Here is a 144,179-nt window from a genome sequence, read left to right on the forward strand (position 1 = left end):
TTTATTGATCTCTCCTTTAGTCTTGGATATTTTTGTTTCCCAGATAGAGTAATTGTATTGATAGTGGTATTGAAGTGGTATATCGCTGCCTCCCTTTTTTACCACATTCCCTGTTTCTGTTGTAGTTGTTGTTTGCCTATTTTGTTTTTCTTTAATGTTTGGGGAAATATATATAGTGTATGTATAATCAGTCATTGCACACTATATATTAGATTCTTTCAAACTTTCTCTTGCTACTTGTTTCAGTTATCTATATTTATTCTGTAAACATAGTAAGTTAAAGCCAACAAAATCAGTCATATGATTCTGAAGTTTGCTATTGGAACAGAGCTTGGTGGGGACAACCTGCTTATTATGTGTCATACACTGAGCAGTTCAATTAGAACTAGAATATTCATTACCTTCATTTCAAAGATGAGTTACACTCTTCTAACAATTTGGTGCTGGTTGTCAGATAGAAGCTAAGCCAAAAAGTTGTTGACCAGAGCCTTGATTCTCCTTCATGCAGATTTCTCCACACAGTTTCTTGTGCTTTCTCTCAATAAGACAGTTGCCTCCTATAAGGAGATTTCTAAAAGTGAGTATTCCAAGAAGCAAAAAACAGACATTGCCAATCATTTAAAAAGTTTGGTATGGAATTGTGGTAATGTTACTTCTGATGTATTCTGTAGATAGTCACAAAATCAGCCTGAAGTCAAGGGATAGACAGTAAACTCCATTCACCTCTCAGCATGAGAGGCAAATTAATGGCCGTTTTTATTCCATCTCAGCTACCCATGATCCAAATCTCTGATTCACCTCCTTACCTCTTCACAAACACTTGCTTCCTAATTAATTGCTATCTGAGTCCTCAGTTTTGAACTCCTGAACTTTCTCTAGACATCATGGAGTTTGTATTTGCTAAAACTATTTGCTTTGGTTTCTCACCAAGTATCACCTGCTGCTGCTGCTATTTTCTCTCAAATAAGAAATATGCTTCCTCCTCACTTTCCTTACAACTGCAGTTTTCTTTCTTCCATCACCTCTTTACATACTTTGTCACATTGATAATTCTTCCATTTTCTACCACTAGCCATCTCTTTGGACTCCTCTGCTTTCTTTCACTAGCTTGCTTGGTTCTACTATGTCATATTTTTTTTAAAAACTTACAAATAGTGTTAGAAAGTGTTCTAGTATCATTCTTTTACAAGTGGTTGACCAGTTTTCCCAGCACCACTTGTTAAAGAGGTTGTCTTTTTTCCATTGTATATCCTTGCCTCCTTTGTCAAAGATAAGGTGTCCATAGGTTCGTGGATTTATCTCTGGGCTTTCTATTCTGTTCCATTGATCTATATTTCTGTCTTTGTGCCAGTACCATACTGTCTTGATGACTGTGGCTTTGTAGTAGAGTCTGAAGTCAGGCAGGTTGATTCCTCCAGTTCCATTCTTCTTTCTCAAGATTACTTTGGCTATTTGAGGTTTTTTGTATTTCCATACAAATTGTGAAATTCTTTGGTCTAGTTCTGTGAAAAATACCGTTGGTAGCTTGATAGGGATTGCATTGAATCTATAGATTGCTTTGGGTAGAATAGCCATTTTGACAATATTGATTCTTCCAATCCATGAACACGGTATGTTTCTCCATCTGTTTGTGTCCTCTTTGATTTCTTTCATCAGTGTTTTATAGTTTTCTATGTATAAGTCTTTTTTCCCTTTAGGTAGATATACTCCTAAGTATTTTATTCTTTTTGTTGCAATGGTGAATGGTGTTGTTTCCTTAATTTCTCTTTCTGTTTTTTCATTGTTAGTATATAGGAATGCAAGGGATTTCTGTGTGTTAATTTTATATCCTGCAACTTTACTATATTCATTGATTAGCTCTAGTAATTTTCTGGTAGAGTCTTTAGGGTTTTCTATGTAGAGGATCATGTCATCTGCAAACAGTGAGAGTTTCACTTCTTCTTTTCCTATCTGGATTCCTTTTACTTCTTTTTCTGCTCTGATTGCTGTGGCCAAAACTTCCAACACTATGTGGAATAGTAGTGGTGAGAGTGGGCACCCTTGTCTTGTTCTTGATTTCAGGGGAAATGCTTTCAATTTTTCACCATTGAGGGTGATGCTTGCTGTGGGTTTGTCATATATAGCTTTTATTATGTTGAGGTATGTTCCTTCTATTCCTGCTTTCTGGAGAGTTTTAATCATAAATGAGTGTTGAATTTTGTCAAAGGCTTTCTCTGCATCTATTGAGATAATCATATGGTTTTTATCTTTCAATTTGTTAATGTGGTGTATTACATTGATTGATTTGCAGATATTAAAGAATCCTTGCATTCCTGGGATAAAGCCCACTTGGTCATGGTGTATGATTTTTTTAATATGTTGTTGGATTCTGTTTGCTAGAATTTTGTTAAGGATTTTTGCATCTATGTTCATCAGTGATATTGGCCTGTCGTTTTCTTTTTTTGTGGCATCTTTGTCTGGTTTTGAAATTGGGGTGATGGTGGCCTCATAGAATGAGTTTGGAAGCTTACATTCCTCTGCAATTTTCTGGAAGAGTTTGAGTAAGATAGGTGTTAGCTCTTCTCTAAATTTTTGGTAGAATTCAGCTGTGAAGCCATCTGGTCCTGGGCTTTTGTTTGCTGGAAGATTTTTTATTACAGTTTCGATTTCCTTGCTTGTGATGGGTCTGTTAAGATCTTCTATTTCTTCCTGGTTCAGTTTTGGAAAGTTATACTTTTCTAAGAATTTGTCCATTTCATCCAAGTTGTCCATTTTATTGGCATAGAGTGGCTGGTAGTAGTCTCTTGTGATCCTTTGTATTTCAGTGTTGTCTGTTGTGATCTCTCCATTTTCATTTCTAATTTTGTTAATTTGGTTCTTCTCTCTTTGTTTCTTAATGAGTCTTGCTAATGGTTTGTCAATTTTGTTTATTTTTTCAAAAAACCAGCTGTTAGCTTTGTTGATTTTTGCTATGGTCTCTTTAGTTTCTATTGCATTTATTTCTGCCCTGATTTTTAAGATTTCTTTACTTCCGCTAACCCTGGGGTTCTTCATTTCTTCCTTCTCTAATTGCTTTAGGTGTAGAGTTAGGTTATTTATTTGTTTTTTTTTCTTGTTTCTTGATGTAAGCCTGTAATGCTATGAACCTTCCCCTTAGCAAACTCAAAATGGATTAAAGATCTAAATGTAAGACCAGAAACTATAAAACGCCTAGTGGAGAACATAGGCAAAACACTCTCCAACATAAACCACAGCAAGATCCTCTATGACCCACCTCCCAGAATATTGGAAATAAAAGCAAAACTAAACAAATGGGACCTAATGAAACTTAAAAGCTTTTGCACTACAAAGGAAACTATAAGTAAGGTGAAAAGACGGGCCTCAGATTGGGAGAAAATAATAGCAAATGAAGAAACAAAGGATTAATCTCAAAAATATACAAGCAACTCTTGCAGCTCAATTCCAGAAAAATAAATGACCCAATCAAAAAATGGCCCAAAGAACTAAACAGACATTTCTCCAAAGAAGACATACAGATGGCTAACAAACACATGAAAAGATGCTCAACATCACTCATTATTAGAGAAATGCCAATCAAAACCACAGTGAGGTACCATTACACGCCAGTCAGGATGGCTGCTATCCAAACGTCTACACGCAATAAATGCTGGAGAGGGTGTGGAGAAAAGGGAACCCTCTTACACTGTTGGTGGGAATGCAAACTAGTACAGCCACTATGGAAAACAGTGTGGAGATTTCTTAAAAAACTGGAAATAGAACTGCCATATGACCCAGCAATCCCACTTCTGGGCATACACACTGAGGAAACCAGATCTGAAAGAGACACGTGCACCCCAATGTTCATCGCAGCACTGTTTATAATAGCCAGGACATGGAAGCAACCTAGATGCCCATCAGCAGATGAATGGATAAGGAAGCTGTGGTACATATACACCATGGAATATTACTCAGCCGTTAAAAAGAATTCATTTGAATCAGTCCTAATGAGATGGATGAAACTGGAGCCCATTATACAGAGTGAAGTAAGCCAGAAAGATAAAGAACATTACAGCATACTAACACATATATATGGAATTCAGAAAGATGGTAACGATAATCCTATATGCAAAACAGAAAAAGAGACACAGAAGTACAGAACAGACTTTTGGACTCTGTGGGAGAAGGTGAGGGTGGGATATTTCAAAAGAACAGCATGTATACTATCTATGGTGAAACAGATCACCAGCCCAGGTGGGATGCATGAGACAAGTGCTTGGGCCTGGTGCACTGGAAAGACCCAGAGGAATCGGGTGGAGAGGGAGGTGGGAGAGGGGATAGGGATGGGGAATACATGTAAATCCATGGCTGATTCATATCAATGTATGACAAAACCCACTGAAATGTTGTGAAGTAATTAGCCTCCAACTAATAAAAATAAATAAATAAATAAAATAAATAAATAAATAAATAAAATCTTCCCCAACCAAAAAAAAAAAAAAACTTACAAATAAACTTGCTAGCAGATCAAACTAACAACCACTATTTTACTTTCACTAGAACATTTCAATGTCAGTAAAAATAATACCCAACAGCAATTGAATGCTAACTGTAGGTGAAAAACATTGTTAATGGCTATATTTGAATTGTGTCTCATTTACTATTGAGAACAGCCCTTATACCCATGACAGTATTTCTTCTCTTTATGTGTGTGTGTGCCTGTTTAGTCGTGTCCAACTGTTTGAGTTCCCATGGACTGTAGCTTGCCAGGATTCTCTGTCCATGGAATTTTCCAGGCAAGAAATACTGGAGTGGGTTTTAATTTCCTACTCCAGGGGATCGCATTGAGCCAGGGATTGAATCCACATCTCTTGCATCTCCTGATTTGGCAGGCAGATTCTTTACCAAACTGGAAATCAGTCTGTCTAAGTGATTTAAGAACCTACAATGGGCAAGTGGCAGAGCAAATATTAGAACTCTGCTTTATATGATGTCATATACTATGCTCTTGTAAGATATTATATACTTACTGCCTTTACTTTTCAACTGGCATTGATATGTTTACATTCCAAAGTACTTTGAACAAGAAAGAACCCTAGTTCTTTGGAATTTGTTGGTCTTCAATTTTGAGAAACTATATTTCTGTCTATTTATTTATCTTCTGAAGAATTGATGTTTTTGAACTGTGGTGTTGGAGAAGACTCTTGAGAGTCTCTTGGACAGCAAGGAAATCCAACCAGTTATCGTAAAGGAAATCAATCCTGAATATTCATTGGGAGGACTGATGCTGAAGCTGAAGCGCCAATACTTTGGCCACCAGATGCAAAGAGCTGACTCACTGGAAAAGACCCTGATGCTGGGAAAGATTGAAAGTGAGAGAAGGGGATGACAGAGGATAAGGTGGTTGGATGGCATCATCGACTGGATGAACATGAGTCTGCACAAGCTCCGGGAGTTGGTGATGGACAGGGAAGCCTGGCGTGCTGCATTCCGTGGGGTCACAAAGAGCTGGACACTACTGAACGATTGAACAACAACAAATGTTAAATACTTATATATCTAACAACTGTCATTTTGTCACTTATGTTTTGATTACACTAAGTTAAGATAACTTCTGTTAAGTTATATAACTGGCAATTACAAATGAAAAATAATGAATTCTTTTGACTACTTCAAGCAATACACACACCAGTATATATTTATGTGCCATGTGAACAAGCTGGTCACACATAGTAGAATTAGGAAATGGGTTATTTTCTCCCTACTCCACTTCACCTTTTCATTCCTCTTGACTATTATCTCTGATGGGTCTATTTTTATAGCAGTGCCACATTTCCATAAATTTTTAGAGTTATCTTAATAATCACAAAAATATTCTAGGATTTTACTAGAATAATAACAATTTTACAGATCAATTTGACACAAATTTATCTCTTTACATTAGTGAATGTCAGAGTTAATGAAAGTAGTACATCTTTTCATTTTTTAGGTCTTGAATTTTTCTCAGTAATAGTTTATGGACTTCTCTATAGGGATTTTACACTTTTATTAGAGTTATTCATGGATATTTCATGTTTTCATTGCTATTATAATAGTGCTGTATTAAACTTCCTATTCTAATGATCTCTTGCTTCTGTATCAAATGTATATTTTTGTTTATTGATATTATTTATTGAATCTAATAATTTTACTTTGATTTCATGAATGTAGTAGATATGTCATGCTGAAAATTTCTTGATCTTACTCATAATAACAGTTTAAATATTTTATTTTTCCAATCTTCACTTTGAAAACTTTCCTTTTCTTACTTCACTCTCTATGACTTAAAGGAGAGCATTAAATAAAAGTATTGAGACAAGCATCCTTGCCAATAATTTGATCTCATTGGGAAAACTTTCAATATTTCACCATTAAATATAAAGATTGCTGTCATTTGTAATGGATTTTCTTTATCAGATTATTACCTTTTTAACTTTAAATTTTACTAAATGGTTTTTATAAAAACAGGTTTTGAATTTTATCATGTGCTTTTGCTACATCTATAGAATGATTATAATACTTTCCTTATTTATTTTATTAACATGGTGAATCACATTGTCTGATCTTCATAGGATAAATCAACTTTGCATGCTTTTAAGAAACTCATTATTATTATCATTTTTATATGTTGCTGGGTTTGATTTGCTATTATTTTGTTTACCATTTTGCATTCATGTTCAATAAAAGAATTAACCTTGATGTTGTTCTCATTTAGTGTTATTATCAAAGATATATTTCCTTATAAAACAAGTATGGAAGCATTCCTATTTTTTTGCTCTGTAAAAATTTTTGTACAATGTATTCTCTTCTTCAAATATTTGTGAATAAAACAATTAGTGATGCCATGTGAGTCTGGATTGCTTTTTGTAAAAAAAAAATCACAGATTTAAAGTTTATGTTATATTATTACTAACATATTTTCATTCTACTTCTCTCAAATTTTGGTAAATTATATTTTATAGAAGTTTGTCCTCTTAATCCAATTTATCAAATCTGATGACAAAATACTTTGAGACCATAGTTGACATTAGGAGAGTATGCTTGAGGAAGGCTCGCTTCTCAGTGGCAGTATGAATAGGCTGGATTAAAAAACATTCAATTAATGGACAAAAAGATGAATATCTAGTTCATGGACTTGTGCAGATTAAATATATGGTTGATCTTTAATATGACAATAGGTGATAATATGACAATGTTACTCATCTATTTTATTTAAAGCAAAAATATTGAAGCAGAGTGACTCTATACTAGATAGTTCATCGTTCTCCAGTTATCACCTTGCCGAGAGTAGAATTATCAGATAGGTAGCTTCTCTCCAAAAACAATAACCAGAACATATTCTTTTACTTACATAACCACCTTTGAGAGCAGGTGGAGGAGCCAGAGCTCAACCTACAGGCTGTAATCTCTGCCATATTGATTGCAGACATGAACCAACCAGATGTTGGTCCCGACTGCCTCTGCCTGCAGGACCTGTTACTGCTTATTACCACCTTCTCATTTCTTCCCATTTCACTGAACTATCCTTCCTCATCAAATCAGACAAGAGCCTGCTCCTGCGATCATATTTTTCCCAGGTAACTTCAGTTACATTATTTCCATAGATTAGAAACAAAACTTGGGTTTCCTTTACACCAACTACATGCTCAGCTTATCTCCAGGATTATTCAATAAACAGAAAAGAATGGAATATAGGTGTCAGGCTCTTTTTCTGCCTTTTTATGTCATTTTCAGTACCACATTGAGGTTAATTTTTCTGTTATTTTTAATGATGTGAGACTATGCAAATAATGACATGGCATATATTCAAAGTCTATAGTCACATATTAAAAATAGCAACTTATAGTTTTTAGGCCTGAAAGATACATCTGAAATCAATTTGTTCACCAATACATTTTAGGCTGTGTAAATAATCAATACTGAATTTAATTGGCTTTCCACACCTTTGGGAAGACTAAAGCATAAGCTTTGAAAGGGCTATAACATGAAAACTCTGCTGTGAACTTATCCATCCAGAGTTCTTCTCAGTTGTGATGGCATAGAATTATAATTTGTACCTTCCTCCAACCAGAAGATAATGGAGTAAAGAAGAAATGGCACTGGTGCAAATCTCTTTGAGTAAAAAGGAAGAGAGCAGGTGAAGGCAAATTAAGTATATCAATAAATGATATTTTTAAAGAGCCAACTTTAACCAAATATTTGCTTGACTTCTAATCCCTGTGGAACACACTTCTCTATATGGTGCAAGACTTTCCTGTTAACCATCATGGCCTGAAATTCTCATTCCTTTATCACACATGATGGAATGTCTATTTCCTCTAAAAGCCACATTTTTAATAATTCAAAAGATGAAGACACAAAGTAAGAAAGAATATCTGAATATCATTATGGTCTTTAGCCTTTACAGGTTCATTCTTCTACCATAAGTACACTAACCCTAACACTCTTAACAGAGCCTCAAATCCTGTCTTCACACACCCAAGCCAGATGAAGGAAAAATACACACAAACTGAATATATGGTACAATAGAATCCAGTTCGTAGATGCCCTCTAGTCCTTTAAAAAGAGAATTATTTATCATTACATTATTTTATTTTTGTAGTGTTTTTCCTTTCTGTCATATCTGTGACTTTTGTGGTTTAAATTATTCAATAATTTTGAATTATTTTTAAGTTATTCAATAATTTTAGTTATTAGTCAGCCAAAATTAAGTTTAAAACAATTTTAGTAAGTCTCTCATTTACCCCACAATTAAAAAAAAAAGAACTTACTCTCAAATTTTAATATGCTTAATGATAAAAAATCCAATAATACTTTGAAAATAAAGTGGGTCTTTTGTCCCTTATTTATTTGTTTTTTAAAGATTTGAAAGATTCCAGAGTAGTTTCTTAGATGTAATTCAAAGTCTGTGGGTATATGTATGCCAACACAAATGTATTCCCTGGCAGGAGATCATGGCATACATAGAAAGGTAAGAAAAAAGCTATAGTAAAAGAGCTATCTCTTCATTCCAGGGTAAACTCCAATTTAAACTTTTTTTTTGGTACTATACTGATAATCATTAAAACATTTTTTTTCCCAACCACAAGAATGTAGTCAAGATACAGTAAAATAGTATAAAGTTATCAAACAATGATTATGTCTAATAGGAGAGAAAGAGAAGGCCAAATGTTAAATGAGGAAGTACAGGAATGCTTTACTTTAGGTGTGGTAAAGCTTAAATGGTAATCTCCTATTAAAATTTCCATGGAGATGATGTTCAACCGGTCACGCAGCATCACTTATTTACAAAATAATTAGTGTACAACTACGTTACTCAAAGTTGTGATATACGAAGTACAGACATGCAAAGTTGAATTAAAGCAATATTTCTATCTCAAGAAGCACATATTCTCACTAAAGCAGATGTTATCATTCCATCTCTGTCCTATATATTTAACTTGTATACTTCTAATTTTACCTTATAGTTTTTATTAAAGTTCCTTCCCTACTGGTCTGGATTAGTAGAAGAACAGATGTGCTCAAACAAGCACAGAAATTATCATAAAACAGTATTATGGCACTGTAGTCAAATAAAATATTGCAGTTACTCAGAAAAATTCTAATAGAAGATTATGAGATACTTGATTTGAAAATATGAAACAGAGCCCAGAAGAGGAAAGGAATGCACTTTATGGATTTATTACATAATATTTGAAAGTGAGGTGTTAGTTGCTCAGCCGTGTTTGACTCTTTGTGACCCCATGTACTGTAGTCCATGGGCTCCTCTGTTCATGGGATTTACCGGGCAAGAATATTGGAGTGGGTTGCCATTTCCTTCTCCAGGGGATCTTACAAATCCAGGGATCGAACCTGGGTCTCCTGCATTGCAGAAAGATGCTTCACCATCTGAGCCACAAGGGAAACCCTTGAAAGTGAAAGGATACACATATTTTAGTTTTCCTATCTGGGAAGGAAGTTTCATAAGTACTTTTGTTGCCTCCACAGTCTGCTAACAAGGGCTATTTTTTAATTTTTTTTTTTCAAACAGTGCTTTTTTCCTTTCTTTTTTTTCTTTCTCTTAAAAAGTTTTGCTTCACATGAAATGTTGAGGAAAAAAACGCCCAGCTGTGGGTCTTCATCCACATTCATTGATGATACTGTTTGAGGATCTTTGCTCCCTGACATATAGCCTGAGCTATACACCATCTCTGTCCCAATGAGGTTCAAGTCTAACCATTCTGTTTCAGTTTGGTCACAGACGCTTGCACCATTAATCGCATACTCTTCTGCATTTTTGCTGCAGAGCACCTAGTTTTGAGGTGCTTGTCTCTTTAAGATGTTTCTTTTTTGTTCTGGTTTTTTTTTTTTTTTTTTTTTTTGGTTTTTAGGTATTAGCTTAGACTCTGATCAGGAAAAGAGGAAATCTGACTTTGTAATACACTTTATGTTCTTTCTATTAATATCACCAACGATGGTGAAGTAGAACACATCTGAATATTTATCCTAAGGCTTGTGAACCTGGAAAATGACACAAAATTCTGAATATCTAAAACAGGTGGTGAGAGTAGCTCTGCTGGCAGAAAAACCCAGAACTACTTTAAGCATTCTCACAGCTTTTGGGACTACGTAGGAAAATATCAAGAATCTGTTACACAGTCTTTGACTTAGGTGTAAAGAATGGAATAATAAATCATAGTATATGATTATATATTATATAATTTATATATTCATAATAATAAATGTACCTTTATGACATGAAATGATATAAGAATAAACAGATCATTTCACTTGCTCAAACCAAATTTAGTTCCTTAGAAGTCTTATAAATAGTCTTACACACACACACACACACACACACACACACACACACACACACACAGAGTTAAGGATTCTGTCACTATTTCTCTTTTCAGTTAAGTTTTCCCAGCCAATTTTGCCAAATTCCAACAAGGCATCTTTTCCAGTTTTTTTTTTTTTTTTTTTTGGATTGGGGAGGTGGGTGTTATAGCTGGGAGGGGGAGGGTGAGAAGAGAGAAAATTCTTGAAACATCCATTTAGCTGAAATTTTAAAAAATCACCTTGTATAACCTATACATTTTTTCCCAGTTATCAAGGGCTTTCATATCTTGATGTTGCAACAATTCCTTAACTTTTTATTCTATGTAAACTCTTATGCAGTGAAAAGGGTGGTCTAGAATGAGCAGGAAATTATAAGGGATTACTGTCTCAAATATTTCTAAGAATGTAAGTAACCTGTTTAGACAAAAGTTTTCTGAGGTGATTTATAGGCTACTTCAACATAAAGTTCTTAACTCCTCATGATGGCTTCAGACTACAAATTCATTTGTGGAACTGTGTAATCCATTGTCCTGCTCACTCCTACATGCTAATACTGAAGGCTAATGGCTTAGACACGACGTGCTAGTACGGCGCAAAGTAGCATGAAGTAATTTTTCAACTGCTTAATGAATTGCTAATTTAATGGTTGCCATTAGCTCAGACTCAAAAATGATATTTTATTAGTAAAAAATGCTCTGTAGCAATTAAGATGTTTTCTATTATAAAAATAAATTACAACCCTACATACAAATGTTTATATAATTTAAGAAGTATTTTCAAATAATTACCTTCTCTTTTTTTTAATTGAACTTTAGACATCAAAGTCCACAAATCTTATATGTACAGATTAGTGAATTTCTACATGCATATGTACACCCAGATAAGCAAAATCTAAATCAAGTTTAGAATGTTATCTGTCACCTAGAAAAGTACCTCATATCTCTTGTAAGTAGATAAAGTCCCAAATATAGTAAGACAGTTTTGATATTTAGTCACCTATTGAAGACTTGATTATTTTAAGTTTTTGGCAAGTATTAACAAAACTATTATAATTATCGGCATGCAGGATTTTTTGTGGACCTGAGAATTCAGATTAGTTGGGTAAATACTTGGGAGTGCAATTTCTAGATCACATGGCAAGATTCTACTTAGCTTTGAGAGAAAGTCTCACACTATTTTCCAAACTGGCTCTACCATTTAGAATTCCCATCAGCAATTAATGAGAGCTTCTGTCGGTTCACATCCTTACCAGCAATTGGTATTTTCTATTTGTGTGTTTGGTATTTAAGGCATATTAACATCTTATCATTTTGTTTTGTGTTTTACTTGGAACATTTATGTCAATGGCCTCATTTTAGCTCTTTGTATGTTGAAAGGGCTATGTCTGAGAAATGCAAAAAACCAGACTATTAAAAAGTGAAGAAACTGCACCTTCTCACAAAATGAGTAAAGGATGGTGTCTGAAATGGAGGCTATGCTGCTGCTCCTACATCAAGTTACAAACTAAGTATAATCTTCACTTAGGAACACAGAAATCTGTTCCCTCTTAGATTCTAGTAACATTGTATAAATGCCAGGAGGCTAACTAGTTGTTAGAAGAGTGTCTATTAGATTAACAAGATAAGATGTCTCTATGGGTTTAAAACCTCCAAGCATAAATCAAGCAAAGTCAAACAGTTCAAAGATAAATTAGCAGGCGGCTCCTCCTGGTGAGCAGAGTTTGGCAGTTCAGTTAGGTGATACCAATTTAAGAAGTTGTCATTAAAATTCTGGTACACTCCATTTCTTAAAATATGAACTCTAATCTTTGCATAGGAGCCCCAACAGAAGGAAGGAAGACACTACAATTTTTAGGGAAAAGAAATAACTAGAAATATTTACAGAACTTCGACATGAAAGTCAGTACCAATAGTTATGAACTGGAGAAGATTACAGAGATTTGGGCTTGAAAAAGTAGGCTACAAAAGGATATTTATACTCTTCATTGAAAAATAAAACATGCAAGCTGGGCTACGAATCTCAAGATATCAAATGTTGGGAAAGAAAGCTGGCACTCTATGCTCCTCTTGCCTTGAGTCCTGTGGAAACACAGTTAAGATTTTTGGAAGGGAGATCAATGTATTTTTCATTCAAAATTTGTAGACGTTGGAGGAAGAAAAAAATGGCACAACATTTTGACACAAGAATTAGTCTTGGAAAGATGATTGTAGTTGCAGTGGAAGAAAACTATAAGAGACTTTTTTACATATACATGAATCTATTATTTTTCAAATTCTTTTTCCATTTAGGTTGTTGTATAAGTACTGAGCAGAGTTCCCCGTGCTATACAGCAGGTCCCAGATGGATATTCATTTTAAATACAGAAGCGTGTACATGTCAATCCCAAGCTTCCTAACTGCCCCTTCCACCCATTTCCATCCACCTTGCCTCCACAGTAACCACACATTTATCCTCTAAGTCTGTGAGTCTGTTTTGTAAATAGGTCCATTTCTATACTTTAAAAAAATAAAAAAAATAAAGAGCTTAGTACAAACCAAGCAGCAAGAAAATTAGCTTTACTATAACTTATCCACATGCCTGGAACCAATCTAAGAATTTGTCCGGATAATTTAATCCTCACAAGCATCCTAAATGTTATACATGTTTCCCTCCTTTAGAGACGAAAAAACTAAGTCAAACACTATGCCATGTTTCTTACCTACTTACATGAAAGCTTCCATCTTCACAGCTTGGTAAACAAAAAGACTCCCCAAATGGCACAGTTAGGCATTATGATATGCTAAATTCTAATGCCCCAAAAGATTTTCGTAGATTAAACTATGAAAAGTGGAGGAAAATACAGATGAACAATTGAGTGACAAATGCATTGGTATCTAAACTGTGTTTCACTTTATTCCTGTCATTGAACCAGGTAGATACAGATCATAATCCATCTAACATTGAATATAATGCTTGTGTTAACATTCAAGTATTTTAGACATTAAAAATCTACAATTGAGTAGGAAAGACTGTGATTATCATATTGTTTCTTTTCTGAGAAAGCTTCTTTTTGTTTTAAGATAGCCTGATAGTTATAGTAATGGTATCTTATGATAGAAAAATATAGCCATCTAGAAAATAAGCTTTACAAATCTATTTAAATTATTGGTAATTTCATGCATGTATTTCCCACTCTGACATACAAGAAACTAGTGATCATTCAAGTACTGTAAAGACAATTGAATAATTATTTTATCTAACTTTTGAGAAGGGTATATAAAGTGGATGAAATAAAAATAGCTTGACCACCTTAGTCAAAATATAATATATGCAGGGTAAGGATCTGGAATAAAATTATGTCCTATTCTTAGCATATAAATTAGAAAAAGTATTCTTCAGATTGCATAGTTTAGGTACCTTATTCAGCAAATAGCTGAATATTGATGTGCTAGCTTATAATTATGTAAACTAATGATGAATTCTTTTTCAAATTTACAGAGTTAATGAAGAAAAGAGACACAATACTTTGCCTAATATAACAAACTTAGAATTTAACAAGTTTTAACTTAAAACTTGACCAATATAAAGACATAGATTTGGAAATATATTTTAGAGGTTGATATGACTTGAAAACTAAAAGACACCTCGAAATGGTCTAGAGCATAGGATCAGAAATCAATCAGACAATTTTTTTTTCTCAAACTCCAATGTTTTGTACTGTGGAAATAAATGCTTGTCATTTTAATTTACAAAGCTACCATTTCTCCATTTGTATAATGGATTGACAATAAAAATCCTTCTGTTTTGAGATGTATATATATATATAGTAAAAGTCCAGGCCATAGTAAACTTCCTAAATTCTGTAGTTTGTGAAAAGATGATTCTTGTTTTAAGATTATGACTGAAAGAGTCCTTCTAATTATGAGGACACAAGTGATATAATACAAGGCCTAAGGAGCAATAATGTGAAGAAGCTTTCTCAGGAGAAGTCTAGAATTCTGATGGAAATCCCTATTTTCTGATAGTTAGCCTCTTTTGATTCAAATCAATGGGAAAATTAAATTGTCTTTTAACGATTTTCCTCTCTTCTGATTCAAATTATGTTATGCTATATATACTTTTTTTTTTTTTTTTTTTAAAGTTCAGCACAATACATGCAAGCCACAGACTTTAATGACTTCCCTTTCTTGGCTTTTGCAAAATTATATTTTCTCATGATTTATTTTCTCATTTTACTAGTTTGTCCTTCCATTTCAAACTCAATCTTCTATTCTGCTTCCTTCTCATGGAACCAAACACCAAATGTTAGTTTCTTGAAGGACAATTTTCTGCTCTATTCATAGTATGTCTTTAGGAAAATTTACCAGTTTCATGGCTTTAGCCTCTTTCTCCTTCTCTAAGGATACCTTAAAACTCATAGAACTAATTGACAACACAAAATCTGCTTTCAGAAACCTCATGGTAATGTCAAATCTAGCATGTTCAAAATGCTTCTAAAACACCCCATCCCCACTGAAACTGTTCCTTTATTCACTGTGTGCAATTTAAATTTATAATTCACCCATTTACTCCAGTGCCCCAGGTGCCATTCTTGATTCTTTTCCTCACTTGACACATCTAGTTCAGTTCAGTTCAGTTGTTCAGTTGTGTCTGACTCTTTGAGACCTCATGGACTGCAGCATGCCAGGCTTCCTGTCCATCACCAACTCCCTGAGCTTACTCAAACTCATGTCCACTGAGTCAGTGATGCCATCCAACCATCTCATCCCCTGTCGTCCCCTTCTCCTCCTGCCTTCAATCATTCCCAGTATCAGGGTCTTTTCAAATGGCACATCTAACCTAATTCCAAAATATGTCTGCTGCCACCACCCAAGCTAAATGTATCAGCAGTGTTTGCTTGGACCACTGTGATAGTCTATAGCTTGGCCACTACTAAAACGTGAGCAAGGCCCTGTGAGGCTCCCGGGTACTGTGTCCTTTTAGTCCCCTATTTTTTATAGGCAAGACTCTAGCTTTCCAGGACCTTCACTGAGTTCCAGAGGGCAATTCAAACAGTTGCTGATCAAGGGAGGGCTTCCCCACTGTCTCAGTGATAAAGAATTCACCTGCAGTGCAGGAGATGTGGGAGACATGGGTTTAATCCCTGCATCAGGAAGATCCCCTGGAGAAGGAAATGGTGACCCACTCTAGTATTCTTTCCTGGAAAATTCCATGGACAGAGGAGCCTGGCAGGTAACAGTCCACGGGATCGCAAAGAGTCAGACAGGCCTGAGCATAGCAGCACACAGCCACACAAGGAGCAGCCCAGAAACCACATGAGGCAAGATTAAAGGAACCGAGAAGCTCACCAAGATTAGAAGAGCATGGAGATGAGATTAAGGGAGTGAATGTTCTGCTCACACCATAATCTTGACAGATGCCATATCTTTGAACCACTGAAAACCCTTCACCAAATCCTCTGGGGTTGGGGCACATGGTTTTTGAGGGCAGAAGCTTGGTGTGTCCCTATTGGCCTTGTGTTTCAGCCCCTCAGTCATGTCTTACTCTTGGACACGCAGCATGGACTGCAGCACGCCAGGCTTCCCTGCCCTTCACCATCCCCCAGAGCTTGCTCAAACTCATGTCCATTGAGTCAGTAATGCCATCCAACCACCTCATCCTCTGTCATCCCCTTCTCCTGCCTTCAATCTTTCCCAGCATCAGGGTCTTTTCCAATGAGTTGGCTCTTCGCATCAGGTGGCCAAAGTATTGGAGTTTCTGCTTCAGCATCAGTCCTTCCAATGAATATTCAGGATTGATTTCTTGTAGGAATAGCTATTTTGATCTCCTTGGCGTCCAAGGGACTCTCAAGAGTCTTCAACACCATGGTTCAAAAGAATCAATTCTTCAGTGCTGACAAAGTAATAAAGTTGTCCTTTCTGACTTGACCCAAAACTCTGTCTCCTAGATTTGATTCAAGGAGAATCTGGGCTTTCAGTAACAAGAAGGTTATTGGTGCATTTGAGAAAAGATAATGCTTCAGTGAATGTGATGACCTGCATGAATCATATTCAAAGGAGAATAGGAGAAGAACTGAAAGAGATAAAAATAGAAAAACTCCAGAATCTTGCAAAAAAGACAAGTATTATTAATATAAAGCATGATGATAACTTGAGAATGAAGCATTTTGAGGAATATGGGAAGGTGAAATGATATTATATAAATAAATTTACTTTTTTCTGATTATACAAATAAATATATCCATAGAATAAATTTGGAAAAGTATTAATGTAGAATTTTTATTCCATAACAAGAAATTGATTTTCTTAACCTTGTATTATATTCTGTTGCAGCTCTATATTACAGGAATTGGATTGCATTGCATGTAATGTTTTAAAGATCACTTTATCATTTAATCTTATATATATCACAAATACTGTTTCATTATTTGATAACTTAATTTATAATGATCTATAACTCTAAGCTGAATATAATGGTGATATATATATATATATATTTAATCCCACATTGTTAGATACTTAGACTATTTTAAATATTTATTAAATATGCTTTTTTTTCTCATAAATATGTGCAGTCTCAATTCTATCCAATTTGTAGGTCTCACTGCTCTTCATCTTCCTTTCATAACTCAGTCCCAGAGTTTGTTTTTCTAAACTCCCTATATCATATGTTTTTTTGGGATAATATCTCTTCCTGTTCCCTTCTCCTTTTTGGCTCACAGTGTGGCAGGCAATACTCTCTTCAACTCTTTTAGTTTCCTCTTCTTTCAACTCATTCTTCTGATGGTATAGTGCCCAAAGTGTTCAGCCTTCCATATTTTTCTCTTCTAATTTTACATTGTCGTTCCAGAAAAACTTCAGTCATCGATTGTGAAATCTAGATCATATTTGTTGCTAAAATTCCAGACTCATGCATCCAATTTCCCACTGACCATGTATGTCTAAATCTACCCCAAACACTTCACATCGAACCAAACTCAGAAAATCTTTATTCTCTCTCTCTAGGACTTTTCCCTTTTAGTATTCTCTACTTGATGTCTAGTGACATAATTGGTAATATAATCTAGAAAAGCATTACACTTCCTAAGTTTCTCATTCACACATGCTGTACTGTTAGTCATGCCCGACTCTTTGTGACCCCATGGGCTGTAGCCCACCTGGCACCTCTGTCCATGGGGTTCTCCAGGCAAGAATACTGGAGTGGTTTTCATGCCCTCCTCCAGAGGATCTGCCCAACCCAGGGTCACATGGAGGCTCCTGCATTGCATGCAGATGCTTTGCCTGCTGAGACACCAGGGAAGTCCCATCCACCAATAATAATAATAATCCCCTTGTCCAATTGATTATTCAGTAAACTTTGCTAATTGCAGATAGACAACACTTCCTCTTCATTTCCTTGTCACTGAACTAGTCTAGAAATTCACCATCTCTTTAATGAAAATGAAAGTAGGCTTCTTCCAGATTGTCTTACATTTTCTTTTATCTGCCTCCAATTTTCCAATCAAGTGCCTTCCAAAATGATTCTTCTAATTTGCAAGTCTGATGAATACACTCCTCACAAGATCTTAAACTTTGTATGCAAAAGAAACACTGATGAAATTATTTAAATTACACATGTCAGATATCACCTTCAAAGACAAATATTGATTTGATCTGTTATTTAACATTGCATGCAAATAAAAATAATAACATTTAAAATAAAAATGAAAAATATAATAAGGACTTTGAGTGTTATATATTATTCTAAATAGACATTATAAGGGCTTCCCTGGCAGCTTAGTGGTAAAGAATCCACCTGCCAATGCCAGAGATGCGGATTCAATCCCTGGGTGGGGAAGAAGGAAATGGCTAACCATTCTTGCCTGGAAAATCTGATGGAGAGAGGAAACTTGAGGGCTACAGTCCATGGGGTCACAAAAGAACTGGACACAACTTAGCAACAAAAATATACATATAAGTATAGATATGTATTAAAAAGTGCATTTTATATGTTGCATACATGTACAAATTTAAATTTATTTTTAAAAACACTATATGTAGCTATAATAATAATAATAGTAAATACTTCACTATTGGGTGGTTCCTTTAGTTTTATAGAGGCAAGTTTTCCTCTTCAGAAGTCATACCTACCTCTTTTTCTTCAATTTTTAATATATTTTGTATCATTATAAATATGTTATATAAAATATTTCATATTACATATAACTAATATATATTAATATATAATATTCATTATATTATCTATAACTAATATATATTAATATATATAATATACATTATATATAACTCTATTTTCTCTGACTTGCTTTTTTAATCAAATATATTTTTCAACATTCAACATGGATGTCTGTGGTTATAAGGATTGATTTTTCCACAAACTGGTATTTGTTTATACAACTATCAACAACTTTTTTTTTGGCTTCTCTTGTCAGCAACACTATGAGTTGCTTCTACTGATTCGCTATTTTAAAATTGATGCTTTGAATAGTTATGCCATTTTTTTTTTTCCAGTGTTCATGTGAAAGAGCTTATCTATATCTAAAAGCCTACAGGTGGAGTTACTGTGTTGTAAGTCATACAATTTCCAGCTTCACAGCTTTACAAAAACATGTCATATTTTTTTCTTAAGCACTTCTAACTGAAGCCGTGTGTCATCTTACTAGATGTGTACAACACATGTTATAGATTTATTTCTATCATTATTTCTATTTATTTCTATTATTTCCTTTTCTACTGCAGTTTTGCTTTCCTCTAGCACAAATGATAAGCAGTAATGGATATCTCCTGGAGAGATATTTGAAAATAAAATTAGTTTTATTTTTACAAACTTACTCCTTCTTATAATATCTCAGTTCTGAACACTGGTTTTCAATTATTTCCACAAGAGTCATTTCCAAGATAATATATGAGAGTATCATTATTATTATTGGTAACAGTATCACCCACAAAAATAGTATATTAGCCTTTGTCATGATACATAAATAATTTAGATAAGTGTCATTTTGGTTTACTGAGAAATTTTGATCTAAATAAAATTAATGAATATAAATGTGTTTTAAAAACAAAAGAAGCAGGAGGAAATAATTCAGTGCAGCAAAAGTAAATCATTTAGTCATGTAAATGGACTTCCTGGTGGCTCAAATGGTTATATAAATGCACAGGCTCTTTGAGTTAGATGGACCATTGAAAGTCAACTTTTATCCAAGTATAAAGTTCCTTCTTCAATATACTTAAATATGATCATCCATACTTTGCTTCAGTAGTTTTAATAATGATGTCCATTAATTCAACTTTTCCTTACCAGAATGTAGACTCCCCATGGGCAGTGACTCTTACCTGCTTTATTTGATTGTGCGCTTCTTTGCTTTGTACTTGCTATATCTTTGCTTCCTAGATCAGTGTTTGACACATGGCAGGTGTTCAAAGACTATTTGGTAAATAAATAAATGATATAATAGTCATCTTTCTGTTTAATATTCTCCCTAGCTTTAGTTCTGCTCTGTAAGAGCAGCACAAACAAATTTCTGATTTGTCTCTTATTAAAGTTTATTTAGTTCAAATTGGTCAAAATGTAGACTTCTGAGTCTTGTGTCTTATTTTCTCTCTAGTGCAATTGCAAACTTTCCAAGATCCTTTCCAGGTCTTTTGTAGTATGCATTTAAGATCTCTCACCAAGCTAGGGATCTGTTAATAAGTTGTCTGTTTTTCCAGTGTGTTTTAATGTATGACAATCATAATTGCCTGACACATGTCAAGCACAGCAAATGGAAAAAAACAAAATCTTTCCTCCCATTTTTCACTCACATCATTGGAAAAACCCTTTGACATTATAGATCTAGCTATTTAATATTTGTGGTCACTCAGCACATATTAATATTTATGTTAATGAAAACTACAAAGTTTATTCACACTGGACTGGCATGTGTATAGTAAAGGCATTTAAATTATGAATATGCAAAGGTTTAATTGAGATGGAAGAGCTGAAGAATAATTTTGGCATTTCCTTCTGGGCTAAGGACATAGAAAACTATGAATAATTTTGAATTTGGAACAATTTTGCTGAAGACAAGGAAATTTAGTATTTTTCTCAATGAGGTATACAGAGAAAAATAGCAAAACACAGAGACAATCTACTTTGCACTTCATCTCATTTTATTTTTTGCAAAGATTTAAGACGTGTAAAACAGAAAATTCTTATTTTCATGCCTTCTAGAAATAATATTTTTCCCCTAACCTCTGAATGGACCATTTTTTTTGCAGTCCTGATAGCACAGTTCTTATAATGCATCAAGGTTGGCCCTATTGAGGGAACTTTCATTTCCAAAAGACAAGGCCTTTTCTTTTGGATTCCCCTTGAAAATATAGTACCTCTATTTTTATTCCCTGCTGGCATAGCAAACAAGCATATTGAAATAAGGCAACTTTTTTAGCTTCAGTAAATTGTTTCTTTCCCTCTTCCCAATCTCCACCTTGTTCAATCCATTTTGAAGACTTTCTATCAACCTAGGCAATCTTGTGACATTTTAAGTGTAAGCTGCAGTCTTTAAACAAACTGTAAAGATACTTACATATTTTAAAGCTGATACTTTAATGAAAACAATAATCTAAACGTAAACATTTTATTTTGTTAAATCCTTAAGTCATTTTATTTCAAAATGAAAAACAAAATTGCTTTAAAATGGTAAATAATTTATTTTGGTGACTAGAAAACTTCTATTAACCTAATGTATATGTTTCATTGATTATTTTGATGGGCTATTGGAATAAAGCAATATATTTGACCTTAAAGAAGTTCTTAGAGGTTGCAAATGAAATAAATTTGCAATGGAGGAAGTCCCAATAACATGTTCACTATTAAACAACAAACTGAAAAATATCACTTAGATTTATTTTGAAAAGTTATGAAAATCAGTGACAGAGGAAATCATTTTATTGAGAAGAATATGTAAGTTAAAATCTTCATTTGGTATGTTTTGAGAATGATTACTTCAAACACAGAAAATACATTGGGATCCTACAGATACTCACTATAAGACCAGTATTTATTTAATAATTCCTATGAGACTCACTGTGATTAAAAAAATGTATGTTCTCATTAAAATTTTTACATTTTTAAATTGAGTACCCTTATCAATATTTTTGGGTGAAAATACTGAAGTGTAAAAATATACTGAAGTACAACAAATCCCAGGACACATGATATGAACCTTGAATTATAATACAATTAACAAAGCAATAGCAACTATAACAAACACAATAACAATAGTGATAGAAACAGTAACTATCAGGTATAGAAATATCATGTCTGCAAATACCAGACTAATTACTTTTTTAAAAAACTGTATTGAAGTATTTATGGTTTTACAAATCTGTGAACAAAATTTTTGACATTGATTTATAACTCCTAATTTACCCCTCCCCCCTGCAGAGTCTAATTATTTTTAAGGCCTTCTCTCAGCCCTTGTAATTTCTTTTTAAGAAAAAGAGTTGAGCATACTCAGTATTTCTGTGCATGCAATTTATTAAGGAAAGACGTCTTCCAAGTTAAGTGATGGGGGTTTGTGGTGTTGATAAGTGGAAAGCAGAACAGGAAAGGTCAAGATATCAAGCAAATTTCAATCTAAAACTAAGCCAATTAGCCTCTCTAGGGGAGAAGGGGATCACAGAAACTTTCAGGCATCCGCTATGTATAGTGGATCCAGTCTTAGAGTCGTAGATCCCACTTCATTTTATTATTAAGCCAAAGCAAAAGCACTGAGAAGTTTTCAGATGTGTATTTAGAATTGATAAAAGGATCTGAGGGAATTTAAGCATAGCCAACCATGTCTGTGCTATGGATTAAATTGTACTCCTTCCCTTCCTCAGTTTATACATTGAAACCATGAAGACCAGGATGACTTTATTTTAGATAGGGGTTTTGAGGTGCTTTTGTTGTTGTATAGTCCCTAAGCCTTGTTCAACTCTTTGCAGTCCCATGGACTGCAGCATGCCAGGCTTCCTTATCCTTCATCATCTCCCAGAGTTTGCTCAGATTCATGTCCATTGAGTTGGTGATGCTATCTAACCATCTCATCCTCTGCTGTTCTCTTTTTCTTTTGCTTTCAGTCTTTCCCGGAATCAGGGTCTTTTCCAGTGAGTCAGGTCTTCACATCAGGTGGCCAAATTATTGGAGCTTCAGCTTCAGCATCAGTCCTTCCAATGAATATTCCAGGTTGATTTCCTTTAGGGTTGGTTTGTTTGATCCCCTTGCTGTTCAAGGGACTCTCAAGAGTCTTAACGTGAAATAAAGTGATAAGGTAGGGACCTAATCCAATAGAACTGGTATCCTTATGTGAAGAGGAAGAAACAAAGGAGTGCATACACAGAGGAAAGGGCATGTGAAAACACAGCCAGAAGGAGGCCATCTGCAGCATGAAAAGGAGACTGCTGAAGAAAGTAACACATGTAAATCCATGGCTGATTCATATCAATGTATGGCAAAAACCAATACAATATTGTAAAGTAATTAGCCTCCAACTAATATAAATAAATGAAAAAATAAAAATTTAAAAAAATTTAAAAAATAAGTAACCTTTTTGGCACCTTGATCTTGGACTTCTAGCATCTAGAACTTTGAGAAAGTATATTTCTCTTGTTTAAGCCATTCAGTCTGGAGTATTCTATTATGGCAGCCCTAGTAGACTGAAACAGTCTGCTACGATAATTGAATTATGGGTACTATTATTATCATTAATTCATATGTGGAAAAAATTGAGGCTTAAAATTTATCTACATTGTCATTTAAGAAACATACATAAAAGGAGATAAAATTGTATCACAGGAAATAAAAATAGTATCACAATCTGCACTAACATAAAGATTATTTTATAAATATTTAGCTTTATCAATGCACATTTTGCTCTTAGTTAGTGTTAGCATTTATAATGACTGAACCCTGTCAACCATAATATTTGTTTTGCAAAAATGATAATAGATTGAAATTTCTAATCTTTCAAAAATTTTTATTGAAATGTAGTTGATTTACAATGTTGTCTTAGTTTCAGGTGTATAATAAAGTTAAGTTATTTATTTATTTAGTTAGTTAGTTAGTTTCCCAGATGGCGCTAGTGGTAAAGAACCTGCCTGCCAATGTAGGAGACATAAGAGACATGGGTTTAATTTCTGGTTTGGGAAGATCCCCTGGAAGACGGTATGGCAACACACTCCAGTATTCTTGCCTGGAGAATCCTATGGCCAGAGGAGCCTGGCAGTCTACGGTCCATAGGGTAGCAAAGAGTCAGACAAGACTGAGATATAAACACACACACATGCACACGCACACGCACACACACACACACACACACACACACAAGGTCTTTATAAATTCTTTTTTAGACTCTTTTCCATTATAGGTTATTACAAAATATTGCATACAGTTCCCTGGGCTATACAGTAGGCCCTGGCAAAGGGACTATTTTGCAAAGATCGCTACTATTATGAAAGATGACCAAAAAGAAGGAAGATAATAATCCCGTTATGAAAGATGGTACCCTTCTTTTTCAAACATCTGCCCCAATTACAGTGACATGGGGCATAGGAAGCTGCTCTCTTTAAAGTGATTTTAAGGCACTCTAAGGATAGTATAGTGAGTTGACCCAAGGTGGTTAATGTCAGGTTAGAATACTTGAAATTACTATAACCAGAAAAATGGTTTAATGTGAAAGCAGTTCTAAGAGAAAGAGATTATAATTCAGACTTTGCGAGGCACCCAGAGATCTCCTGGAGAAGGAAAAGGCAATCCACTAGAGTGTTCTTGCCTGGAAAATCCCTTGGGAGCCCGGTGGGGTATAGTCCATGGGATCACAAAGTGTTGGATATGACTGAGCATGCGTGCATACACACACACACACACACACACACACACAAATTTAAAGAGAAGGAAAGGAGAAGGGAGGAGAAGAGATATAGAAGCGGGGAAAGAAGAAAATAAAAATGTAAGAGAAAAGCAAGGACAGGGAAAAAAAGGAAAGACATGAAGGGAGGGAGGAAGGAAGAATGTAAAATTCAAATGTTCTATATCATGATTTAAAAATAGAAAATTGTTTTTATGATTATTCTGCTTAAAATCATAGTGTCAACCCCCCACCCCCTTCAAATAGTATATTTATTTAGCATGTTTGGAGGCTAAAACTTCATTCTTTAAAAAAAAGAATCATTAAAAATTTGCAACTTTTAAAGATAACTTTTGTCAAAAAGTCTTTAACTGAAGTCACTATGTTAAGTAAGACTGCAATTAAATTTAACTTTATTTATTCCTTTAAAATTGCATTTTCAAAAAATATTTTAGTCATCTATTAAAAAATTAATGCTTATACTTCCTCTCTTCTTCTCCCCTCTTGTTTCATAGATTTTTAATTCTTTTATTTACATTATCCATGCATATTACATTTGTGTCCTCTTATATGAATTAAATGTTCACAGCTCCTTAACTATGATTATGAAGATAAATGGATTACTTGCCCGTTGCATGGTATTCTTTTGGGGAAAAAAGTGATGTTATGAAATTTTATTCTGAGCTTCTAGGAATGTCACTCAACTTTCCTCTATTGATGTCTTTAATGATGTTGCTTTGGTGGCCCGAGACTGCAGTTTTTCCAGCATACCTTCCTCCTGTAGAAATTGATCTCATTTCCCAAATTCCCTCCTGAAGCAAACTCTTCCATGAAGTATAATCTCAACTAGAATTGATGTCTGCAAAGTAAGAAGTCTCCTAAAACTTTGTTCAAATCTTATGACTTGTATTGCTTTCTAGATTTTTAAAACATTTTGTTAGTTATATATATAAAACTGCACATTATATACAATTTATGTGTGTGTACATACATGTATATATAATGCAGTTGAAAGAGTAAAACTGAGAAAGACTAAGCAAACTGTGGTGTGTGTGTTGAGAATGGGAAGCTGAATATAATGTCTTTTCCTTCAGCCTGTAAGGGTTGGCCACAAATATGCCAGTATTATCACTTCCAGCCAACTTTCCTTCTCTATCTCAAATTCTTTTATAAGGACATCACAGATGGCATAGGAAGAACCGAGGAATCACTGATACAATTTACAGTAGAATATTTCACACTCACTGCTTCCTTCACACTATACTTCTCTTTAAAGGCAAAAACACGGGAATATATAGATAATTTGTTGTTTTGTTGTCACTATGGCGCGTCCTACTCTTTTGTGACCCCATGAACTGTAGCCCACCAGAATCCTCTGCTCATGGAATTGCCCAGGCAGGAATACTAGAGTGGGTTTCCATTTCCTTCTTCCTGGAATCTTCCAAACCTAGGGATCCAACATGCATCTTCTGCATTGGCAAGCAGATTCTTTACTGCTGAGTCACCAGGGAAGCCCCATATAACTAATAACCATCTTCCATTACTAAGGGACGCAGTCTTTTCCAAGATGATAATAACTAATATTAAAAAAGAGAATAAATCATCCAAAGTGTGGTCTATAGAGTTTATGCAAGATTATGTAAGAAAATATTTCTCAAATTTTAATAACCCAAGATTAACAGCAGGAGGAGAAGGGGACAGCAGAGGATGAGATGGCTGGATGGCATCACTGACTCGATGGACATGAGTTTGAGTAAGCTCTGGGAGTTGGTGATGGACAGGGAAGCCTGGCATGTTGCAGTCCATGGGATCACAAAGAGTGGGACATGATTGAGTGACTGAACTAACAGACCGCATTAATAATCTTTTGACAATATTTTACACTACCTCTTTTAATTAAACTAATTTTTAAGCTTAAATTATTTATTTATAAATAATTTTTGTATCACTGACATAGGACGCTGATAGTAAGTGAGGCAATATTTGTAAAGCTCTTAAGTGCCCCTCAGATAAGAGTATAAACAAAAAGCAATATTATCCAATTATAGCTGGAGAGCATTTCCTGCTGAAAGCTTTGAGCCTGTGACCTAGTTTCACTTAGTTAAAACTGAATTTTTAGGTGATAAAGACATTAATGATGGATACAAAATGTAAAATAGCCCTATATTACAACTGTGAAGAGCTAATAAACAGAAACCTCAATTAGGGTTAGGAGGCCAGAAAGGAACACTCTCATACCCTGAGAAGATAGCAGAGGCTAACAAGATAAAGACTCATCTTTCCTGGCAAGGACTCAGCCAGTGGAAAGCCATGGACTCTGTTGACTGAAACCCTTCCTTTTCCTCTCTATAAGAGCAGTCTTCCTCCCTTGTTGTATAGGGACTTGTGTGGTGCTGGCCATGGCTGCATTCTCTGAATTGCAATTCTCTGATGATCTTGAATAAACTTATTTTGCTAGAGAAATATCTGTCAGTCTATTTGTCTCAGGTCAACACAATACATGAGTCAATGCTATTTAATTTGTGGTGTGCAAATAATAGCCTCCTTGTACTATGGAAAATATTACTTGAAAGGCTATTTTGGGCAGAATTCAGAATGTCTGTAAAACTTCTGAAACCGAACTGTATATATTGATGTCCATCTGTCCATAGTTTGCTGTTATTTTTTCCATATTTTCTTTCCATATACTCAGCAGGGTTTTAGACCTAACAAAGATTAAGAACTGACTTACATAAATAAATACTACAAGCCAAAGATAGATAATTTACTCTAAAACAGGAAGAATTTTGTAATGAAAATCAATCAATCTAGACTTTTAAAAAGATACAAAATATTCCATTGAGAGTAGATCATTAAGTATAGTATAAGAACATACTGATTAACTGCATAAAGTTATGGAATGAACCAGGCTTGGTTTAAAATCTTGGCTTGATCACATACAAACTCTCACTATGGCCATGGCTTTGAACTCACTAAGTCTCAGTTTAATAATCTATATTTAATAGATTATTGTCATTATTAAATGAAACTTTAAAATATAAGAAAGTCAGAACACAACAGGCAGTGTCTAGTACATATCAAGCATATATTAAAGATGGTAGCTATTAAGTCTTTGTGATATTGATTTTTAATAAGCAATGGATAGTTGATCTTTGTCCCTTTTCCTGGCACAGATCTCCTAAAACATTTGGCATTTCTTCAGTGTTGAGAAAACTAAAGATGTCTTTTGTTATGTTAAAGAGTTGACAGCTGGAATGCTCTTTAGTCATCTAAGGATGTGGGCTTGTTACCAGAGGAACCGATCATGTGATTAAAGGGTTGGGACTTTCAGTCCCATCCCCATGATTTCTGGGGAGGGAAAAGGGTTGGAGGTTGAACGGTCAAAGATTTAGCCAATCGTGCCTATTTAATGAAGCATCCATAAATCCCCCAAAGGATAGGGTTTAGAGAGCTTCTGGGTTGATGAACACAAGGAAGTGCCTGGAGAGTGGTGAGCCTGCAGAAGGTTTGGAAGCTCTGCACCCTTACTCTATGCCTTGCCCTGTGCATCTCTTCCATCTCGCTGTTCCTGAGTTATATTCTTGACAGTACATTAGTAATCCAGTAAGTAAATTTATCAGAGTTCTGTGAGCCTCTCTAGCAATTTAGTCGTACTTGAGGAGGGAATTTGGGGAACTCCTGATTCATAACCAGTGGCTCAGTACAGCGATCAGTCTGGAATCAGTTGGTAAAGAATCTGCCTGCAAAGCAGGAGATCCTGGTTCAATCCCTGGGACAGGAAAATCCCCTGGAGAAGGGAATGACTACTCATGCCAGTATTCTTGCCCAGGGAATCCCATGGACAGAGGAGCCTGACATGCTACAGTCGTTGGGGATGCAAAGAGTTGGACACAACTGAGCAACTAAAACTTATTGTATCCAAAGAGGAGGCCATGGTAACCTCCAACCTGGAGTTGGTTGGTCAGAGCTCAGGTGGCAACCTGGGTTTGTGACTGGCATCTAAAGTAAGGGAGGACAGACTTAACTTGTAGGTTAAGATTCCCTTAGCCTGTGGAATCTCAACTATCTCCAGGTACTTAGTATCAGAATTTAACTGAATCATAGGACACTCAGCTGATGTTCTAAGAATTGCCTGTTGTTATGGGGAAATTCTGTCTTCAGTGGAACTTACACCAGAACCCATTTAGTCATGCTCAACATTGCATACAGGATTCATATAATTATGGGGTAAAATGAAGTAGAAAATGGAAAGGAGGAAAATGAAGAAAACATATTATTAATTAAAGGCTGCCTGTTAAAGATACATGCATACCTGTGTTCATAGCAGTACTATTCACAATAGCCAAAACATTGAAACAACCTAATATCCATCAACAGATGAATGAGTAAAGAAATGTGGGACATATATATAATGGAATACTACTCAGCCATAAAAAATAAAATAATGCCATTCACAGCAACATGGATGCAATTAGAGATTATCATATTAAATGAAGTAAGTCAGAAGCAGGAAGACAAATAGCATACGATATCACTTATATGTAGACTCTAAAGTGTGGCACAGCCTTGTACTCCTTTCCCAATTTTGAACCAGTCAGTTGTTCCATGTAAGGATGTGTGCTATTAAAAATAGAGGCTTAGTGTTCTAGTTTTTAGAAAACAACATTTAAAGCAGGTTGATAGATAAGTTGTGCATATTTGAGCTCAGTATTGCTGTGCAAAGAAATACATAAGAACAATTCTTTCCTACAGAAAAATAGGGAAGAGAAAGCAGATTTATAGGCTATGAAATTATCCATGGATTGAGCCAGTAGTAGATCCAGACTCTGCACTACTTTAAAGTTGGAACACAAAATACAATCTCTTTCCTTAGAGTTCTCTTTCACCTGGGGGAACACTAAGGGGAAAAGGGTAACTTGTTCATTATAGTGATTGTGTTATGATCAAAGAATGTGCAGAAAGGAAAAGGATAGGGAAATGCTCTTCCTCTCATCTGGCTTTATATTTCTTTGTCTTACATTTCTTTATTATATATTATACATTTATTTGTTTCTCATGGCCACTCCCTCTATACACACACACACATGTTAAATTGTAAGGTCTGTGAGATCATGACTTGATTTGCTCTCTCCACAGAGCATAGAATGGAGTGTGGCATTAGAAGACAATAAATATTAAAGGAACTCATGTGAACAGTATTTTAAATTAAAAATTTCCTTTAATGTAATTAGCAATTAACAATTTTATGTACTATAACTTAATATTGTTAGGGTAAAACTCTTCTTTCTCTTGCATTTTCCTTTTTTACATTAGCTTAAGCTAATATTAGTTTAAGCTCAATTATTTTAGCATCCATAGCTTTTCACTGATACTTTATTCATTCCATATCAGCAATGTGATGTATCAGATGGAAATTAAGTAAGAATGAGCTTGGCATGTTGGGATCTTCTAGTGGTTCCTATTTTTGAAAACTGGTGTAAAAATATCTCCTGGCTTTGCAATTCTTAATATCACTCTTCCATGAAGAGGCAGTCTATTTTCCCTCTCCTTGAATCTTGTGTCATTCTTTGATGATTTTAATCAAAACTATGGTGAAAATATCATTCTAGAACTTCAAATTTCAGGCACTAAGCAAGCCTACTAGTTCTATTTTTGTGTACTGGAGGGAAGTAAGCTACCATCTAAGGAGTCTGGTGAAACTGAGATTTCCACACTGGGAGAAAAATAAAACTAGCTCCACAGAGAGACAGTAAAACGCCAAGCAGCCCCTATTGCTTCAGCCAACCCAGCTAGGATTCAGACATGTTAGGGGAAAAGCTATCCTGTATGCCATCTGGGTCTGAGATAATCTTTCTCCATGAGCCCCATCCTAATTGAAGATCTATGCAGCAATGGATAATGGAAGTGACCCAACTCTATATTACTTCTTTTTCTCCAGTACTATTTGCACAAAAAGGACAAGCATTCTATTCTTCTCTTTCAAGAGGAACATCTGAGTCTGTTAATAGAAGTGACTGGAAATGTCTGCCATGCTCTGGCACTGCCCTGATAGGGTAGATTATCATGATGAATTCTGGAATGCATTTAGCAAGCCCATTTCTTTCCATTAGGCTCGTTTCTCTCGTTATCCTTTAACAGTAAAAGAGATGATATTTTGGCCTCCATCTGTGATTATTTTTAATTTTTTTTTCCTATTTCTCTGTAGCTTAGAATGTGAGAAAGAAATATGTTAAGTACTAGCCTATCTCACCATCACCACCGCTGTAATTAGGAACACACAGGTTGTCACCTTGCTTCTTTGGCCTCCTTTCCCTATTTGTAAACTAACAGACAATCATAACTAAAGTTTCAAGGTTCCATGAAACTTTCATTTGAGTTAAATCACTGATTAGAAAATATACCATATTAAATGCATATGTGCATACACGCCTGTGCTGTCACTTCATTAGCGTAGTGTCCAACTCTTTGTGACCCTATGGACGCTAGCCCATCAGACTCCTCTGTCCATGGGATTCTCCAGGATACTGGGGTGAGTGGCCATGCCCTTCTCCAGGGGTTCTTCATGACCCAGGGATTGAACCTTTGTCTCTAAAGTCTCCTGCATTGGCAGGTAGATACTTTTCCAATGGAGCCACATGGGAAACCCATTAAATGCATATACTTTTAAGCAAAATATGTGTTCCTAGGAATGAAAGTGCAAGCTAAATTAGTTTGTATTAGTTTGTTGAAGTGGTCATAACAAAATGCCACAGATCAGATGGCTTAAACAAAAATTTATTTTCACAGTCTGGAGACTGGGAGTCCAAGGTCAAGGTGTCTCAGGTTTGGTTTGTCCCAAGGCTGCTATCCTTGTCTTGCAGGTATCCATCTTGCCACTGTCCTTTTCTCTCTATGCACTAATACTTGGGGTCTCTTCCTTTTCTTAAAAGGGCACCAGCCCTATTGGATTAGGGCTCCACCCTCATGGCCCCATTTTAACTTTATCACAACTCTAAATAACTTATCTCAATATATGGTTACATTCAGAGGCACTGGAGTTAGGAGCTCAACATATGAATTGTAACGAGGTCACAATTCAATCCATATCAAAGTTCAACCTATGTTCCTTATGGCATAGGCCTGTGTGGACATGTCTTCTAGGTATCTTACATTAGAAAACACAAGGAATGGAATTCTCAAATCATACTTACAGAAGTCATAGTTCTGTTCATTACACTGATAATTCAATGACAGGGGTGATATTAAGGCATGTGTGAAATACAAAAATCTAAGGCTGTCATCACAACTCTGCTAATCTAGCATCAGGTAACATCCTGGTTGAGTTTTAATATTTCTGTGAAAGCTACGTTACTAGCACAAAGGAAACCATTTTCTTTATAAGACAGCGCCATTGTTATACCCCATTAGTTCCAGAACTATCATGATATTCTCTAGCTAGAAATGCCCAAATAAATCTATAAATGGGAGATTTATTTCTAACAAGCAGTGTAGCCTGACCAGTATACACCATTAAAGGAAGTCCATGGATAAGAACCCCTCCTGCTAGTAAGGGTAATTAATATGTTTGCCATGAGGTTTTATTAAAAAGTTTACAAAGGAAGGTAAATGGATTTTTTTCCCCAGAGCATAAAAGGGAGAGAGTGGGTTGCAGGGCTACTTTAATCCGTACATTCTCATTTCCACATTTCTGTGAGTTATGATATGCTGTAGGTTGGAGATGTTTCCATAAATATTCCATGTAATTACTGGTCTCTCCTTGTTACACTGTTGTTTCTGAAGGCCTAAGTATTGGATTGCTCATCTTTATTCTGTTTTCACAAAGTGTTTTTTTTTTTTTTAAGCACTCTAAATATATTTTAGCATTGAGCTTGATACCTATTCATTGCTTATTTGGCGCACGTCCACCACCACCACTTGAACTCTTGTGTTCCAGTATCGGCCAAAGTCTCTCAAGATCAGAAGACAGTGAGACCACCAAAGAAAGGCAGTTTTTGCTTCAAAAGAGAAGGCACTGCTTATTGGGTGAGAGAATTTACAGCGTGATGCACTAAACAATGTTGCTCAAAAGTGCCCCTTTGACAGTATTTACTGGCCCTCAGTGGCTAAAGATATAAGTTATCTCTCATACCTGAGAAAATATGGACAAGAGTAGCTTGCCAACCACACAGCTATATATTCAGGTGAATATTTAGGAGACAACCACATTATAAAAGCTCTTACACACTGAACGGAAAGTTGTTAAAAAGAGGTAAAACTGCTTATGCATGTATAAGCAGATATTAATAATTAATACAAATATTTTTAAAAATAGTCTACCTAGATATACCTGATATGAATATTTTTCTTTGTATAAGCTACAAATCTATCATTATAATGCATCTAGACTCTATTTCCACTTATGTTTAGAAACCAACATATTTGATGTAAGATAAAGAGGACAGTTAGTAAACAAAGCTAAAGAAAATTATCAATGACTGAATAAACCAATAACTGGTTTGAAATAAAAGAAAGACACCTGGTTCCATAATAATTTTTATTTTTCAAGCTGAAATAAAGAGTGCAAATAATGTGAAAAAAAATTCATCAGATAGTCAGCTGTTTTCTAGACTTAGCCACGTATCAAAAGAATAAACAGAATATGGCTGGTATATGTCCTCTCCACAAATTACAACCTAGTGGATGCGACAGATTTCAACAAAATGTTTATATAAATATTTATTTTGTTATAATTGTACAAAATATAATTTAGAGAGTGTGGAATCAAAGCATATACTAGATGATCTCGATATTAATGTGTTCCCAGATCTCAATCCTCTATTAATCTTAATTCTCAAGTAATAATAATTCAATGGACAACCGGAAACACCTGTAGAAAAAGATAATTTTAACAAGTTAAAGTGTGACAGCAAGATGTGAAAGCTATCAAAGGTGTTTAAGCTGCTATGTGAGTTCTATCTATGAGGCTTCCATATTGACTCAAACTTGAGAATGCACAGCCATTGCACAGGAGACGAGGTGGATATAGATATGACACATATAGGAGAGTTCCGCAGAACACAGCAGATCTGCCGCCTGGGGACAGTCATTTCCATGAAAAGCAGCTTGGGGGTGTATCATTGAATTGACAGGCAAATATGAATGTTAACAGGAAAGGCAAGGTTTTCTTTTTGGGGGAAACATGCTGAAGGTATTCAACAAAGAAAGAATGAATGAGAGTTTCTGAAACTATTGACATATTGTTAGAAAAATAATCCAAGTGCATGCTGCTGCTTGAATGCTTACTACCTGCCATGTCTTAAGTATACATTTACTTCTTAGAATAACCTCTTAGTTAAGTTTTTTTTGTTTGTTTGTTTGTCTGTTTACATTTTTGAAGATGAGGAAATTGGGGCTTAGAGAAGATGTTTAAACCTTTGAGTGACCTAGTTTCATCATCTATAAAATTGGGCATTTTTATGAAGGGCTCTTCAAACCTCTAATGTGCTATATTAAACAAAAATTATAGAGTAAAACTATGAGATATGAATTGTGAAAGTGACATTTATTCCCTTAAAACTCTAGATTAAAACCTGGGAATGTCGTATACCATCAAGGGAACGGCCAACAAGATATGAAACATTCACAAAAGGAGTTTGCTTGGCAAGTACTCCATAAATTATTTTTCTCCAGAAATTTAGGCTGAAATCAAAAAACGTTTAGATTCTGAGAAGATTCCCCCCCAAAATTTTAAACATGATGTGATGGGTACAGCAACAGAAATACACAAGTGGTGCTGATGTATTTCAGAAGAGTAGGATTAGTACTGTTCAGATAAGGAAAACAGCAAGAAATTCACTAAAGAGTGAGTTAACAGCTTATCTGGGCAAGAAGAATGAATAAGAAAGAAATCAATGAATGAAATTAAGATCCATCACTTTATGGTTTTCACTGCTATTGCCCTGAGAATTTTTAGAATACTTAAAAATTTTATTGAAGGAAATTAAGGAAGTTATAGCACTAGCATGATTTAGTTTATCTGACTGAACTTTTTAAAAAATTTATTTATTTTAATTGGAGGCTAATTACTTTACAATATTGTGGTGGTTTTTGCCATACATTCACATGAATCAGCCATGGGTGTTCATGTGTTCCCCATCCTGAACCCCGCTCCCACCTCCCTCCCCATCCCATCCCTCAGGGTCATCCCAAGCACCAGCCCTGAGTACCTTGTCTTTGCATTGAACCTGGACTGGCAATCTATTTCACATATGATAATATACATGTTTCAATGCTGTTCTCTCAGATCATCCCACCCTCGACTTCTCCCACAGAGTCCAAAAGTCTGTTCTATACATCTGTGTCTCTTTTGCTGTCTCACATATAGGGTCATCATCACCATCTTTCTAAATTCCATATATATGCGTTAATATACTGTACTGGTGTTTTTCTTTCTGACTTACTTCACTCTGTATAATAGGCTGCAGGTTCATCTACCTCATTAGAACTGATTCAAATGAATTCTTTTTAATGACTGAGGAATATTCCATTGTGTATATGTCCCACAGCTTTCTTATCCATTCATCTGCTGATGGGCATCTAGGTTGCTTCCATGTCCTGGCTATTATAAACAGTGCTGTGATGAACATTGGGGTACACGTGTCTCTTTTGATTCTGGTTTCCTTGGTGTGTATGCCCAGCACTGGGATTGCTGGGTTGTCTGGCAGTTCTATTTCCAGTTTTTTAAGGAATCTCCACACTGTTCTCCATAGTGGCTGCACTAGTTTGCATTCCCACCAACAGTGTAAGAGGGTTCCCTTTTCTCTGCACCCTCTCCAGCATTTATTGTTTGTAGACATTTTGCTGGCAGGTATTCTGACTGACGTGAAATGGTACCTCATTGTGGTTTTGATTTGCATTCTCTGATAATGAGTGATGTTGAGCATCTTTTCATGTGTTTGTTAGCCATCTGTATGTCTTCTTTGGTGAAATGTCTGTTTAGTTTTTTGGCCCATTTTTTGATTGGGTCACTTATTTTTCTGGAATTGAGATGCAAGAGTTGCTTGTATATTTTTGAGATTAATTCTTCGTCAGTTATTTCATTTGCTATTATTTTCTCCCATTCTGAAGGCTCTCTTTTCATCTTGCTTATAGTTTCCTTCTTTGTGCAAAAGCTTTTAAGTTTAATTAGGCCCCATTTATTTATTTTTGCTTTTATTTCCATTACTCTGGGAGGTGGGTCATGGAGGATCCTGCTATGATTTACATCAGATAGTGTTTTGCCTTTGTTTTCTTCTACGAGTTTTATAGTTTCTGGTCTTACATTTAGATCTTTAATTCATTTTGAGTTTATTTTTGTGTATGGTGTTAGAAAGTGTTCTAGTTTCATTCTTTTACAACTGACTGAACTTTTCTGACAGCAATAGGCCCAACATTATATTGATTGAGAGATAAAGATATATAAGGGACATTACTGGGGACTTCTAAAAAAATTATACTGTCATTTGATTCCTGAACAAAGGACTATAGGAAAATATTTGACATTAGTAACTAACATCAGTCTTTACTTTTATGCTTCTTTATTTACACACAAATATTTTCTTTGGGGAAAATAAAATAATTTAGATTTTCTTCTTTTGATAGTATTTTAACTCATAAAGCTACAAGTATAAGAGAGTGATAGTTCAAGTGTTTTAATGCCAAAATTCCCTTGGGAGGAAGGCAAAAAAGAAAAAAAATGAAAAACCTTAGTTCCTTTCCCACCCATTCAAATAGTACTATGTCACAATAAAATGGAATGCAAAAGATTTGTTTTGAAGTGGACAACATATATGTTTTTTATTTCTCCATATATTCTACTCTGGAATAGCAAAATGCACTGGCCTACAAATCAATTTGTATGGAGATAGTTAACATTTCTGTTGACACCTGTGAGCAGAAGCATCAGTTCAGTTACATTAACTCATGAAGAATGAATGGAAAATCACAGTGACAAACTAATATCTAAATTATGTGATAGTGGGGCCCATAGAAAGGAAAATGTATGAGTTTTACTGCCCCAAGTGAATGTAATTCTGTTTATTATCTCACATACCAACTGTCAGCAGTCTGTGATGTGGAACACTTTAGATTATTGCTGACATTTGGAAAAATAAATGAATTTGAATGAGTTTGAGCAAGTTAAGCAACATGGTAACTTGAAATTGCTGAGCAAAAACCGTTTATTTGTTGATAAAATAAAACATATATTGTAGAAATTTTTGTTAGCTTGTTTTTTTTTGTTGTTCTTGTTGTTTTCAAGCTTATCTCTGGATAATTAGGACACCTTGGCTGACTAAGTGTAATATATTGACATTCTTAATGTGGCTTAAATACTGGGAAAAGTATCTATTGGTATGCACCAAACCTCCACTGAGAAAAGCTGAGTTAAACTGATATTTCTCACTAGGTACTCTGTATTCTGGATCTTGATTCATTACTTTAAAATAAAAATACACTTTTCACTAGAGAACATAATAAGAAAGGCTTTTGAGAGAGATCCTAATTAAGGTTGGGAATACATTTTTGCTACATGCATAACAACCTAAACATAACTATTTAATATAAGGTATAATAAACATAACTGTGTGTGTTTGTCTCTTTGGTGTTTGGGAAATATACTTAAATGAAATATTCCTGTCATCTAAGAGCATCAGATTTGTAAGGACAACAGGTCTTCCAAATATTAGATAAATCTTACATAAGTGAAAGTGAAGTCCCTCAGTCGTGTCTGACTCTTTGTGACCCCATGGACTGTAGCCTACCAGGCTCCTCTGTCTATGGGATTTTCCAGGCAAGAATACTGGAGTGGGTTGCCATTTCCTTCTCCAGGAGATCTTTCCAACCCAGGGACTGAACCTGGGTCTCCCGCATTGTAGGCAGATGCTTTACCCTATGAGCCACCAGGGAAGTCCCACCTATTCTTAATTTTACATGTTTTAATTATTTGTCTTAAATAATTCAATAAGTCTTTCATTAGATACCAGGTACTCATTGAAAATACTTACTGAAATAAGTCTTTCAATAAGTCTTCCATTATATACCAGGATATTGCCAAGATGAATAAGTTAAGGTCATTCAAAAGCCTGAAAAGCAAAGTACAGTGAAGTGACAGTGTAGGTGGTCAGCAGGGGTGAGGTTGTGCAATAGTTGATTAAGAGATAAACCCCAAATACTTTTCCTTTTCCCCTAGAAGAGATTCTACTATTTATTTGTGCCACTTTCCAAAACAAAAATCAATATGTCAAATATTTGCCATCAGCAAAGTTGTTTGTAAGTTGTATAATTATTAAAATGCCAGGGAGTGTTTTACCAGATAGAAATTTTAGATTCAAAAAAGCCACTCATTCCTACTAATCTTAATGAAATTCTTTCCCAAACTTTTCCCTACCTCATATTCTAACATCTGTAGAATATTGAGTTGTGTATTACAGATATTCAGTAAATGATACTTATTCCAAAAATAATGATATTTATTATCTATACAATTTATAGGTGTTATTCTGTAGGGGGAAAAAGAACCTGCATTTGTATTGCCTAAAACCAATGATGATTGATAGGTTATAACTGTGAGTCTGGGAAATGGAAAGGAAACTATTTTAGCCATAGAAAAGTGGATATAGATTAGTTGGAAATGTATTTGGCTTCAAGGCAGCCAATGAAATTTATATTAAATTAAGTATAATTCATTGGTTAAGGAAAAGAAGAGAATCTCAAATAATGATTCAGTTAGAACCAGAGAAGAAAGAAAAATAGTGGAAAACAAAAGAAACAACAACAGCATCAAGTAAAGAACATTTACAAATATGATATATATGAGTCTAGCTATTTACATAAAATTTGACTTTAAATCTGAATTGTATACATACAAGAATAAAAATAATAATAATGTCTATCAGAGTGGATTGAAAAATACAAGATCTAGCTCTATATTGTATACAAGTAACTCACTTTAAACATAATGACACGGATTAAAAGTGAAGAAAATGGAAAAAGACATACATGCAGAAACTAATAAAAAAAAAGTGTTGAAGTACCTGTTTAAATTTCAGATAAGGCAGATTCAGAGTAAGGAAACTTACCAGGAATAAAAAGGGATATTACATAATGATAAAGATGTCAATTCTCCCTAATTTACTCTTAACCACTAAAACATGGAGGAGATGAATAGATATCACTCATACATGACTCTATCTTCTTAGTCAACTCTGTTTTTACTTACCTAAACTGATGAAGTAGGCCACTATGTTGAGTTAAGCACATGGCAAAGAACTTCTGGTACCCTCTAGAAACTGCAGGTGACCACGGAGACTGAGCAAATAAATCTCAGGTTCTCTCTCTCAAAACCCTAAGGAAGTGAATGCTCTCACCTACCAAGCGAATATTAAAGAGGCCCCTGGGCCTTAGAGGGAAAAGTCAACATGGACAACACCCTAGCTTCAGCTTTTAGATAATCAAAGCAGAGTACTTAGCTAAGTTGTACCCTGCTTGTGATCAAAAGTGTCATTGAGATAATAAACTTCCATTTATTTAGGCTGCTAAATTCATGATCATATGTTACACAGCAACACAAAATGAATGCAGCCTGATTCAAGTTTGAGGCTATAGTAAATAAAGCTAAAACTAACATTCTTGGTATTTAGTGTACAAGAGCCGCTTCTGTTGGGTAAAAACCCTGAAATGAGAGTATCTGGTCACAGGAATTGACCATATATACCTCTAGTAGTTATGGTCAAGTATTTTTCCAGAGTAATGTACCAATTGAAACTCACACAAAGAATGGAGAAGTGAATGGCAACCTACTCCAGTATCCTTGCCTGGAAAATTCCATGGACAGAGGAGCCTGGTGGGCTACAGACTGTGGAGTCACAAGAGTTGGACATGACTTAGCAACTAAAACAGTAACAAAGAAAGAAAGATTCAGATATTTTTCCCTAAAGTTTGCCAACACTTATTCTTGGTAGTCCTTTTAATTTTAGCTATTCTAGTGTATATTATACTGGTATAGTATAACACACTGGTATATTATTGTGTTATAAGTTATATTACAGTAGTATTGTGGAATTATATAGATAACCAAATGCAGAAACATAAAATTATTTGTTTGATGTTTATAAATTAGAAAAAAAAATCTCTGTGTGATACAAAATTGCTTTCATACTTTTAAAAATTTTATGGTTATACTATGGTGAAAATGATCAGAAAAGCAAAAACACAGGTCCACATAATTTTTTAAAGAAAAAAATCAGTAATAACTTAAAAAAATACTGAAGTGATAAAGTTTATATAAAACAGCTCACAACAGCATCACAGAAGTTTCATAATACACTAAAGAGCCTTTAGGATACAGCTTTAATCATGTACATTGAAATTAAGATGTCATTATGCATAAGTGACTAGAACAAAACCTTATTAAAACATTATGCAAACTGGCATAATACTAAATGCTGTAGTTGTAACTTGCACAAAATGTATTATTGCTTATGTTATTTTACTGTTATAGGCTTTGGATATATCAAGATAGAAAGAAATTAAAAATCCTCCTGCAATAAGCAAGTTTTCTTTTCTGAAAATATAGCTTAGCAACTGACCACACCCCATTAAGAAAAAAAGACATCAACAAGCAGAAAAATGACAAAGTATTTTGACATAAAACATAAAGAGGAAAAAATATAAAATGTCCTATATGTATTTTAATAGATGATAAATCTCAGTAGTAATTAAGGATGAATTAAGCTGTATTGTGTCACTTTTAATCCATCGGATTGTTGTCTAGAGGTTCCCTGGTGGCTCAGGTGGTAAAGAATCTGTAATGTGGGAGAACAGGGTTGTATCCCCAGGTTGGGAAGATCCCCTGGAGAAGTGAATGGCTACCCCTTCCAGTATTGTTGCCTGGAGAATTAAATGGACAGAGGAGCCTGGCGTGCTATAGTCCATGCAGTTGAAAAGAGTTGGACATGATTAAGTGACTAACAGTAGTATCATTTATTTACCTCATTTACATTTTTTTTTCTGCTGGGTAATTTGCATGAAAGATACATGTTCATAGCCTAATAACCCCAAACAATTTCACTTTCACACATTTAGACTGGGAAAATACACCTATGTGCAAGAAAACATTTATAAGCATTATACTCTTCTCTTTATAAATTTAAAAATATTAGAAAAATGCATTATTGACTAAAGGAAGAGTAATGCTCTCAGTTACGAGAGAAGCAGATCTAGGCATTTCACACATGCTTCGTAACATGGTATTCAACTCTCACAACAAGTGAGCCCTAGGTTTTCTGGTTGGGGTAGTAAGTGGACTCAGGTGATGGTATAGTTACTCTGATTGACCTAAATTCCATCAGATTCTCTCAAAAAGATTTTTCAGTACAAATTAAGAAGCCTAGTGAGATGTGCTGTCAACCATCAACAGTAGTAGAAGCAGAGACAAAGAAAAATCAAGTCATCATAACAACAAACATTATCATAATGATAATTTGTTAACATAGTACTTATTAAAATGCAGATATACCTAGTAGATACTAGTCACTACTGTGTCTGTGTGTTTATTTAATTCTCTCAAGACTCATTTCAAGTAAGTATCATTTTCATCCCTGTCACCATTGTTGATGAGGAAACTTAAGTCCTAAGAGAGATAAGAGATAGTAGAGTCAGGCTGACTGAATCTAGTAAGGATGCTCTCAACTACACCGTTTTCCTACTTCTTAATTAGATTTCCTGTTAAACCATTAGATCTATTGTGGTATCCTAAATAGTATTATCAATGAATATTAAGCCTACATTTGCCTCCTTACCTACCTATATATTCTTAGAACCTTCAATCATAAGACAGATTCTCAAAGTGAAAGTTGCTCAGTCGTGTTGGACTCTTGTGAATTCTTCAGGCCAGAATACTGAAGTGGGTAACCTTTCTCTTCTTTGTGGGATCGTCCCAACCCAGGGATCAAACCCAGGTCTCCCACATTGCAGGCAGATTCTTTAACAGCTGAGTCACAAGGGGAGCCCAAGAATACTTGAGTGGGTAGCCTATCCTTTCGCCAGCAGATCTTCCCGACCCAGGAATTGAACTGGGGTCTCCTGCATTGCAGCAGGATTCTATACCAACTGAGCTATCAGGGAAGCCCATATATAAATATGTGTGTGTGTGTGTGTGTGTGTGTGTGTGTGTGTGTGTGTGTGTGCGTGTGTGTGTGTGTATGTATGTATACTCCATGTTAGGTTAAAAGTAAATAAAAGGATAAAGAAACCCCTGGGATCAATGTGTTATTTAATTGAATAATTCATACTGAAAGTTTCAAAATTATGTAACTAAAAGGACAGAATTTTAAAAACAAAACTGATCAAAGGAAGAAAGACTGATTGCATAAATTGTCCAAGGTTTTAATCTTACCCCTATCTGCACTCTTTGTCATGTGACTATTTGTTGTTATTGTTCAGTTGCTAAGTCATGTCAGACTCTTTGCCACCCCATGAACTACAGTGCACCATGCTTAGCTATCCTCCACTAGCATCCATGACTATCTAGCTCCTCTCAAAAAAGAGAAAACTGGCTTTGTGACTTGTTCTGGAGCTCAGTTCAGTTCAGCCGCTCAGTCATGTCCAGCTCTTTGCAACCCCATTAACTGCAGCATGCCAGGCCTCCCTGTCCATCACCAACTCCCGGAGTCCACCCAAACCCATGTCCATCGAGTCGGTGATGCCAATCAACCATCTTATCCTCTGTCGACCCCTTCTCCTCCTGCCCTCAATCTTTTCCAGCTCAGGGTCATTTCAAATGAGTCAGCTCTTTGCATCAGGTGGCCAAAGTATTGGAGTTTCAGCTTCAACATCAGTTCTTCCAATGAACACCCAGGACTGATCTCCTTTAGGATGGACTGGTTGGATCTCCTTGCAGTCCAAGGGACTCTCAAGAGTCTTCTCCAACACCACAGTTCAAAGGCATCAGTTCTTCAGTGCTCAGCTTTCTTTATAGTCCAATTCTCACATCCATACATGACCCCTGGAAAAACCATAGCCTTGACTAGACGGAACCTTGTTGACAAAGTAATGTCTCTGCTTTTTAATATGTGGTCTAGTTTGGTCATAACTTTCCTTCCAAGCAGTAAGCGTCTTTTAATTTCATGGCTGCAATCACCATCTGCAGTGATTTTGGAGCCCAGAAAAATAAAGTCTGACACTGTTTCCGCTGTTTCCCCATCTATTTGCCATGAAGTGATGGGACTGGATGCCATGATCTTAGTTTTCTGAATGTTGAGCTTTAAGCCAAGTTTTTCACTCTCCTCTTTCACTTTCATCAAGAGACTCTTTAGTTCTTCTTCACTTTCTGCCATAAGGGTGGTGTCATCTGCATATCTGAGGTTATTGATATTTCTCCCAGCAATCTTGATTCCAGCTTGTGCTTCCTCCAGCCCAGCGTTTCTCATGATATACTCTGCATATAAGTTAAATAAGCAGGGTGACAATATACAGCCTTAACATACTCCTTTTCCTATTTGGAACCAGTCTGTTGTTCCATGTCCATTTCTAACTGTTGCTTCCTGACCAGCATATAGGTTTTTCAAGTAGCAGGTCAGGTGGTCTGGTATTCCCATCTCTTTCAGATTTTCCACAACTTATTGTGATCCACACAGTCAAAGGCTTTGACATAGTCAATAAGCAGAAATAGATATTTTTCTGGAACTCTCTTGCTTTTTCAGTGATCCAGCGGATGTTGGCAATTTGATCTCTGGTTCCTCTGCCTTTTCTAAAACCAGCTTGAACATCTGGAATTTCACGATGCACATATTGCTGAAGCCTGGCTTGGAGAAATTTAAACATCACTTTACTAGCATGTCAGATGAGTACAATTATGCAGGTGTCTGAGTATTCTTTGGGATTGCCTTTCTTTGGGACTGGAATGAAAACTGACCTTTTCCAGTCCTGTGGCCACTGCTGAGTTTTCCAAATTTGCTGGCATATTGAGTGCAGCACTTTCACAGCATCATCTTTCAGGATTTGAAATAGCTCAACTGGAATTCCATCACATCCACTAGCTTTGTTCATAGTGATGTTTTTAAGGCCCACTTGACTTCACATTCCAGGATGTCTGGCTCTAGGTGAGTGATCATACCATCGTGATTATCTGGGTCATGAAGATCTTTTTTGTACAGTTCTTCTGTGTATTCTTTCCACCTCTTCTTAATATCTTCTGCTTCTGTTAGGTAAAATATTGCAAATGTGACAGTGTAACAGTTCTGAATACAGGCCTCAAAATGACTCAGGTATTTCCACTTACTTTTGCTGCTTTTGCACCTCTGCTTTTTGAAAAGAATCTGTTGTAACCTGCTGGATGAAGATAGAGAAATATGGAGCTGAACAATTTTGCTTTAGTCAACAGTTGACCTGTAATATCTGAGCTCCCAGCCTAGCTCATATCAGAAGTAACTGTCAAGGGCCTATTACTATTTATTGCAAACAATTTCTGTCCTGTCCCTCCACCCTTCCATACTCCACCCCCTGGAAACCACCATTTACTTTTTATATTTATGAGCTTGGCCTTTTCAGATTTCACATATCAGTTCAGTTCAGTTCAGTCACCCAGTCGTGTCTGACTCTTTGCGGCCCCAAGATTTCACATATAGGTGATATCATATAGTACTTATCTTTGTCTGATAAACCTTAGAGATTTAATGTACAATATAGTGAATAAAGAAAACAATATTTTATTATAAGCATCAAACTTGCTAAGCGACTAGAACTTAATGATTCCAACCTTGAAAAAGAAAGCATGATTTTGTAATATGTTGCTGTTTCTACTTATCCTTATAATGGGAACTGGATTACAACATGCAAATGATTCAGATTAGTATATTGTACACCTTAAATTTACCCGCTACAGTATTCTTGCCTGGAGAATCCCAGGGACGGGGGAGCCTGGTGGGCTGCCGTCTATGTGGTCACACAGAGTCGGACACGACTGAAGCGACTTAGCAGCAGCACCATAAATTTGCACAATATGTCAAATATATTTCAATTAAAAAGAAATAACAGTGTAAACACAGATATGTAGAATAGTGATCTCTGTAAATGTATATTGTTATATTCCACCTTAGTTTTGGATGATATATTTTGTAGCAGTATCATGGCAATGTTTGAAACAGAAATTGATACCTAGTCTTGGACCACTGCCATATAAATCAAACCTAAAATACATAGCTTCAGGGACTGAGCAGTGAAAGAGCAAAGACTGAGAAAATGGAAGATATACAGGTGACTGAAAACTGGCAAGCTATGGTATGTACTGGCCAACAATTGGCAATTTATTCTGGCAATAACTTGCAAGTTAGGGATTTTTGCCTAATAAATATAATTTGTGATGATGTGATGTTGAAACAAACATCAATGTTAAGTTTAACAGAAAGATTTAGAATTAGGTTTGGCTCCATATTTATCTGCTTAAAATTTTTATTTCAATAGCAGTAATGCAAAGAACAATATTTAAATAAGTATATGTAAAATGCACTGATAATTTTAAAAAACTGGTTTGGTAGGATAAACAGACTCCAAACTTTATAAAAAGTCATAGCATAGAATACTAAAATGACAATTTTGGAGAAATTTTATTTGATAATATTACAATGCTCTCATGTTTTGTTTTGCCACAATTTACCATTCTAGGGTTGTTCACCTTTGTATGAAAAAGCTACTCTCTCTAAGTTTTGCTGAATTCTGAAAAAAAAAAACAAAACTTTTTTTTCTTGCACATTTATTATTGATCATTTGTGCAGTATTGATTGTTGTGAGTAGGTAATTACAAACATGCATCATTTTACCCCGATAGTAGTGAACTCACCTCTTAGGAACAGATCTTCTGTGTCTGACAGGCCAAAGTTGAATGGCCATCTGATGAATCATGAATCACACTCTTGTCCATTCAATGGATAAAACCTTTCCCATTGCAACCTTGTTATCATCTAACTGACACTTTGCTGGAACACAGCCATTTACTAAAACAAATTAAGATGTTTGCATCAACATCACTGTGCTGCAATAGAATAATAGGCATTAATAATTATTCCCTCATAGTGTCCTGGGCCTTAAAAATTCTCATTCACTACCAGATAGGCTGAGTGCACATCCATAACCCTTGGCTCTGAACTTGGCTATCTAACTAGCTCTGAACAAAGGGACATTAATGGAGATGATATAAGCAGAGTCTTAGAAGAAGCTTTTTAATATTGGACTTTCACCTTGGGACCCAGAATGAACACAAATGGAAAGAAACTGCATTAGCTGACTCACCAAAGTGTGAGAAATACATGCTTAACTTTGAATTCTGCTGAGTTATTATGGCATAATTCTATACTATACACCAACAGTTTATTGATATAGTTGCAAGCCAGACAATCAAGAATATATTTAATTGTTTTAACTTGTGATCAAAATTAAAAGCTTGAATTAAATATGTATATATGTGTATATATATATATATTAGACTGTAGAGATGCCCAAAGCATAAGTTTAGACATCCCTAAGGGTTGGAGGGTGGTGGTAACAGTTGACAAACATCAGGGTGGGCATTTCTAACAAGTTCACCTGAACATATTTTCAGATTTTATACATTAGAAGGGTTTGTGATACAATGTAGTAGTGGGAAAGAGTATTTTACTGAATGGATGGATGGATGGGTGGATGGATGGATGTATGTATGGATTGATAGATGAAAGATATTTAATGAACCTCTCGGCCTATTTTTTTCTCTTACCGGAGGATACTCTCAAGATGAAAACTACACTGCAAGTTGAACAGGGCAAGAAGCCATTACACTGATTAAAAAATACATGAAAACTATACATTCTTCCACATTTTCTTTAGGTCCCTCAAAAGCTCTTCACAATTTATTCTTCCTGTCCTGGGATTCAGTTTATTAAGTAAAGTTAGCCTTTAAAAAATGTGGCAGTGTGTGTTCTATGGAGGTTTATAGAGTAGCCTATGACACCATTTGAGGAGCTTAGATCTTTATTGTATCTGTTTTCATCTTTTCAACTTCTGTCTATCCCCTTTTCACCCAGATCTCTGGAGTTATATCATACTTTCAGAAATTATTAAAGTTTAAGAAATATGAGGTGACCTAAATTGTATTGAATTTATTCAGGTTGAAATAAATTGAAAATATCTGAGGACAGTTAATATACCAGTATGGCTATAGAGGACTGACATTGAAAAAGAATATAAAAGGAAAGTAAAATTAAAGAAGGTTGAATGCTTAATTAAGTACATTGATATTTATCTTAGAGGCAATAAAACTTACCTATTATTTTCAAAAGCTGGAATATATAAGTTTAAAAACAAGAAAGCACACAAACAAAAAATACTACTGGATCTTATTCAATCGGAAAATGGTATGAAGGGACAGGGAAGAGTGGGGATCAAAACCTAAATAGGCAACTATGTGAAAAATAAACTACAACCTCCAAGAGCACTGTCAGCTCTTAGCAAGTCAAATACTGTCCTCCTACCCTATAGTCTCCTGCAGCCATCTCTCATTTGTTGAGTCTTCTCAGAAGCTAAATTGAAATGGAGCCGTCTGACACAGTGAATATTGAGCCATCTCCTGGGATCTGAGCAAGATGAAAAATTGTAGAGAACAGATCCAAAGGGACAAATGAAAAGTATTTGTATGCCATCTTTTAAAAATGTATTTTAGATACAGATACCATGAAATACCCAAAAGAAAGTGGAAAACTTAGCAATGTTGTCTTTCCTTTCAACCCAGTGGCAATGATTAAATTCTGTTTTCCAAGAATGAATTTTTTCCCAGAAATAAAACAAACAAAAACAAAAAATTCTAGGCTAGGAATGTCTGATTTCATGGTATTTTATCCAACTTCAGTTTGTGGAACCACTGGTACTCATTATAAGATCTTGATCATAACTGGGAGTTTAGCAACTTTTGGAAACATTCCTCTCCATGCCGCTATGAACTGAAATTCTTAAGTTACTAATTTGGTCTCTGTTCTATTAAGAAAAAAAAAAATCAAGGATCTGGAGTTAGGTCTAATTTTTTGAGATTGCTAAAATCTTCATCATGTTCTGACTTGAAAGGATGGTCTAACTGCAACACTTTCCATTGGAGGGCTGACTAGATGACTTCCTCTTCATAGTTTTGACTGAAAAACCAAAGAGAGAATAGGAAGATAAAAATATTGAATAATAGAATCTGGATAATAGGATAATAGCTAATAGGAAGCAGACTCAGGAAGAAATGTGTTAGATAACTGGAATTATGGAATTATTGGTTAATGACTGCTTTGAGCAAAATGGCTAGCATAGTTTGAGCTCAGAGTTACCACTGCATCCTGAATAGCAATAAATAGAATTTCATTTTTATACTATATTTAATTGTAGAAATGTTAAGATTTTTTGAAATATTCTTCCCTGTTTTTATATAGTAAACTTCTTTCACTAAATAAACTTCTATCATTGGATAAACTGAATTGCTTGCACTTTGATAGGTTCTAATACATAATAAAATGAGGTTTATATTGAAGAACTAAAGAGAGAAACAGAAGAAGAAATTAGAGAAGGGAAACATGGAAATGCTTTCACATATGGTAAGGGGAGATACATGTGTCATGAGTTAATGGTAGGGTAGCCACAGGATTAATGAAGGCACTCAATGCAGAGATAAGACAAAGCATAAAAAAGAAAGCTGAAGATTTAAAAGACATGTGGAGCATATTTTGGAGGTTATCCAAGACTGTTGGTGTCAACATTCTGAATGTTGCTCAAATACTTATTGTGTATTGAAAGTGTCTATTATATGATAGAAAACCAAAAATAATAATAATAATAAATAATAATAAAACTTGTATATTACATAATTTTTTATTCTTGTTTGTTTTGATTATGGTCAATTTTTATTTTTTAATTTCACAGGTATATGAGGTGATATTTATCTTTCTTGTGAAAATATTTTTACTATGGAAAATTTCAAAAGAATACAAAAATAGAGATAACAGTACAACAAAACTCCACGGATCTGTTACACAACTTTAACCATTTTAATTCAGGGCCATTCTTGTTTGCCTGCATTCTTTTTTTTTTTTTTTTTTTTTTTATTTATTTTTTTTTTAATTTTTATTATTATTATTTTTTTTTCCAGTGGGTTTTGTCATACATTGTTTGCCTGCATTCTATTCTACTTTTCCCCATTTCTCCAGAAGTAGATTGAGGTAGATATAAGAAAGTTTGTGTTTCACTCATAACTATTTAAGTTTTAAATTTCTTAAATAGAGCCATTAATTATTAAATAAAAAATAGCAACATTTATTTAGCATCATCCAATATCCAGCAAGTGTTCTACTTATGTGGGTCCTTTAATTCACAAAGCTGATGGTTTAGTAGCTCAGTCGTGTCTGACTCTTTGTGACCCCATGGACTGCAGCTCTCCAGGCTCCTCTGTCTGTGGGATTCTCCAGGTAAGCATGCTAGAATGGGTTGCGATTTCCTTCTCCAGGGGATTTTCCCCATCCAGGGATCCAACCTAGGTCTCCTGAATTGCAGGCAAATACTTTACCAACTGAGCCAGAATGTTGTTGGCCAGTTCACAAAGCTATCCCTTTATAAATTTGAGGCTCTAGAAAATAATGCAGATGCTTCATAAGAACATTCTTACTATATTTTGTTGGGCATAAATTCAACTGCCCATGAGAGTTTCTATGATCATCTGATCTGTTTTTCATTCAAAAAGAAAAAATCAAGTATCAACATTATTTTGCTACAACATTCAAGTTCTGTGAGTGTCTCTACATGTTAATATGACTTGAAATATTTGCAAACTTCTTTTATACATTGAACGATGGCTTTTCTGCTACCATACACTACTCATGGCCTGCAACTCTCCAGTTTATTTGTGTTTTGCCAAACACTCCATTTGACCAATGAGCCAAAGTGTAATGTAACTGATGAACCGCAAGTGTATTCAATGTATTTCTGGTAAAATCTGAGTCAGCATGAAGACTCTATTGGTCTGCAAGCATTAGCATGACATAATGCTGAGTGCAGTCTCTTTCAAGTTAAAGATCTGACAAGCAAAACTGAATCCATGGAATTATATTGATTTCCTAGTAAAAAAAAATCTAGACAACCCCATTTTAGTCTTTGGCTATATGTAATACAAATATCATTTAATTGAAATAATGTAGAATTAATTGAAATTGGTGTGAATTGTAAATTTTTGCAGTCTTTCTGCAAAGAATTTGGTTAAAATAGAGTATAAATATCAGTAAGTATTCATGTGAATGTGCATATGTATACAATTATCATTAATTAAATACATGAAATGCAACAAAATATCAAGCATCATTTTTCTATGTATTTTAGCAAGGTTGTGCAACAGTTTACACATGTTATCTTGTTTTTAAATAATATGTTCTGCCCACATTGAATTATGAATAATCTAGCTTTACTAGATGATTTTTCAAAAACTCTAGCCCTGATTTTACTTCATATGCTCTCTCTGTCTCTCTCTCTCTGTCTATATATATATATATACATATATTTTTTTTTTTTTCTTCCCCCTTTGGTATGTTTACCATTGTTCTCCTACTGGCTACTTACTAATTCCTTTGATAGACTTGAATCCTATCAAGTTTTTATTGTATTCTGGAAAAGGATAATCCAAAGTCATTTTGGGCTACCTGTAAAAATAGCTTTAAAATATGATGATTAAAGGTAGAAAGTTCAAATTCTTTAAAATAACTTTTGACCAAATTCGATTCTGTTTTCGAAATGTAACACATAAAAATCCTGCATCTTTTATTTGAATTAAGGAAAATCTACATTTATTAAAATGGTTTTGCTTTAAACCTTATAAAAGAAGATTCAATTATCATTTATGATGAAATGACTGTATTTAAAAATCTATTTCTTGGTATTTACAACAATCAGAAGTCACTTGTTAAATGTCATATATATATACTTACTTGCTAGCTCTGGAAAATTAAAAAATATGCTTACATAAAAATCTTAGAGACAGAAAAAGAACTAGATGGAATTTGAAATTAAATTTTTAGGCAATTAGAGTTTTATCCAGTAGCATAAATGAGCAGGCTGGTAATTCTAAAATTAATGCCAAAAAAGATGAGACATTATTTGAGAAATGAAATTATGTTTACAGTTCAGGCAATATATTTAAAAAATCTGCCAACATCAAAAATATGTGTCCTCTGTATGCCAGAAAAAAAAAGCAAATTGCTCAATACTTCAGTGTCTTTCATATTCTTTTGCTTTTCAGTTAATGTCATTGGTTTGGTGTTGCGTATTTCTCATTTCAAAAAATTATACCAAATGACAAAGGCATCATATCATTATGTAAATAATGAGCACACCTAATATTCTTATAGCAATTTTTTGTTATGCATAGTATTTACATATGTTGGTTATATAAATGGAGTTATTTTGTACATAATGAATTCTCAACAAAAGCAAATCTAGCGTCCTAAAATTTAGTTCCTTTTTTAAACTATAATAAAAATTAAAAATTTCTCTCTTTTTTTCAAAGTCACCTTATAATTAGGATGGCCTTGTAATTTAACATCCAGGCAGGAACTCTTTAAGAGTGAAAGGGGGCATTATTAAACATTACCCAGGAAGTAAAGGCATAAACAAGGACTCTTCAAGGCAAAACAGTACCTAAGATTATCATCTTACTTATAAGAAGCTGCTTCTGAACTTAGCTTCAGTCATTTAGGAACTTAGTGTCACCATATTACACTGTTGCCATGGTCTCAATGAGTGATGCATCAGAATTAACATGGGGGGATTAGATTCAGCACAGCCAGCACATCATGAAAAAAAAAATATATATATATATATAATATATATATTATATATATATATAATAGCTTACTTTTCACTGCATCTTGATATCCAAATACTTCTTTCAAATTACGAATGTTTTTATTCTTCTAGATGCTAGGGCAGTTCAAAGGTGGTACTGTGCAGAATGGGGTTAGCTGATGATATCTGTGTTTTATTAATGCATAGAGTAGGAAGGAGACCTTGGGTTTGGGGGTCTCCTGCTTCACAGTCACGCAACATTTTTCATTATCTCTTTTAAAGCCACAAAGTTGATTCTCACCTAGCTAATAATTGTTTGCTTCTTTAGAACAGAGGTTCTTCCAGGAGTTTTACTATTAACTGTGATAAGTAATTTAAAAAAAAGAAAACCTCTAATTCTAAGACCTCCTGATCAATATTAATGAGAGAAATTTGTAAGTCAAACAACTACATATTACTCATCCCTGCTCCATTCTTGAGATCGTGTTTGGATACAAAGGGCTCAGGGAACTAACTCCTACAAAGTGATGGTCTCTGTTCTCTGTGTTTGTTTTATATTGTGATTATATATTTTCATTGTATATATTCAACTTGTCTATAGGTTTCCAAGAGACAGATGATACTGTGCAAGGATTATACTGGTAGAGAAGCATCAAAAACAGCCAATAATTTTAAAATGTATTCATTGATTCTATACTCAATGATTATGTTCAAAGCTTATTGCCACAGTTACATTTCACCTGTTGTGAATCAAAGAGTTCATGGACTTCTAGATGAAAAGGTCAGAAAATAACAATAACATATTGGCATCGTTTTGATACTTATGCTAATATACCCATTTGCCAAGTTAAATCATATCTGAAGCAACAAGTTTATCCTAAGAGGTTCTCTGGGGCTTTTGAAGTGGTTCATTTACCAGGTTAATACCTCAATTTTACCAAGGGTGGTTGGCTACCGACTTCTTGGCAATCTATGTATGAGGAGGCTGCTGCTCTGTATTTTTTCTTTATATCGAAGATCTGCATAAGGAATCAACATCAATTTTCAAGTGTCTGGTTATCTTGAAAGTTTTGTACACATAGAGGTAAGGCACTTTGCAAGACATTATGTTTATATTATTATTTTGTAAAGTAACCCAAGTGCAAAAGCTATTTGTCTTTCTGGAAATTTACTAGTGAGTCCTTTAGTTAAATACATTGCTACAAAACTGTTCTATAAAAAATATGGTACCATTCACTACTTGGAAATACATCAAAACATCAAGATCCATCTTCCAATAGGACTTAAATTTTTGTTCACAGTATTAAATAATATGACTCATAAAAAATTTTATAATTATTTGTTGCAAACAAAAATGAGTGATGGAAGGTTAACTTGTGCAATTTACCATAGTCCTTTGAAAGATAAGTTATAGGGAAATATTTCAAAATTCTCTTTAAGGGGGCTGTTATACATTCTTCTCATGTAAATGATCGCTACTGAAAAATTCTATTTAATTTTTAGCACTAGTGTAAGAATGTACTTTTAAATGATATTAAGGGTTTATCATGATCAACATATGTTACAGGGGCCCTCAGTATAAGCACAGAATATCACAGTAGAAGCATATGAATGTGTACGTGCATTCAAGGGTCTCTGAAAGAAAATTGGTTGATTGAAGCAGATAGAGAGTAACTTCAGGTTGTACTGCTAAAGTAAGCATTTATCACTCTGAGATGTGTTTTTGTACTCCTTTGACTTCAGCTAAAATAAAAGTCTGTGTTGCAAAAAAGAAAAGCCGAGTGAATAAGCTCTTTTTTTAATGAGAAGTGGCATAATGGTGGCATAGGAGCAAACACACTAAGCTTTGGGTTGGAGGTTCATGAATGAAGTCCCATCTCAGCAACCATTTTATCTAAGGCAAGTTACTTAACCTCTGCATGTCCATTTGTAATGCCTCTTGTGTGACATGGGAACATGCTGGATGTTCTTCACTTGCCTGTGCAGACCTACTTTCCATCTCTCTCCTTCCTGCTCGGTGCCTCTGGGGGTGATATTTATGGGATGGACCAATCAAGGATCTTGACCTTCTGACATTCAGTGACTGGGAAGCACCAACAGGAGGGTAATTACAGAAGTTTAATGTTTATGCCCTTGGTTTTTCTGTGCCAGGTTGAAGACTGAAGAATGGTGATTTTCCTCTCTGGACGTCTCCTCCTACAACTCCAGGTCCTGCTGGGTGTTCTGACTATTCCCGTCATTAACACTTTCAGGTCAAGTAGTGTTAAGACCTGGATTCTCTCACGATCTCTTGTGGATTTTTCTTAAGTCTAGCCCTACCTATGAAAGTGATTTCCTTATTAAACAATCATCAATTCCCCTCCTTTGAGTACGTAGTTATCTTCTGGACCCATATTCACATGGAGGAGAAAGAAAATTCCAGCAATGTATGGCTGTTGTATGGATTTATTGTTATAAGTGCAAAAATGGTTAAGATGTACTGAATGTCAAATGAACATTAGTTAAAATAATCTAGGTCATCTACCTCCAAGTCTGGATTTGAAATATGTGTCTGGCTATTTAGCTGAATCAATATCAGCAGGAGATATTGATCCAAAGGAGCTGAATCCTGATCCAGCTCCTGATCCAAAGGAGCTGGTCTCCATTCAGCATTTTAGACTCCTGCTTCTGCCAGTCTCCACAGTTTTCTTAAGATGTACAGCTATTCAGAACAATTGTTATTAAGGCACACCTGGTGCCTTTTGTCCATGCCTATGTTTTAGAATGTTTCTTATTCCCGACACTCAGGATTTCAAGTTACTCTGTCTAAAACTTGGCAAGTATGTGAATTTTCTAAGATGTCTGTTGGGAAAATTAGTTGTAGTGTTGTTAGAAAAAGAGGGATTGACATTGCTGAGGAGATGACAGGGCCTCAATTGCTGGATAACAAAGGTGACAAGAACTTGAAAATGAGTATGAATTCCTGACATTTTCCTACAGGGCCAAGGGATCTCATATCACATATTGTGAAAGTGAAAGTGAAGTCGCTCAGTCGTGTCCGACTCTTTGTGACCCCATGGGCTGTAGCCTACCAGGCTTCTCCCTCCATGGGATTCTCCAGGCAAGAATACTGGAGTAGGTTGCCATTTCCTTCTCCAGGGGATCTTCCCGACTCAGGGATCAAACCCGGGTCTCCTGCATTGCAGGCAGACGCTTTAACCTCTGAGCCACCGGGGAAGCCTTCACATGTTGTGAAGGTGATAGTCAATTCAAAGAAATTATACTTACAACTTTCTACTCATTTGAGAGACTTGATTAGGAAAAAGTAGTAAGTTTCACATACTAAATTTGAGTGTTGGAATAAGAGAGAGCACCCCCTCACCATCAATCTGCTTATATATGGTACAATAGTAAAGTGGAAAGATCAACAAAACATCAATCTAGTTACATGGCTTTCAGTCAAATCTCAATTCAAACTCAGAGAATGTCCTTGGGCTCTGTGAGGGTTAATTTTCTGTATCATCTTGACTGGGCTAAGGCATGCCCAGGTTGCTGGGGAAACATTAACTCTGGATGTGTCCATGGGAGTGGTCCTGGAAGAGATTAACATCTTAATCAGTAGACTGAGAAATAAAGATAGCCTTCCTCAGTGTGGGCGGGCATCATTCAAACCACTGAGGGCTTAGATAAAACAAAAGGGCAGAGGAAGGGTGAATTAGCTCTCTCTCCTTGAGCTGAGACATTCATCTTCCTCTGCCTTTGGGCCACTGGCATTCTTATTTCTCTGCCCTTTACACTCACACCTGGACATACACCTCTGGCCCCTCATTTCTTGGGCCTTTCAACTGGAACTTATGCTCTTGGCCCCAGGTTCTCAGGCCTTCAGACATAGGCTGAATTAGACCATCTGCTTTCCTGATTTTCCAGATTGTATATGGCCGATTTGGGGAATTCTTGGCCTCCATAAACACATGAGCCAACTCCTAAAGGCTCCTTTTATACATGTTTTGCTGGTTCTGTTTAGTTGTAGAACCCTGACTAACACAGGCACATCAGTTAGTTAACTTCTCTAGGTCTCATTTTAGTAAGCAAGATGAGAATTTAAAAATTACAATTTTATCCACATCATGCATGAGACTGGAGGTAGAATTAAATCATATGCACACGTTTTTCAATTATCTCGTCTCATTGTAGACAAATTACTTAACCTTTTTAGGATTCAGTCTACTCATCTATAAAGTGAGAAGTGTGTACTGGAGTCATGTTTTCCAGGTAGGTCTTGAAAAGCTATAGATTCCTTAAAAGGTCATAATAAGCCTAAATTCTTGATAAGATAGGTAATTGTTATCATCTCAGAAGCTTATAAAATTACAATTAATGACATAAAATTTATATTCAGCAAAATTGAACAATTTATTCCAGTAGTAACTCATGTAAAATAATTTTTATTCAAACATGCATTACTATGGGTTACTATTGGAATTGTTTTCAATTTTATAGATTATACATACATACAAATACATAATAAATGGTGAACCATGTATTAGTTACCCTACCTCAAGTTAGAAACTAGAATTGTTGTTTCAATATTGTCTGTTATCAATATGTCCCAATGTTTTAGCAAATATAATAAATATAAAACCTAAATGAGTAACTTTATAATTGAGGGGTCACAAATATCACTATTTTTGATATTTTATTCCAAATATCAAACAACAAAAACTGAAGGAAAAATAGATAAAATGCCAAAATATTCAATGAAAACATAATTGGCTATAATGTCACAGTTTCAACATAATTGACAAATCCAATATATGGATTAGTTGCTCAGTCATATTGACTCTTGGGAACCCATGGACTATGGCCTGCCAGGCTTCTCTGCCCATGGGATTCTCCAGGCAAGAATACTGAAGTGGGTTGCCATTTCCTTCTCCAAATCCAAGGAAGGAATTTTTTTATTTATTTTGTTTTTATACTAGGGGTAACCAATATAAGAAGATCATTAACAATGTTTACAGCTTAGAAAAAATTCTTAATATTAAAATAGAAAATCAATTAAATATTAAGTTTAAGAAATCAACTATAAAAGAATGGGGGCAAAAGATAAGGTAATATTTCTTCAGTTTAAGACTAAGAAAAGCATTGCTGAACCTTCAGTGAAATGAAAGAAATCTCTAATTTGAAAACTGGTACATTTGGCTATATAGAATTATGGAACACCAGAAACTAAGAATAAACTATTAAAATGTCTTTTTATCACCAATACATAAATTCTGCACAATGAAGGCTATTTTATTCATTCATTTTTCAAACAAATGTCTAGAAAAGGCAAACACTCCCGATTAAACATGAAAAACAGTCACACAAGTACAAATTTAAATGCCAGTATACAATATAAGCATGAAACTTAGGAATAAATCATTTGATAAAAAGAATAAGCAAGAAAAATTTTCTATTATGTAGAAAAGAGTAAATAAAAAGATGATACAAGCTTTAATTATATGCTATTAAAGCATTATTAAACTATGTAATATATAACATTATATTCTAAAATTGCCTGTAAAGTATGGAATTTTTATTTCTGTGAAACATATTTAGGACTTTAAGCAGGATGGAATTTTAAGTTAATTTGAGAGAAATAAGTGTCCTAACTATATATAATTTAAAATAGAAACACTATCTCTCCATTTATTCAAAATGTCTTTTACTCACCATTTACATTTGGTAGACTGACCTCTTTGAGTCTGTCACCTTGAATGTGAGATATGTATGACCCAATAGAACAAATCTTGAAAGTATATGATGGAAAAGTATCCTTGAGATCTACCCAAATTAGAAAAAATGCTAGAAGGATTAAACATTAGTAGAACAATTCAGATTTTAAAATCAGCAAGACCGTCCTCACTGCAGAGAACATTTTGGAATGCCTGAAGTACATATGGATTCAGAAAACTATCATGTACTTACTAATTCCATTCAGTCTTTTAAAAAATGCATGCATAACTAATGAAAAAAAAATTCTCAAGAGTCACAAATGTGGGTAATCCCATCTTAGCAGGAGTATTTTTACCCTTTCCTCAAAAATGTTTCAACCAAGAAGTCACTGTATATTTTGTGCACTTAGGAGTCAGCTTCCCAATTTTCTATTTCCTCAAACTAGAATTACTTTAGGCTGATCTAGTTGCAAATATAGCATTTCAGATAAGGTATATTTAAAAAATGAAATAAAACAATAAAAGATATCCTTCTGAAGCTCCTTTGAATGCTTTTTTTAGCATTTGAGAAAGCCTTATCTCCATTTATTCTCCTAACAAATCTGTTAGGTAAAATAATTTTAGCTTTATTTCATAGATGGGTTAAATGGTCCAAGTTTAAAGGGGTAGGAAGTTGTGATCTATAATTCAAATTCACATATTCTGACTCCAAAACTCCCCTCAAATAACTTCTATATATTCTATTCAAACATAATATTTTCATTATTAATGATGACAATATTAATACTACTTAGCTGTATACATACAACTGTACACATAGCTTATTTTTCTTTCAATATCTCTGTCTTTCTTTCCTAACGGAGCCTTCATTTCTCTTCCCATTTTTAGATTTTCATCAATGCACAGATGTGCATGTGCTTTCCCTACTCTTTCCAATGGCTACTCTATATTAGTGTTGAAGTAATATAATTGATACACAAAACAACAAATAGAATGAACATGCAAGATAAAATTTAAATACTAAAACAAATGTTTTTGTATTTTTCACACAACATAAATTATTATTATTGCAAAAGTCCTACTCTATCGTTTCTTCTCACCATTATACAGATAACTAGTCATGGGAATAAATATATAAGATACACACATATTCCTAAAATATATTGTCTCATTTTGATAGTAAATTCAGTTCAGTTCAGTTCAGTTCAGTCACTCAGTCATGTCTGACTCTCCGACCCCATGAATCGAAGCACGCCAGGCCTCCCTGTCCATCATAAACTCCCCGAGTTTACTCAAATTCATGTCCATCGAGTCGGTGATGCCATCCAGCCATCTCATCCTCTGTCATCCCCTTCTCCTCCTGCCCCCAATCCCTCCCAGCATCAGGGTCTTTTCCAATGAGTCAACTTTTCACATGAGGTGGCCAAAGTACTGGAGTTTCAGCTTCAATATCAGTCCTTCCAATGAATACCCAGGAATGATCTCCTCTAGGATGGACTGGTTGGATCTCCTTGCAGTCCAAGGGACTCTCAAGAGTCTTCTCCAACACCACAGTTCAAAAGCATCAATTCTTCCGTGCTCAGCTTTCTTCACAGATAGCAAATTAGAGCTTCATTAAAATATAGTATAATATTCTATTTATGTTTCTGAGACTCATTCATGTTCATAATTCTTTTGTTTTCACTTCTGTGTAATATTTCATCAGGTCAGGGATTAGCAAATTTCTTCTGTAAATAGTCAGATAATGAATTGTTTGGTTTTAGAGGGCACATGGTTTCTGTCAGAAGACTCATATGACATAGAGGAAAAGCAGCCTTACACAATATACAAACCAATGAGTGTGGCTGTGTTCCAATAAAATATAATAGAAGGCTTGCCTGCTTTGACTCATATTCTATAGTTTGCCAATTCTTGCATTGCATGAATATAACCAAACTTAGTTCTCTCTTCTCCTGTCTGTAGATACTTTTGTTGTTTTTGGTTAGCTATTATAAATGATTCTTGCTATGAACATTTTAGCAGAAGTTTCCTGGCACATATGTGTATACTTGGAAATGCAATTCCTAAATTTTAGTCATGCATATTTTTAAAGATAAAGCCATATTTTTCCCAGAGTGATTTTTAGCAATTTTCCATCTCACTAGAGTGTATAAAAGTCTCTGTTGATCCGCACCCTTGCCAAAACTTGTAATTGTCAGATTTCTTCACTCACTCCTGTCTAGCAAGTATAAAATTGTATCATATTGCAGTGTGAATATTCATTTCAATGATGTTAACAAAAATAGCTTGTGTTTTTATTTATTTGTAGAGACATGTGTATTTTTGTTTCTTTAAAATAATTATAAATGTCCTTTGCCTATTTTTGTACTTGATTTTTATATTTTTTCCTGCTGAGTAAAGATATTCTTGAAAGTGATTCCTTTTCCGGTTATGTTTCAAAAGTCTTCTCTGGTTTGTGGCTTGTCTTTTTCTTCTCCTTATGATTTATTTCAAAAAGCAGCTTCTGATATTTCTGTTTACTCAGGCAATGTCTTTTGTTTTTGGATAGTACACTTTGTGAAAATATACTCATTAAGGTCGTCAATACTGGCTTCAGATTTGCTTTTATGTTTAAAACTTTAATCCATCTGGAAGTGATATTTTGGGTATTGGGTACTGTAAAAATGTAATTTCAAAATAATTTCCCAGGTGGATACCCACCACCATTGTCCCACCACCATTTATTTTATAGACCACTTCCATTCCAGTGCAAAATGATGCAATTTTGACTACATATTGTTTCCATATGTTGTCTTTTTCTAAGCTTATTTTCTTTTCCATTGGCCAATGTTTCTATCTCTGACTTAATGCCAAAAAGATTTAATTACTAGTTTCATAAATGTTATAATAGCTGGGAGGAAATTTTTTCTTCTAAAAGCATCTTAGTTATACTTAGTTCTTTTATCTACATTTGAAATTTAGAATTATTTTATCAATTTCCTCAAATACCCTGCTGAGATTTTGATTAAAATTCTATCAAATTCATGAGTCAATTTTTGAAGAAATAATACTGTTAAAATGGTGACAGTTGTAAGTTTTTTTTCCAGGCATGTTAAAAATTTTCCATAAGAATCTTGTACAAATTTTGTTAGATTTATTCCTAGGTAATTTTTAACTAAGTAATTTAAATTTGTGATTTTCTTTTATAAATTAATACTTTAAAATTATATTTTACTTTATTTGTAGGACATAGAAATGAAAAATATCTCATTAATTCACATACTGCATCAATGATATTTTTGTAGTTTTATTCATAAAATTTAAAGCTTCTCATCTAGCATTCATGCTTCTTTTGTGTCTTAATTGCACTGATTGGGACATCCACAAAGATCAGAAATTGAGTGGGATACTGTGGATTCGCAGTCTTGCTCACTAAGCAGTGGTTTGTGATCATCAATAAGAATAATGTTGACTATGTGTTTCAGATAAACCCAGTCTAGTATTCCTGCCTGGAGACTTCCATGGACAGAGGAGCCTGGTGGGTTACAGACCATGCAGTCTCAAAGAGTGGACACAACCAAGCTACCAAGCACAGCATAAGACTTCTTCAGATCTCAGTTTCAAGTTCTCTCAAGTAATTCTGAGTTTTCAAAACCTCAGTTTTCAAACATAGGCTTTGACTTTTTACTCACTTAGATCCCCTTTTGATATATCCCCACATTTACCTACAAAGTAATATGAAATTTCTTATTTAATAAATTTATCAATATAACAAATTTTGGGCTATGTAAGAGGATTTGTTTATAAAGTATCTTGGATAGAGTCTGCATCATAATTTCAAGAGAAACTATTTGAAAAAATAAATATTAGTACTATCAATCTTACACTGCTTATATTAGAATCTTTCATAATGTTCCACAACACCTGAGGAAACATTAGACATTTGTACTTAGGTGTTATGCACTGACTATCCATGTCTTCCTCAAATGTGTACATGGAAATCTTAACCTTCAATGTGATGGTATTAGGAGGTGGGTATCTTTTGGAGGAAATAAGATTCAGATTAGGTCATGAGGATGGAGCCATCATGAAGGGATTAGCATCCTTCTAAGAAGAGATGGAGGTATTAAGGCTTCATCTACCCTTCCATGTAAGGATACAGTGAGAAGATAACTGTCTATAAACCAGAAAAAAGACACTCACCAGAAACATAGCTGCAGGCATCTTGATCTTGAATTTCCCAACTTCCAGAAGTGTGAGAAATAGCTGTCTCTTCTTTAAGCTACTCAGTCTATGATCTTTAATTACAACAGTTCAGGCTAAGACACTAGGCATTTTTGCATGGTAACTATTCTACTCTCATTGATGCCAGAATTGAGTCATTAAAAGCCCCTATGAGTGACCAATGTCATTAAAACTTCCATATACAATATGGGCTCATTAGATGCAGGATTTAAAAACTGCATCTTAAATAACAGTTTGCAGTATATACACACACATGCTTCCTTCTTTCAATAGCTTAACAGAGAATTACTAGCTCACCAGATCTGTGCCTAAAAGCAGAACAGACTCATTTTACCCACTGGTTTGCTGAGGTCTCTCCTTTCTTATTAAAAAGCAGAGACATCACTTTGCCAACAAAGGTCTGTATAGTCAGACCTATGCTTTTTCTAGTACTCATACAATGGATGTCAGAATTGGACCGTAAAGAATACTGAGTGAAGAAAAATTGATGCTTTTTAATTGTGATGTCAGAGAAGACTTGAGAGTCCCTTGGATTGCAAGGAGATCAAACCAGTCAATCCTAAAGGAAATCAGTCCTAAATATTCATTGGAAGGACTGATGCTGAAGCTGAAACTCCAATACTTTGGCCATCTGATGTGAAGAGCTGACTCATTGGAAATGACCCTGATACTGGGGAAGATTGAAGGCAGAAGGAGAAAGAGGTGGCAGAGAATGAGATGGATGAGATGGTTAGATAGTATCACTGACTCAATAGACATGAATTTGAGAAAACTTTAGGAGATAGTGGAGACCAGCGTGCTGCAATCCATGGGGTCTCAAACAGTCAGACATGACTGAGCAACTAAACAACACCTTTCTTACAGGGACAGTTTTCCAACCAGAGGGCATCCATTGTTCTGGAGTTGCAGAGATCTCTATCCACCATCAATACAGAAACTTTACTTGCAATTTAGTCATGGTACACACCTGTCAATATTCTTTGCCCAGACTAAGCTGTGGCAGGCTGAGAATGTGAGTGACTGTGCCCACCCAATGACTTTTCTGCCTATCAGTTTTCTCAGAATAGGTGTGCTGCTGGTGATATATACCCATGACCCCTTTGCCTAATTTAATGTTCTGTCTTCTAAAATTCATTTCTTCAAAAATGATCTGATTCTGTTAATTGAAATTTCAAATATTTTGCTAATAGGAGGATATGCATCATAGTCCTTAAATATCCTAATGGATATTGTTACTAGCATCAGGACTCATCATTTTAGAACCTGAGGACATTTAGCATCTCAGGGCTTCATTCAAGAAAATTAATCTACTTTTCTTTCAAAAAAAATGTAACAGTTGATTGATATTTATTTTAAATCATTTCCTAGGGGTCCTGCTCAAACCACATCAGTTAGTCACATTTCACAATGAGTCTACAGACACACAAATGTAATACTTTTTAAAACTCTTCACAATTTTGTATGATCCCATAATAATACTGATATTCATACAATAAAATAGAAGACAGATATGAAGGGTTCCAAATGTGTCACTCGTCCTAATACTCTGTGATCAACTTTACCATATCACAATTTGCAGATCTCTAAATAGGTCATGTCTCTAAATAGGTCCTTGATATGCCCCTGACAATCATCAACATTTTTAAATTACATAAATTTAATGTAGCACATAAAGAAAGTATACTTTTATAAGAATTTCCTCATGTATTCACTCACTCTCAAAACTGCATATGTGACTGCAATCAAAAATAAATTTAGTTTGTTGTTAAGATATTCTGAGGCATTTAACTGAGATGAGAAGAAACATTAAGTCTCTGTGTGATTGATACTACATAAACCCATGTTTTTAAAATTCCCCATTCATAGGTAGATAAATTCACTGTATATAAAAAGCATGTTTTAAATGTAGAAGCTGCAACAAAGTGGAGTAGCCATTTTCATTGCTAAATTTGTTCTTAAGTTCTAAAATTAAGACATTGATTTGTTTTTATCTTCGTTTCCTATTTAAACATTTCCCCTCCAAATAATCATCATGACTTTAGATCTGTAAATATAAAATGTTCACTGTCAAACTACAAAATATTTTTATATATTTGTTAATATGAAGAAAAATATTGCTTTTTGTTGAGTACTATTAAATTATCGTGTGAGTGAGTGAAAGTCACTCAGTCATGTCTGACTCTTTGTGACCCCATGGACTATACAGTCCATGGAATTCTCCAGGCCAGAATACTAGAATAGGCAGCCTTTCTCTTCTCCAGGGAATGTTCCCAACCCAGGGATCAAACCCAGGTCTCCCCCATTGCAGGCAGATTCTTTACCAGCTGAGCCACAAGGGAAACCCAGCTAGTGTATAAGTAAACAATAATTTTAGTAAGCTGCAAGTAGTTAATTTGCTACTAATATGATGGTGATTTAACTTGGAATCAGTCATTTGGTCATTTCACATTTTATGTTCCTAAAAGTAACCATGTAAAATTGAATATTAGGGAAAATGTTAGATTACTAGAATGATGGTAGCCATCAAATAAGAACAAATTAGAACTGGGTTTCTTCTCTTCTCCATTTTATTGTTTACAACTTTCTGCTCTCTCAACTCTGTACCACATATTCCAATCTATTTTCTTGATGTCTCTTTGACTATCTTGTTTTAATACATGAATTCACAAAATAATAAATATTCCTATTTAGAAGAACAACGACAGCACTTATGACTAAGCTTTGAAGATAATTTTCTAACCAATTCAACAGCGATTATTGATTATTCCTTATATTCCAAACAAGGGAAAAAAAGCATAGCAACTACAGCTTTTCAATATATGCTCACCATTTATTATTGTTGTTGTTCAGTTGCTCAGTGTATTAATTCCAGGTGTGATTTAATTTTGGTTTGAGTATTTCTTATTTTCCTTAAAAGTAACCTACCCAAAAAAGAAAAAAAAAAAAAAAAAAGATACAAGACAGAAACAAGCCTTGGGAGCTGGATTTCTGCTCAACAAAATTTGGCATAAAGATTACAACATATCATTTTCACTTTAAGTCATCCAAAATTGCGGAGATTATTTCAATTGTTCACTAATTGGAACTCATTCAGGTCAGGCTCAAATGGAACCAAGGTTGTGAAATAAGAGAACAGCTCAAGTCAGCTCTAGAATAAAGGGAGAAAGCTGCCACCTCCCTGAACCCCACCGGGTCATGGAATGTGAGATGGGTCATGAGGCATGAGACAGGGAACAAGGCGGTGAAGTGATGGTGCTCCAGTGTTACATGGTGGATTGTTTCCCCCCAAAACTCATATGTTGAAGCCCTCACACCAAGTCCCTCAGAAAGTTACTGAGTTGAACAGCCTTTAAAGAGGGAAAGTCACATCACATGGGTGGGCCCTTTTTAATATGACTTCTCTCAGAAGAGGAGATTAGAACACAAACAGACACAAAGGTAAAAGCTTGAGAGGTACAGAGACAAAGTAGCTATCTGCAAACCAAGGAGAGAGTTCTTGGGAGAAATCACTGGCAACAGTAATTAGAGCTGCTATGAATATGCAAGGATCTCCATTTTTGTATATATCACTTCTCTTTGGTAAATATCATTTGTTCCATATATTTCCCAGTACTTGATATTTTCGTTCTTAAAAATTGTCTTAAGCTTTTCATCTTTAAATTTTTAATCATTGTATTGGATGTAATATGGTATCCGTTATAGTTTTAATTTTCATTTCTCTGATGATTGAATATGTTGACCACCATTTACTTACTTGACATTTGTATATCTCCCTTGATAAACTCTTGTGTTCAAGTCTTCTGCTCAAGAAAAAAAGTAAATTACTTGACTTTTATTTTTCAACTGTAAGATTTATCTATATTTTTTCAACAGAAATAATTTTAGATATGTGTATTATGAATATTTACTTCCATATGTAGCCTTCTTTTCACTTTCTTATGGTGACTTTTGATGAGCAGAAGTTTTCCATTTTGATGGTATACAATTTTTTCTTTGATTAGCTATTTTTGCATCCTCTGTAAAATGCCTTCTCTTATCATGACTGAGAAAATATTCTCCTCTTAATCTTTTATTGGTAGATATGTTATATAGATATGTTTTTAGGTATATAAAATATCTCAAATTGACTTTGATGCAGATTATGAGATGAGGGTTGTGGGTTTATTTTTTATGTAATTATCTACTTGCTTCAATATAACTTGTTAAAATTCTTCCTTTATCTCATTTCTTTTCTTTAGTCCTCACATACATGGTGAATCTATTTCTAAATACTCTGTTCTTTTCCACTGAACTATTCATCTATGATTATGCAAATGACATATTATCTCAAACATTGTAATTTTATAGTCAATTGTGAAATCAGCTAATGTGGGTACTCCAACTATTGTCTTTATTTTCTTGATAATTTTGGCAACTCAAGGCTATTTCCTCATTTCCCTACAATTTTGTAATCAGTGTGGCAATTTCTACAAAAACAACTACTGAAGTATAAATGAGTTGTATGTATGTATATGTGTAGTGACATTAAGTTATAATTTTGTACAAATATGTGTAAATACAGATGTAAAACTCTCTTTGTATATATCTAAGAAAGATATATCTTTCTTAGATATATTTTTCGGGAGTATACATGCTGTCAGCAGCACTAAAGAAGAAAGGAGAGATGCTGTTAATCATGGGTGATAGAAATTGATCAGTAGTTGGGCTCTTTAAATTTCCTTATTTATCGATCAGAAAGCTGAAGCAGACTAGGTTAATTATTCTGTTATATTTCTTCTTTCAAATTCTCAAAATAAATTGAGGTTACAGCATGGGGGTACTTTTCCAGGATCACAGAGATGGCTAATGGAATATGTCTGTAATTCAGTGTTCTTTCAGACAGTTCCAGATGCTATCACAAGTTCCAGTTCCTAGAATATCATAACCCCAAAATTAATAAGACACATTTGGAAAATAAATCATGATGTTATGATTAATATATCCTACTCCCAGCCAATGGTGTGTTCTACTTCTATTTTTCATTGTATTTTATGCCTTGAATTTTTGTTTTCCTTTTCCATGTATCTGAAAGTTATTACAATCCTTCAAAGTCAAGGTTTAAATTTTTAATGAATTTTATCATTTGTTATTGACAGGTTTGTTAAAGTATACTCGGTATGCATCTTTTATTTCTAGTAACAAGAATTCTGTATACAGTTCAAAAAGAAGACAAGCATCTTAAAGAATTATAAGTCTCACCATATTGCCAGCAGAACCTCTTATATGAGTACTTGGAAAATAATTATTGATTAGATAATAGTAACAATATAACCATAGCTAACATTTATGATGTCTTTACTATGTCCAGATATTTTTCTTTCTTTCTTTTTTTTTTTACTTTATGACTCAGATACTTTTATTGTGCACATTTGAAAAATGAGAACACAGTTGAGATTAAAGAACTTGCTCAGTTTATAACTCAGATAGTGGAGGGGTTGGGAGCAAGCTTAGGTAATCTGATTTCAGGATCTTATGCATAGAACTCTAAACTATAGAGTCTTTCATGATCAACATTGAAAATGTATCATTTTTTTTAAATGTTGGCTAAAAAGCACTGCAAACTGTGTTTTTATTTTGATGTATATCTTTATATATCTTCCTTTTAAATGTCAAACTAAATTGAAATCTCCTTTGACTAATTATAATAAAAGCAACAAGATCTCTATGACTGAGTTTAATTTCTAGTTTAATTTAGAAATAGTTTAATCTAAACTATTTAAGATTTGAAGAAAAAAGGTAGCAGTAACATTTTTAGTATGGACCTACCTCTAGATGGTTGAGACTACTGGATCTCTTTTAGGGTTAGGGAAAATGTGTTTGGATAAATTTAAAGGTTTAATAAATTACTGCTGCCTTTTTCATGTTATTATTGGTGATTTAGTTATGGTAAGAGATTTTTTACCCTCCAATAAAAATTTAGTGAACTGCCTGGATTTCCTTGGCGGTCCAATAATTAAGATTCCATGCTTCAAGGGGGCACAGGTTAGATAAAACCATAAAGAATTTGTCTGCAATGCAGGTGACCCAGGTCATTTCCTGGGTTAGGAAGATCCTCTGGAGGAGGAAATGACAACCCACTCCAGTATTCTTGCCTGGAGAATCCCATGAGCAAAGGAGCCTGGTGGGCTACAGTAATAGAGTCATAAAATACTGAGCAACTAACACTAGGGAACTAATATCCCTCATGCCACAATAGAGCAGCCAAAAAATAAAAAAAAAAGAGTGAACTGCCAAGTTCTGCCTAAGGAGGACAACTGTTTTGTTTGTACCCAGGATCACATGCCCTCTTGACTAATTAAAGCATCTCTCCAGGCACTCCTCCTCTCTCTTCTGCATCATTAGCTTCTTTCCATTATCTTGAAATCCTAGCTTATCTTTACACATGCTGATTTTTGTTCTAACATGTCACATGCCTCCTCAAACTCTACAACAGTTTCCTATCCATATTCATTTCCTATGGCTTATGAAACAAGTTATCGCAAACATGGGTTGTTTTAAAAAACACATTTATTCTCATACAGCCTGCAGATCAGAAGTCCAAAATGAATTCATTAGACTAAAATCAAGGAGTTAAGAAAATGCTTTAGGGCAGTAGCCTTTTCTAGCCTTTTTCAGGTTCTAGAATCACATTCCTCACATTCTGAGTTTTGAAGCTCTTTCTTTTTTTTTTTTTTTTTTAATTTTTATTATTATTATTTTTTTTTCCAGTGGGTTTTGTCATACATTGATATGAATCAGCCATGGATTTACATGTATTCCCAATCCCGATCCCCCCTCCCACCTCCCTCTCCACCCGATTCCTCTGGGTCTTCCCAGTGCACCAGGCCGGAGCACTTGTCTCGTGCATCCCACCTGGGCTGGTGATCTGTTTCACCATAGATAATATACATGCTGTTCTTTTGAAATATCCCACCCTCACATTCTCCCACAAAGTTCAAAAGTCTGTTCTGTATTTCTGTGTCTCTTTTTCTGTTCTGCATATAGGGTTATCGTTATCACCTTTCTAAATTCCATATACATGTGTCAGTATGCTGTAATGTTCTTTATCTTTCTGGCTTACTTCACTCTGTATAATGGGCTCCAGCTTCATCCAATCAAAAAATGGGCCAAAGAACTAAACAGACATTTCTCCAAAGAAGACATACAGATGGCTAACAAACACATGAAAAGATGCTCAACATCACTCATTATTAGAGAAATGCAAATCAAAACCACAATGAGGTACCATTACACGCCAGTCAGGATGGCTGCTATCCAAAAGTCTACAAGCAATAAATGCTGGAGAGGGTGTGGAGAAAAGGGAACCCTCTTACACTGTTGGTGGGAATGCAAACTAGAACAGCCGCTATGGAGAACAGTGTGGAGATTTCTTGAAGCTCTTTCTTAAGTCATTAAAGCTAGAAGTAATAGCACCTTATTTCAGCAGTCTCATTTCTTCCTTCCTCTGTATCAAAATTCTTCCTTCCTCCCTCTTATAATGACCCTTGTGAAAACATTTATGGTAAATGTGGATAATCTAGAATAATCTCTTCATGTTAAGATCCTTAACTGAGTCACATTTGGAAAGTTCCTTTTGCCATATAAAGTAACATTCATAGATTCCAGGGGTGAGGATCTTGATATCTGAAGGGAGGGTGTGGCATTAGTCAACCTTCTCTCAAATAATATTAAATAAAATATCTTAAAACGACCTGATCTTGTCTGGCCTCCAACACCTTCTCTGGCCTAATGCACTATCACTGAGGCTTTGCTACTGTCTTCTGAGTGCAGTGACTTCTTGCATATTCCCTTTGCATACCAACTGTGCTCCTATTTCAGAGACTTTGCAAATGCTGTGTCCTCTGATTTGAATGCTCTTAGACAAACACTGGACCACCACCTTCACCTTTCCATTGATCTCTTTCACACTGTTGCACTATCACAGATTTCCCACACCAGATAAGAGCATAGCAGCATCTTCCTCATCTCCATTTCCCTAAATTGCTTTCTCTTTTTTCTACATCATGATCATCCCCCAACACATAAATGTGTTTTGTTTGTCTCTGCCTACTAGAGAGAGTAGGGAGCTCTCTAGACTATAAGCTCCCTGATTGCAGAAGCTGTATTAGTATCGCTGCTGTGTCTCCAGTGCCTAGAAGAACGCTCACTTCTTGAGTCAGTGTTTTCAAGTTCATAGGTCCTGGACTTGTCAGTGAGATTCCTCATGCAACAAGAAAAGAAAAGAAAACAACAACAACAACAATAAGGATTACGAATCAACATAAGCGAAATGATAGATAAGTAATTTATTTTGAATCAAAGGAAAGTCCAAAAAACAACAAAATGGATATTTCACTCCATTCACTTGCAAAGTACACCAAATGTTTATGTTATAATTTATCTCTAGAAAGGGTATGGAAAAACATAAAGAGAAATTGGGGTTGTGTATTAATTACCTAAAACCTTAACTCATGACACAGAACTCTAAAGACCTGAGTATTTTATTACAATCACCCATTTTTTTCCCAATAGGATTGTATATATATAATGATAAATTCTGGCTTAATATTCAACATAAACTTTAAAGAAGAAAAAAATATTTTGGAGTAACTGGCATAATATTTGGATGCAGATTATTCAGTCTGGGTAAAAACTCTGTCATCTATTTGCTATTTGACCTCTGCTACAAAGTACTCTACAAAGATTGCTGGGAGAAATATCAATAACCTCAGATATGCAGATACACCACCCTTACGGCAGAAAGCAAAGAAGAACTAAAAGCCTCTTGATGAAAGTGAAAGAGGAGAGTGAAAAAGTTGACTTACAGATCAACCTTCAGAAAACTAAGATCATGGCAGCTGGTCCCATCACTTCATGGCAAATAGATGGGGAAACAGTGGAAACAGTGTATGACTTTATTTTAGGGGGCTCCAAAATCACTGCAGATGGTGATTGCAGCCATGAAATTAAAAGAAACATACTCCTTGGAAGAAAAGTTATGCCCAGCCTAGATGTCATATTAAAAAGCAGAGACATTATTCTGCCAATAAAGGTCCATCTAGTCAAGGCTATGGCTTTTCCAGTAGCCATGTATGGATGTGAGAGTTAGACTATAAAGAAAGCTGAGCACTAAAGAATTGGTTCTTTTGAAATGTGGTGTTGGAGAAGACTCTTGAGAGTCCCTTGGACTGCAAGGAGATCCAACCACTCCATCGGAAAGGAAATCAGTCCTGAATATTCATTGGAAGGACTGATGTTGAAGCTGAAACTCCAATACTTTGACCACTTGATGCGAAGTACTTGAAGTACTTGACTCATTGGAAAAGACCCTGATGCTGGAAAAGATTGGAGGCGGGAGGAGAAGGGGACGACAGAGGATGAGATGGTTAAGTGGCATCACCGATTCAATGGACATGAGTTTGAGTAAACCCCGGGAGTTAGTGATGGACAGGGAGGCCTGGAGTGCTTCAGTCCATGGGGTTGCAAAGTGTCAGACATAACTGAGTGATGAACTGAACTGAATTGAACAAAGTACTCGAAGAAAAAATTATTCCTCTAAAAAAATGATGATAAAACACCTTATTCATCATGAGATGGAAGTTAAATCTCATATGTGACATTGATTTGCAAACTCTAAATCCCAACATTAGTATTTTTACTAAAGAAATAACATAGTTCTACTCGTAATATTTCTCATGGATTCAGTAAATCTATTTTTTTGAAAACTAATCTTATTCAAGGACTAATTTTATAAACTTGTAGCCATACTAGTAGAGAGAGAGAGAAATATACTAACACACACACACACACACACACACACACACACACACATAAAGTATATCTAGAAAATCTCTCAGACTTAACAAGCCCCAGGAAATGGTGAAGGACAGGGAAGCCTAGCGTGTTGCAGTCCATGGAATCTCAGAGTCAGCCACATCTGTGTGACTGAACAACAGACTGAAACAAAGAGGTGGTAACCAATATTACTGATTACTTAGGTATTTTGAATATTACTATATTGCCTTGTATATGTTATTTTTTAATCCTAAAAATATTCCAATTTGATTAAAATTGGAAATTTACAGATATTAATTTATTTTCTCAAAGGCACAGAGAATTATTGATTATTTCTAGGATATTGACGAAATCAAGTTGTTCAGACCCCCAACTTGTATCCCCCCCACCTCCCATCAATTATTAGTTGAGTTTCCTGGTGAAGTGATAACTGGTGTTCTAAATATTTCTGTATATCAGCAAATGTACTGATACTATTTCTTTTTTTTTTTGCATGTGTGCTTAGTCATGTCCAACTCTGAAACTCCATGGACTGAAGCCTACCTGGTTCCTATGTCCACGGGATTTCCCAGGCAAGGATAGTGGAGTGGGTTGCCATTGCCTTCTCCAGGGGCCTTCCCCCACCCAGGGATCAAACCTGCATCTCCTGCATTGGCAGAAACATTCATTACCACTGAGCCACCTGGGAAGCCCTTTTTTTTTTTCCTTTTACAGTTCCCGAATACAACTTAGTAATATTAACTTAATTATGGTCTGGCTATATTTTATTCCATGTCCATTATTTACTCATGTAAATCCATAATTCTGGAATATTACACTGTTTTTCCACATCCTTGGGCAGGAAGAGAGTACAACAATACAATTTATACTTAATTATGTCTCTATGGTGTTACAGATATTGCCTACCTCTCTCATTTCAATTCCCCTACTTTGAAGTGCAGTAAAATTGTCTTTGTGTACACATCTGTGTGTTTGAGTGTGTGTCCTCACAAGTATTTGGGAGGAAATATTTCTTAAACTTAATGAAGTGAGAATGATTACCAACAATCTTTACAATAACAGAAGCTAAGATTAAGTGCTGCTGGAGTCAGATGAGACACAATCAAGGAAGCTGCACTTAATAGATGTTAGTTTTTGATAAATATATTGTCCCAACTCTAGATTTAAAACAACATCGGGGAAGAATGTGGTTTAAAACTGATTATTGAGACCACTAGTGTTTTTGAAAACCAACAGACAGGTAATGCTTCTTAAACCTAAACTCTCAGAATAAAACCAAGTATGAAATTCTAACAAAGCTTCCTCATCTTTTATTAATCTGGCTCTAGGAAGATGCTTTATGATGAGCTTCATAGCATTTTTCAAATACAAAGATAAACACTATTATAATTACTACTAAATTACTGAAGCAATCTCATTTATTATTACTATTCTCCTACTAATATTTTTATCATAGTTATTAATTCTTATGTAAAAATACAGAGATATGATAAATGTAAGTAGCTCTAAAATAAGTTCAGGGGAAATTCCTTATTAGAGGTTATTATTATAGTTCTATGGAAATTTGGGGAGAAATTTCATATTATCAACTATTTGTTTTTCATAGAGAATTAATGATTTATAGAAAGATACACAAAACAAATTTTAATTTTCAGAAAATGTTAGGGAAACATTACAACACAGTTTGAAATTGATTGCCACAATTAATCATTTTTTATTGAGTTTCATTCTTTCTTCAGTTTTTCATATAGACTCCCTGTTAAAACATTTTTATGCCATTCCTCATCGTTTATAGATCATTAGTAAAGAACTATCTGAAAAAATATGTACACTATATTTTATCTGTCTTTTCACAATATCACTTGAGAGATACAAAGGTCCCAGTAAGTTAGAGTAACGCTTGTGGAATATGCTATGTTTTGACAAATTTTGGCAGAAATAATTTTTTAAAATGTTGATTCCAGGTTTCTGAGAACTATTTCCCATAGGAATTAAGAACTAAAACACCCTGACAGAGACTACAAATTTGGACTTAGTTTCAGTTAGTCACTTCAGTCACTCAGTCATGTTATACTCCTTGTGACCCCATGGACTGTAGCATGCTAGGCTTCCCTGTCCTTCACCACGTCCTGGAGCTTGTGCAAACTCATGTCCATTGAGTTGGTAATGCCATCCAACTATCTCATCCTTTATCATCCCCTTCTCCTCCTGCTTTCAATCTTTCCTAACATCAGGGTCTTTTCTAATGAGCTGACTCTTCACATCAGGTGGCTAAAGTATTGCAGCTTCAGCTTCAGCATTGGTCCTTCCAATGAATATTCAGGACTGATTTTCTTTCGGATGGACTGGTTGGATCTCCTTGCAGTCCAAGGGACAATCAAGAGTCTTCTCCAACACCACAGGTTAAAGTCTAAATAATAAGTTGAAACTGATAGAACCATGGAGTAGTTCAAAGTTTCACATAATTCCAAGTATTTTATAGAGGGGAAATCAAATCTGGATTGAGGGAATACAGAAGATTCCATGCTCTATTTGAGGGCTAGGACAATTTCATACCTTCTGTGTTTTTCACAATGTCCATAAGATAGAGCATTATAGTATGCATTAATTAAATAATATGTATAAAACAGTAATGTGTGTGTGGATCCTGAGTTAACTTGTGTTAGTATCTGTCCTTAAAAGTCCTAATTATATTTATCCAATGTTAATATTCACTGTGTATGATCCCTCATAGAAATTTTATCTGTAAAAGTTATATAAAAAACACTTCTAGTAACATTCACTGCCTTTTCTCATCAAAATGTGGAGCAATAAGGAAGGCTGAGCACTGAGGAATTGATGCCTTCGAACTGTGGTGCTGGAGAAGACTGAGAATCCCTTGGACTGCAAGGAGATCCAACCAGTCCATCCCAAAGGAAATCAGTCCTGAATATTCACTGGAAGGATTCATGCTGAAGCTCCAATACTTTGGCCACCAGATGGGAAGTGCTGTCTCATTGGAAAAGGCCCTGATGCTGGGAAAGATTGAAGGCAGGAGGAGAAGGGGGCGACAGAGGAGGAGATGGTTTGATGGCATCATCGACTCAAAGGACATGAGTTTGAGCAAGCTTCAGGAAAACAGTGAAGGAGCAGGAAGCTTGGCATATTGCAGGCCGTGGTGTCAGAAAGGGTTGGATATGATTGAGTAACTGCACAACAACAACTTGAGTGTATTCTTTAAAAAAAATGCTGCCCACAGAAAGGCTTTCTTGGAATACATTGTAGTTAGCATTTTAATTTCAATATCCTAAAGAGGGGAAAGATATATTTCTGGTTAAGAATAGTGATGTAAGTAGTAAAATTAACTACAACACAATATGAGGTTTGTGTCACACCTTTGATTGCTTTCTCATGTCCCATCACCAAGTCCCCACATAAAGGCAAGAAGAGATTCGGTGAGCTATTTTGTTTGTTTTTTTCACTCAAGAAGTTAAGCAAGGAAAGCTCTAGATGTTTGAGGGGAAAGACAGTGAAGGTTACTAGAAGCTAGCTTCCTGATTCTCTGCATCCCCAGCTTCTGGGAAGTTATTTGGATGCTTAAGTGGTGTATAACAGGTGGGCTTCCCAGGTGGTGCTAATAGTAAAGAACTACATGCTTTCCAATGACAGATACTTAAGAGATGTAGGTTCTATCTCTGGGTCTGGAAGATCCCCTGGAGGATGGCATGGCAATCCATGCCAATTTACGTGCCTGGAGAAGCCCAGGGACATAGGAGCCTGGCGGGTGCCAGTCCACTGGGTTGGAAGGAGTTGGACATGACTGAAGAGACTTAGCAGGCAAGAGGGTAGCCAGTCACTTAATTCTTCTCACTCTCCCCACACTGAAGACAGTTGTGGTGGTCCAAGAACACATCAAATCATAAAAGTTTACTTCTTAAGCTCCTTGTAAAATCTTCTTTCTAGATACACTTATGCAACCACTCAAAATCCAAGGGTCCCTAGACATAAACTAGGTTTTGGGGCTTAGATTCTCCAGTCTGGTGAGATTCACCAGCAAGACTTGCTGTCATTATTCAGAAACTCCTCCCTCAACTCTTTGCACTCTCCATTGTGAACTGAGTCTCTGACACTATATACCACCTCTACCTCCAATCCCCAGATTCAGAACTGATGTTCAAGATATCTATAAGCAACAAAATGGCAGCTGACCAAAGTGTTGCCATATAATTGCTTCACTTGTTTATATTTGGGTCACTCTTGTCCTAGCATCATAGAGGACATGGACTTCTATTACTCCCCTCCCCAAGACATGGCCACAGAAACAAATGACAAGAACATAACAGCAATTAAGTGGTCAAATTTCCTATATGAATGATGAAACTTCTAAAAACGAATATATGATATGTACTCATACTAAAGATTTTTCACTAATACATTTGGGGAGGAGAGCAGGTTTAGAGAATAGGTTTCTGAAGACATCAAGAGGTACTATTTTCTATCCTCCATATTCAGGTGAACTCATTATTTGTACCCTGTCAAATTAATGAGAAATGAGAGATATTTTTAAAACCAAAATCCAGGAAAAAACATTTACAAATGCCTGAGAGACTTACTCATATGTGATTTCATTAAATATCTAGAGACTGAAACCTAGTCTAAATTATCTATCGGGAATTTTAAGATCCTGAGATTGCTTAGGAGCTTTCAATTAGCAAGGCTTAGAGGAAATATGTTTTATACTGCCTTATTATGGTAAAAGTTCCATCCTTTAGGTCATATATTAATATAAATCTTTTGGCTTTATAAAATAATTGTGAAATTAGAGATCAAAGATAAGAAAGATTGAACAAAGTCATGTTATTTTAATAAAAAGTCTATGATTACCTATAACTAGGGTGACCATAAGGCCTGGTGTACCTGGGAGGGTTCCAGGCATATCAGTGGTTCTAGTTTAGTTATTAATAATATCCTCTCTCATTCTCTAAAATGTTATGGTTAGGATGATTAACTATATAGCCATACTTCCCATAACTCATTAAAACAAGTGCTCTCTGTTTCTATTCTCCATAATTTTTATTTTGACTTGCTTTAGGAGTGAATTATCTTTTCTTTATTTCTCTTTTATCAGGCTATTCTTTTTCCAGAAATATAAAAATATAGTTATTTGAGAATATTGCTTTGAAGCAAATTTATATTCTTTGCTCTTTGAATTATTAGCATAGGACCATTATATTTCAGTTTAATAAATGCTGAGCTAAAGATTATAATAAAAATAACTTGGACCAACTTGGTTCAATGTGAAAAATTAAGAAAATTTATTCATACCTTATGTTATGTATGTATATATATATGTGTGTGTGCATATGTAAGTATATATTGCATATATGGAGACAGAGAGACAGATGGACAGAGAGAGACAGATAGAAAAAGATCAAGATACAAATATACAAATGTATATATTCTAGAAAGAATGGAAAAATATTCATTTACATCTAAAAAACAGTGCTACATCTAAAAACATTTTCTTTTTTTCTTTTTTCTTAATATTAAGAAGGCTCTTGGAATAAACAGCTTCAAAGCGCAGCTTGAAATGGACCAATTGCGAGGAGCAGAGCAGCAAACTTCTGTTACCATGCCCAACTGTAAATAGACTTCCAGACAGCTAAAATGTGTCATTTAGAAGGAATGTGTCTCATTTATGCATTGTTTAGATTGATTGAAATACATTCCTCTCACCCAGTTTCTGGGCAAGTGTTTCAATTAAGTGGGCACAAAATTTATCCTAGTGCAGTGTTCTATTATTCTGCTCTGTAGTATATAATTGTATGTGACTTTGTATTTGTGGAAGACTTCAGTTGTCGGGAAAATAAGACATCTCTTTCAAGATAATAACCATAACTTTTCTCAGTGGAAACTCTTGTTTAGTAAAAAAATCCACTGATGCTGGAACCACAGGGCATTTATTTTCATCAATGTACTAGAAAAAAAAAAAAAAAAGGGAAATGTACACAGCTAGTGAAATCTGCAATCAGCAAAATATGAATCTATGTAAAAAGGAAGCAACATTAGATGGAAGAGGGTACTATATAATATTTTTGGATAGAAATGATGTCTCTATATTGGAGATGAATCATGGGTATATTAAAGATTATCCAGTACTCACATCTCCCACTGGCCTGAATTAGTAAAGAAACAACAGTAAACAAAGACGAGTTCATTCTCCACTGTTGTTGTTGTTTAGTCACGAAGCCAGAGCGACTGTTGGCCTATTTTAGCCATGAAGCCTGTGCGTGCATGTTCAGTTGTGTCTGACTCTGCAACCCCTTGGACTGCAGCCTTCCAGGCTCCTCTGTGCATGGGATTTTCCTGACAAGAGTGCTGGAGTGGTTGCCATTTTCTTTTCCAGTGACCTTCCTGACCCAGAGATGGAACCTAAGTCTCTTGCATCTCCTGTACTGACACCTGAATTCTTTACCACTATACCACCTGGGAATCTCTAACTGTACTGTAACATAAATCTTGTGATACACTGATGTCTTGAGAGCTATTCATATTTGGTTATAAGTTTAGTTCTACATTGAATGGATTCAACTTTTTGTTGAATTTATGTTCCATAAGTTTCTTATTTCCTTAAGGTAAAAAACAGAATGTTGGAGTAATGTTTAGTCAAATATAATTTTTTAAAAAAAATCTAATTTCTATTTTTTGAAAGACTCATACTTAACAAATACAGACATACAGAGGCAGGCACACACACACATTCAACTACACAGAATAAAAACATGAGGGCAGATCATGTAATTTTATGTCTGAAACTGTATCTTGCAAAATGGAATAGTAGAAGGAGCTTTGTTTGAGATTAGAAAACTTAGAATCCTAGCTCAGCTTTGTCATCATGCTAGCTGTATATATGTGACTAAATTAGTTACTTTTGGATCTTTATTTCCTCCTCATTCAAAAGAAAGAGTCTGTAAACGTCTAAGTAGTTTTCAATCTTTCTATTTTATCTAGGAATGATTTACATTTGAAAAAATTCAGAAATTCTTATAGGCTTTGTCCATGGTATGTACCACATTTTATTTTGAAAAATTTGCTTTTTAAGAAAATATCATGGAGGTTAAAAGATTTCCCTCCTGCAAAAATCAAATTTGAGTTTCACAATACTACATTTTCCATGGATTGGATGTTAAATCACTAACCAAATATTTTTACATTGTCATGATTATTCCTGGAAGTACACTGGGGTCTAATGAGCTTTTAGTCACTGTCTAAGAAGACTTGATAATTGAAATAGGACACACAAAATAGGAGCATGCTACAATAGGAGGTCTCAGCATTTGATCTTAGCTTTAAAAAATAATGTCTATCAGGACATTGCCAGCTGCTTTTGCTTGACTTTTCTATAGTTCACATTATTTATCATCAATAATTTATTTTCTAAATCTAACTTCTTATATTCCATCATGTAGACTACAAGTATCCTTGTTATGGACTTCTCATTTTGATGATAGCTATTATAAAATATCCATTCTCACAAGCCTAGAAATTACTCAGAATCAGGTTGGATCAAGTATGAGCTTTCTCATTTGTTTAAACTCATTTATTTAATCTTTGAGGAATTGTGAGTTGGCCAAAGTCATAGAACAAAATTTATGGAGTCAGAATTGTAGCAACCATTTTCAATGATTTCAGATCTGAGCCCACTCTCTAGGCAGCTTTTAAATGTTGATGTTTTGGTATTTGAATCTGAGTAGTTTGCTGCTTTCTATATTGAGAATATCCTTTGGAGTTATAAGAGAGTTGTAAATTGCCATAATTGCTCCAAATTCTTTATTCATTGCTGTATCTACCCTCTTTAGAATGTGACTTTAAAGTTTCTCCAATGCAGAGTCTGTTTCTCCTCCATTTGAATCTGGATTGGGACTTACTTTGGCCAACAGAATTCAAAGGAAGTAATATCAGACTGCATCCTAGGATTCAAAATAACTTACGTGCTTCTGTTCAATAACTTGGAAACCTAAGGAGCTGCCTTGAAAATAGCCTAGGCCAGCATGATGGAAGATGGGAGTCCTCGTGAAGCAAAGATGAGACATTCCAGCATAGACCAAGCTAGTTCAGCCAGCTCCCAGTCCACCCAGTCCAGCAAAGATTAGATGTACCTAGCTGTCCCCACAACCTCCCTTCCAAATCACCACCCCCTTAGATTAGTTATTTTAAATCACTAAGGATTAGAGCTGGGCTTTCCTTATTGCACTAGTGATAAAGAACCTGCCTGCCAATGCAGGAGACATAAGAGATATGGGTTCTGTCCCTGGATCAGTGGTATGTGACATAGCAAATGCTGTTTGTTTTTTGTTTTTTGTGTGTTTGTTTGTTTTTTTAAGATGATAGTTCATTCTACTGGAAAATTTGGGGGAAGTTTCCATATATGATTTTACTAGTTTAGTACATTAAAATCTCTGACTTTAACTGCACTACAGAAAATAGTTTTAAAAGATGGTAGAGACAAAATCTCTACATACTGTGAGAAGTGAGAATAATTAAAATTGTTTGACAAGGATTTTAGCCATATTTATATTGCATTTAATGGAAGCATTTGTTAGTTACAGTACCTGTGCAGGCATTTTTCAGTGAAAGAACAAGTTATTCTGAGTCTAGTGAACCTGCTTGTAAGTTTCCAGTTTATAGACTTGAAGAAATGAAAAAGATGACAGGAGCAGCATTCCTGCCATTCAAGAGAGTAATGGGTCAATACTCATCAATATAAGGGAGATGTGTCAGGAATTTTGAATGTTCTAAGGGGATCTTTATAATACCTCTATAAATTCCTACCAAATAAATCTATACATTTTTTTTTCTGCAAAACCTGTAGCAGATTTCTACAATGCTCTAGAATGTCAATTTGGCATTGGAAACTGCTGTTTCACAGCAGAAATTGAAAGCAACCATCATGGTTATGCTGAGAAAAGTAATAATTTGCAATTCAAGGGAAGCTTAGACTTAAAAAAAAATAACTTACTTTTTCATGAGGTTTTAATTCAGATATCATTATCAAGAATAGAGTACATGTTGCAATGAAATTCAACAGCTTTCTCACTGAGCACTGCTTTCAAGTGTTCCCGTGAATTGATACAGTCATTATTCTATCAAAATAAACATTCATTGACTAATTATACAGTTCAAGACATTGCCCTGAGCCACTTTGCATAGTGGAAAGATTCCTTCTTTGAAGTATCAAATATATTTGCTTTGTTTCAGACCTTCTTGCAGGGAGCCACTGACTTTGGTCCTAGCAGGGAGCCACTGACTTTGGTCCTAGCTAAACATAATAAATTAAAACTGGCAAAAAGCAAAAATAGGAATGTCTCATGTATACTCTCTCATGCCTTTCTGACATTAGAGACATTATTGTTATTACTGTGTTTCTTGTGTTAGTGTCTTAGAAATATAAACCTAATTGGAGTTTCAAAAATGATTGCCCATTTCCAAGATACACTGTTTCTTCAGAATGTACTCATATTACAATGCGCATTATTTAGAAAGCCCCCCTCAGAAAGAAATACACATATATATGTATTCATTTATAAACAGATATATGCATATTTATTTATAAAAAAAATGCTCCCAGTTCAACACTGAAATTAATTCCAACAGTAGCACATTTATGTTCAATGAAACATCACTATAAGTGCTTGATAAATGCTTTTCAATGATTCATTTGGGGAACATTGGTATTTATTTATACATTAAAGATTATTATTTGATGACATATATAAAATATATAAAAAGAAACACCTACAACCAAACTTTTCAGGAGAGTTTAAAAATGAGTTTATAATGGTGTCAATTGTTAATGTCATCTGTTGGTAAGGTAAATTAATTCAACATTTTGTGTCAATCTTCATTTATATGTACATAGGCAGAACCATTTTTATGATATTTACTCATACTAAATTGGCTTCTCATATCATATTACTTTCCTTGGATGATAGTCATAGCATTTTAGTTAACTCCATTTAACTTTAATAGCTATTAATAGGAAATTCTTTCTTCTTTCAAATAACTGTGAATCCTTATGTTATTTTAGTTGAACCAAACTAAAACACATGCACACACACTAAGTGATTCAACTTAATATCCTTTAATAGCTCAATCTGTTCTACCCAAAGCACCTGGAAAAGTATTGGATGTTTTGATATATCTGGGTATCTATTTCTTCATATTCATTTTCATTAGTCAGGGTCTTTTTGTTGTTAAATGGGAATAAGAGTTAACAGATACAAAAAAAAAAAAAAAGTGGACAAGATGTTGTGACTGCATTAGTTGGAGGCTACATAGACAAGGCTTGAAGAAGTCATTTTCAACAATGGAGATTGAACCATGTTCTGAGAGAGAGAAAAAGGGAAGAGGCATGGAAAATAACACAAAAGGCAGTAGTATATTTCATTCCAAAGAAAAAGCTAAAGAACAGTTGCCTCATCCACTCATCATTTTCTGGAGTACAGCTCTTATTCCCATGAGGACCAGTTAAGTATTGTAACCATTCAGTAATGGAATCATTCAAATGAACTTCTATTTTTGGCAAGCAAAACTTCTAAAACTTGTGTAGCTTTAAAACAATATTCTGGTTCTATTGTGAGTCATTTTATTGAAACATGGTTGGTTTGGTTTTGTACTTATCAAGAAAAATATATACTCACAAATAAAAAGTAATTGATTTGATAATTCTCTGCATATTTGAATTATCTATAGCAATGTCCCCTCTATTTTATACTAGTTATTGAGTGTTGATTCTATTTTTCAAAGAGTAAACAATTTTAACAATGCTATCTATGGTAGAATGTTGAAATGAATCAATACTTTTCATAGAATAAAATCTCATTATTAGCAAAACAAGCCTATTAAACCTAAGGTTATTTCCTATTGCTTTCAACTTTTGAAAAATGCTAACACTGCCACTAGACCTTCTTGTAAAATTGGAAACAGGCTGGTTATAGATATATAAGCCAGTGATACTGTGTCAGCACTTTCTAAATCTGTATTGGCGCTTTCATTCCAAGTATAATCAAGGCCAATCCTGTACCAGCCAACACATCTCGGAAATGTTGTACAAAAATCTTATGGGTATATCGATAATGATTTGCCGGTACCCTTTACAGTACAAAGAATCTCTTAGGAAGCAAAATGTACAGCTGCCTCAGTAAAAGCGTACAGGATTATTCAATTCAAAGTACCCATTTGAAAAGTACAGTTTTAGACTGAGGACATAAACAAAAGAAAGCAGTCATCTAGTTATATAGTTTTAGTGCATGTAAGCTAAGTTGCTTCAAGTCATGGCCAACTCTTTGTGACCCTGTGAATTGCAGCCTACCAGGCTCCTCTATTGAGAAGGAAATGGCAACCCACTCCAGTATTCTTGCCTGGAGAATCCCAGGAACAGAGAAGCCTGGTGGGCTGCCTTCTGTGGGATCGCACAGTCGGACACGACTGAAGTGACTTAGCAGCAGCATCAGGCTCGTCTATCCCTGGGATTCTCCAGGCAAGAATACTGGAGTGGGTTGCCATTTCCTCCTCCAAGGGATCTTCCTGACCCAAGAGGTAGAACCTGTGTCTCATGTCTCCTGCATTGGCAGGTGAGGCCCCACAGTCAGACACAAGTTAGTGACTGGACAACAACAATAGTTATATACTAATTCATTTATGCACTTTTGTGATCATGAGTAAGAAGCAAGATACCTATCAAGTACCTATTCTTAAAAATAAATTCTATCATGAAAGCATTCTAGTCTAGTATGAAAAATCTTATAAACACATAAAAATATAATCTATACTATAAATTGTTATGTAAGAGATATAAGTTCAGTTCAGTTCAGTCTCTCAGTTGTGTCCGACTTTGTGACCCCATGGACTGCAGCATGCCGGGCTTCCCTGTCCATCACCAACTCCCGGAATTTACTCAAACTCATGTCCATTGAGTCGGTGAAGCCATTTAATCATCTCATCCTCTGTTGTCCCCTTCTCCTCCTGCCCTCCATCTTTTCCAGCATCAGGATCATTTTCCAGTGAGTCCACTCTTCGCATCAGGTGGCCAAAGTATTGGAGTTTGAGCTTCAACATCAGTCCTTCCTATGAACACCCAGGACTGATCTCCTTTAGGATGCACTGGTTGGATCTCCTTGCAGTCCAAGGAACTCTCAAGAGTCTTCTCCAACACCACAGTTCAAAAGATATGCAGTAAAATAAATAATCTTGTTATGTTAGGCTGTAGTATGGTAACAAAATACTTAAAAACTCAGTTATATAAAACAATGAAGACTCTCATGCTCCCTGAGGGCCAGCTGGGATTCTCCTGTTTTCATTCCAGCCCCAGGACCCAAGTAGACAACAGTAAGCTGTCAGTGCTGACAGTGCTAAGCTGTTCTTAGCACCATTGCTTGTCATAGCCAAAAAGATAAAGAAAAAGAAAGAAAACTGTGGAAATTGTTGAAACGTTGCTAAACAACCTGACACAGAAAACACAATCTCCTTTGTGGACATAACCCACAAAACTCTCCCTAGCCATTAAAGGGCAGAAAGTTCAGACTTGCATGCACTCAGAAGGCAAATAGAATTAATAATTAAGCATAAACAACTAAGGGGTAACACACTGACAAGAAGTTGAAGCTGATCTGATCTTCAAAGGTGAATAAGAATTTAGACATGTGTTAGGGCAGACTCCACAGGTTAAAATTTCAGTCTCTCAAGACTGTCTCCACTTCAGACATTAATCACAAATAGTTAAGTCCTCAGCTTACCCACAAGTTCTACCAGGCTTGCAGAAAAATTGCATGTTTCTATAACCCCCTACTCGGGTTCAATAATTTACTATAGAGTATATCACAGAACATGGAAAAATACTTTACTTACAATTGTTAGTTTATTACACAGGCTATCTTAAAGATGCAAATGAACAGCCAAATGAAGAGACACCTAGGGTAACATCCATAATGGTCTCAAGCGCAAGATCTCTGTCCCCAAGGGGTTGGAGAATGCCACATTCTTAAGTACGCTGGTGTATTCACCAACTGAAGCTCTCCAAACTCTGTACTTTAGGGATATTAGTGAAGGCTTCATCATAGACACATAATCAGTTATTATATCTTTTTCCAACATTTTACCCTTCTCTGGAAGATGAGGGCTAGGGCTGAAAGTTCTAAGCTTCTAATCATGGCTGGTCTTTCAAGTAATAGCCACTATTCAGAAGCTCACCTACAGTCACCTCATTAAAACAAAGATGCTCTTATCACCCAGGAAATCCCAAGGGATTTGGAAGCTCTGTGTCAGGAACTGGGGTTAAACACCAAACACAAGTATGGATTAGGAGAAGATACATTTAAAATTTTTAACTGCTGAAAAATATTGAGATATACAATTAAAATGAATGATTATGATTTGGGGGGAGAAGGGAAAGGGGAAAAGCTCAAGGAAAAGTTAAAGTCTTTGAGCCTGTGTAAATTGTAGAAATGCTGTAATATCATCATGAGAACTAAGGAAAAGAGCAAGAGGCTTAGATATGGAAGTCAGTTCTGTGTTTTGAGTTAATTCTAAATTTCCCTGGCTTCTTTACGACCAGAGCCACGCTGTTCTGCCTTCTTGCTCCGTGCGGTACCACAGGGCTGACTGCCATCTTCAGGTCTGCAGGCACCTCTTCTGTGGCTTCGGTTCCCGCCACACAGGCCCCTCAGACGGCAGCTTTGGGTGGGTGCTCCCATCTCCTGGGCTCTGGTAACACCGCTTCCTCCCTCTGTGTCTCCAGCCTGGTCGTTACCATGGCTTCCGTGGTGTGTGTGGAACCCGCAGACGGCTCTGCCTTTCCTGTGGGCTTCTCAGCTCTCTTAGAAGCTCTGTGAAGAATTTACTTCATTGAATCCCCTCAGTTTGAAATGGCAGACTGCTTTCTGCTTTCCTAGTTGGACTTTGAGGTACAACCTCTAAAAATAAAATCATAGGAGACACAGACTGTAATATCAGTTCATAATTTGTGTGGGGGGCGGGTGGTGGGCTGGAGAGGTGGGAGGGGAAGTGGAATAAATAAGTAGAGGAGATGACAGATCCATGTCAGAGTCTGAGGATAGCTATAGACCCCTCTATTAGCTGTGGAAGGGGTCCATAACTGTTTGTATATGAATATATATATGCACACACACATAAACATAGATTGACAAACATACAGCAGTTTTCAATATAAAGTCTCACTGAAGTGTGATCCATGGACCTTGACTTAGTAATCCTTGATTATTAAGAAATGTTTGAATACTTTGAAAGTAAGTTTGCATTTTATGTTAAATATATTACAAAAAAACAACAATATATTATACATATTATAAAACTTATAGAAACTTAATATTACTATTATAAGGTCATAGAAACACAAAATATTAGCACATAAAAGGAAAAGTAGAGATTACCCAATCCAACTTCATTTCACAGAAAAGAAAATAATGTTCACATTTGTGAAAAGTCATGCCATACTGCTGAGTGGGTCAATGAAAGAAACATAGTTGGTGCCAGGATCTTTAAATATCAAGCGAACATTTCCAGGTCGAAATATGGCAGCTAATGGCTTCTTGTTTTTGAAATATAATAGTGCAAAGAGCTCTCTATTGGCCTGACAGGCTTGATGTATCCACACAAGGACATGAAAGAGTCCTTGACATTTTGTAGATGCTCGGGTCATAGATAATAGTGTACACCTATAGCACAACGTCATTCGCTGCTCCCTTAGTTGGGGGGAACACTTACTCTTTGCTCTATGGAGTTGTCTCCTCAGAGACTGTCTTCTCTCAAGGTTGGCTCTTGAGGCACAAAAGTAGTGAAGGAACAACTGGATTGGAATATCAGGGTGAGTGGTGGAGGGGAGAGAGGAAAAAGAATTGCACAAAAGAGAAAAGATTTTATCACATGTCTCCCATGCAGAATGAGAGAAGTAAAAAATTATACTGACCTACTGGTGGTTTTATTACTAACTTATTTAATTCAATAGCTGCATTAATTACCCACACTGTTTAAATTTGCTACATGATTGTGGTATAAAGGACATAATGCCAGACCAGAAGTTCAAATATTTAGCTGTGTTTGAGATGAGTTAGTTGCTTAATCATTCTAGGTTAAATTCATGCTATTATTACCTCTTCACTTCTTCTTGGCGAACTCTCACGGAGTCTTTAAAATTCATCTTAACTCTCATCTTGACTAAGATACATTCCTTGACCTTTCATGCTGAATTATGCTCCCAGCTTTCACATCCCCACAATACTTTGTATGTACCCTATTCTTGCACTCATGAAAGTTTTGTAGTCACCATTTTCTTGTCTGTTTTCCTTACCATGATGTAAGTTACATCAGTTCAGGCCTAAGTTTTATTCATATTTGCGTTCCTAACATATTGCATTGTGTATTTCATACAGTGAACTTCAGTAAGTACATGTTAAGTGACTTAATAGAAGGACACAATGATAAATGAAGTGCTTTGAGTATAGGAACAGTACCGTCTAGTCTGGTTCTTGAATTTTACTATTATTGAATGTAAGCCTACTATTTACTTTGACAGTGTACATTTGTACTGATCCATTTTCTCCCTGTTATAGGAGGTCCATCTATGTCTACCATATATAGCAGGTGAATCACAGGGTATGTCTTTGAAGGTTTTAAATATATTTCATCAAATATTATTTTAAACTATCCCAAGATATTTTTATATCTTTTTGCCATTTTTTTTCTCATTTGAGTTCATCCTAGGAAGCATTCGATTTACCGTAGGGGCTAAAATTAATAATGTAGTCACATTCTTTTATGTGAAAGAAAGGGTATTTTTCCCATGTAGACAAAGTTGTATTTTGTTTTAAACTTCAGGCACTGGTCACAGTAGTTTGCTTTTGAAAACTATATATCAAGTCTCCTTCGAGATTGCTATCCTTAATATTGGCCCTAAATTCTAGACCTCCATTTACACATACAATCTAGGCTCGCATCTACCTGCCTGCCCCTTCTTTTCCCACTACCATATATCATTGACCATTACATATTCTTTCCTGTTTTCTTTTCTGCTTTCTCTTTTCTCCTTCTCTCTTTTGCTTTCTTCCTCTGTTTTCCATTCTCTCCCTCCCCTCTTTTCTCTGTTCTTTCTCTCTAGAGATCTATCTATAATATCTACCTATCTATCAATTGATCCATCTATCTATACAGTCAGACATCCTTATCAGGAAGTTTTATATCTGCAGATTGAAAATATTCAGAAAAATATTCCAGAGCTTCCCAAAAGCAAAACAGGAATGCACCATGCTTAGGCAACAATTCACATAGCATTTACATTGTATTAGGTATCTTAAGTAACCTAGAGATGATTTAAGGCATATGAGAGGAAATGCATAGGATATATGCAAATACTGTGCCATTTTATATAAGACTTCAGCATCCATTCATTTGAGTGTTCACAGAGTTCCTGATACTAGTACCCGCTGGATACTGAAGACTGACTGCATATAGAAAAATAAAGAGTTTATCAATCTATATAGAGATTCATTTGTGTCATATATGAGAGAGAGAGAGACAGACAGACAGAAACAGAGAGACAACTGAGAGCAATATCTCTTTCTGTTTATTCTTATTTCTATTTTTATCTCATTTTTGGGTAGAAGTGTGCACATAAATATTGATTCAAATGATGTAATAAAGCAGAGGACATGATGATGTTTCACACAGAAGATGTATCTCTGATGAAAGGTGAATAAGGGAGTAAAAGAAATAATATCGAGGAGGACTAAGTATAGAGCACTGGTTAAAAGAGAGAAATAATACATAAGGATTCAGGTAAATCTGCAGATACAATGGCACAAAATTTGGGAGAAGCTATGTATTTGAGGATTTTTCTCCTTTTGTGTGCCACTCCCTCATAATGATTTCTCAGAGATAGAGTTGGGAACATACTCTTTCGTTCAGAATTTCAGCATCTCGTTGTTCAACAAAACCTCTACCCCAGAAAAAATGGTTGCATCAAGTTTCATCACCTTTTCTGTGATTTCTTTTTATACTATCCCTGGGAACTTGGAGTTTTCTAGGAGAAAGATGCTAAATATAGATAAATTTTTCCTACTAGTTCAAACTCCTTTTAGAAAATCATTGATACTCATGAAGATAGGAATTCTGGCTTAAGTATATTATACATCAATTAATTTTATGGACTTCCTGGTCAGTGTGGATATTGTAAAATCGATGAAACTTTGAATTATTTATAGACCATTTACCACAGTCAGTGCATTAATAGGAATTTTTTGGTCATGGCTTCCCTAAGCAAACTGAATACAAAGCCATCCAGCTTTCACTTCAGGGGTAAAAGTTGGAGTATAATTAAAGAAAACTAGGGGCATTAATCTGCATGCTACAAGTTTTTAATTTTTTTTCCTAGAACAAAACAAGACTTCATTCAGCTTTGTACTGTCAATAAAAATGAAGGTACAGTAAATCTGAGCTACTGTATTTTGCTCTGACTCTTGGCTGATACTCCAAATAAGGAATCACATAAAGTAGTCTTTTCATCTGGGAACATCTCCAACCTCCAGCAATTTCTTTTTACTCCCTTGGAATTTAATTTTTATACACACTGTTCCCAATGATATTCTATTTTTCTGGGATGAAGGCATAAATGACAGTGTCCTCAACAGCTTACCCAGCACAGCATTAGCTAACAATTATTTTCAATATATTTATTGAGATATGATTGAGCTATTTCCCTTTACTCTAAATAGCTTACTCTCTGCAAGTTTGTCAAGATCATAATAACCCTAAATTGAGTCTGTAACTTCAACATAAAACATGAAGGACACATTTGGCACTGAGTAAGCCAGTATTTTATCAAATTCTACTGTAGTAACTACTGGTGCCATCACTGAACTTCAGGTAAGATGAGAAGGTCCTTTTTTATTAGGAGCATGTTTACATGTGATCATTGCTTTAATCACCTAACATGCATGATGTACCAACATCATGTAAGACAGTGCTCTTACACTGCTGTTGTTCAATTGCTAAGTCATGTCCAACTGTTTGTGACCCAATGGACTGCAGCATGCCAGGCTCCTCTATTTACTCCCCTATCTCCCAGAGTTTGCTCAAATTTATGTCCATTCAGTTGGAAGCACTAGAAATATATAATATAAAAAGGTAAGTGTGTTTTATTTTAAGGAGTTAACAATTACATGCTAACAAATTTAACTCTAGTGTATGTTTCTCTCATTTAGTCACCTTGAATTTCTATATTAATGTTGCCTAATTGCCATGTTTGGAGCCAACTCAAATGAAACACAATTACAACTCTAACTAATTACCCATAATTATAGACATAGATTTTTTTTTTTTTTTAATTAAGAAACAACTCCATCACTGTCTTCCATGTTTATGGAAACTGACTGACCACACAGTGGAGCTTTAGAGCCTTCTGAGAAGAACACTCACCTTCATGATCATTTAGGAAACTGTCATGGATAGAATTATTCATCTTATTATATTTATATAATACAATTATTATATAATTATTCATCTGAATAGAATTATTCATCTTACTTTATTTATACCACTGATATCTTTACTGTATTTCCACTTTTATCACCTGGTTCTTATATCATAATTAAATGATAATAAAACCCACAGCCATACTACATTTTGTGTTTCCTTAAAACAGAGAACACATATTTACACTCTTGTAAATACACATTTTAAAATACAAGACATAAAAAAAAAGGATCTGTTTACAATCACTAATAATACAAATCAGATTAATTTGTGTCCGTCAACTATGATCTGTTAAAGATAAGGATTTTTTCTTACTAATGTGTTAATTGTTCAGCTGGGGTTCTACCTCAAAATGCTGATTCATTCATCTGGCTCTGCTGACCCTCGTTGGCCCCAGTTAGATTTAGTTCCTGGTCATGTGTTTAGCTGTGGTTTACTCCAAGTGCCATTCATTGGCTCTTTGAGACCAGTCAGGCTGCTCAGCATGTCCTCACGGTAGAAGCAGAATGCAAGAGAGAAAGCTCAGTTTATACACACATTTCAAGCCCAGGCTTGCATCACATCACATCTGTTTATAACAAATGGGCCCACATCATATGGTCAAGCCCAAAGATGAGGAGAATATAAATACACACCTTACATAGAAATATAATGCCAAAGAGTCTTCTAATATATACCATAACACATAGTTATCACCTTCCTGAATTCCACTCAAAACTTTCCACTAAAATTTAGACGCTTAAATAAATTATAATGGTTAGTAATTTTTTAAAAATGGCCTTTGGACAAAAAGGTCTGTGTATTAACACTCTCGGTGTTACTGACTTCAGCACAGTGCCTGACACATATTAAGCATTCTATAAATTTTTACTGGTTGTTTGGCTGGGCGACATAGTGTATGACTCTTAGATATGTCATTAATATAATAATGTACAACTAAAAGAAAGTGGCATTCTTGTACCAAGAAATGGATTATTTCTCCCAAATTTCAAAAATAAATAAATATATAATTCAGTCTCATTGACAAACAACAATGAAGATGATTCCCACTGGATAATCTCATACGGACATCCTCCAATGTATTAACTCTCTTTGAAGGAGCTGCTTTAATTATTAGATATTTAATTAGATTTTCACTATGGTATAAACATAATATGAAAATTCACTTTGATTTGAGTTGTCATTTTAGAATCACTAATCAACTGAGAGGTATGAATAATCATGCAGGAGACTGAGATGTGAGCACTGAAGTCTTTTTTTTTTTAATAAATCTAGAATCATTAGATGTATAGTCTCAATTACAGAATGTGAAATCCTATTAAATTATCTCATATAAGTCAATGCCCAGAGGACCATTTTTGATCAGGGTAGAATAACTCATTTTTGAGGACCTTAAAGAAGGCAAATTTCATGTTTCAATGAAAGGTCACATCATGCATCCTCTTTATTCCTTCACCGTAAAAGACAGGATCTGTTATTTCCCTTAATTGAGAGTAAAAATAACTTGAAAAAATAAAAAAGAATTTTGATTTATAGACTTGAAAACTTTTGTAATTTGTAGTTATTTTGTCAGTGTTTTTATTCATAACTGTTAGTAGTAAAAACTCTAGGTGACTTGGGATCTATGTTCCAATCTTTAGTATTAGCTAAATGAACTCACTCTGCCAATAACATATCTTTTCCCACAATGCACATACATGTGTGTGAGTATACACACACATACATAAAACACACTAAATCCACATATCCCTCTTTACTACTATTTGCTATAATATAAAATCTCCTAAGTGTAAGAGCAACATCATTGTTCTGATCTCCTTGTATCTGATAAAGCTACAGAAATAATGTCCTCACTGTCTTTCCTTTAAGACAATCATTATCAAATATCTACCCTGTTCTATAATTACTGATTATGTGTATTTAACTATCTTAAGAAGACCACATACTTCAAATTTTAGGCACTGTGGTTTGAATATCCATCTATGTACTATGGCCATCTATCCCAAGGCCTAGCTCAGTTTTGTTTAAAATATGCTTTTTTCTTTTTTTTAATAGAGTCATAGATTCGATTGGAATTGTCTCTTTGATTTTTGTTGGAAATGAATTTCTAATTTTTCATTTGCTTTAGTTATGATCAGGCTTGCAAACATGCTTTTTCAAAAATGAATTTTGAACACATAATAATCAACTTTGTATAATTCTGAATCATAGAAATGTGTGCACAATTGGTAAAACATGTACTACAGTAGTTGGGGTAAGTAGCTGTGCCACAAAAAACAATAATAAAATAAATAGGCATGTGAACAGCTTAGTAAACTATATAAATACTTTACTTATAATCTATATAATTTTCCTTATTTTATCTGGGTAAATTTATTTTTTTAATCTATTGAATGATAGGATCAAGAGATATAACTTAGAAAGTTCTCTCCAAAATACCAGAACTTTAAAAATCTACAAAGAACAACATTAGCATTTTTTATAGTCACTCCCTATATGTTTTTGGCCAGAAGTCAAAATTACTGGCTTTCATGTATTTTGGTTTTGAGTGTTCAACAGCTAAAATTGAAATAAATAAATATTAAAAATAATAACTTAAAAAATACACTCTACATTTTCTTTAATTAAAGAAAATTAAATTAAATTATAATTAAACTGAATTAAAATCTCCGTGCTGAATTTTCTTTCAAGTAATTTTATCAGAGAAGCAATCACACAAAATTCAAAGCTATGTGTATAATTTTCTTGGTGGTATATACACTTCAGAATTCAAGGTAACAGAATCTGCAAGCTATCTAGCTCTTTGTGTATAAATGTCACTGATATTAAATAATTAACATATCTTAGAAGTCACCAGTAAAGACTTAGTTAACAGATCATTATTGAACTTTTAAAATTTCAAATGTGTGTACTGTATAAATTTGAAATCTTTAATCATAGACTATAGAACAAGCAGGTAGAGACATCACAAATTAAGCACACACTGTTTTAAGAAGCCTCTATCTTGGGGCTTTCCTGGTGACTCAGATGGTAAAGAATCCTCCTGCAATTCAGGAGACTTGGGTTTGATCCCAGGGTTGGAAAGATCCCCTGGAGAAGGGAATGGCTACTCACTCCAGTTTTCTTACCTGGAGAATCCCATGGACAGAGGAGTCTGGTGGGCTACCATCCATGGAGTCTCAAAGAGTTGGACTAAGCACACACAAACATTTATTTTCACAGGTTGATTTGTGTAGGGGTACCATTTCAAAATATGCTGTCACAATTATTTTGGAAACAACAATTTTTATTATTATTCTTATTTTCAGTATATATTCACATATAACTCCCATTAAGTTACTGAAGCAAAATCAAACATTTGAAAAATAAATAAATTAAAGTACAGGAAAATTGACTTGTAGAACTTTTGGAATTGCCATCTTTGTTAAGCCAGAATTATTTACTAGAATCTCCTACACTATGTGATCTTTTCATTAATTGGTCCAAACAAGAAACTATCATTTATAAGTTCTGGTAGGTGAAGGTAAAGCAGTACTTCTGAAAGCTGTTATTTTATAGGCTGTCAGCAACAAATAAAGAGATACTGGTGTATTCTAGCTAGTTCTTGCTCTTTTTGGCTCCAGACCCACCTCATCTTCCCAAGTGAAATCTTGCTGACCAAGAACTCGGGCCCATCAAATATGTAGAGATAGTAGCCTTCCATAATCTTTTCACCAGGTCTCCTTTGCAGATCTACTTCGGCAGACAAAATTGCCTTGTTTCAAAGGGCTGGTTATAGACTGTTCTCTGATCCTCCAATTCTCCCTTTTAGAAATTTGTAACTCCAGCAGTATACATAATTTGGGGAAGTGTTATCGCATATATAACTGCTTCTTACATAATTCTCATACTTAGTTTTCAGATTGAATCTGACTGAGATATCACTTGATGAGTCTCATTGCTATTAAATATCAATATTAAAAATCAAATATGTTTCTTATTATTACTCAATATTCAAAGAAAAAGTATTTTTAAAAAGTGGGGTTGCTAAGATAGGTGTTTAGTAAAAAGAAGTTGAAGGCAAGGAATAAGAAATTTCAAGAGAGCTAGAAGAGAGAAAAAGGAAGATAATCTAGCAGGAGAAAATGATTCATGCTTAAGGACTTTACATGGTAGCCAATGCTATCTATCATGTGGTTGGTTACATCATAAAATACTGGTATAACTGCTAACTTTCAAAGCTTCACACCCCTAACATTCATTGAAGAGAAAAATACCTTCATTTTGTCTGGACAGGATGTGTTATATATCCTGTTTTATATATAAAACATACATTTTAGTGGATTAAATAACAATGACATAATTTATCTAAGAGAAGTCTGTATCAGATGAGAAGCAAGGTGATCTGTTCTAAAACCAGCAACTCAGTGATTCAGAAGGAGGAGAGTGCCACCATCTTGGAACAACATCACGTGAACATATTGCCTCCTTTATCTTATGGGCACCTCAGATAAAGAGGCACCTGCCAGGCCACTGCCGATTTTGCCAAAACTTATGTAAGCAAATTATGCTTCAGGCCATTGGACAAAACTAATCACATGGCATAAATTATCTTCAAGTGAATAAATAATGTAGTCTTATTTGTACACAAATATTTGATACTAGTGAACACTGGTAATGTTCTTTCCATATAACCTAGTGTTTGAAATAACTGACTTTGGCATAGGGTTTTATGGTAGATATTGGGCACATTAGTAAAATAATCTGTTCCTCAATTTTCTTATTAATAAAAGGAAAGGCAATAATATTCACCTAACATAACAGTTAGGGAGTCAAAAGCAAGCATATAACACTCGATAATTATCATTAGTCATTGTCATGGGCATCATCAACATCACCATTCTCTAGCCCTTGACAAAGTGTATCACCAAGGCTGGTAGATATTGACAAAAACAGAATATTAAGAGTTGGAAAGGATTTTAGAGATTACCTAATCTGGTTCATTCCTTTAATTTATGAGAAAACAGATGCCCATCAAATTAAGCAACCTACACAGGCCCAAATCCTAGCAAAATTGGCACCAGGCATCTCTGTCTAGTGTCCTTTGTTCTCAAGCTATGGAAATTACAACTTCCTAATCAAGCATGGACTGAAGGTACCCGCCCAATTGTGTTTCCTCTATTGCTATGCCTTTTTCATTTTTACTTCTTCTTAATTTGCTAATTAATTGATATTTTGTAATTAGTCAAAATCTTCACAAAAGGTGCCAGCTTAATGACTGTCTGAGCATGGCAGAAATACACTGATAGGGTAAAGCTCTGGTTGCCTGAGCAAATGTATTTTCTGATTTCCACAAATTTTCTGATTTCCAGTCACCTAAGGAAATTTTGCTTTTTCTACTGAAATTTAGGGATTTTAGTGGTAGAAAATGAATAAGAAAAAATTAAAAAGTGAAACTGCTAATAGGCTAGATTAGGCTAATGTTAAAATATTCAATAAATCATTGAAAGGAAGGTAGCACCTGAATTATAATGATACAAATGATTTTTTGATCTCCCATTTCCCCAGAAACAATAAAATAAAAAATGCTATTAGAATTATATGGGTCAAAAACAAAAATTAAAGAACTCAAAATCAAGAATGTAGCAACTGTCTGCCACTATGAACTTTCTTTATGGAAGAAATTTATACCATCTGGACATACATGAATAAGAGAGAAAAGGCCAGGCAACAAAAACACATTAACTTGCTTAATAAGTGGGTAAAATGCAAAATGCTAAAAGCCAAAATGTCAAAATCCACTTCAAACATTACAAATGCTATTTTTAAAGACTTTCAAAAGCATTCTACAACTTTTTGCTATAAAATTGAAACTTTTCTTTTTAACGAATCACCTACAAATAAATAAGACTGTCATCCATAATCACAAAGAGACAAATCAAGAAGTATATTTGCTATATCCATGGCATGTTGGTGAAGTAGTTGAGGGAAAAAAAAAAAAAAAACAGGAAAAAAGAGAGATGACTGTGTGTGTGTGTGTGTGTGTGTGTGTGTGTGTGTGCCTGTGTGTGTAATTGTGTGTTTTGAGAGGGGCAGGAGGTAAGAGGGTGAAGTAGGGAACAAAGATTCTTTGTTTGGAGTGTTTTAAGTTTAAGGGATGATCAAAATGCTGATATAAATTTATTTAAATCTGTAATGTTGCATCATTACAAAGGGACAGAAATTGAAACACATCACTTTTTAAAGTTAAAGAAACCTCAACATTAAAAGTACAAAGATGTGTTACATAAATGAACTGCACTGAAAAACCTTTATTATTAATGTGTATTAATAATCATAATTTCAGTAATATTTGTCAGTTTTTTCTCTTTACACTTACAAATAAAACTAAAAAGTCATAAAACTGTGATATCTTACAGCAGAATGGTCTTCAAGCAAAGAAAATGAATTGGGGGAGTATACAAATCAGAAGGCAGAAAGACTAGTCATGAAATTACTGTAGTTGACCAAGAGAGAATATAATGGTTTATAAAGATGGATTTATTTAGGAACTATTAAGAAAATAGAATTGAGTGAGCTTATTTACTATTTACAAGTAGGGCATAAAGCTAAGTGAGAAATATAAACTGACCTTCATTTAGGTGTCTTTCTGGTACAACTGAGTCAAAGGAATCAATTGCAGTAAGAAAAGAGAGGAGATGAAAAGATAGGGAATGTATCAAGTGTAGTAAGTTCAGTTTTGGGTATGTTAAGTAATTTGTGCCTGATGTTAGAAGATATGTGTGGTTTGGGTATATGAACAGGTACAAGATTTTAAAATAATTTTTATTGGAGTCCAGTTGATTTACAAGGGCTTCCTTGCTGACTCAATGGTAAAGAACCCACCAGCAATGCAGGAGACACAGGTTCGATCCCTTGCTCAGAAAGATCCCCTGGAGAAGGAAATGTCTACCCACTCCAATATTCTTGCCTGGGAAACATCATGGATAGAGGAGCTTGGCAGGCTGTAGTCCATGAGGTTGTAAATGAGTCAGAAACAACTTAGTAACTAAACAAACAGGTTGATTTGCAATGTTGCGCTCATTTTAGGTGTATAGCAAAGTGAATTATTATACAAATACATACATCCGCTGTTTGAAAGTCTTTTCTCATACAGGCCATTACAGAGTATTGAGTAGTGTTCTATGTGCTATACGGTAGCTTCCTGTTAGTTACCTATTTTATATATAGTCCTGTGTATGTGTCAATCCCAATCTCCCAATTTGTCCTCTCCTTCTCTTTTTCCCCCTGGTAACCATAAGATTGATTTTTACATCTGTAACTCTATTTCCATTTTGTAAATAAGTTCATTTGTACCCATTTTTTTAGATTCCATGATATTTGTCTTTCTCTGTCTGACTTACTTCACTCAGTATGGCAGTCTCTAGGTCCATCCATGTCACTGTAAATGGCATTATTTTGCTTTTTTATGGCTGTCTAATATTCCATTGTACCTATGTACCACTTCCTCTTTATACATTCCTCTGTTGATGGACATTTAGGTTGATCTCATGTCCTGGCTATTGTAACTAGCGCTGCAATGAACGTTGGGGTGCATGTATCATTTTGAATTATGGTTTTCTCTGAATATACATTGAGGAGTAGGATTGCTGGATCATATGGTAGCTCTATTTTCATTTTTTAATGAACTTCCACACTGTTCTCCACAATGGCTGTACCAATTTACAGTCCCACCAATAGTGTAGGAGGGTACTAGTTGAAACCACAAGACTTTTATATTATTCCAGATGTGTAGGAGGAATGATACATAAGAACAGACTATGGTGGAAGATCAACATTTTATACATCTAGAAGGGATGGCAAACCCAAATTATTAAGGACTCTTAAAGAATTATGGAAAGGATGGAAGAGCCTGGAAAGAATAAACAGAGGAAAAGGAAACTAAAGGAAAAGAAAACAGAGTGTATTATTTGACAAGGGCTGCAAAATACCACCAATTGAGTGACTTAAAAAGCAGCAATTTATTGTTCAGGAGGTTAACATTCTGAGATCTAGGCTGTAGTAGGGCTGGTTCCTTCTGAGGGTCGTGAGAAAGAATTTGCTCCTTATGTCTCCCTCTGTTTCTAGTGGTTTTTTGATAGTCTAGCATTCTTTGGTGTGAAGAAGTATCAACCCCATCTCTACCTTCATTTTCTCATGACATTCACCCTGTGTCCATGGGTGTCTGTGTTCAAATGTTCCCTTTTTATAAACACTCCAGTCATATTAAATTAGGGATTGCACTAGTCCAACATGACCTCATCTTAACTAGTCACATCTGCGAAAACCCTATTCCAAGTAAGGTCACATTCTGAGAGCTGAGTATAAGACTTCAACTTACAGATTCTAGAGGGACACAGTTGATTCCATAACAGAATTTTTGAAAAGACAGCTTTCAAGTAAATATATCTATATCTATCTATATCTATATCTATGATATATATATATATGTATATGTGTGTATATATATATATATATATCATAGATCTATCAGTTCAGTTCAGTCGCTCAGTTGTGTCTGACTCTTTGTGACCCCATGAATCGCAGCACACAGGCCTCCCTGTCCATCACCAGCTCCCGGGGTTTACTCAAACTCATGTCCATTGTGTCAGTGATGCCGGATAACCATCTCATCCTCTGTTGTCCCCTTCTCCTCCTGCCCTCAATCTTTCCCAGCATCAAGGTCTTTTCAAATGAGTCAGCTCTTCGCATCAGGTGGCCAACATATTGGAGTTTCAGCTTCAACATCAGTCCTTCCAATGAACATCCAGGACTGACCTCCTTTAGGATGGACTGGTTGGATCTCCTTGCAGTCCAAGGGACTCTCAAGAGTCTTCTCCAACACCACAGTTCAAAAGCATCTGTTCTTCAGTGTTCAGCTTTCTTTATAGTCCAACTCTCACATCCATACATGACCACTGGAAAAATCATAGCCTTGACTAGATGGATCTTTGTCTATTCAATAAGATCATGAAGAAAGTCATTTTTACTAACCTGTTTCAACTGGTGTTAGAGGCACCTAAAACGATTTATCCAGTTTAAATGATGAACTAGAAATAAATTTAAACTCTTATTTAAAAAGACATTTGTATTTGAAATAAAGACCAAATATAAAGCAGCAGTTAGAAGAGGGAGTTTGGTCTCAAAATAAAACATGGGGAAAAGAAAGATGTTTTGATTTTTTTGTTTAATTTGACCTACCATGAAGTTTCCTTTGAGAGAATATCTTGTGGAAATAGACCTGACCTGCCTGGATCTGTTTCTGGGTGTAACACAGTACAGCAGATGGAGCAAGAGGTTTGCTACCACAAGTTCACGGTGTGCTTCTGGATCTGTCGTCTTTAAATTGTGTATAAGTTTGAACGTGTCTATTGACCTCTCAGAGTTTCATCTTTTACCTCTAAATCATAGATAATAGTATTCCTGCACCAGAATATTATAAACATTAAATATGTTTATGTTTGCTAGAAGTGCTTTCTATCAAAATATTATGTGGTATATATTTTTTTATATGCCAGCTTCATTTTATTCCAAGTCTTGTTCCCCCTTATCAAAATCACTTGTGGTAGCAATAAAGCATTTATGAATGTTTAGAAAATGCAAAATTAGATTTCCTCTGATTGCCAGAGCATAGCAAGTATTGTTAGAATCATAATCATCTATCCAAAATACTATATCTTTTTATTTTGAAATACTAAAGGAATGTATTACTATAAAAATCTGTTGTATAATGGCAGTGCAGAAACAAATCTTAAGAAATCTTTATGAACAACAGTGAAGACAGAATGTGTAAAGTGAAGTGGGTGGTAAAAACAAAAACATGTTCGAATTTAATAAAATAGTCCTATCTCATTCTGGCACATGGACACCGGATCTCAGGAAATATTAATAGTTTTATACTCACACTTGTAATTCAATAAAACGTAAGTTTATATCCTTTTGAAAATAAGAAAACTCTAATAAGAACAATTGATTAAATTAGATGTGAGTAACAACATATTGTAAGTGGGAAACCACAGTTGTACTCAATCACATAATCCCTAGGTATTTAGTCCCTCAACTTGAAAGCAGATATGCCATTTAAAGATTAATATTGGAATTATGCAGTTTTTCATCTTAATATGCTCCATTTGTCTCAATAAAGTACAGAGATGTGTCAATTTATACTGTTTACCTAGAACACCAGGTTGTCTGACAGACTATAACACTGTATAATTTATCCAAAGTCTTTATTCCATTAAACTCAATATATAAGGATATATATTATGCTATATAAAAAGTAGCTTATGTTTTCACTTTGGGGTATATATTTTAGCAAGAAAAGTAATAATCTATCATGTCATATTCCAGAGCATTCTATGTCCAATATCTCCTTCAGCAATCCCAGGTATCGATTACCCTGATAACCTGCTCTGATTAACCTGGCAAGCACATTACATGTAAAGAATATCACCTTAATATTTCACATACAAGAGGAAAAATTAAATCTTATTAATCCTGTGGTTAGACATTGATCCTACACTTGTCATTCTAGTCAGTGGCAGAACTCTACAGTTGAGTATGGTGTAGAATTTCCAATGAAAACACACACTTCCATTCAGCATTTTCTTTATGTGTATATATTGTAACTATTCGCTTCAGTCAGGCCTGACTCTTTGCGACCCTATGGACCGCAGCCCACCAGGCTCCTCTGTCTGTGGGATTCTCCAGGCAAGAATACTGGAGTGGTTTTACATGCCCTTCTCTAAGGGATCTTCCTGACCCAGGGATCGAACCTGTCTCTTACATCTCCTGCATTGGCAGGTGGGTTCTTTCCCACTAGGTCCACCTGGGAAGTACACATTAGTGACCAAAATATTCAGGTATACTGCTGCAAGTAAGTACACTTAGTGAGCAATACTTAAAAAAGGAAGTTATCTCAGCTCATTTATTTTATTGATTGACTACATTTAGTCTCCTTCTCAAAACAGGGAGAAGCTGTTCTTCCTCTATTTTACCTTCAAATGCAAGTCACTAAGAATTTGTCTCCTGGAAAATAGGAAGAATGTCTTATTTGCCTCTAAAGTATGTAATATAATATATAATATATGTGCTCATGTTCACTTTCTCAGATGTTTCTGACTCTTTGCAACTCCATGGACTGTAGCCCACCAGGTTTCTCTGTCCATGGAATTTTCCAGGTAAGAATACTGGAATGGACTGCAATTTCCTTCTCCAGGATATATTCCCGACCCAAGGATCAAACCCTAGTTTCCTGAGTCTCCTTTGTCAGGAGGGTTCTTTGCCACTGTCCCGTGAGGACAGCCCAATATATAATATAGCATATATAACATAACATACAACATAATATATTTGGTATGCATGTGTGTGTGCTGAAACTGTTCATACTGAAATGTTTGCTGATTTTTGAAAAAGTTGTCATGTACTCATTGTACTACAAGCATACAGGGATTTGAAACATGTCATAATTTTACCTGTATTTTATTCTCTCTTAAAAAGATTATCAAGACTAACACAATTCTTGACATGAATTAAGCTCAATAAATATATAGTCAGCGGATCCAAACATATTTAAAATTATCCAAATAAAATAAAAAATAACCACATGTTCCATGTCTAAGCATGTAGGTGTGTCCTGAGTTACTTTAGTCATGTCAGAGTCTTTGCGACCCTATGTACTGTAGCCCACTAGGCAACTGTGCCCATGGGGTTCTCCAGGCAAGAATACTGGAGTGGGTTGCTCTTCCTCCTCCAGGGTCTTTTCCCAACCAAGGGATGGAACCCATAACTCTTAAGTTACCTGCATTGACAGGAGGATTCTTTATCACTAGCGCCACTTGGTGAAGCTCCCTGCCTAAGCATAGTGCCCCCAAAGGGACCAATATTAATTATGACAATCATAGAACATCCTGAGGGTCTTCAGGGTCTAAGACTGAGCTGGAAGTTTCTTTAGAACATACTTCAACTCTTTCACAATAGATTAACTTTGCTTTTGGCATCAGAGAAATACTTTCTCCTCTGCATGAGCATCTGACTTACTAAAAGCAATTGACATGGGGCAGTGCAAGGCAGGATAGAAATGCTTACTCCTGGTTCTGAGACTTATTTTTCTTTTCTGTGAGATAAAAGAAAAGAGTCAAAAAACAAGAGATTTACAAGAGGATTTACACTGATTCTTGATCAAAGGATATGTTAAAGAGTCTCTGGCAGTTATCTCTCATTCTAGGGCCATAGTTCTTTTTCTGGGTAGGGCAAATGCTTGTATTTACCTCAACCATTTCCCAGTATACTTTGCAGCACAGTTTGGTGACTAAATTGTAGTCAGTAAAATATAAAATAACATTTTATCTTGTTCTTTGAGAACAATTGTAAAGGATTTCAGTCCTCTTCTCTCTTCTTTTCAGATGCCCAAGATACATTCACACTGGCTTGAGAAAGCAGTGTGTTGGTAGAACGTGAAAATGGAAGCCCACCCTTACTTTCTGTCCCTCTCAACAGCGAAGCAACAGTATACAAAGTCTTGGTTCCTGATACGGTGACGTGGGGAGCTGTAATTACAATTTAATCACCTCCACTCTACAGAGAACTTGACAAGCCTCATGACATCACTTAAGACGTCTTAGCATGATGACACACACATTCCAAGCAAGCTTTGTGAGCCCCTGTTTAGTGATCTATTGTTGGAAAGTGAAGCATTCACCTCCCAACTTCTGTTTTCTGACATGGGCTGTTTGAGGTGTCTGCTATCTTTCATGGGCTTCAGGTGGCACTTTCAGATAGCACTAGTGGTAAAGAACCTGGCTGCCAATGCAGGAAACTTAAGAAATGTCGACCCCTGGGTTGGAAATAACCCCTGGAGGAGGGCACAGCAACCCACTCCAGTGTTCTTGCCTGGAGAATCCCATGGACAGAGGAAGTTGGCTGGCTACTGTCCATGAGGTCGCAAAGAGTCGGACATGACTGAAGTGATTTAGCACACACACTATCTTTCATGTCAAATATTCTGCTCTGACTGCATCTCCATCCATTTGTCATCATTTTATCTAGTCTTGTAATATCCTAACTGTTCTCTTACTTTCTAGTTCCATCTCTTGTATGCAAGGAACATGATCCTGGGAAATACTTCCCTGAAATTCAATTTCAGCAGTTATTTGGGTGTGAGGGATCTGCTCTTGCAGTGAGGAGCAATGATTGTCACCATAAGGAGCATGGGAACTGCAGTGTCACAACTCCTGAATCCTTCTGTTTCAGTCAATAAATAATTTTTACTTCTGATGATGACATAGCCTAGCTGGGTTCGAAAGAATAGAAAAACAAGGAGACCAGAGACCACCTGAGCTCTAGGGTCCCCAGGAAGCCTGGATCCAGTGGGATACCACAGTACAGCCTGAGTCTCGTGGTGAGAGTTAAATAAAAGGTAGAATTTTCCCCATTGTTATCTAACTCCAAATAATTTCCCCTGATGTTATGCCAAGATGGCATGTGTCCTTGTCCACTCAAACCCCATCTCTTTCTGAAAATTTTATGAATGTTCAGTGTATAGTCATATTAATTATTATGTTCCACTTGTTATGGCACTTAAACTTATTATCACCTTGCATTGTTTCAAATTATTGAATGTGTATAATCACTCTATTTCTGTTTCTCTATTTCACTTGTAATGGTTATGTGTTTTCCCAATCTTATCTTCTCTTTTTAAACTGTCTGCTCAAGCAAAATTGATCTACTCAATGCTTCACAAAAACTTGTACAATTTGACTTCCAGAAATATTACTTTAAATATTCTATTTGAAGTGTTTTCTCTCTTCTCACTCTGTATGAATAATGTGCATCCTTCAAAAGTTAGTCAATGCCAGTGACTCTGAAAGAATCACTCCTATAAAAGAATACTTGATCTTGTGTGTATGCTATTTCTCAGGAAAAAAAAAAATCCAGTAATTTATTTTGAAGATTTTTATATACTGGCATACCTTGTTTTATTATGCTTTACTTTATTGCACTTTGCAGGTACTACTTTCCTTTTTTTTTTTTTTTAAAGAAATTGAGTGTTTATGGCCAACCATGAATGAAGCAAGTCTGTCAGCACCAGTTTTTCCCATAGAATTTGCTCACTTTGTGTCTCTCTGTTACACTTTGGCAATTCCCAAGATACTTCAAATTTTTTCCTTATTATTGCATTTGTTATGGTGATTAGGGATCTCTGATGCTATTGCTTTAATTGTTTTGGGGTGCCATAAACCCTGTAGATAAAATGCAAACTTGATTGACGAATGCTCTCTGTGTTCTGACTGTTCCACTGACTGGCTGTTCCCTCATCCTTTCTCCCTTCCTTGAACCTCCCTATTGGCTGAGAAACAACTATTCCGAAATTCGACCACTTGAAAACCTTAAAATGGCCTTTACGTGTTAAAGTGAAAGGAAGAGTAAATTAAGGTAGCTTACTTCATTGTTGCCATCTTTTAAGAAATTGCCAGGTCTTCCCTGGTAGTCCAGTGGTTGGGAATCCTCCTGCCAATGAAGGGGACATGGGTTTGATCCCTTGTCTGAGAACTGAGATCCCACATGCCATGGGGCAACTAAGCCCATGGAACATGACTACTGAGCCCATGTGCTACAACTACTGAAGCTTGTGCATTGTAAAGCCCATGTTCCTCAAGAGAAGCCACCTCAATGAGATGTCCATGCACTGCAACTAGAGAGTAGCCCCCACTCACCACAAATAGAGAATGCCTGTGTGCAGTAGTGATGAGTCCATGCATTGCAGTGAAGACCCAGGACAGTCAAAAATAATACATAAATAAAGATTATTTTAAAAAGAAATTGCCACAGACACTCCAACCTTCAGCAACCACCACCAAGGCAAGATATCCCATTGGCAAAAATTATGACTTGCTGAAGGCTCAGAAGATGGTTAGCATTTTTTTATAATTAAATTATTTTTTCAATTAGGCTACGTGTGTGTGTGTGTGTGTGTGTGTGTTTTAATAGATATGATGCTACTGCAAGCTTAACACACTACAGTGTAAACATAACTTTTATAAATAACACTTGGAAACCAAAAAATACCATGTGACTCAGTTTATAGTGATATTTTATTGTGGTGATCTGGAATTGAACCTGAAATATCTCTGAGGTATGCTATGTACATTCTTCTATCATTTTTTGAATTATGGCTCCATGAATCTATTTTCACACCTACCCATTTATCACTTAGTTTGTAAATGCTAAGAAAATTAATTCATGTTGAGGTACCACTTCACACTTACTAGGATGACTGTCTTTAAGAAGATGGACTATAACAAGTACTGGAAAGGTTGTGCAAAAATTAGAACCCTCATACGTTGCCTTGGGGTGGGGGGTGTGGCGTTCTGTAAAATGAAGTAGCCATTTTGTAAGTCAGTTAGTTACACAAAAAGTTAAGTGTTACCATATGATCCAGCAACTCCACTCTTAGGAATATAATGAAGAAAAATTTTAAAATATGTCCCCAAATTTGTGTACAAATAGAAACATTCATAATAGACCCCAAATGGAAACAAGCCAAGGTTCATCAACTAATTAATGGATAAACAAATTAAGGCATATCCATGTTTGTGTGTTACTTGCTCAGTCGTGTCTGACTCCTTGTGACCCCATGGACTGTAGCCCGCTAGCTCCTCTGTCCAAAGAACTTTCCAGGCAAGAATACTGTAGTGGATAGCCATTGCCTTCTCCAGGGGATCTTCCCAACCCAGGGTCTCTTGCCTTGCAGGCAGATTCTTTACTATCTGAGCCATCAGGGAAGCCTATGGCATATCCACAGACTAAACTGTTGTTTGAAATGAAGTATTGATTCACACTGCAATGTGGTTAAATCTTTAAAATATCATTCCAAGTATTATTCCTTTTATATGAAATGTCTAGAATAGCTAAGTCAGTCAAGACAGAAAGTAGATTAGGAACAATAATCAACTGCTATAATGTTGAATAGAGCATTGGCTGAATTACAAATGATGAGATAAACGGGTACTTCAAAGTGATCCAAAGCAATTTTTCTCTTTTTGTTTATTATTTTTGTTGGCCTCCAAATTGGTAAATACTTCTTAACAAATAACACCAACTCTAAGAGCATTGCAGTTGTGTGACCATCAACTGCTGTGCTTGCCTAAAGAGACATAAAAAAGTAAATGAATCTACACTTAAAAGTGCAAGTTTTCAATCTTTGATCTCAATTTCTCAAAGACATTCCCTGCAGTTGTAGTCATGGCCTTGGCTGTGTGGCAGTCTTTAAAATTGCATGGATTCAATCAATGAGTTTATTGATGTTGAACAACAGGAACCTGTAAATAGAGGGGTTGGAGTTGTCAGTTTACTGATAAAATCTTGCATGGGTAAGCAATTGAAAGTCTCCTGCAGTCAGCCTTGCAGAGCGAACCCTGGTAAAATGATAGAATTTCTTCTTTTTCTCAGTTTTCAGCCCCAGATAAGTCAAATGGAATGCCTGTGCTTGATTCTTTCAGTTATTCGCAAGAAATAGCCACACACAAAAATCTGCAAATGATGATTCAAAATTAAAACAAAATAAACAGCAAAAAAGAAAAAAAAAAAAAACCTGAGGTCAGGGTATGGCAAAGTTGCCATTTTAGATATCAAAAAATACAGTTAATATAGGAATATTCTATCCTTGCTTCTAAAATTATTAAACTGAAACAGTTCAGTTTATTCCATAAGAAAATCACATAGCATTCAGATATGAAGATACACAAATGACTGCACCCTTTTTAAGGCTTGAATAAGCTGAATCATCTATAGAAGTTAGTAATGTTGCCAAGTGCTACACTTCTTTCCATTAAAGGCTTTTTTAATTTTCTCATGACAGGTAGCTGAAGTATATTTTAAATGAGTGTGTTATTTTTTCTTTCTACTCTGTTGGTAGAAATTTCATATCCTTTCACTCATGTCAATTTTTATTGAACATGCAAAAGCATTGCAGGGAAATGAGCAAACTGCATAAATCATAGTCATTTATTGAGATGGTCAAACTCTCTTAGCCAAGCACTTACCTTTAGTATAGTTTAATTTAGCATAGTTTAATTTTGTCCTGAGAAACAAAGCTGATCTCATGCTTATGTTTTAGCATTTGCATGTATACAATCTTAAAACAGCATAATCACATTTGTATTATATTATCACAGTCTTTCAAAAATATATCTAAAAATACAACTATTTTCATTATTAAGAGATGTTCCAAAAGATGTGATGGAAAAAAAAAAAAAAGACTTCTAGAACAGACTGAAATAAACATTTTAAGGAACAATTAGGTCCTTTGTCCCATTCAATGTATTGCTTATTATTTTTAACTATCATTAATTGAATTTCTATTCAGCACTCTGGGTAGAAAATATGCTAAAATTAAATGTTTTGTATAGACATTTTTTTCTTCAATTACAGAAGAAGAGTAAGGAGACAATACATCCTGAATTTTTGCTTGTAATTATAATATTTATTAGGAAAGGAGGTAAATGATAAAAATAAATAGCAGTAAATATTTGTCGACTAAAACAATGCACAATGTGAGAGTTAGGAGTTAAGTTTTATTTGGGGCAAAATAAGGACTGCAGGCCCGGAGGCAACACCTCAGTAAGCTCTGAGACACTGTTCCAAAGACTAGTGGCGAAAGGACAGTACATATGTGATTTTGGCGAAAGGGGGAGTACATGCCATCAAACACATATTTTTTTGTAGAAAATTTCTGCTGGTCTCATGAAGCTTCTGCTAGTCACCAGAAATAATTGTCACCGTGACGGATTTTAGTGCTTTTCTAGATATGAGGAGATATAAGAACTGGGCTCATAAAATCAGCTCCTGAGAGTATGGACCATCTAAAGACCTGTCCTGCCAGTTTCCCAGAGCACAGAGTGCCTCATTTCTGCTCTCCACACTCCTTCAAGGGGTGTTGGAGGTCAGCAGCTGCAGTAGCACATAATTTAACCCTTGTAGACAGATGGCAAGCAACCACAAGTGCCAGTTTGTGGCTGACATATTTGTTTAGTCAGTCTATGTTTAACTAAAGCCTATTGTCCATAGTTAGTCAAAAGTCAGTGGCTTAAAGTCCTGGTTCTTCCTTCATTATTTATGTGTTCATGGACAATTTATTTAATCTTTCTAAATTGTGGTATCTTGACCTTGAAAAAAAAAAAAAACTAAACTAGATTCTGGGTGTGACTTACAAATTAGTACTTGCCATGGGCATTTGCCATCTACCTCTATAAGGGTTAAATCACATGCTGCTACAGCTGCTGACCTCCAACAAGCCCTGAAGGAGTTCAGGGTGGAAGGCAAAAATGAGGCACCCCGTGCTCTGGAGAAATTGGCAGGATAGGTCTTCTGACAGAAATTCTCTGGAGCTGATTTTATGAGTCCAGTTCTCGTATCTCCTCCTACCTAGAAAAGCACTAAAATCCTGCATGGTGACAGTTGTTTCTGGTGACTAGCAGAAGGGTCACAAGACCAGCAGAAACTTTCTACAAAAAAATATGTGCTCCTGCTTATAACAGCCAGGACATTGAAGCAACCTAGATGCCCATCAGCAGACAAATGGATAAGGAAGCTGTGGTACATATACACCATGGAATATTACTCAGCCGTTAAAAAGAATTCATTTGAATCAGTTCTAATGAGATGGATGAAACTGGAGCCCATTATACAGAGTGAAGTAAGCCAGAAAGATAAACACCAATACAGTATACTAACACATATATATGGAATTTAGAAAGATGGTAATGATAACCCTATATGCAAAATAGAAAAAGAGACACAGATGTACAGAACAGACTTTTGGACTCTGTGGGAGAAGGCGAGGGTGGGATGTTTCGAGAGAACAGCATTGAAACATGTATATTATCTAGGGTGAAACAGATCACCAGCCCAGGTTGGATGCATGAGACAAGTGCTCGGGCCTGGTGTACTGGGAAGACCCAGAGGGATCGGGTAGAGAGGGAGGTGGGAGGGGGGATTGGGAGGGGGAACACATGTAAATCAATGGCTGATTCATGTCAATGTATGACAAAAACCACTACAATATTGTAAAGTAATTAGCCTCCAACTAATAAAAATAAATGAAAAGAAAAAAAATATGTGCTCGATTGCATGTACTCCGCCTTTACCAAAATCACATATATATTATCCTTCCCCCACTACTACTTTGGAATCATTTCTCAGCACTGAGGTGCTTCCTCCTGGACTGCAGTCCTCATATTGCCTCAAATAAAAGTTAACTCACTACTCTCACATTTTACATTTTTTAAATCGACATGGGGATGCTAATGTTGAAAAATTAAGGAAAGAAAAAGAAAGAACTTAGTCTAGACTCATAACAATTTGTCTACAAATCCTTCTTCCTCCATTCTTTTCTTCTTTCTTCCTTCTCTTTTTCCTTCCTTCCCATCCTTGCCTCTTTCTTAGTCCTCCCTGATTTTAATTATTTAATTTACTAGCTAGCAGAACCATTATGGCCATCTCCTTCTACATTATATTAATGTGATAGGCACATATGTAGAAGATCATTTTTTATAAAATAAGCAATTTATTTTAATTTGGACTTTAAGTTAACTAGATATTTAACTCAGATTATTCATTGTTTCTTAAGTGTCACTGTGAATTCTTTCCAACACTTAAGTAAGATATACAACAATGATTTAATGAAGGAATGCAAAAAAATCCTATGTGGCTACTTCTGCTTTTTTGAAATGTCCACATCAACAACTACCTTCAACTTATACAGTGGTTGTATTTAGTTAAATGTGGTATTGTAGAGTATCATTTGGAAACTTAAGGTCTTTGGATGCTAGCACCTTTATGCTCAATTTATTCTCACAATCTGTAATTCTAGGAGAGTTGCTCCAAGTCTAGATCAGAGAATCTGTTCATCAAAATTTGGGGGTGGGTGTCTGGGGAGGCATCACTTTCAGGAGGTTTTCTTTTTGTTTTTGAGTTAAGATTTTATTGCTGAATTTCTGGTCAAAATGCTTTATTCATTTTAAATTTATATTGAATGAAGATACAATCTATCTTGTATAATCAGTCTATACAAGATAGATTGGTTAGACTGAACTCTATTCCTTTTTAACAAGGGTCCATCCCTCTTGTTTTGCATAGAGATCAAGAACAATACTTCAAGACACTCTAACCAGTAGCAAGCAGTTCTCTGATTTGGAGTGCCTTGATTTGCTTTTAATTTGCATTTAGAGTGCATCTTATTCTAGTTAGGAAGTAGTATTCTCACTTCAGTAAGTAGAGTAGTGAAACTATTTATATGTCTGAATTTGTTATATGTTGGTATTATTGTGCCTATTGGATATCTGGAAATAAGTAGCTTTAATAAATTGATTCAATTTTGAGTGTGTTAGAATTTAATGAAACTTAAATTGTTTGGAATGATTCTTGACACTTTAATAGAGGCTAATTTCAGGTCACTGAATTGTTTTACTCATATCAGAGTATTGCAACGAGGATGGAATGATATGTTATAATGTTTGGATACAGTTTTCACACTAGTTAAAATGTATTTATCCATGTTCACCAAGGACAGAGGAACAAGAATCCAGTTGTTTAGGAAATAATACATTCGTTGACCATCTGCTCTGTGCATAGAACTGTGTGATCTTTGGCTTGTATTTGAAAAAGGAATTAAAGCTCCTTTTTTTTCTCATTTAGATTAAGGGCAAGTCAAGAGAGAACATATTAATGCAGGCAATTAGAGGGCAAAAGCATTCTTATTTGTTAATTAGTATAAGAATGAAAATAAATTTGAAAAAGTGCATCAGTGAAAGTTAACCTAAATCTTGAATTGTGAAACAAGCTATAAGCATGTGATTAAGCTGAACTACTTACAACTGTTCAAATGCTGTGAATTTTTTATCTCAACTCCTTTGCCTGGAATGTTCTTCCCTGTACCTTATTAAATTGTTGCTTATTTTGAAGATTTTTCAGAATAGTTCCACATCATCCTTCTGGAAATTTCCTCTGAACTATCCAGAAGTGAAAATAAATGTCCCCTTCATTGTGTTCCATCAGTACCTAGTACATACCTTTATTATGTAACTATTCAGATAAGTTCTATCTCTCCAACTTTTTTCCTAAAAAAATTTTTTCCAACTTAATTCCCTAAAAGGCGAGTTTTGTCCTATTTATTCTGGATGCTCATTACATTGGACATGCTCCCAGATTTTACTCCCCTACCCAAACCCTACTGCTGTATCTAGACAGGAATTATCTTCTCTATACTCTTTCTCTAGGGGAGTCTGGTTCTATGACTTGCAATTGCAGTCCAAGACATTTCTCTTTATACCACAGACTCCAATTTGACCGTCTTCTCTGAGGTTTGACCTCTACTCAACTATCTAACTGACATCTTTGCTTAAGTGCCATACAGGGGTCTCGAAGGCTGCATTTTATAAACTCATTTCAGTTTTTCCATAAGCTATATCCCTTATTTCTCTTGCTGCTTAAGCTTGGATACTAGGAGTCATCCTTGATTCTTCTCTATTCCTTATTTCTCACATAAAATATATCACCAATTCCTGACAATGATACTTCCAAAATACATCTCCTTGATCTTTATCATCATGCCCACCACCCAGCATTTTCTTTATCTCTTTTCATTCACTGACTTTCAATTACACTGGACTCTTGTGTGCTCATGACTGTGACTATTACCCATCTTGTTATTTATGCCTGATGCTGTTCTATCAAAAAAACCACAAATTTAAATTCTTGGGCGAGGCTAATTCCTTCTCTTCATTCAGCTCTCAGGTTAATTTTGATTCTCTGACAGTACTAAGCTATCTATTTTGTATTGGAATCTGCTTTCACCCAGAAATTGTTTCCTTATAGACCATTTTCCTCCTTCTTAGCACTTAAAACCTCATTAGTTTTTATTCATGTCTGCTTTTATTATATAATATTTATTTCCCCATTATTATTTAAGAACCATGAAGATAGTAATCATCTCACTATTATGTACCAAACACCCAGCACAAAGCCAAACACATAGGTGCACCATAAATATTTGTTAAAAAGGTGAATACATTGACTGAAAAATCGTCAAAAGAAACTCCATAATCAGAACTATAGAGGATGCTGTAATGCCAGCTCTATGGAGGCAAGCACATTTTGTTTTTTACCATAATATTCATTTGTCTAAGGGTATTTTGACATTTTATATGTGTTCAATATTTGCTAAAAAATACGGAAGAATTTAGAAGGCAACACTTTAATTTTGAATGGCAGCATCAATGTTGGAATCTACTTCCAAGATAAATAAAATTGAACTATTTTTTTCTTTCATATACATGAGTAGAGACACTTCATTTTTTATGAAATCCCTGCTCAGTATATTCACCGTCTTATCAGTCAGTGAATAAAAGGGGTGACAAGAGTTTTTTTTTGGGTCACTGTATAAGATAATGTAATCAAGATAATGAAGAAGCCTGAAATAACGGAAAAATCAAGGAACACAGTAATAAATGGACTAACCATTATAATGACTTTCATAGAGAAGAAAGTAAAGCACTCATATCAAAAGGAAAAATAAGAATTTTTTAAAAAGTATACATTTGATGGTGTAAAGCTTTTATACAGATTGGTTTTCTGTCATTTGATACAATAGTTATCCAACCATAAAACTTTACTACAATAGTTCTGGCATTTATTTTTTCTCAAAGTCTATGCTTTAGCCTAACTTCTCCTAGCCCACGTGTTTCTTTCTACTCTCTCCATGAGATGATAGAAAAGACCTCTGAAATAACTGCTGCATTTTGGACAATTTACAACGGGGGGGCGGGGGACGGGTAAAGTGAAAAGCTTGAAAAGCAAAATAATCATCTATAGACTAGGTTTTAGCTTTCAAATAGTAAACAACTCTCAATCTGATCATATTTTAGAAAGAATTAAAGGAATACATTTTATATAATTATGTGCCCCTCCAATTCTATATGTTTCATAAATAAATATAAGTAGGTTTGGAAATGATTCACATTAAAAACATGAGCTAAGTAATAACCTTTAAAAAATTAAATTTAATCCTAATTAAGCTACATATAGTGTTATGTTTGGTGCGGTACTGTGCTCAGTTGTGTCCACCTCTTTGCAACTCCACGGATTGTAACCCAGCAGGCTTCCCTGGCGGCTCAGATGGTAAAAGCATCTGCTTGCAATGTGGGAGACCCTGGTTCGAACCCTGGGTCAGGAAAATCCCCTGGCAAAGGAAATGGCAACCCACTCCAGTACTCCTGCCTGGAAAATTCCATGGATGGAGGAGCCTCTTGGCTACAGTCCATGGAGCTGCAAAGAGTCAGACACAGCTGAACAACTTCACTTTCACGTTTCACTTTCAGGCTTCTCTGTCCATGGGCTTTTTCTGGCAAGAATGCTTAAGTGGGTTGCTATTTCTTTCTCCAATGCTTAATGAGGATTTCATTATATATATGTAATTTCTTCTAATTCCTCTCAAAAAGCAAAGGCAGTACATAGCTTTTCATACCCTTAATAATATGTGTTTTATGGTGTGCTATGATAGAAACTTAGAAAAATTCACTTTTATGTCCCAAGATCCCTGATGTCACCATGAAATGATTCATTTTTGACTTGAGTAACAGATAAGATTTGTAAGCAATGATTTGGGGCTCTAACAAGGTACATGAACGTCTCTTTGTAAAACTGAAATTGTAAAATAAGAGAAGGTTTACTGAACTAAAAGGTAAATTTAATACGTAATCATTTCATGGAATCCTGCACTGGAGGCCTCTGAGCCTATTGTTTCCCTTTGAATAACAGTTTTTTCCCTAAATCATTTGAAGCTTGTAGTCTGTAAATTTTAAATAGGATAGCATAATTTTGTTATAGTATAGTAGTTTAAATTTAAGCACAACCATTCAGTTTCAATTATAAAAGTGTCATTGAGCTTTAGTGATACCATTTAAAAGACCGAGAGTAAAAAGTATGTGCATGTTCCTGATCTGTGAGGGCCTGGCTCGCCTAGAGCCCTCAGGTTCTAAGGCTCTCACCAGAGCCTTCAGGGCTTCTTAACCTTGGCATTATTGCCACTTTTTTACTGGATTATGTGTGTCTCTGAGGTGGGGTGGGAGGAGGAGTCAGGGAATACTGACTTGTACATTTTAGGATACTTAGCGTATCTTCCAGGCATCCTGGGTGGCTCAGTGATAAAGAATCTGCCTGCTAATGCAGGAGACACAAAAGACACAGGTTTGAGCCCTGGGTCAGGAAGATCTCCTGGAGAATGAAATGGCATCCAACTCCAGTATTCTTGCTTGAGAAATCCCATGGACAGAGGAGCCTAGTGGGCTACAGTCCATGGGGTTGCAAAGAGTCAGACACTTCACTTGCAAGAGTCGAACTTAGCGACTAAACCACCACCAGCAGCAGCATCTTGAACTAGGCACCAATAGCACTGCAACCCGAGTATGACAAAAATCTTTCCAGATCTTAGCAAATGTCCCAGAGGAGAAATAGCCCAGTTTGAGACCCACTGCTTTGAAAAAAAAAAAGAAAAAGTGGGTTCATCAACCCACTTTGCCACTGAAAAACATGTCTTCAGGCCATGTCTCTTGAAACTTTATGGAAATGGGTGATACTTTCTTATCAGTCCACAGCAGTCATCCATCCTGAAAGCCCCTAATGAAATTTCTGGCTCTGTCTGAAGTAGCAAAGCTGAACTTATGTGCTCATGAACATACTACCAGTGACCAATCTCTCCTCTACAAGTATCACAGATCCAAGTCAGGAGAACTTTATCCTTTACTTCCTTGCCTCATCTTCTAAGGTACATGGAAGTGTGTATTCTGTTAATAAGACACATTAGAGAGATGAACTTGTTCGTCAGTTCACAAACTGGCCGCCATACATGAAGGGAACTCACATCTGAGGCATGTCTTGGGTGGTTGCAAGATGAACAGATCTTTACCCCTGCCCACCAGAACCTGAAAAGTTTATATTTAGGCCTTAACAGGATTCAGTCACTAGGACTGACCAGATGGTCTCAGCAACACATTGCTCTCTCAAGGCTGGGTCCTTGAGAATGGCTCCAGTTGTGGAAAGATGATCAAACCTCCCATTGGAAGGCCAGGGGAGGAGATGAGGGGCCTCTGACTGGTGGGCCCAACTCATAAAGTCACATCCTCTCTATGACCTCCAACAGCTCCTTGTTTCCTTTTTGAAGTTAAAAGAGCAATCTTTACGTAGTTGTCTATATAAGACCCCTGTGTGTTAATGGGGCTTTCTAGGTGGTATCAGTAAAGAACTGACCTGCCAGTGTAGGAGACTTAAGAGACACGGGTTTGATCCCTGGGTTGGGAAGATCCCTCGGAGAAGGGAATGGCGACCCACTCCAGTATTCTTGCTTGGAGAATCCCATGGACAGAGGAGCCTGGCGAGTTACAGTCCACGGGGTTGCAGAGTCGGACATGACTGAAGCAGCTTAGTATGGTGTGTTAATATGCTGAGCTTGTTTACATTTTATGTCTATTTAACAGATCATGTGTCCTTCACTGGGCTGAATCATGTCCAAAAATTCTGATCACTTATCACCATAGGTTCAAAGTTTCTACCCTGGAGGAAATAATCAACAGGTATAGAACAGAATCCCACCTTCAGATGAGTCAGCCACCTTCAAAAGTGGATGACAGAGGACTAGGTCAAGGAGCCGGCTAACACCCTCTCATCCACCCCACTACTAAAGAAGCAACCACAGCTCTGGGTCTCTAATTTCTAGACGAGAGAAGAAAGCAACATTCTGGCAGAGGCGATGAGTAGTGAAATTAGTACCTAGCTGTTATTTGATATTTAAGTTTTTAGGGAAAACTTATTGAAGTAATTTTGTGCAATTCCTATTTGTTGCTGTTGTATCAGTTATTTTGTGTTGAGTGAAGGAACCTCTTGGAAACCTAACAACTTAAAGAGAAAACCACTTTCTTAGCTGAGTGTTCTGTAGGTTGACTATCTAGACTGTACTCAGCTAAACAACTGTTCTACTGGTGCTCCTGGACTTTCTCAAGCATTTCTAGTCACTTACCAGGTTAGCCAGCTCCTCTTCTAGGGGTTGGCTGGTTGGAAGTGGGGGTGACAGGAGCAACTGGACCACATGTTTCTCATTATTTGACAAGCTAGCTTATGCTTTTTTTCAAGCAAGAACAGCGGCTGGAAGATGTCTTTCATCCAGAGTTGAGAATATCCACATTACTTCTGTTAGATTGTCTTTGTCAAAGCAAGTCACAGACAAGTCCAGATTCAAGGAACTGAGGCATAGATTTCTTCTCCTAATAGGAGGTATTATAATATATTTTAGTCAGTTTTTGATAATTTCTCACAGGTGTTCTGAATTTCACTCATATTTTAGTTTAGTTAAGTTAGGTGTTTTTCAGATTATGAAATTTATAATATGTAATTGCACATTGTTTATAGTCACTCAGTTGTGTCTGACTCTTTATGACCCCATGGGCTGTAGCTTGCCAGGCTCCTCTGTCCATGAAGATCTCCAGACAAGAATACTGGAGCAGGTTGCCATTTCCTTTTCCAGGGTATCTTACTAACCCAGGGATAGAACCCAGGTCTCCTGTATTGCAGGCAGATTCTTTACCAGCTGAGCTACCAGGGAAGCCCCCCTCTGAAGAGCAGGCATGGACAATTGTATTTAATAACTGGCAAAACCAGGTACTGCTTCTAGGAAAATTGCAAGCCTTTTTTCTACTTATTTTCTTCCTTTATTCTTTCTACCCAAAGTATTGCTGCTTGAATGCCTTCTTACAGTGGAACAGAAATGATATTTTTCCTTTTGTGAAATTGAATAAATATTTTACTATGTATTCTTACACACTTTCTTGTAATAGTCATCTATAGATTCATTTCCTTTTAAAAGGATTCATGATTCAATTAATGTGTCCAGGATCTTTTAAAAGATGTTTTTGGTTTATATTCAGATAAGAGATGCTCTGAGGCTGTGTAACCTACATAACTTTCTCTCTGTCATGCCAACAGTTATAAGCACTTTGCTTCTGGCTTATTTCCATAGCTTTGAAGATTAAAAAATAATCTAAATTTTATCATTTTGTGTTTGGTATCTGCATGTTTGCAAATATGAAAATTTTGCTTATAAGCTTAAAAATGATCAAAATATCTGTATAAACTTATAGATTGAGGAGTTCCATTAAGTTTGCTATTCTAGGTTGTATACTACATACTATTCCCTTGAATACTCAAGATATGTTTACAAAGTACCATAAGATTATAGATCAAAGAAAAAAGACTTATGCCACAAAGAAATAAAGCACAGTAGAAAATACAGGACATGAAGAAGAGACATAAGAAAGACTTAAGACATTAAGAAAAAAAGAGTAGTAGAAAAGAGGATGAAGAATGGAATGATATAGAGTAGTAAAAAAAATTAAAAGACAACACATATATTTTATTTCCTATTTCTCATAATTTTATTTGCTTTTATTCTTTCCAGAGTAAGCTGCATAATAAAATAAATTCACATTATATTCTTGAATCCTGAAGTATGTTTTGAAAGTTGTTGTATAGTCATCTCCAAATCTTTTGGATTAGACTGTAGCCATGGACTGTAGCCAGCCAGGTTCTTCTGTCTATGGGATTTCCCAGCAAGAATACTGGAGTGGGTTGCATTTCCTTCTCCAGGGGACCTTCACAACCCAGGGACTGAACCCACACCTTCTGAATCAGCAGGTAGGTTCTTTACCACTGAAGCACCAGATCATGGTTTAAACTGGGGAGGACGAAGACATGATTTGATTGACTTGAGCTCAGATCTACTCTTAACCCTATTTACCATCTGAGATAACCTGGGTGAGCCTCCTTGATGCTCATTCTCTTCAACAGGAAATTGAACATGATAAGAGCTCCCTATTAGTGTTGATGCAAAATTTTATTTTCTTGAAAAATTAAAATATGTACTGAACAATACAATAGTCCAGTTAATAAATATGTTTCCAAATATTCACTAATATATTTCTGTAAATTGAAAAGTCACCTTCTATTCTGTCTCTGTTATACATGAAATTTTTATATTGGTGGTAAATAAAATATACATAGACACTTGATGTTTTCTTTGAGCAAAGTGTGACTAGATTGTTTAATACTTTGGGAATACCAATAAATTTCGGTTGCATTTTGCTCATATGTTTTTTTGACAAAATCAAGAGTTTAAAAAATGTTGGTGTAAAATTGATTCATCAAAGACAGATTAAAAATCTAGTCATAATTACTGGCAGCAATGCAAACTATGCTTTTGTGACTAAAATAGTATTTTTAAATAGTTTCTCTTATAGTGAAGGAAATGAAGCAAGCATTATAATATATAAAACTAGCAGGAATCCTTTGTATTTTACATACATGTCTAATTTTAATAGCATCTAACTCAGAAATCAATGAATTACATTATCAATTCATTACATTTTAATAGAATGTTTTAAGAAGAAACAACTCATATTAATTTTTCAGCTCAATCTATAATCTGTTCTGCCAAACATGTTAAATAATGCTAGACAGTAATTGATAGTTCTATCCCAGTTATAGTGACAATAATAAAGAGATGGTGTCCCATCTCTACTCAGATACTAGGTTAAACTTTTTCATGAGACACAGATACAGTATTAGTGTGTGTGTAAAATGTTTTAGAAATCATCTATCAGATAATATCTTTGCATTGGAAAAAATATTCCACTGGTTATCAACTGCAATTAGAAGAAAACCTAAACTATTTTTTCACGGCCAATTTGAACCCACATTATCCCTTCACCCCTACCCCATAAAGCTGTTCATTGTTTTCTTCAGTCCCACTAACATTTTTCTCTTTCTTTCTCCCTTTCTCTCTCTCTTCCTTTCTCCCTTCCTTCTTTCCTTTTCTTTCTTTTCCTTTTTCTTCAATTATTTGGAAACCTCAAGGCACTAACCTGTTTGAAATTAAGCTTGAATAATTCTTCTTCCTATCTCCTGTCATGGCTGACTGTTAACTAGTCACACCCTAAGAGAAACCATTTAGAACACTTATTCCAAAGAAACCATGAAAACTTCCTTACTCTATGCCCCTGTCCCATTATTTCTTCTTTACTAACTTTTGTGTGTGTTCTGAAATTACCTTAATTTTTTTTCAAGAGTGTCCTCTGCTAATAGAATGTAAGCTCTTAGAAGGCAAATTCTACAGTCCTTTGATATAGAAAAAAATGCTTGATGAATGCATTACATATATATATATATGTATATATACATATACATATATATATATATACACACACACACACATATATGAATTAATATATATATAACATACATATATATTCACATATACATGAATTACCAATCTTTTGAATAAATAGATGAACAAATATATTCATATAGGTGGGGGTGAGAGAAGAGAGACTCTCTGACTCACTTCATTCACAATTCTTAAACAAAGAACAAGTAAGTGGTTCCTCTCCTGGAACATATCTAAATCGGTGTTACACTCCCCTGCGTGGGTGGGAAGGAAGTTTATTATCACTTCTCTGTGTGGCTCACTCAAATATCCTTTTATCCTGAAAATGTTTAGAGAACTACTGTGCTACTGACTGAAAAAGTGATAGAGATAAATGCCCACCTCATGGTTTATTGCCTTCCAAGTCAGTTATATTTTTCAATTTAAATCTGAGAGATAATCGATATACTGGGATGTATTCCAGGTGTGTTTTTAAGACAGCAAACTGCAAATTTAATATGGCCTGAGGTTGAAAAAAAAAAAAAAAGTGTGTGGGGAGGCGTCAGTGAATTTCAGTGATGTCACTAAGCAGATCTAGGAAGAGGAATTCTGAGAGCAGGGAATACAGAATTTTCAGTAAGAGCATTCTAAGCTTTAGCCAGTTTCTGCTTTACTCTCAAAATTTTTAAATGATCTTATTAAATTTTATTCATCATTTTTACAGTAACTTTATTTTGCTTATGTACCATGGCTGATTCTACTAGAGGTTGAGCTAACCTACCCCAAGGAAATAATTTTGAACACAGACACAGTAAATTACTACAAGGTACAAGGTCAAAGTCTCCCGTGTAGCTCAAACAGTAAGGAATCTGCCTACAATACAGGAGACCCAGGTTTGATCCCAGGGTCGAGAAGATCCTCTGGAGAAGGGAATGGCAATCCACTCCAGTATTCTTACCTGGAGAATCCCATGGATAGAGGAGCCTGGTGGCCTCAGTCAGTGGGATCGCAAAGAGTCAGATACAACTGAGCGACTAACAGTACTACTACTACGGGTCAAAGTAGTTTCTGGAAAAAAGTTATCTATTTTACTCAGGAAATAACTTACACAGTAGAAAAACTGGATTAACTAAGTGTTATTTTAGTTACCTTTCAGATATCATGCAAATAATTAAATATTATATATATATATATATGTTTATACACGCACACACACATACATGTGTATATATACAATAAGGGCTTCCCTAGTGGCTCAGAGATAAAGACTCTTCCTGCCAATGCAGGAGACGTGGGTTTGACTCTTGGATTGAGACGATCCCCTGGAGAAGGAAATCACAACCCACTCCAGTATTCTTGCCTGGAAAATCCCATGGATAGGGGAGCCTGGTGGGCTATAGTTCGTGGGGTCATGAAAGAGTTGGACATAACTTAGCGACTGAACAGTGTACACAATGCACATGTATATTGTACTGTTTTTCTTTTCTTTAAACTTAAAAGATTTTCTTTTCTTTGAACTTTAAAAGACTTTTATGAAGCCTTTTCTACCATCTTCACTATATTCTCCCTTTTATTCATTTATCCATAAATAATGTTCATTATGAAATTGCCAAATGACAGGCACTGATCTATATTGGTGAATTAAGAAGGTCCTCAGTCTCACAGAGCTTACTTTCTATTGGAAATCATTAGTTAGCTTTTAAGAGCACTCATGATATTCCAGCATTCTTCTCAGTACTTTGGTAGACACTATGATAATATTATTTCTCATTTGAAAGACAAAGAAACTAGGCCTCTGAGCATATAAGCACTTTTTCAAGATCACCCAGTGTAGTTAACTGTTAAACATGATATTTACACCTGTATATCTGACCACGACTTTGTGTCTAGCTGCCATGCTCTTTTGCCCTTTTAACATGTACTTTTCCAGTGCATAGATCTATGCTATTCATGTGCTTCTTTGTGTTTTTAAATACACTTTATATTTCAATTGTCAAAATAATAAATAACAGGATGCTTGGAAAATGGAGAAAACATTCATTTACATAAACTTTTATAACTATTAATTTCTAAATGTTCTCATATGCTTCAATCTGTAAGCACTTGTAATCATAGTCCTTAGCAAATGCAACTCCTGTCTTTTCCATTTTATATTTTAATATAATTTTCCCATTATGTTACATACAATTCACACACATTTTATCATCGTTTTCTATAATGTTGCATAGAGATCATAATCATTATTTTAGCCTGCTAAATATCCATTGAGTTTCTATATCATTATATAATTTACACTCTCATTAATATTTATTCCTTCATTGAAAAAAAAAACACAGTTTTATCCCATAAAATAGCACTTTGGAATTTCAACTGAAATTAAATTAAACATATAAAATTATTTGACACTTTATGGTAGCTTGCCTTCCATGTATTGGGTTGGCCAAACCAATCCAATACTATGCTCTGTCTCCCAAAACATACTTCAACAAATATTTCCTATATCCTACGATCCCTGTCTTAAGGATGTTGAATTGATGGAAAACAGTCTCTAAATACAAGATACTCTTAATCTAGTCAGAAGCAACAGAAATCCAAAACAGTATGATATAAAAACACAAAAACATGCACCTAGTCTACTAACGTAGTATTGACGAAAATGGATGGGATATAAAAGGCTTCTGAATACTATAAGATTTACCCAGAAATATGGAAGAGTGGTAGAAATTGTTTAGAAAGGTTTATTAGCCTGCTCAAGATGCTACAACAAGATATCACAGCCTGTGTGACTTAAACAACAGACACTTGTTTTCTTACAGTTCTGGAGGCTAGGATTCCAATATTACGGTGCCAACAGATTGGTTTCTGCTAGACTTTTCTTTCTGCCTTGTAGATGGCCACCTTCTCTCTGTTGTCACATGGCTTCTTTGTGTATGCATAGAGAAAAAGACTAGGTATATTTTCTTCTTTTTATAAAGATATGAGCCCTGTGGTATTACAGTCCTACCCTAATGAAATAATTTAACTAATTACCTCATAACAGTCTTATCTAAGAATATAATCACTTTGGGGGTTACAGCATCATATGAAATCATATGAATTTTAGAAGGACACGATTCAGTCTGTAACAGAGGAAGAGAAGAGCAGAGATGAGGGGTGAGATAGATAAAGTTAGTCAACCATATATTTAAAAAATAGAGACACATGCACCTCAGTGTTCATCGCAGCACTGTTTATAATAGCCAGGACATGGAAGCAACCTAGATGCCCATCAGCAGATGAATGGATAAGGAAGCTGTGGTACATATACACCATGGAATATTACTCAGCCGTTAAAAAGAATTCATTTGAATCAGTCCTAATGAGATGGATGAAACTGGAGCCCATTATACAGAGTGAAGTAAGCCAGAAAGATAAAGAACATTACAGCATACTAACACATATAGATGGAATTTAGAAAGATGGTAACGATAACCCTATATGCAAAACAGAAAAAGAGACACAGAAATACAGAACAGACTTTTGAACTCTGTGGGAGAAGGTGAGGGTGGGATGTTTCAAAAGAACAGCATCTATACTCTCTATGGTGAAACAGATCACCAGCCCAGGTGGGATGCATGAGACAAGTGCTCGGGCCTGGTGTACTGGGAAGACCCAGAGGAACCGGGTGGAGAGGGAGGTGGGAGGGGGGATCGGGATGGGGAATACATGTAAATCCATGGCTGATTCATATCAATGTATGACAAAACCCACTGAAATGTTGTGAAGTAATTAGCTTCCAACTAATAAAAAATAAATAAATAAATATAAATAAATAAATAAAAATTTATCAGGGAGAAATAAGAAATAACGTCCTATTATTTTAGTGTGTGTGTTTGTATGTGTGTGTGTTCAGTGGTGTCCGACTCTGTGACACCATGGACTGTAGCCAGCAAAGCTCCTCTATCTATGGGACCCTCCAAGCAAGATTACTGGAGTGGGTTGCCATTTTCCTTCTCCAGGGGATATTCCCCGCTCAGGGATAGAAGCTGTGTCTCTTGCATCTCCTGCATTGGCGGGCAGATTCTTGACTTCTGAGCCACTGGGGAAGCTACTATCTTAGAGGGGATTAAATTGAAACTTCCATCAAAATTAACAATCACAGTTTGAAAATGTCACTTAAAATTAGACATCAATTATTTAACAGCATTTCTAGTTTTTAGATTTGCTTTTACTCAGGGTCAAACATGAATAATTAACTTACTTGATTACAAGTTCATTCTGAATAATCTGCTCTTATTTCTTTCAAAGATAATATGAAAACTGCAATCATAAAATGTGAGAGAAGAGAATATAAAGAAAAAAAGAAAGAAGGTTGTTAACAAGAAATATGTAACTCAACAGAGATCTCTAAAGAAAACAACTAAAATTTGACAGGAGCAGTAGGTTGGAATAAGACTGTAGACCCAGATTCTTCTTTTCACCAATATCTGGACAAACCCAGTCAGGTTGATAACCTGGAAAAGATGACATTTGTTTTAAGTATATTATCTAGTAACACTGTACAAATGTTTTGAAAGGCTGTCTGTATTTCAATATATGAAATTTCTCATTATATTTAGTGAGTTAAATTTCATAAAAACTTCCTTTGTGGATTTGCAATATAGGTTAATATGACAGCTAAATTTTTTACATTTTCTCAGAGAATTAAAATGATTTATTAAATATAATTTTAATACTTTGATTTATAAAAGTGTGAGAGGTGGTAACCCACAATAAATTAATCTACTATGAATTAGTAAATTATTAATATAGCTAGACTTAAACATCTGTGGTTCACAGAAATTACATGGAATTATTTATTGGTGCCATTTCCCCTTTCTGCCTTACCTAACTATATTTGATGAATGGAGCTGGCATATCTTTGTCATTACATAGGGAATAGAGTCTGTGCCAAAACATATGGCTAAGGGTTTAAAAGTTAAATTGCATGAATATTTATGAATACACTGTTCAGTATACAAGTTTTCTAAAATATTTGAATGATTGAGATTTAGTGTTCAAACTGATAGAGTGAGAGAATGTTGGCTTTAAATTTTAAATAAAATAGCTACTATGTCTTAATTGCTAGACTGGGATAATAGCTTTAACTCTTATATTGAATTTAACTGTTCAAAACATTTTATAAATAAAAATACTGAGGAATTCATGGAAATTCATACTAGTGATAAGTTATGAAGCCCAAATTTGAAATCAAGTATGTTTGACTCAACATGCCAAAACCTCATCTGCAAAACTGATAAAATAGACCATGTCCTCCTTAACTCACAGCAGTATTTTGAGGTTCAAATGTAACACTGAAAACATTTTATATGTAGGAACAACTAAATAGTTGTAAAATTACTTCTTTAGTTATAGCTGATTTACTTACTCCATTCTCTAAATCACCTACTCAAATATGAAATACAAATAGGACTAAGGAGAAGCCAAATGAAAAGCTAAGCAGAGCCATTCTGTTCAAGTATGCATCCAGCACGGTGCCCAAAGTTGTCGAAGTGATAACCCTTTATTCCCACCTATCTAAAATTACATGTTAAAAAACTTGGCCTTGGGTGTTTAATGGGGGAAAAGGCTCCCAAATGAGTGGAACATAAAGCTTTTTGGATGCCAGACATCAAATTAAAGAAACAAACAGCAACAAAAACAAAGCAAGATTTCTAGACAAGTCCAACCAACCAATCAGTTGATAGTGGTGCCATAGCTCCTGGTCATGATTTTAGAATAAGGGAGATTGCTGGTAGTACGCTATGGGAGAGAAGGCTTGTATTTACTGAACTTGATGGGTTAGGACAATTGATGTGAAAATAATTTCTAGTTTACTCTTTTTTTTTTAATACCTTAATTCAATTGACTTGAGTCAAAGAAGGATCCTTTGATGTCTTAGTGTTCTTCCCCCTCCTTTCCTAACATAACTTCAACTAAAATAGCAATTAAACCATTTTCCCAGATCAGAACCAGGTCAGCTGAGATTCTTATAAGTTGAAACTCAAAAAGTCTTTTTTGATACCATCTACAGTTGGCTTAAAGCTCAACATTCAGAAAACTAAGATCATGGCATCCGGTCCCATCACTTCATGGCAAATAGATGGGGAAACAGTGGAAACAGTGGCTGACTTTTTCTGGGCTCCAAAATCACTGCAGATGGTGATTGCAGCCATGAAATTAAAAGATGCTTACACCTTGGAAGAAAAGTTATGGCCAACCTAGACAGCATATTAAAAAGCAGAGATATTACTTTGTCAACAAAGGTCCATCTAGTCAAGGCTATGGTTTTTCTAGTGGTCATGTATGGATATGAGAGTTGGACTGTGAAGAAAGCTGAGCGCTGAAGAATTGATGCTTTTGAACTGTGGTGTTGGAGAAGACTCTGGAGAGTCCCTTGGACTGCAAGGAGATCATCCTAAAGGAGCTCAGTCCTGGGTGTTCATTGGAAGGACTGATGCTGAAGCTAAAACTCCAATACTTTGGCCATCTCATGCGAAGAGTTGACTCATTGGAAAAGACCCTGATGCTGGGAGGGATTGAGGGCAGGAGGAGAAGGGAACAACAGAGGATGAGATAGTTGGATGGCATCACCAACTCGATGGACATGAATTTGGGTAAACTCCAGGAGTTTATGATGGACAGGGAGGCCTGGCATGCTGCGATTCATGCGGTCGCAAAGAGTCGGACACAACTGAGTGACTGAACTGAACAGTTGGGGTTGGAGACAGCTGGATAAATGTCATCCCTAATCCCCATCACATTTGGGACAAATTTCCAAATATATCTAGGATTCAGAGAAAGGCAAATGCAAGTGGTAGCTTTATTATGGAAAACACAGAACCAAAGGATGTTTTGCTAAACTATGGTATCAGTGAGCTTCATGGTACAGTAATGGGAACATATGTACCTGGTTAGAGGTAACCATGGATAATGACAGACACATCTAGAGAAGTAGAGCATTTACTTCTTTATTAACTATAAGACCAAGAATTATGTGTTATCCCTAGGCAGCCATAACTGAGTGAAAGGAAAAAAAAAAGGTTGAGCTATGCACATCCAGGGCTTCACTGGTGGCTCAGCTGTTAAAAAAAACTGCCTGCATGAGGGAGACCTGGGTTCAATCCCTGGGTTGAGAAGATCCCCTGGAGAAGGGAAAGGCTACCCACTTCAGTATTCTGGCCTGGAAAATTCCAAGGACTATATAGTCCATGGGGCCGCAAAGTGTTGAACATGTCTGAGTGACTTTCCCTCATGCACATCCAAATCCTGAGCCTAAATTACCAATATGATAATTCATTTTCCTTGTAAGGAGTGATTGAGAGATTAGAGATAGAACAACAGTGTATTCTAATTGATTTATCTTCACAAGGAAAACATGAAATAAGAAGAAAGGAGGCCCACATAAGCACTAGACCAAGATTCAATGTCTAAAAATCCTTTAACATTTGCTTGTATGCACTCAGAGAAATATTCCAATTTCTCCTAAGACATGAGAACAGTCTCTAAAATAAGATTCCGATAATCTCAAACTGCCCATTTTCCTTCCCAAATTACAGAAGAGCCATGGAGATATTTTGAAAGTGAAGCCAAAATAACCTCAGTCAGACTAGGAGCAAAGTAGAAAGGAAAGTGCAGCCTTTACTTCTAAGCTAACTGCCTCACTGAAGTCAGAGTATAATCATGGTGTCTTGCGACAGAAAGAAGTGCCATGATACCCAGGAATCTGGGCAATAGAGGAAAATATAGAGTCTCCTGTGAAGCTCAGCTGACCATTTTTTTTTTTTTTTACCTTTGGGAGGGTAATCAAAACAAAACCTGCTCATTTCTGACTACCTAACAAAAAAGAAAATTTCTATTTTCCATGAAAAAATGATATCTAAAAAAATTTAAAAAAAAAAGAAAGAAAAAATGATATCTAATCTTGACCATTTGAACCAAAATCCTCTTGTACCAAATATTGAAACACAGTTTAACTCTTTTCATAAAAAATCATAGTGTAAAATTATGATCAATTCATTAATATCTTGTTCCCTTGTGCAATACTTATTTTTAAAACTTTAAAATTACTATGTTCTATTTTATGAAATAGGGATACTTTTAGAAAATAATTTCTGACTGGCGTGCAATAATTTCTGAAAGAGCCAATCATGTTTTAGACGGTCAGCATAAGTGAAAATTATATTTAAAGCTTCTTGAAACTTGTAGATAATTTTCATTTCTGGATGTTTTGTTTCAGTAACTCTGCAGTTTGAACTTTAGCCTGTACTCCAGATGACACTGGCCTTATTAAAGGACCCCTACTTTAAAAATTCCTGAAAGACTTTATTAAAGGCCAGACACTATAAAATTCTTAGAGTAAAACATACGCAGAGCAATCTTTCACATAAATCATGGCAGGATTTTTTTTGACCCACCTCCTAGAGTAATGAAAAAAAAAAAAAAAGTAAAGAAATGGGCCCTAATGAAACTTAAAAGCTTTTGCAGAGCAAAAGAAACCATAAATAAGACTAAAATACAACCCTCAGAATGGGAGAAAATATTTGAAAAAGAAGCCACTGACAAGGGATTAACATCCCTTGTCAGAATATACAAACAGTTCAGTTCAGTTCAGTTCAGTCACTCAGTTGTGTCTGACTCTTTGTGACCCCATGAACCACAGCATGCCAGGCCTCCCTGTCCGTCACCAACTCCCAGAGTCCACCCAAACCCATGTCCATTCAGTCAGTGATGCCATCCAACAATCTCATCCTCTGTTGTCCCCTTCTTCTCCTGCCCTCAATCTTTCCCAGCATCAGGGTCTTTTCCAATGAGTCAGCTCTTCCCATCAGGTGGCCAAAGTATTGGAGTTTTAGCTCCAGCATCAGTCCTTCCAGTGAACACCCAGGACTGAGCTCTTTTAGGATGGACTGGCTGGATCTTCTTGCAGTCCAAGGGACTCTCAAGAGTCTTCTCCAACACCACAGTTCAAAAGCATCAATTTTTCTGTGCTCAGCTTTCTTTATAGTCCAACTATCACATCCATACATGACCACTGGAAAAACCATAGCCTTAACTAGATGGACCTCTGTTAGCAAAGTAATGTCTCTGCTTTTTAATATGCTTTCTAGGTTGGTCATAAATTTCCTTCCAAGGAGTAAGGGTCTTTTAATTTCATGGCTGCAATCACCATCTGCAGTGATTTTGGAAATCAGAAAAATAAAGTCAGCCATTATTTCCACTGTCTCCCCTTCTATTTGCCATGAAGTGATGGAACCGGATGCCGTGATCTTAGTTTCCTGAATGTTGAGCTTTAAGCCCACTTTTTCACTCTCCTCTTTCATCAAGAGGCTCTTTAGTTCTTCACTTTCTGCCATAAGGGTGGTGTCATCTGCATATCTGAGGCTATTGCTATTTCTCCTGACAATCTTGATTCCAGTTTGTGCTTCCTCCAGCCCAGCGCTTCTCATGATGTACTCTGCATATAAGTTAAATAAGCAGGGTGACAATATACAGCCTTGACGTACTCCTTTTCCTATTTGGAACCAGTCTGTTGTTCCATGTCCAGTTCTAACTGTTGCTTCCTGACCTGCATACAGAGTTCTCAAGAGGCAGGTCAGGTAGTCTGGTATTCCCACCTCTTTCAGAATATTCCTTATCAAAATATACAAAAAAACTCAATATCAAAACAACAACAACAAAACAAACCAACCAACCCAATCAATAATGGGCAGAAGAGGAATTTCCACACTGTTCTCCATAGCGGCTATACTAGTTTGTGTTCCCACCAACAGTGTAAGAGGGTTCCCTTTTTTCCACACCCTCTCCAGCATTTATTGCTTGTAGACTTTTGGATAGCAGCCATCCTGACTGGCGTGTAATGGTACTTCGTTGTGGTTTTGATTTGCATTTCTCTGATAATGAGTGATGTTGAGCATCTTTTCAATGTATGGCAAAAACCACTACAATATTGTAAAGTAATTAGCCTCCAACTAATAAAAATAAATGGAAAAAAATAAAAGTAAAAAGGACTGTTAAAAAAAAATGGGCAGAAGACCTAAAAAACATTTCTTGAAAAAAGACATTATAGATGGCCAATAAATACATGAAAAGATGCTCAACATCACTAATTATTAAAGAAATGCAAATGAAAACTACAATGAGGTGTGGTCTCAGACTGGTCAGAATGACCATCCATAAAATATCTACAAACAATAAATGTTGGAGATGTGGAGAGAAAAGAACCTTTTTACACTGTGCATAGGGAGGTAAATTGATATAGCCACTATGGAGAACAGTATGGAAGACCCTTAAAAAACTAGAAATGTTTAACTACAATAAGACCCAGAAATCCCACTCTTGGACATATACTCAAAGAAAATTATAACTCCAAAAGATATATGCACCTCAATATTCATTGCAGCACCATCTAAAAAGCCAGGACATGAAAGCAACCTAAATATTCATCAACAGAAGAATGATAAAGAAGATGTGGTACATATATGCAATGGAATATTACTCAACCATAGAAAGGAATGAAACTGTGCAATTTGAAACTGTGCAATGATCTGGAGACTGTCATTCAGACTGAAGTAATTCAGATAGAGAAAAATAAAATCATATAATATTGATTATATGTGGAATCTAGAAAAATGGTCCAGATGAACTTACTTGCAAAGCAGGCATGGAGACACAGACATAAAGAATGGAGGTATGAATGAGGGAATGAGGGGGGCTTAGGGGAGGGGAATTGGAATTGGAAGTTTGGGATCGACATATATGTATGTGTGTGCATGCTAAGTCGCTTCAGTCATGTCTGACTCTTTGCTATCCCATGGACTGTAGCCTGCTAGGCTCCTCTCTCCATGTAATTCTCCAGGCAAGAATACCAGAGTGGGTAGCCATTCCTTTCTCCAGGGGATCTTCCTGACTCAGGAATCAAAACTGAGTCTCCCGTGTTGCAGGCAGATTCTTTACTGTCTGAACCATCAGGGAAGCCCTGTCATATATACTCTACTAAGTATAAAATACATAACTAATGAGAACCTACTGTATAACACAGGGGACTCCACTCAGTGCTCTGTGGTGACTTAAATGGAAAGGAAAGAAAAGAAAAGAAAAAGAAAAAACAGAGGGGATATATGTAAATATGTAGCTGATCAACTTTGCTGTAGAGTAGAAACTAATACAACACTGAAAAGATACTATACTCCAGTAAATGATAATTAAAATATATATATATATATTGCTAAGGGAATGTCATCCTCTGTCTGGGATGAGATTTTAACAAAACTTTGCTTGGTTTGCTCCTTCCTGTAATTCTGTAAAGGTCGTATTGTTAATGCTGACTCTTCCAAGAGGACTTTTTGTGACCACTCATGTCACTCTGTATCACATTTCCCTGTTTAGTTTCTTTATAACTCCTTTTAATAAGAGTATTTTTGGTTTTTCCTATCATGTCCATGGATGTATCCAGGTGCCATTAACAATTCTTGATGTGTAATGTAAGATCAATAAATATCTGCTGGATAACAAAGTAAGGTATCAGAGTAATTAGACACTTTAATCGTTAGATGAGAAACGGATTAATCTTTCTTACTGAAAACCAAACATATCCATTATAGGAATCCTACACTCACATAAGTGAAAATCCAAAATGTTAACAGGCATCTTCACCAGCAAATGTATTATTACGCCTAAGAAATTTTTTTGAATATTTTCCAGTTTTAATTTTTATAACTAAATATCATATATGATTACATGATTTGCTTTACACATTTACTATGTTATAATTTGTAGCAGATTCTGTCAGCAACTCACCCATAATCTTTAAAGTTTTCAGTATACTCCAACAAACTTTAAAAAATTGTCAGTTTTGCATCTATATGATTGGAATACAAATCCCAGGCATATAAAAGCCTGTTTCCTTGTACCTCAAGTAGGAAAATTTTGAAGGGTGTTCTATATCATTTCTCAGAGTTAAACTGCTGTGATAGTTGATCTAGTAAAGAAGCTTAATTAGCTCTTCTTTCTCAATATCACTGCCCCACCTCTACTGGTGTTTCCCCCTAAATCAAGTATTTGCCCTTGATTTTTTTCCCCAGGGTTTGCTTCTAGGGGAATACAATCTAAGGTACATAATATTTTCCAGATTTCTTTTTGGACTTAACATAATTGACACATGGTATGTCTTTAATAAATATTTGTTGAATGATTTAACTATTTCATTCTCTTATTTTTTTCTTTCAGAACTTTTTATCATTTTTTTTTCCATCTTTATCTTTTCTCTATCATTTCCACCTAGTTACCTACTAGGTATCTTTCAAATCTTAATGCTAAGCTTCTTTTCAAGGTTCTTCACTTTGCAGTCTTATTCCTTCTTGTTGGGTTCCATGACATTTACAAATATTAATAATACTTAACCACTGTTAGTATTAAGTGTAGACTGTAATTTCCTTGAGCAGCTTTTCCTAGGTTATCATTTATATTCATACTGTTGTTAGCACATAACATGCACTTAAGAAAAATTTGGAGGAAAAAATAGAATAAAGGAAGTATATTTGACATTTTCTGTGTTCTAGTTTCTTCCTGATTTTCACATTTTCATTAATGTCTTCTCAGGGCTTGGATCAATTATTCACCAAAACTTTTGCCTGTTTTCTTTATTCTTAAAGAGTATCTAAAGATCTGCATAGCTTGTTTAGACTAAACATTTGACACAGGAAGAATATATACATATTTATATACTTTTTTATTTTCCATGTACCTTTTCTCATTTGATATTTTCCTTTAATAAGGTATTTCTCACTTCCTATTTTGATAATTTTCCTTCAAAAAAATTTTTTTGGCATTGCCCTATGTCATTTATTTACCAGATCAACATAAAATGCACCATAACCATTATGAGTGACTGACAAGGTTGCTGAGTACTAACTAATAAAAATTTAAAACACATACACAAGATTATGGTTGAATTAGAATGAAGTTCTTCAGTGGATTAACAGAAATTACTGAATACTGGTGTTGTTTTTGTTGGTAATTTCATCAAATCATGGAGGAAACAATGCTTGAAAAGTCCTTTAAATCACATAATCAAAGTAGATGCTTGATCCATTTCCAAATCAATCTCCCTCTCTTCTTTTAACTTGTGTGTCTAATTCCAACTCACTTTATCAAATTTTCCAAATCTTTTAAATTTCTTTGGGGCTTCACAAGTGGCACTAGTGGTAAAGAACCTGTCTGTCAACACAGGAGACATAAGAGAGGTGGGTTCAGTCCCTGGGTTGGGAAGATCCCCTGCAGAGAGAATGGCAAACCACTCCAATATTCTTGCCTGGAGAACCTTATGTACAGAGGAGCCTGGTGGGCTATAGTTCTTAGCATCACAAAGAGCTGGACACAGCTGAAGCAACTTAACACACACACATGAATATTTGTTTTATGTTGGTCGATCACATATTTAAATACTTACTTTCAGTTGATGTTTCCTATCTTTATTTCCTCGTAGCTCAGTCCATAAATACTCTGCCTGCAATGCAGGAGACCCAGGTTTGATTCCTGGGTCAGGAAGATCCCCTGGAGAAGGAAATGGCAACTCACTCCGCTATTCTTGCCTGGAGAATCCCATGGACAGAGGAGCCTGGTAAACTACAGTCCATGGGGTTGCAAAAGTTGTATACGTCTTAGCAACTAACCCACCATATTTATTTCCTAAGGTTTCTATATGATTGTGTCTATAATATATGAAACTGTAAAGATCATGGACTCTGTTCTTGTAAATCACAAAACCTTTCAACTAATTTCAATTAATTATTCTGCAGTTAGCAATGCACATGAAGAAGCAAGCTCTTAATATTTGGTGTGGTTGACAATTATAAAGACAACATAATTTTCTGAAAAGGTGATAGCTTGCTGAGACTATTTAGTAATGGAAATATGACCTATGTGTCTGTGGCCTGATATAATGGATGATACTGCATCTATATCTAACACCATGCAGCAGTCCTCTATAATATAAGAGGTCGAAGTAAGCACGTCATTAGTCGTTAAAATTTCTTTCCATATTTAGAGGCTTAATCCATTAACCAGTGTCTTTGAAAAAACAGTTCTTAGTGTATTTGTACAGACAATATATTTTAAAAATATAGGTAATAATCTACTTTCTGGAACATCACTTAGTACATAACTATGTGTATATATGAATATATTTACTTATTTTCACATCTACATACACACAAGCAAACACACAAAAACATTAATTATATATATTTATAAACATATACAAAGCTTCATTTTTCTGTGGAAACTATCCTAGTAGTACCCTATTTTTTAAAACACATTATGCATCTAATAAAGAGTATGTTATATGTACCCCTATGTGTGAGTTTAAGAAAGTATTGATTTTTTTGAAATAGAAATACCACTTTATGATCTAATATATCTAGATCCAGACTTCTATTCCTTACTGTCCTCTGAAAAAGAAAGTGGAATATATGTTGGAGAGGAGAGGTAGATGATAGCTACTCTAAATCAAAGAATGAAAATGCATCTTTTTGGTTCTTAAAAATGTGATACACAATTTAACCACATTCATCAAAGGAAAATATTTAGGAAGAATTAGGAGCCTGGTGGGCTACAGTCTATAGGGTCGCACAGAGTCCAACACAACAGAAATGACTAGATAGCAGCAGCAGTTATTCCTCTATCTGTATGATAAAGGTGATATGTTATAAAATTACCTTTTTATTGTTTTATGCGTCTTTGGAAAATGATTTTTTCCCTTGGAAGAAGTTTCTTCTGCCTCGGAAAACAGCTTGCCATCAGGCATGTTCCCATGACATTTATAACTATGAAATACTAAAGGGAGTGAAGTCAAAGTCACTCAGTCATGTCTGACTGTGACCCCATGGACTATTCAACCCATGGAATTCTCCAGGCCAGAATACTGGAGTGGGTGGCCTTTCCCTTCTCCAGGGGATCTTCCCAACACAGGGATCAAACCCAGGTCTCCTGCATCGCAGATGGATTCTTTACCAGCTGAGCCACAAGAGAAGCCCACACTAAAGGGAAGAACTTTGTATATCAAGTCTTTGTAAATTATCTGGGATTAAGATCCAGAAGGGTTTGAATTTTTTTTTTTTATCAGATTCTATAATTATCAATTACTGCCTTTTCGGGGACTTCTCAGGTGGTGCTAGTGTTGAAGAATCTGCCTGCCAATGCAGGGAGACATTAGAGACCCTGGGTCAGGGGTCAGGAAGATCCCCTGAAGGAGGGCATGGCTACTCACTCCGGTATTCTTGCCTGGAGAATCCCATGGACAGAGGAGCCCGGTGGGCAGTAGTCCATAGGGTCGCAGAGAGTCAGACACAGTTGAAACAACTTAGCACCTAACAGTGAACAGAGCACAGCCACTGCATGGTTCAAAAAAGACTTACAATCAACAACATGAAAACTTTGGAGTTGGCCTGGATTTCCTTAAGTGACAACTAGAAAACTCAATCTCATTTAAGATTTGATTCCATTAACAAGAAGCTGTCTCCAGTAGCCACAAAATACTATGTAGTAGAAACATCTTAATCTACCTTAATCTCTCTTTGAAGTACATTACTTAATTAAACATTAACAGTTAACTAGATGCAAGATGAGAATATCATAAGGTTTTAGAACTAAACTCTGGTTCACAAATATTCAAAAAGTGGGAGGGCAAAAGCAATGAATAGACTGAGAAGGAGCAGATAAAGAATTATGGTTCTGGGTTGCCAAAAGAATACTGAAATTTACAAGGAGGAGGTGTCAACATAGTGTAAAAAGTCAGGGCTCCCTTGGTTCTGATACTATGTTTGACATTTCTAAGCAGCATGACCTTGAGTAGGTAACTAATTCTTGATGTTTTTCTTTAATTGTAAAGTTGGATTAACAATATAACTCACCCTCATGGAATTATCAGGAAGGTTTAATAAGATAAAATGTATAAAATTATTAGAATAGTGTTCAGATTTTATGCTGTATTTTTTTTTCCATTTTATTTTTTTATTTATTTATTTTTTTAATTTTTATTATTATTATTTTTTTTCCAGTGGGTTTTGTCATACATTGATATGAATCAGCCATGGATTTACATGTATTCCCAATCCCGATCCCCCCTCCCACCTCCCTCTCCACCCGATTCCTCTGGGTCTTCCCAGTGCACCAGGCCGGAGCACTTGTCTCGTGCATCCCACCTGGGCTGGTGATCTGTTTCACCATAGATAGTATACATGCTGTTCTTTTGAAATATCCCACCCTCACATTCTCCCACAAAGTTCAAAAGTCTGTTCTGTATTTCTGTGTCTCTTTTTCTATTCTGCATATAGGGTTATCGTTATCACCTTTCTAAATTCCATATACATGTGTCAGTATGCTGTAATGTTCTTTATCTTTCTCGCTTACTTCACTCTGTATAATGGGCTCCAGCTTCATCCATCTCATTAGGACTGGTTCAAATGAATTCTTTTTCATGGCTGAGTAATATTCTATGGTGTATATGTACCACAGCTTCCTTATCCATTCATCTGCTGATGGGCATCTAGGTTGCTTCCATGTCCTGGCTATTATAAACAGTGCTGCGATGAACATTGGGGTACACGTGTCTCTTTCAGATCTGGTTTCCTCAGTGTGTATGCCCAGAAGTGGGATTGCTGGGTCATATGGCAGTTCTATTTCCAGTTTTTAAAGAAATCTCCACACTGTTTTCCATAGCGGCTGTACTAGTTTGCATTCCCACCAACAGTGTAAGAGGGTTCCCTTTTCTCCACACCCTCTCCAGCATTTATTGCTTGTAGACTTTTGGATAGCAGCCATCCTGACTGGCGTGTAATGGTACCTCATTGTGGTTTTGATTGGCATTTCTCTAATAATGAGTGATGTTGAGCATCTTTTCATGTGTTTGTTAGCCATCTGTATGTCTTCTTTGGAGAAATGTCTGTTTAGTTCTTTGGCCCATTTTTTGATTGGGTCATTTATTTTTCTGGAATTGAGCTTCAGGAGTTGCTTGTATATTTTTGAGATTAATCCTTTGTCTGTTTCTTCATTTGCTATTATTTTCTCCCAATCTGAGGCCTGTCTTTTCACCTTACTTATAGTTTCCTTTGTAGTGCAAAAGCTTTTAAGTTTCATTAGGTCCCATTTGTTTAGTTTTGCTTTTATTTCCAATATTCTGGGAGGTGGGTCATAGAGGATCTTGCTGTGATTTATGTCGGAGAGTGTTTTGCCTATGTTCTCCTCTAGGAGTTTTATAGTTTCTGGTCTTACATTTAGATCTTTAATCCATTTTGAGTTTATTTTGGTGTATGGTGTTAGAAAGTGTTCTAGTTTCATTCTTTTACAAGTGGTTGACCAGTTTTCCCAGCACCACTTGTTAAAGAGGTTGTCTTTTTTCCATTGTATATCCTTGCCTCCTTTGTCAAAGATAAGGTGTCCATAGGTTCGTGGATTTATCTCTGGGCTTTCTATTCTGTTCCATTGATCTATATTTCTGTCTTTGTGCCAGTACCATACTGTCTTGATGACTGTGGCTTTGTAGTAGAGTCTGAAGTCAGGCAGGTTGATTCCTCCAGTTCCATTCTTCTTTCTCAAGATTACTTTGGCTATTCGAGGTTTTTTGTATTTCCATACAAATTGTGAAATTCTTTGGTCTAGTTCTGTGAAAAATACCGTTGGTAGCTTGATAGGGATTGCATTGAATCTATAGACTGCTTTGGGTAGAATAGCCATTTTGACAATATTAATTCTTCCAATCCACGAACACGGTATGTTTCTCCATCTGTTTGTGTCCTCTTTGATTTCTTTCATCAGTGTTTTATAGTTTTCTATGTATAGGTCCTTTGTTTCTTTAGGTAGATATAAACAAAATTGACAAACCATTAGCAAGACTCATTAAGAAACAGAGAAAAACCAAATTAACAAAATTAGAAATGAAAATGGAGAGATCACAACAGACAACACTGAAATACAAAGGATCATAAGAGACTACTACCAGCAGCTCTATGACAGTAAAATGGACAACTTGGATGAAATGGACAAATTCTTAGAAAAGTATAACTTTCCAAAACTGAACCAGGAAGAAATAGAAGATCTTAACAGACCCATCACAAGCAAGGAAATCGAAACTGTCATCAAAAATCTTCCAGCAAACAAAAGCCCAGGACCAGATGGCTTCACAGCTGAATTCTACCAAAAATTTAGAGAAGAGCTAACACCTATCTTACTCAAACTCTTCCAGAAAATTGCAGAAGAAGGTAAGCTTCCAAACTCATTCTATGAGGCCACCATCACCCTAATTCCAAAACCAGACAAAGATGCCACAAAAAAAGAAAACTACAGGCCAATATCACTGATGAACATAGATGCAAAAATCCTTAACAAAATTCTAGCAAACAGAATCCAACAACATATTAAAAAAAATCATACACCATGACCAAGTGGGCTTTATCCCAGGAATGCAAGGATTCTTTAATATTCACAAATCAATCAATGTAATACACCACATTAACAAATTGAAAGATAAAAACCATATGATTATCTCAATAGATGCAGAGAAAGCCTTTGACAAAATTCAACACTCATTTATGATTAAAACTCTCCAAAAAGCAGGAATAGAAGGAACATACCTCAACATAATAAAAGCTATATATGAGAAACCCACAGCAAGCATCACCCTCAATGGTGAAAAATTGAAGGCATTTCCCCTGAAATCAGGAACAAGACAAGGGTGCCCACTCTCACCACTACTATTCAACATAGTGTTGGAAGTTCTGGTCACAGCAATCAGAGCAGAAAAAGAAGTAAAAGGAATCCATATAGGAAAAGAAGAAGTAAAACTCTCACTGTTCGCAGATGACATGATCCTCTATATAGAAAACCCTAAAGACTCTACCAGAAAATTACTAGAGCTAATCAATGAATATAGTAAAGTTGCAGGATATAAAATTAACACACAGAAATCCCTTGCATTCCTATATACTAACAATTAAAAAACAGACAGAGGAATTAAGGAAACAATACCATTCACCATTGCAACAAAAAGAATATGCTGTATTTTATATATACTTTTATGTATGTTACTACCATCATCAAAATCATTATCAAAATTAGAATTTAGAAGTGATCATTTTCTTCACTTTAGTACATACAACTTCATTATCATGTTTCTTTATTGCTTATGTCTATATTCAGTTCAAGCCCTCAAACATAAAAACTATACTTTTGCTATTATTTTAAAGGTTTATCAACACATTCTCTAGAATGGAGATAATGCAGATAAAACAAACTCCCTCTCCTCTTCCCCCAAAATGATCTGCCAAACTAATAACCTGTGCATTATTGAGAATTTGGTAAACCTAAAAATTTACCCTGCTCTTTTATTTTAATATTAAATTAAGATAGATACAAACATTCTCTAATCTGGAGATAAAGATGAGAGATCCAGCAGCACAATTTTGGTGGTTGAAGCCAAAAAATTAGTCATTTTGAACATTAGGAAATTTAAACTCTAGGACATTACCTAAGAATGTATAGTTAATAAACTAATATTAAAATGCAAACAGTGATGTGTAGAAAGCAATTTGTAAAGTTGCCATTAGCAAATGTCAAGGACTTCTCTCATAAAAATTTGGTAATTTTTTTTTTCCAAAATGTGGCCAAGGGTAGAGCATTTATTAAGAATTAATTGTGATGATTATCAGAACCATATGTTTTTGAAAAATGCAGTCATTAAATATAATGAGATAATCTATAACCGCTGACTCAATATCTTCCTCTGTTATTTAACTGTGAATGTGGGGGATGGAGAAAAAAGTTAATAAAATTCCATTAATGTAAAAATACAATATTGTTCAATCTCAATATCCCAACAAGTTGTTGAAAACACATTGTCATATAGCAAATAACTGAACTGTTCATCCAGGACAATGAGCTCAGCTTCCTGGCAGTTACAACCCTCAAGACCTTGAGAGGGAGATATGCCCATTTTCCTGCCCCCAAAGGCCTGTCTTGGTTAAGTTTGTTTAAAATTTCATGTATCTAGAATCAACTGGAGAATTTTCAATAATGCTGAAATTATGCAGTAATCTTAAAAAGAATTTTGGGGAAAAAAAAAAAAAAAGAATTTTGGTATCAGAGGAAGCATAGACTAACGAGACAGAAAAAATAGTAAAAAAAAAAAAAAAAAAAAAAAAAGAATACCTTGCATTTATTTGGCATTCATTTTGCCTATTTGGATTCTGCTTTTCAAATAGTAGAAGCACAAACTCGTGATAATGAGAAAAAGGAATGTTTGTTATCCATTAAAAGTACTATTTGAATTAAGATACACATAGATTAAATAGCCTTAAGGGGCATATTAACAATTCCAAATTGAACCATTATTTAATTCTGAAACTTCAAAACTATACTTGAATATATTTACCATTACATAATTTTATATATTCTGTACTGTTTTTTAAAAAGCAGGATTCCATGATAATTTCTTTGTTTTAGTTCAAATAGACTATTTATTTAGAAAAGTCTTGCAATGTACATTTTATTTATATACCCTTGTACATTTTAAATATACCCCTGATTGACAACTCCAAGAAGAGAAAGAAATGGAAACAGGAAATTCCACAATGACATAGCATACAGGTATAAGAGCTGAACATTAGTTGTTCTGTTTGAAAATCTTTGACAGAATTTTTAAAATAACTATTTAATTAATGTGTGATGACAAGGAAGTCTGCATCGATGGTACTCGTACAATATTCACTTTGATTTCATCTTTTAAAAATATATTTTCTATAATAACATATTTGGTTCATTGACAGTCATTCATATTACTCATTAGATGATAAGACATGAATTAAATTGCAGCTAAAGGCGTAAAGTATCACTACATGAGACAGATTCTGAAGTGAATGTGTTGAAGCTGTGTTTGCCAATTCTGTAAGATATTCCAACATTTCTGATATTTTGGGTTACCATGACAACATGCAATTTGTATTCTACCTAGTATTTAAGAATTTATTTTTATCCTTATTTGCTTTTTTAATTATATTAAATGATAATTTTTGTATATTTGTGTTCTATATATCAAAATAATAAAACTTTTAAACACCTTAAATAAATTTTATAATAAACTCTATTACAAATAATTTATTATAATAAGCTATATATTTATTGTTTATGGCTTTATAATAAGTTATACAGTGAATAAAATATATAGGTGTATAGTTATCTAATATATTATTAAAATGCCACAATAAAAGATACAGATGAACAATTTGTGGTAAATGTTTTACCCATATAGAATACTTCTTTATTTCTAACAATACAACTAATTCTAATAGTTGACAATAGCCTTTGGTATTTAATAATTTAGTCCTCAAAGACACACAAATACACACATACCCACATACTAACAAATAAATAAAACATATATTTAGCAATATTACGTTCTCCTTCTTGAAAAGACAGTGTCACATCTGGAAATACATCATTATACATTATATTACAGATGACATTAGCACCTACTTCAGTTAATACAAAATATTAGAGAAATAAATCAGCATTATATCATTAAAATCTGTCCACATGCTCTGTTTAGTTGTCTTCATTATATTTATAATTTCCAATTACTCTGTCACATATTTGTCTGTTGTCTGTGTTTCCTAATAGAATGTAAGCTCCACTAGGGCTTGACTCTATTCTTTATTTTGTTCTCCAAGGTATCTCCAGGGCTTTTGACAGTTATTACTATTCAATAATTCAATAGTCATTTTCTAGGTATCATTTTAAATTAAAAAATATTTTAAAATATTGTGACTTAGAAATTTCAAAACATTTAAAAATTTTGATTGAAAGAGTTCTTTATATGTATTTAGTAATACCCTATATTATTCATGTGTATTTACAAAGGAAAATAGAAGAAAATCCATTGGTTAAGATATTCTTAAATCTTCTTTGCATTCAGAGTTCAGCCATGCTAAATCATATTTTGTGATTCAGAATTATAATTTTCTTACAATATGGCCCTTAGTTCCAAGAAAGTACTCCACTATTGTCTCCATATTTTCTTGCACTATAATATTATTTATTATGAAGTGTTGATAATGACATCTGTATTTTACCAGGACACACTAACATAGAATCTTCAGATAATAACAACTAGGACCCATATTTCTTTATCAAATGGTCTTTGAGTGGTTTGTTGACTGAAACTTGTAGCAGTTGTAGATGTCCAGGTTTAAAACTAGAAATAACATTTTGATTTACCCATGTTCAGGCCATGATAATGGCATCAACAACTACTAAATAAAAGGAACTATTGTAAGGGATCATCAAGTAAAAGAAGCATCTCTATCTATTTCAGAGATGTTAAAATGCAAAAATGTTTAGCTTACGTGGATAAAACATCTCAACAATAATATATCATACACAATATTGTAGAATTCACTATAGAACAGTTGAAAGCTATATTTGTTGCTTTATATATATCATCTCATTAGATGCTAATAGTTTTTGGAGACAGAGGCAAGTATTAATTACTATTGGGCAACAAAGGAAATTTAGGCCCAGGAAGTTTAGGCGTTTTATCTCAAGTTCACACAATTAGTGTGATGCAATAGCCATTAGAAGCTAAACCAGCTTGACTGTGAAGCTTTAACCATTATTTAATATAAAACTAGCACTTGTTTTGTTATTTTGGTGGTTAAAAAATCTCTCAGTAAAGACTTTTGCTCTATTGGTAACACAGTTTCCCCAAAATATTTTCACAAGGGAAATAGTTGAAACAACTATGGCTAAAGAGCAGGATTTATTTTCCTAAAATGCTTTATAAGTGATTTGTACACTTTCTCCTATTTTTCACTTTGTGCAGATCAACAAAAGTCAGATGTTATGGTAATTAAAAACCATAAAAAACATTAAGCACACCACTACATAGTTGGTCCAGAAATGAGTTTTCATGGGTGTTTATCAGCTTTAATACAAAAATCTGCAGTAAAACCATTCAAAAGAAGGGTTCCATTTTTTCATTGGGCAGAGGGAAAGTCATATTAAAATAAAAGGTAAAGAAATAGAGCATAAAAAAAAAAAAAAAAGAAAAAGAAATAGAGCATAGTCTTATACAAGGAAACAGGTAATATAGCCCTGGTTTACAACTATTTCTTAAAGGATAGGTGAAGAGCAAGAATGATAAATAAAGAACTCTTTGATTATCTCCCAACAGCCTGTCTTTCACCACTACTTCTCTGCTAAAAAAAAAAAAAAAAAAAAATCCAATAAGTTGTAATAAGGTGTGTCAATGTGTTTAAATGATAACCTAAAATCAGAGAATGAACCATATTTAGTCTAATTTGCTTGTTTTGCTAGTGGTTGGCTTAGAACAGACCATCAGAAAATATTAGATGCTTCTGGAAGCAACATTCCTTCTTGATGGAAACAGAGAGTAGTTTAAAAAAAGAGGTCTCCTCTGCACATTTCTCTTCTCTTTTCCTGTTTTCAGATATCATTGACTGATGACACAATATTAAAACTCTGATACCATCTGATGAACAAGGGAAACAGCCAGCATACTCAGCAGAATGCTGGAAAAGACCTCATTCTACCACCAAAGTACTCTTCTGATAGTTCCTACTTCTAGAAATTCTGTTAAAGGAAAAAGAAAACACACAACAGCTCACAGCTGAAGTTAAAATTATTCAGATATCTTGCAACTTGATGATAGCATATCCTCACTGGATGAGGTGTCCACTCTGAAAATCCTATGTGGAACCTTAAATGTTTGCTGTTCTTTCCATTCCCTTATTCTACCAGGAAGTACTTTTGATTAATTTGTAAAATCAGAAAGAGTTTGAAGTGATAACAAATATGCAAATCTTGGCTATAGAGTCTTTTTTTTGCCCTTGTTTTGCCCATTTGTAATATTGGTTTGGCCAAAAGATTTGCTTGGACTTTTCCATAAGATGTTTTGGAAAAACTTGAATGAATCTTTTGGCCAACCCAATACTTGGTACCCTTTTCTCTATTTCATTTACTTTTAACTCCTCATTTTCATCTCCCTTATCTTTGGTATCAATTAATAGCAGTTCATTTTACCCTATTGTTATGATAAATTCAAGGTTAGAAAGTATTCCCAATGCTAACTCAAATAACATAAAATTCAACTATCATTGAGCATGCATGTATAGCATGTTTCTCTTTGTAATTATGCTGTATTTACCATAACATTAACATTATTTAAGCTCCTTCTACTGGTGCCAATTAAGAACAGAGAAATGACAGAGGCAGATAGAGCACATTCATGGGAATGCAAGAGTGTAACAACAAAAAAAATGCAACAAATTAGAAAACTAGAAGGTTAACAATAACTGCTTAATACAATTCTTTCATTTCATTCATGAGAAAACTAAAGATGAGAGAGGTAAAGCAGTGTCAATAATTGGCAGTAGTACAGTCAAGAAATGAATAGCTTCCTAATTATTGATATGGTCCTCTCTAAATTGCCTTATGTGGCATGCTTTCAAATAGAGCATCTTGAATGTCACTTGATTTGCCCCATTGATAAATCAAGGCAAGTTAGCCATAATGATGTAAAATAATAAATAAAGAGATGAATGCATAAGTGTGGTTTAAAAAGGTAGTGAAACTAATAGATAAACAATTCAAAAAAGTACAGATAGATTTTTCTTGTTTATCCTCTCTTCTCCCAATTCTCCTGTTTACATATTTTCTACAAGTGTTATTTAATTATAATTATCTGTTGACTTCTCCTTATTCCATATTTATGTATATTTTTCAACTTTGGTCTTTCTATTTGTGTACTCATTTATCCAGAACATAAGCCAAGTGTTTTTCTAAGATCTAGGAAGATTGCAGTAAATAAAATGACAAATCGTCCTTTCTCGTATATTTTTGCCCTAATAGGAGAAATAAATAATGACAAATAACTAGATAACCTAACATTAGGCATTACCTGTGTATTAGGCACTGATTTAACTTCTTTAGATAAAGTAGCATCAATATTCTCAAGATACTATTACTATCTTTATTTTTAGAGCTGTGGAAACCAAGGCACAGAGCAGCAAGGTGAAACTGATCAAGGTCACACAACTAGTAAAAGGTG

This window comes from Dama dama, chromosome 17, assembly GCF_033118175.1.
Source record: "Dama dama isolate Ldn47 chromosome 17, ASM3311817v1, whole genome shotgun sequence".
NCBI lineage: Eukaryota > Metazoa > Chordata > Mammalia > Artiodactyla > Cervidae > Dama > Dama dama.